Genomic DNA, 144,179 nt, shown 5'->3' with positions numbered 1-144,179 from the left:
GGAAGAATCGGTTTCCGTTGCCATTACGCACGCGCTCCCTGTTGCATAATGTACCCTATAGGGCGCACGACATGGGTGTACTGTAATAGGCGAATGCAGTATGTTCTGTTGGTGGAAAAAAATCACAAAACAGGCATGGACAAGCACTAAAACAAACGGTCACAATGATACAATGATAATGGCTACCAAAATTGCGCATGAGGCAATTCTGCCCGTTATGGTTCCTCCTCTCCATGTGCTGTTGTATTCCCGGAAAGTTATCATTAAACGATAGAGAAACCGCCCGGACAGTCATCATTAAACGATAGAGAAACCGCCCGGACAGTCATCATTAAACGATAGAGAAACCGCCCAGACAGTCATCATTAAACGATAGAGAAACCGCCCGGACTGTCATCTTTAAACGTTAGAGAAACCGCCCGGACAGTCATCATTAAACGATAGAGAAACCGCCCAGACTGTCATCTTTAAACGTTAGAGAAACCGCCCGGACAGTCATCATTAAACGATAGAGAAACCGCCCAGACTGTCATCTTTAAACGTTAGAGAAACCGCCCGGACAGTCATCATTAAACGATAGAGAAACCGCCCGGACTGTCATCTTTAAACGTTAGAGAAACGGCCCGGACAGTCATCATTTAACGATAGGGGAACCACCTGGACTGTCATCATTAAACGACAGAAAAACCGGAAAGTCATCATTAAACGATAGAGAAACAGAGGCAGACTAGATATTGTCTTTATCATTCCATCATAATTGTAGCCTAGTGGAGATAAACGTTCCCATGATCCTATGTTCTCCTTCAGAGCTGCACGTCTAGTCTTCATTGTGTGCAATGGCATTTGTCACAAATTACATGCAATGGGAGGGAAGTGTAAATATTATGCCTATGATAACAGATAACCATACTGCTTAAATTGTGTTCATGCAAAATAAACATCCATATATTTAATCTCACCCCGTTGCCTTAATGATTGTATTATTGTGTTTCATGTCAAAATGGACAACGAAAAACATGACCATCTTGACACCGATTACTGTAAATTGTAAATTTCCCTCTGAAGCCCACAAGCAGCTTTTACCGGTAGGCCTATGCATTTCCCAAACAAAATGCATTTTATATCGAAAACACTGCATTTATTGCTTAACAGGCCTACCTCTTTGGTATTTGGGGGTATTTTATTAGGATCCCCATTAGATGTTGCAAAAGCAGCAGCTACTCTTCCTGGGGTTCAACACAAAACATGAAACATAATACAGAATGACATAATACAGAACACTAAGACAACAACAGCTCAAGGACAGAACTACATACATTTTTAAACAGGCCTCCATATCAGTGCATAGACACAAACTATCTAGGTCAAATAGGGGAGTGGTGTGGTGCCAATAGGCTACACTTATGCATCACATACTTGACCCATATCAATAAAACATTTAATCTCAGTTTGATATTGACCTACTATCCTATTTGTCAGGACAGAATGATTGATATTTTTGTTATACTCTTCAGACTAATGAATGAACTTATTAATGATCTTCAAACCTCTTGGCCAGCCATCTGTGTACCATCACATGAGACACAAGATCAAGAGCTGATTTATTAGTTAGTGGCTGAAATAACCAATTCATGTTAAGATTGTATGAATATTCTAAACAGCCTAGTACCCTACAGGGCTTCTGGGTGGCGCAGCGGTCTAAGGCCCTGCATCTCAGTGCTAGGAGGTGTCATTACAGACCCTGATTCGATTTCATGCTGTATCACAACCGGCTGTGATTGTGCGGCACACAATTGGCCCAGCGTCATTCGGGTTTGACCGGTGTAGGTCGTCATTGTAAATAAGAATTAGTTCTTAACTGACTTCAATAAAAAATATTTATTATAATAAACTAAACATACATCCAGATCTGGTACAGTATTCTCATTGGCAGAACTAGGGGGAAAAACTGTCACGTTCTGAATACAAAATGTGTACAGTGAAATGCTTACTTACAAGCACTTAACCAGCAATGCAGTTCAAGAAATAGAGTTATGAAAATATTTACTACATAAACTCAAGAGTCCCATAGGCCTGCGCACAATTGTCCCAGCCTCGTTAGGGTTTGGCCAGGATGTAATTGTAAATAATGTGTTTTTAACTGACTTGCCTAGTTAAATAAAGGTTCAAATAAAGTAAATGAATACGGCTCCCTTCACAAAACAATGATCATGTCCTGTGTGGTCCGCAGGGGCCGCCCCAGCGCAGTGCGATACCGTGGTCACCTGACCGCGCTGCCAGGCTGCGCACGTCGAGAGAAGAGCCCTTTGCCGTGTTGTGTCAGGAAGAAATGGAAGCTGGCAATGCACGAATTTGATCATTCAGAGATCCGAACAGTTGAGTCTGTGAATGGCGCCAAAACAGGACCCTAAACCTAAATTTCAAGAAGGTAATGTGCACCGTGATGATGAACTGTGAAAATTAAAAACCCTGTCGTCTCGTGAGTGAAAAGGCATCGACGGTATGCCGCTTCTCGCGCAGAGCACGTTAGCCAGCTAACGTTAGCTAAAACACTGCTACATGCTAGCTAGAGATATCATCAATTTGAAAATTGCATGAATAATTAAATGTCATCTACCATAAGTAGTGTACTAATACACGTACCTTTCGTATTCATTCTGCCAACTAACTAGACTGTTTGCTATAACTGGCTGTGTTGAAACAATAAGCTACCTAGCTAACGTTAGCTAATTGCTAACGGGTAAACAATCCCTTGCCAAGGGCCTTGGCTTGAATAGCAAATGTAGCTAGCTGGCTAACTATGCAATTGTGTTTCTATTGTATTTGTTTTATACGTTGGCCACATATCAACGACATACATTTAGCTACACCTTAGCCAACCACTGGTGTTCACGGTTTAATATAACCATCCAGCATGTGTCTATTTCTTCTGTTTTTAGGTGAAAGAGTTCTGTGTTTTCATGGGCCATTGCTTTACGAAGCAAAGGTGGGTTTAGATTCATTCCACCAATCTGAATGGCTTTCGGCTCGTGTTTACTAAACAATACACCATTTGCAGTAGCCTATACCTAAAGTCATTTATTACAATTCGTAATGATTGTTGTTGTATTTCAGGCAGTGAAAACCAATATCAAGGAGAAACAAATTAAGTACTTCATTCATTACAGTGGATGGAACAAAAAGTGAGTCATTTTTTGCATTGTTGGATTTTCAAATAATAAGGCACGTGTTTCTAAAGTGACTTCGTTATGGTGCATACGTTTTTTTATGAATGGGTGGTCCTGGGAATTGAATCCACTATTCTGGCGTTGCAAGTAATGTACTCTAACAGAGCGTTACCCAAACTCTTGGGGACCCCAAGGGGGATTCAAATGATCAAAGCTTGATGAGGAGTTCCTCATTTGAATCAGCTGTGTAGTGCTAGGGCAAAACCCAAAACGTACACCCCTTGTGAAACGCTGCTCTAACATTTGAGCTGCAGAGGACCAGTACTGTGTCTATTTAGCCAGTACTGTTGTTAGCTATGGACCCATCTTTTTTTTTAGAATTAACATTTTACATTTTTTATGAATGCTTACCTCACATCCACAGACCTAACATTCTGGTATTGATTCAATAAAAAATAAAAGGTCAGAAATCTGAATGTGGTTGATCTCTTTCTGTTTTAGCTGGGATGAATGGGTTCCTGAAAGCAGAGTTCTCAAATATGTGGACAGCAACCTGCAGAAACAAAAAGAGCTTCAAAAGGCTAATCAGTGAGTTCATCTCATTACAGACAGACTCTGTGTTGGGGTGGGGGGCGTGTTTTAGTGTATGGAATGTACCAACTGTGTCAACATTGTGGTGGGGTGGGGGGGGGGGGGGGGGGGTTTTAGTGTATGGAATGTACCTACTGTGTCATTACAGACAGACTCTGTGTTGGGGTGGGGGGGGGGGTGTGTTTTAGTGTATGGAATGTACCAACTGTGTCAACATTGTGTTGGGGTGGGGGGAGTGTTTTAGTGTATGGAATGTACCTACTGTGTCAACATTGTATTCAAGCTGCCATTGGACGAAATACAACAATGAGATTCTATATGTTAATCAATGTCTCCCCAGAAATGCCGACGATGACTCGAAGATGGGAGAACATAAAAAGTGATTCCACTTATTTTAATAATGAACCATAATAGTAATCTTTATGTATATAGCACCTATGATACAATACTTGCAGCCCACGGTGCATTTACTTGTAAGCACTCGTTGAACATTAAACATACGGGTTAAAAAGAAGATACATAAAATGATCATAAGGAGATGTTAGAACAAGTGTTTTTGAAGGTTATTGTAGTTCATGGCCTGGTTTCTTGGCGGCGTTTCCTTCCTCTTACAGGCATTATGATGTTGAGGGAAAGATGAGGGGTGTAGCACCGAGCAAGAAGATTGCTGCTGTGCAGCAGAAAAATGTTGATCTGTAAGTTTGATCCCGTCTTTCAAGTTTGACCTATTTTCAAACTTTCACAAAAAAAGAATTGAACAGCGCCTTTTAATGCAATCTTTTTTTTCTTCAGGAAAGCGAAAAAGACTAAACTAAAGAGTAAGTAAAAGTGTTAGTCCCACTGGTTTCTGCTACTAGTAAAAGTGTTAGTCCCACTGGTTTCTGCTACTAGTAAAAGTGTTAGTCCCACCAGTTTCTGCTACTAGTAAAAGTGTTAGTCCCACCAGTTTCTGCTACTAGTAAAAGTGTTAGTCCCACTAGTTTCTGCTATTAGTAAAAGTGTTAGTCCCACTGGTTTCTGCTATTAGTAAAAGTGTTAGTCCCACTAGTTTCTGCTACTAGTTAGTGTTAGTCCCACTGATTTCTGCTACTAGTAAAAGTGTTAGTCCCACTAGTTTCTGCTATTAGTAAAAGTGTTAGTCCCACTAGTTTTTGCTACTAGTAAAAGTGTTAGTCCCACTAGTTTCTGCTACTAGTTAAAGTGTTAGTCCCACTAGTCTCTGCTACTAGTAAAATTGTTAGTCCCACTAGTTTCTGCTATTAGTAAAAGTGTTAGTCCCACTAGTCTCTGCTACTATTAAAAGTGTTAGTCCCACTAGTTTCTGCTACTAGTTAGTGTTAGTCCCACTAGTCTCTGCTACTAGTAAAATTGTTAGTCCCACTAGTTTCTGCTATTAGTAAAAGTGTTAGTCCCACTAGTTTCTGCTACTAGTAAAAGTGTTAGTCCCACTGGTTTCTGCTACTAGTAAAAGTGTTAGTCCCACTGGTTTCTGCTATTAGTAAAAGTGTTAGTCCCACTGGTTTCTGCTATTAGTAAAAGTGTTAGTCCCACTGGTTTCTGCTATTAGTAAAAGTGTTAGTCCCACTGGTTTCTGCTATTAGTAAAAGTGTTAGTCCCACTGGTTTCTGCTATTAGTAAAAGTGTTAGTCCCACTGGTTTCTGCTACTAGTAAAAGTGTTAGTCCCACTGGTTTCTGCTACTAGTAAAAGTGTTAGTCCCACTAGTTTCTGCTACTAGTTAGTGTTAGTCCCACTAGTTTCTGCTATTAGTAAAAGTGTTAGTCCCACTGGTTTCTGCTACTAGTAAAAGTGTTAGTCCCACTAGTTTCTGCTACTAGTAAAAGTGTTAGTCCCACTAGTTTCTGCTACTAGTAAAAGTGTTAGTCCCACCAGTTTCTGCTACTAGTAAAAGTGTTAGTCCCACTAGTTTCTGCTACTAGTAAAAGTGTTAGTCCCACTGGTTTCTGCTACTAGTAAAAGTGTTAGTCCCACTGGTTTCTGCTATTAGTAAAAGTGTTAGTCCCACTGGTTTCTGCTATTAGTAAAAGTGTTAGTCCCACTGGTTTCTGCTATTAGTAAAAGTGTTAGTCCCACTGGTTTCTGCTATTAGTAAAAGTGTTAGTCCCACTGGTTTCTGCTATTAGTAAAAGTGTTAGTCCCACTGGTTTCTGCTACTAGTAAAAGTGTTAGTCCCACTAGTTTCTGCTACTAGTTAGTGTTAGTCCCACTAGTTTCTGCTATTAGTAAAAGTGTTAGTCCCACTGGTTTCTGCTACTAGTAAAAGTGTTAGTCCCACTAGTTTCTGCTACTAGTAAAAGTGTTAGTCCCACTAGTTTCTGCTACTAGTAAAAGTGTTAGTCCCACCAGTTTCTGCTACTAGTAAAAGTGTTAGTCCCACTAGTGTCTGCTACTAGTAAAAGTGTTAGTCCCACTAGTGTCTGCTACTAGTAAAAGTGTTAGTCCCACTAGTTACTGCTACTAGTACAAGTGTTAGTCCCACTGGTTTCTGCTACTAGTTAGTGTTAGTCCCACTAGTCTCTGCTACTAGTAAAAGTGTTAGTCCCACTAGTTTCTGCTACTAGTTAAATTGTTAGTCCCACTAGTTTCTGCTACTAGTAAAAGTGTTAGTCCCACTGGTTTCTGCTACTAGTACAAGTGTTAGTCCCACTGGTTTCTGCTACTAGTAAAAGTGTTAGTCCCACTGGTTTCTGCTACTAGTTAAAGTGTTAGTCCCACTAGTTTCTGCTACTAGTTAGTGTTAGTCCCACTGGTTTCTGCTACTAGTAAAAGTGTTAGTCCCACTGGTTTCTGCTACTAGTTAAATGAACCCTTTAACATTCCTTTGTGGATAGGGTTTGATTGTGTGTCTGTCCCATTTGTTTTTGTGCAGCACCAGCGGCTGGAGAAGGTACCAGCACAGGAGAGATGCCACAGCCACCGCGGAAGAAGAGGGCTCGTTGCGACCCAACTGTGGAGAGTGTATGTCCACCTATGGATGCTGTGTGTTGTCCCTCACGTACAGCAGGCCTGTTCTCTGTGTTGTCCCTCACGTACAGCAGGCCTGTTCTCTGTGTTGTCCCTCACGTACAGCAGGCCTGTTCTCTGTGTTGTCCCTCACGTACAGCAGGCCTGTTCTCTGTGTTGTCCCTCACGTACAGCAGGCCTGTTCTCTGTGTTGTCCCTCACGTACAGCAGGCCTGTTCTCTGTGTTGTCCCTCGCGTACAGCAGGCCTGTTCTCTGTGTTGTCCCTCGCGTACAGCAGGCCTGTTCTCTGTGTTGTCCCTCGTGTACAGCAGGCCTGTTCTCTGTGTTGTCCCTCGTGTACAGCAGGCCTGTTCTCTGTGTTGTCCCTCACGTACAGCAGGCCTGTTCTCTGTGTTGTCCCTCGCGTACAGCAGGCCTGTTCTCTGTGTTGTCCCTCGCGTACAGCAGGCCTGTTCTCTGTGTTGTCCCTCGCGTACAGCAGGCCTGTTCTCTGTGTTGTCCCTCGCGTACAGCAGGCCTGTTCTCTGTGTTGTCCCTCGCGTACAGCAGGCCTGTTCTCTGTGTTGTCCCTCGCATACAGCAGGCCTGTTCTCTGTGTTGTGCCTCGCGTACAGCAGGCCTGTTCTCTGTGTTGTGCCTCGCGTACAGCAGGCCTGTTCTCTGTGTTGTCCCTCGCGTACAGCAGGCCTGTTCTCTGTGTTGTCCCTCGCGTACAGCAGGCCTGTTCTCTGTGTTGTCCCTCGCATACAGCAGGCCTGTTCTCTCATACTCTGAAACAACAGCTCCAGTTCCTTATGTCCTGCAGCAGTCAGCCAATCACAGATGGGAATTGTGTTTTTTAACAAGACCCATGGCTTATTTTTTTACTGGTTTTCACATGTCTTATTGTAAATGAGTCTGACTGTTCCATTTGGTTTCACTGTAACCAGGAGGAGACGTTCATCAACCGTGTGGAGGTCAAGGTGAAGATTCCTGAGGAGCTGAAGCCGTGGCTGGTGGATGACTGGGACCTTATTACCAGACAGAAGCAGGTGGGGGTCTAGACAGCTGTCTACCAGGGTTGGGCTCAATTCCAATTGAAAATTGTCAATTCAGGAATTTGAATTTTAAACTTCAAATATTGAAAAAAAACGTTTGAAATGAGTAGCTTTTACTTTTTAAGTTTTATTGAGAAGTAATTGAAAATAGTTTTATTTATTATTGAATTGGAATTTCAGTTCCTGAATTGGCTGCCGTCACTTCAAATTGACCCCAACCCTGCTGTCTTATGGTCAGAAGAGGCCAACTATTTACTGACAAGACAGTCTTTCTCTACAAGTTCATTCTTTACAGGATTTTGTTTGTGTTTTAAGCGTATTTTATGAGGTGCTTGACAAACACGTATACATTACATTTTTCTTGACTTGTAGCTCTTTCACCTGCCCGCGAGAAAGAATGTGGATAGTGTCTTGGAGGACTATGCAAGCTATAAGAAATCAAGAGGAACTTCAGAAAGCAAGTGAGTAAAAGCACACCCCTCTCGATGCTGCGGTACGAGTGAAGTTACAATGAAGAAGGTTATCTGACTAGAAACCAGACAAGCCTGGCCTGTATCTGCTTGTCAAAGTGGGATAGCTGTAATTCGCTTGCTTGGTGAAGTTCAACCCAGGTATCACGCATTCATTCAGCTCTAGCTGTGAACACTCCAGCAGTGCCTGTTGCCTTATATCTCCTGTCCTGGTTCCCCTCAGGGAGTATGCTGTGAACGAGGTGGTGGCAGGGATCAGGGAGTACTTCAACGTCATGCTGGGCACTCAGCTGCTCTATAAGTTTGAGAGGCCCCAGTATGCAGAGATACTGGCGGATCACCCCGACACACCCATGTCCCAGGTCTACGGGGGCCCACACCTGCTCCGGCTTTTTGGTATGTAGCCCCCGTGGGGGGGGGGGGGGGGGGGCTGGCTGTCTGAATGAGGAGGATCGGAAGTAGCCTCTGGACTGGAACTTTTAACAAATATTTCTGTTTGAATCTCAGGAGACTAACGTTGTGGTGATTGAGCTCTTTAGGAGAGGTGAAGACCCAGGGGGAAATGGTTCTCTTTAGGAGAGGTGAAGACCCAGGGGAAAATGTTTCTCTTTAGGAGAGGTGAAGACCCAGGGGGAAATGTTTCTCTTTAGGAGAGGTGAAGACCCAGGGGGAAATGGTTCTCTTTAGGAGAGGTGAAGACCCAGGGGGAAATGGTTCTCTTTAGGAGAGGTGAAGACCAGGGGGAAATGGTTCTCTTTAGGAGAGGTGAAGACCCAGGGGGAAATGGTTCTCTTTAGGAGATGTGAAGACCCAGGGGGAAATGGTTCTCTTTAGGAGAGGTGAAGACCCAGGGGGAAATGGTTCTCTTTAGGAGAGGTGAAGACCCAGGGGGAAATGGTTCTCTTTAGTTATTAGAGCCTTAAGACTGTTTACAGTGCCTTTTATCGACTCTTCTCCTACCACCGTTCACTGCTCTGTCATTGGTGTAGCGTCACAGCACCCACGAAAGCACCGATCTTCAGCCATACTGCTAATGAAGGACACTTTAATAGATTTCATTATCGGCCGTTATCACAGGGATGAAAGTTAACTTTCTGGAGTCAATGGGGTGTAAGAGAATGTGTCATGTGTAATACCCAGGGAAGGCCAGAAAGTTAAGCATCTACCGCCGCCACCAATTGCATCCAGAATCCCATTAGTTAGTTAATTAACATTGAGCGGATCTTTAACTACCGACTATTGGGTTTCTGATCTGAACCGGTGGGATCATCAGATGGACTAAGTGCCAGAGACATTTGAGAGAGAGCGTCTCGTTCCGAGCCAGGTTGAACTGAGATTAGTAGATTAGAAAAGTGTTTGTGTCATCAATGGCTGTGTCAAACACTTGAAGGGCAAACGCCAAGCGTCAATTGGGTGGTGCACTCTGTAAACAAAAAACCTGCTTCTATCTCAAGATCATCAGACTGTAAAATAGCCATCATTAGGTCTGATTCCACACGGTTACATAACCCTGCACCTTAGAGGCTGCTGAGCCTATATACATAGACTTGAAATCACTGGCCACTTTAATAATGTTTACTTATTTTTGCTTTGCTCATCTCATATATACTGTATTCTATTCTACTGTGTTTTAGTCTGTGCCACTCTGACATTACTCATCTCATATATACTGTATTCTATTCTACTGTGTTTTAGTCTGTGCCACTCTGACATTACTCATCTCATATATACTGTATTCTATTCTACTGTGTTTTAGTCTGTGCCACTCTGACATTACTCATCTCATATATACTGTATTCTATTCTACTGTGTTTTAGTCTGTGCCACTCTGACATTACTCATCTCATATATATACTGTATTCTATTCTACTGTGTTTTAGTCTGTGCCACTCTGACATTGCTCATCTCATATATACTGTATTCTATTCTACTGTGTTTTAGTCTGTGCCACTCTGACATTACTCATCTCATATATACTGTATTCTATTCTACTGTGTTTTAGTCTGTGCCACTCTGACATTGCTCATCTCATATATACTGTATTCTATTCTACTGTGTTTTAGTCTGTGCCACTCTGACATTGCTCATCTCATATATACTGTATTCTATTCTACTGTGTTTTAGTCTGTGCCACTCTGACATTGCTCATCTCATATATACTGTATTCTATTCTACTGTGTTTTAGTCTGTGCCACTGACATTACTCATCTCATATATACTGTATTCTATTCTACTGTGTTTTAGTCTGTGCCACTGACATTACTCATCTCATATATACTGTATTCTATTCTACTGTGTTTTAGTCTGTGCCACTCTGACATTACTCATCTCATATATACTGTATTCTATTCTACTGTGTTTTAGTCTGTGCCACTCTGACATTACTCATCTCATATATACTGTATTCTATTCTACTGTGTTTTAGTCTGTGCCACTCTGACATTACTCATCTCATATATACTGTATTCTATTCTACTGTGTTTTAGTCTGTGCCACTCTGACATTGCTCGTCCTAATATTTATATATTTCTTAATTCCATTCTTTTACTTTTAGATTAGTGTGTATGTTAGATATGACTGCACTAGAAACACAAGCATTTCTCTACACCCGCAATAACATCTGCTAAATGTGTGTGACCAATAACATTTTATTTTATTTTGAATTTATAAATAAAATGAAATCACAATTTATTTAGGAGTGCATTTAACAAAGTCACAACACTCTTCGCAGATTTAAATAAAACGGTATAGCAGTTTCCATGGGAGAGTTTCAGTTAACCGTCATCTGTCCCACACCTGCATTCAGACAGTATTTATTCAAATATCAGCCAATGCTAATATAGAATCATGTCTGTGTACATATGGTTAAATCTGGTCCCTGACCGTGCTGTTCTTTGTGTTGTGCAGTGAGAATTGGCTCCATGCTTGCCTACACTCCCCTGGATGAGAAAAGCCTGGCTCTGCTGCTCAACTACCTGCAGGATTTTCTCAAGTAAGACGCCTCTCCTTCATCCCCACTCGTGAAATTGAATGTCTGGCTTGGCAGAGCATTCCCTAACCTGGCTGGCCTATCATATTTCTATATTCTCATCAGAAGGATTTCACAGTTGAAAAAGTAGCCCACTGACCGTGAAATGCTGCTGTCCTAATCTCGCTGTCAGGGCTCGGTCTTGACACTGACAGACTTTGTGATACCACTCTAACGAGAAGTTATCAAGACCATTGGATTCCAGAGTAGGCCTAATCGTACAGCTTATTTCAGTCATCCTGATGAAGCAGTTCCTTTGTTCACTGTTGCTCTGTCATGAATGTTTTCCTTGCAGTGGGCCTAAATGTCTGGCCGTGTATCTGCAGGATACTGTCTGTGTGTACCCTAGAAACCATCTTGGGAATGTGGCCATAATCATGATCCTCCTCAACCTGCAACAACCGTAGTAGATTGGGATGGGTTCAAACGGAGGCCACATTCATTTAGCCTTTTCCACGTGTCGTTATTTCCTGTAAACAAATGTGGCCTTCTCCTAATTGCTGCGGATGGTTATCTGGACAAAGTCTGTTAAAGGTCCGAATAGAAATTAGGTTATAAGTTGTTAGGATGAGCTGATCTGCTCCTCATTTTTCTGCAGCCTGTAATATTTCTAGAATTCATAGAGGCCGATCACCTTTTACGAATACAGATGCCAAGTTTTTGTCCATTTTCTATGGCTGGTAATTGACCTCCAATTGCTTGTTCCTCCTGTCTGTCGTAGGTATCTAATGAAGAACTCCTCCCTCTTCAGTGCCAGCGACTATGAGGTGGCGCCCCCAGAGTACCATAGGAAAGCCGTCTGAGAGGCAGGTGTGGTGGGGGGGGGGGTGATCGACCCATTCGGAAACACCAAGCCTCTTCCAGACAACATGGAACCATCTCAAACCCGTTTGAGTGGAAAGATGGACTGGAATTTATTTTTTATTTTTTTCACTTGAACTATTTCTGGAGGTTCCCTGGAGTCGGTCATGTCTTTTGGAGCGGTGGTAGCTTTTAAGATATAAAGTGTTTTTCTTTCTCTCCCACCGGGTACGTAACACAAGCGAGACGGGCATGTTTTTCCTCCCAATATCGGGGACTTTTTACCATGAACAGCTCTGTAATGTTTCTGTGCATTCCATCTGGTCTGTTTTTGTCTGTTTTCACCTCAACGACTTTGCATGTGTTGAATTCTGGATATTTGATGCTAACCACAATTTGTGCAAAGCAATCGAGTTGAAATGTCTTTGGTGGGATACATTAGCTGTGTAATGGTTGGCTATCATTTTGTAATAAAGATGTTTCTACACAAGTTCTGTATGGTAAATATCCTTCATTCTCCCTGACAACCTGTACTCTACAAATACAGAAATAATCCTCTCATTATTTTGGCATTCATGAGACTGAGATTGAACAATGGCCATTGACTCCCCATTAGATGGTTTTCAGTCAAGTCACATGCACAATCACAGTGAAATGAGTGCCTTGCCCTTCCCAACAGTGCAGTATTCAGTATCAAAAATAGTGTAACTGGCACCACCTACCATACCCTATTCAAAGACCCTAATCTTCTGTCTTGCCCATTCACCCTCTGAATGGCACACATACACAGTCCATGTCTCAAGACTTAAACATCCTTCTTTAACCTGTCTCCTCCCCTTCATCTACACTGATTCGAAGTGGATTTAACAGGTGACATCAATAATGGATCATAGCTTTCACCTGGTCAGTCTGTCGTGGAAAGAGCAGGTGTTCCTAATGGTTTGTACACATGTAAACAGGGATGAAAAGTGACTGGTAACCTGACTCAATACTTATGGTAATACACATGTAAGCAGGAGTAAGATACTATCTATTTCTAGAGTTAACTATATCAATATTTATGGTAATATACAGTTGAAGTCAGAAGTTTACATAAAGTTGTGGCCAAAAGTTTTGAGAATGACACATCTTAATTTCTGCAAAGTTTGCTGCTTCAGTGTCTTTAGATATTTTTGTCAGATGTTAATATGGAATACTGAAGTATAATTACAAGCATTTCATAAGTGTCAAAGGCTTTTATTGACAATTACATGAAGTTTATGAAAAGAGTCAATATTGCAGTGTTCACCCTTCTTTTTCAAGACCTCTGCAATCCGCCCTGGCATGCTGTCAATTAACTTCTGGGCCACTGATGGCAGCCCATTCTTGCATAATCAATGCTTGGAGTTTGTGGGTTTTTGTTTGTTCACCCACCTCTTGAGGATTGACCACAAATTCTTAATGGGATTAAGGTCTGGGGAGTTTCCTGGCCATGGACCCAAAATGTTTTGTTCACCGAGCCTTATGGCAAGGTTGTCCATCATGCTGGAAAAGGCATTGTTCATCACCAAACTGTTCCTGGATGGTTGGGAGAAGTTGCATTCGGAGGATGTGTTGGTACCATTCTTTATTCATTGCTGTGTTCTTAGGCAACATTGTGAGTGAGCCCACTCCCTTGGCAGAGAAGCAACCCCACACATGAATGGTCCCATGATGCTTTACTGTTGGCATGACACAGGACTGATGGTAGTGCTCACCTCTTCTTCTCCGGACAAGCTTTTTTCCAGATGCCCCAAACAATCGGAAAGGGGATTCATCAGAGAAGATGACTTTACCCCAGTCCTCAGCAGTCCAATCCCTGTACCTTCTGCAGAATATCGGTCTGTCCCTGATGTTTTTCCTGGAGAGAAGTGGCTTCTTTGCTTCTCTTCTTGACACCAGGCCATCCTCCAAAAGTCTTCGCCTCACTGTGCGTGCAGATGCACTCACACCTGCCTGCTGCCATTCCTGAGCAAGCTCTACTGGTGGTGCCCCAATCCCACAGCTGAATCAGCTTTAGGAGACGGTCCTGGCGTTTGCTGGACTTTCTTGGGCGCCCTGAAGCCTTCTTCACAACAATTGAACTGCTCTCCTTGAAGTTCTTGATGAGCTGATAAATGGTTGATTTAGGTGCAATCTTACCGGCAGCAATATCCTTGCCAGGGAAGCCCTTGTTGTGCGATGAAATGATGACGGCACGTGTATCCTTGCAGGTAACCATGATTGACAGAGGAAGAACAATGATTCCAAGCACCACCCAACCTTTTGAAGCTTCCAATCTGTTATTCGAACTCAATCAGCATGACAGAGTGATCTCCAGCCTTGTCCTCGTCAACACTCACACCTGTGTTAACGAGAGAATCACTGACATGATGTCAGCTGGTCCTTTTGTGGCAGGGCTGAAATGCAGTGGAAATGTTTCAGTTCATTTGCATGGCAAGAGGGACTGCAGTTAATTGCAATTCATCTGATCACTCTTCATAACATTCTGGAGTATATGCAAATTGCCATCATACAAACCGAGGCAGCAGACTTTGTGAAAATTCATATTTGTGTCATTCTCAAAACTTTTGGCCACGACTGTACACTTAGGTTAGAGTCATTAAAACTAGTTTAATGACCACTCCACAAATTTAATCTTAACAAACTTTTGGCAAGTCGATTAGGACATCTACTTTGTGCATGACACAAGTAATTTTTCCAACAATTGTTTACAGACAGATTATTTAACTTGTAATTCACTTTATCACAATTCCAATGGGTCAGAAGTTTACATACACTAAGTTGACTGTGCCTTTAAACAGCTTGGAAAATTATGTCATGGCTTTAGAAGCTTCTGATAGGCTAGTTGACATCATTTGAGTCAATCGTAGGTGTACCTGTGGATGTATTTGAAGGCCTGCCTTCAAACTCAGTGCCTCTTTGCTTGACATCGTGAGACAATCAAAAGAAATCAGCCAAAAATTGTAGACTTGTAGATCTCCACAAGTCTGGTTCATCCTTGGGAGCAATTTCCAAACGCCTGAAGGTACCACGTTCATCTGTACAAATAATAGTACGCAAGTATAAACACCATGGGACCACGCAGCCGTCATACCACTCAGGAAGGAGACGCGTTCTGTCTCCTAGAGATGAACGTACTTTGGTGCGAAAAGTGCATATCAATTCCAAAACAACAGCAAAGGACCTTGTGAAGATGCTGGAGGAAACAGGTACACAAGTATCTATATCCACAGTTAAAGGAGTCCAATATCAACAAAACCTGAAAGGCCGCTCAGCAAGGAAGAAGCCACTCCTCCAAAACCGCCATAAAAAAGTCAGACTACCATTTGCAACTGCACATGGGGACAAAGATCGTACTTTTTGGAGAAATGTCCTATGGTCTGATGAAACAAAAATAAAACTGTTTGGCCATAATGACCATCGTTATGTTTGGAGGAAAAAGAGGGAGGCTTGCAAGCTGAAGAACATCATCCCAACTGTGAAGCACGGGGGTGGCAGCATCGTGTTGTGGGGGTGCTTGCTGCAGGAAGGACTGGTGCACTTCATAAAATAGATGGCATCATGAGGAAGGAAAATTATATGGATATAGGGTGAGAGGGAGGGTATGGATATAGGGTGAGAGGGAGGGTGGATGTGAAGGTGTGAGGGAGTGTAGGTGTGAGGGAGGGTGGATGTGAAGGTGTGAGGGAGTGTAGGTGTGAGGGAGGGTGGATGTGGAAGTGTGAGGGAGTGTAGGTGTGAGGGAGGGTGGATGTGGAAGTGTGAGGGAGTGTAGGTGTGAGGGAGGGTGGATGTGAAGGTGTGAGGGAGTGTAGGTGTGAGGGAGGGTGGATGTGAGGGAGGGTGGATGTGGAAGTGTGAGGGAGTGTAGGTGTGAGGGAGGGTGGGTGTGAGGGAGTTTAGGTGTGAGGGGGTGGATGTGAAGGTGTGAGGGAGTGTAGGTGTGAGGGAGTGTAGGTGTGAGGGAGGGTGGGTGTGAGGGAGTTTAGGTGTGAGGGGGGTGGATGTGAAGGTGTGAGGGAGTGTAGGTGTGAGGGAGGGTGGATGTGAAGGTGAGGGAGTGTAGGTGTGAGGGAGGGTGGATGTGAAGGTGTGAGGGAGTGTAGGTGTGAGGGAGGGTGGATGTGAAGGTGAGGGAGTGTAAGTGTGAGGGAGGGTGGGTGTGAAGGTGTGAGGGAGTGTAAGTGTGAGGGGATGTGTGTGAGTGTGCATGACACTGAAGGTGTGTGTGTGTGTGTCTAAGTGGGTAGAGACCTGTGGATGGGCATAGAGCCAGTGTGGATAGTCTGTGGGAGAGGGAGAGCAGTACCTGTAACCCATTTAACAGTCTTATGGCCAGGGGATAGAAGATGTTTAGGAGTCTGTTGGTCTGAGCCGTGATGCATGTCTCAGGTGGCTGGAGTTTTTGGCAATTTTTCCGGGCAACCAAGAAAGACAATTTGAAAGATAGCTGCAGTTCAATTTCCTCTGGAGCTTGTGTCTGAATTTTTATGGAGTTTGCATATTTCTTTGTGTAAGAATAATTGCGAGAAAGATTAGAAGTTGAAACCTGGACCCATTTAAAATGATAAGAGGATGCCCTCAATTGAAGATTCATAGTCTTCAGATTCGGAGGCAGAATTCCTGGAGATATATGAAAGACTTGGACTAAAAACAAAGCAGAGTCCTATATCCACTACTTCCTGTACTGTGGTGCCCTATATCATCTACTTCCTATACTTTGGTGCCCTATATCATCTACTTCCTGTACAGTGCTGCCCTAGATAATCTACTTCCTGTACTGTGGTGCCCTATATCATATACTTCCTGTACTTTGGTGCCCTATATCATCTACTTCCTGTACAGTGGTACCCTATATCATCTACCTCCTGTACAGTGGTGCCCTATATCATCTACTTCCTGTACTTTGGTGCCCTATATCATCTACTTCCTGTACAGTGGTACCCTATATCATCTACCTCCTGTACAGTGGTGCCCTATATCATCTACTTCCTGTACAGTGGTGCCCTATATCATCTACTTCCTGTACAGTGGTGCCCTATATCATCTACTTCCTGTACAGTGGTGCCCTATATCATCTACTTCCTGTACACGTAAATGTTTTGCTCCTTGAAGTAATCCAGAAATGTGTACGCCACCATCTTGTCTATTTCAAGTCATTGATTGAGACATTCTGTAGCTAACCTACTGCAACATGATAGGCCTTTGCAAAACAGAAAGGGAAAGGACTTGAGTCGCTTAAGTACTAAATTCATGATATTAATGAACAGAATACAAGGCTGCTGAGGTGTGGGCCAACGGTGTGTTTCTAACAGCTTCCAGCAACAAATACAAGATGCAATTCCAACCGAGTCAGTCAGTGAATGGTGAGTGACCAATCAGCGGAGAGTGGTGGGAGGAGCTATAGGAGGACGGGCTCATCGTAATGGCTGGAATGGAATTAACGGAACGGCATCAAACACATGGAAACCACATGTTTGACTCAGTTCCTTTTTTTTCCATTCCAGCCATTACAATGAGCCCATCCTCCTATATCTCCTCACGCCAGCCTCCGCTGGTGTCAATGGATTCTGCACTAATGTAAAATAACTGGTTCAGCAAAAGCACAATTTGAGAAGACATTGACTGTAGAAAGGATTCATCAAATCCAGGTGTTAATTAAACGGGCAACTCATCGGACTGTTCTGATTTATGCTAACAATGAATTGAACATGACTCCGTTTACTTGTCAGATTTGACCATTGGCAGACGCGAAGATGACTACAGATGAGGCAGCAACGGCAGGCCAGAGGAAGATCAGAAAGGAATTGGTGACTGAATAACCATTCGAACACTGTAGGTGTAGCCTACTGTGGTCTTATGCAGGGTTTCTCAAACTGGGTCCTGGGGCCCCCTCTGGGTGCACGGTTTTTGTTTGTGCCCCCTAGCACTACACAGCTTGATGATAAGTTGGTTATTTGAATCAGCTCTGTAGTGCTAGGACAAAAAACAAAAAGTGCACCCAGTGCTGGGGCCCCAGGACCAAGTTTGAGAAACCCTGATCTGAGAACAGCCTGGTCTGAGAACACCCTGGTCTGAGAACACCCTGGTCTGAGAACACCCTTGTCTGAGAACACTCTGGTCTGAGAACACCCTGGTCTGAGAACACCCTGGTCTGAGAACACTCTGGTCTGAGAACACCCTGGTCTGAGAACACCCTGGTCTGAGAACACCCTGGTCTAAGTACAGCCTGCTCTGAGAACACCCTGGTCTGAGAACACCCTGGTCTGAGAACAACCTGGTCTGATGACTCTTGGTCTGAGAACAACCTGGTCTGATGACTCTTGGTCTGAGAACACCCTCGTCTGAGAACACCCTGGTCTGAGATCACCCTGGTCTGAGAACACCCTGGTCTGAGAACACCCTGGTCTGATGACTCTTGGACTAAGAACACCCTGGTCTGATGAATCTTGGTCTGAGAACACCCTGGTCTGATGACTCTTGGTCTGAGAACACCCTGGTCTGAGAACACCCTGGTCTGAGATCACCCTGGTCTGAGAACACCCTGGTCTGAGAACACCCTGGTCTGATGACTCTTGGTCCGAGAACACCATAGTCTGATGACTCTTGGTCTAAGAACAACCTGGTCTGAGAACACCCTGGTCTGAGAACACCCTGGTCTGATGACTCTTGGTCTGAGAACAACCTGGTCTGATGACTCTTGGTCTGAGAACACCCTGGTCTGAGAAGACCCTAGTCTGATGACTCTTGGTCTAAGAACAACCTGGTCTGATGACTCTTGGTCTGAGAACACCCTGATCTGAGAACACCCTGGTCTGAGAACAGCCTGGTCTGATGACTCTTGGTGTGAGAACACCCTGGTCTGATGACTCTTGGTCTGAGAACAGCCTGGTCTGAGAACACCCTGATCTGAGAACACCCTGATCTGAGAACAACCTGGTCTGATGACTCTTGGTCTGAGAACACCCTGGTCTAAGAACAACCTGGTCTGATGATGCTTTTCCCACGTCAGGAAGAATAATGAAGTGACATGCTGATTTTGATCTGGAGGGGGTGGTAACATCTAACTATTGGACTGTATTATGACTGACAGCTCCTCCTACCCAACACCCTCGACGACTGAACAGTCAATCAAAGTAGGTAGTGAATCATAATGTAATTAAGGTCAACTATGTAATTGAATAATGTCTTGTACTATTTAAAAATATATATATATTTAACTAGAACCGTCAGTTAAGAACAAATTCTTATTTACAATGACGGCCTACCCTGGACGATGCTGGGATAATTGTGCGCCGCCCTATGGGACTCCCATTCGCCGCCAGCCTGGATTCAAACCAAGGTCTGTGGTGACGCCTCTAGCACTGAGATGCAGTGCCTTAGACCGCTGAACCAGGGCCTGTAGTGACACCTCTAGCACTGAGATGTAGTGCCTTAGACCGCTGTGCAACTTGGGAGCCCAAATTGGTGACAAACTATAAAGGAAAATGTATTACAAATAAAAACCCAAAGAAGGAATTAGAAAATACTAAAACCAATCAGCAAGTCCTGGTTTTATTACAAAAAAGTTACTGATAATAAAGAATTTAATGATTGCACCTCATTATACTGTTATACTAAACTAAGCTGGCTACAACTGGGTTTTGTTTTGCCTGCTGATAGAGGGACTCAACCATCTCTTCCCTGGCATACATGATCTCTGACAGAGGGGCTCAACCATCTCTTCCCTGGCGTACATGATCTCTGACAGAGGGGCTCAACCATCTCTTCCCTGGCGTACATGATCTCTGACAGAGGGGCTCAACCATCTCTTCCCTGGCGTACATGATCTCTGACAGAGGGGCTCAACCATCTCTTCCCTGGCGTACATGATCTCTGACAGAGGGGCTCAACCATCTCTTCCCTGGCGTACATGATCTCTGACAGAGGGGCTCAACCATCTCTTCCCTGGAGTACATGATCTCTGACAGAGGGGCTCAACCATCTCTTCCCTGGTGTACATGATCTCTGACAGAGGGGCTCAACCATCTCTTCCCGGCGTACATGATGTCTTTGACAACAGCGAAGAGGGTCTGCCTGTCTCTGAGGTCTACTCCACTCTCCACTCTCCACTGTGTCTGGTCTGATGGACACTGTTCATCAGTAGGGGGAGCAGGTATCCACCAGAAGGGTTCCTCCAGAAGGTTTCTCAACCTTGGCGTATATTTCGCCGCACCTACGACTACACTCCTCCACCTGCCTCTCTAGGGCTGTGAGCACTCCTCAACCTGCCTCTCTAGGGCTGAGAGCACTCCTCCACCTGCCTCTCTAGGGCTGAGTGCACTCCTCCACCTGCCTCTCTAGGGCTGAGAGCACTCCTCAACTTGCCTCTCTAGGGCTGAGAGCACTCCTCAACCTGCCTCTCTAAGGCTGAGAGCACTCCTCGGCCTGCCTCTCTAGGGCTGAAAGCACTCCTCAACATGCCTCTCTAGGGCTGAGAGCACTCCTCAACCTGCCTCTCTAGGGCTGAGAGCACTCCTCAACCTGCCTCTCTAGGGCTGAGAGCACTCCTCAACCTGCCTCTCTAGGGCTGAGAGCACTCCTCCACCTGCCTCTCTAGGGCTGAGAGCACACCCTCAACCTGCCTCTCTAAGGCTGAGAGCACTCCTCAACCTGCCTCTCTAGGGCTGAGAGCACTCCTCAACCAACCTCTCTAGGGCTGAGAGCACTCCTCAACATGCCTCTCTAGGGCTGAGAGCACTCCTCAATTTGCCTCTCTAGGGCTGAGAGCACTCCTCAACCTGCCTGAGGGCATCTGCCACAAACAATATTCTGGAAGATGAGGGTCTTTTTGCTCCTGGGACCAACCACAAACAAAACGGTGTCAAAATGAGTCAGCGAATAAAGAGGATAACTGGATTAACAAACAGGCTTATTAGACAGAATCTCTGACCCACCTGCTCAATCTTCCGGTTTTGTAGGCACATGTCATCAGGGTACAGGTCATCTTTGCGTCGCAGCAGGTGTTCTTGGACAGTCTTCTGTCATTGGCTGTTTGGGATCTGACGGCCACATTGTGTTGACACCTATAATGAGCCTGAACAAAATATATGGAGTTTATTCTTCTCATTTCTATAAAACAGCAAATCTATTTCCAGGGTTTGTGTAGGAGACAATACATAGCAAGAGACTAAACAAACTAAAGATGTGTGTGTGAGAGAGAGAGAGTCACCGTGTGTGAGAGAGAGAGAGTCACCGTGTGTGAGAGAGAGAGAGAGTCACCATGTGTGGCCCCAACAGTGTTGCTGACTTGGCCTTACCTTAAAAAGCACACGCTGTTCTTCACTTGGTTTTGTGACAGTGACCCTTCAAGTGACTCCTGACTTTGGTGTCTTCTGTAGCCACTCTTTAAACTGACTTACTCCTCCGATGGCCATTCCAAAGGATACCTCAAAAGCACAGTGGTCCATCTGTGTGAGCCTCTCCTCGTAGGAACAGACATGGCACTTGTACCCAGGAGCCAATCAACTCTATGAATTTAAAAAGAAATGTTGTCAACAGTGATATTGATTGACATAACTACAGTGGTGGAAAAAGTAAAAGTAAAGATACCTTAATAGAAAGTTACTCAAGTAAAAGTGAAAGTCACCCAGTAAAATACTACTTGAGTAAAAGTCTACTCTAGTATCAAAAGTAAATGGAATTGATAAAATGTACTTAAGTATCAAAAGTAAAAGTATAAACCATTTCAAATTCCTTATATTAAGCAAACCAGAAGGCACAATAAAATGTTTTATTGACAGATATCCAGGGGCACACTACAACACTCCAACACTCCAACACTCCAACACTCCAACATAATTTACAAACGAAGCATTTGTGTTTAGTGAGTCCACCAGATCAGAGGCAGTAGGAATGACCAGGGATGTTCTCTGTTTAGTGAGTCCACCAGATCAGAGGCAGTAGGGATGACCAGGGATGTTCTCTGTTTAGTGAGTCCACCAGATCAGAGGCAGTAGGGATGACCAGGGATGTTCTCTGTTTAGTGAGTCCACCAGACCAGAGGCAGTAGTGATGACTAGGGATGTTCTCTGTTTAGTGAGTCCACCAGATCAGAGGCAGTAGGGATGACCAGGGATGTTCTCTGTTTAGTGAGTCCTCCAGATCAGAGGCAGTCGGGATGACCAGGGATGTTCTCTGTTTAGTGAGTCCTCCAGACCAGAGGCAGTAGGGAGGACCAGGGATGTTCTCTGTTTAGTGAGTCCACCAGATCAGAGGCAGTCGGGATGACCAGGGATGTTCTCTGTTTAGTGAGTCCTCCAGACCAGAGGCAGTAGGGAGGACCAGGGATGTTCTCTGTTTAGTGAGTCCACCAGATCAGAGGCAGTAGGGATGACCAGGGATGTTCTCTGTTTAGTGAGTCCACCAGATCAGAGGCAGTCGGGATGACCAGGGATGTTCTCTGTTTAGTGAGTCCACCAGATCAGAGGCAGTAGGGAGGACCAGGGATGTTCTCTGTTTAGTGAGTCTGCCAGATCAGAGGCAGTAGGGAGGACCAGGGATGTTCTCTGTTTAGTGAGTCTGCCAGATCAGAGGCAGTAGGGAGGACCAGGGATGTTCTCTGTTTAGTGAGTCTGCCAGATCAGAGGCAGTAGGGAGGACCAGGGATGTTCTCTGTTTAGTGAGTCTGCCAGATCAAAGGCAGTAGGGAGGACCAGGGATGTTCTCTGTTTAGTGAGTCTGCCAGATCAGAGGCAGTAGGGAGGACCAGGGATGTTCTCTGTTTAGTGAGTCTGCCAGATCAGAGGCAGTAGGGAGGACCAGGGATGTTCTCTGTTTAGTGAGTCTGCCAGATCAGAGGCAGTAGGGAGGACCAGGGATGTTCTCTGTTTAGTGAGTCTGCCAGATCAGAGGCAGTAGGGATGACTAGGGATGTTCTCTGTTTAGTGAGTCCTCCAGATCAGAGGCAGTAGGGAGGACCAGGGATGTTCTCTGTTTAGTGAGTCCTCCAGATCAGAGGCAGTAGGGATGACTAGGGATGTTCTCTGTTTAGTGAGTCCTCCAGATCAGAGGCAGTAGGGATGACCAGGGATGTTCTCTGTTTAGTGAGTCCGCCAGATCAGAGGCAGTAGGGAGGACCAGGGATGTTCTCTGTTTAGTGAGTCTGCTAGATCAGAGGCAGTAGGGAGGACCAGGGATGTTCTCTGTTTAGTGAGTCTGCCAGATCAGAGGCAGTAGGGAGGACCAGGGATGTTCTCTGTTTAGTGAGTCTGTCAGATCAGAGGCAGTAGGGAGGACCAGGGATGTTCTCTGTTTAGTGAGTCTGCCAGATCAGAGGCAGTAGGGATGACTAGGGATGTTCTCTGTTTAGTGAGTCCTCCAGATCAGAGGCAGTAGGGATGACCAGGGATGTTCTCTGTTTAGTGAGTCCGCCAGATCAGAGGCAGTAGGGATGACCAGGGATGTTCTCTGTTTAGTGAGTCCACCAGATCACAGGCAGTAGGGAGGACCAGGGATGTTCTCTGTTTAGTGAGTCCTCCAGATCAGAGGCAGTAGGGATGACTAGGGATGTTCTCTGTTTAGTGAGTCCACCAGATCACAGGCAGTAGGGAGGACCAGGGATGTTCTCTGTTTAGTGAGTCCACCAGACCAGAGGCAGTAGTGATGACTAGGGATGTTCTCTGTTTAGTGAGTCTGCCAGATCAGAGGCAGTAGGGAGGACCAGGGATGTTCTCTGTTTAGTGAGTCTGCCAGATCAGAGGCAGTAGGGAAGACCAGGGATGTTCTCTGTTTAGTGAGTCCACCAGATCAGAGCCAGTAGGAATGACCAGGGATGTTCTCTGTTTAGTGAGTCCTCCAGATCAGAGGCAGTAGGAATGACTAGGGATGTTCTCTGTTTAGTGAGTCCACCAGATCAGAGGCAGTAGGAATGACCAGGGATGTTCTCTGTTTAGTGAGTCCACCAGATCAGAGGCAGTAGGAATGACCAGGGATGTTCTCTGTTTAGTGACTCCTCCAGATCAGAGGCAGTAGGGATGACTAGGGATGTTCTCTGTTTAGTGAGTCCTCCAGATCAGAGGCAGTAGGGATGACCAGGGATGTTCTCTGTTTAGTGAGTCCGCCAGATCAGAGGCAGTAGGGATGACTAGGGATGTTCTCTGTTTAGTGAGTCCACCAGATCAGAGGCAGTAGGGATGACTAGGGATGTTCTCTGTTTAGTGAGTCTGCCAGATCAGAGGCAGTAGGGAGGACCAGGGATGTTCTCTGTTTAGTGAGTCCGCCAGATCAGAGGCAGTAGGGATGACCAGGGATGTTCTCTGTTTAGTGAGTCCGCCAGATCAGAGGCAGTAGGAATGACCAGGGATGTTCTCTGTTTAGTGAGTCCACCAGATCAGAGGCAGTAGGAATGACCAGGGATGTTCTCTGTTTAGTGAGTCCACCAGATCAGAGGCAGTAGGAATGACCAGGGATGTTCTCTGTTTAGTGAGTCCACCAGATCAGAGGCAGTAGGGATGACCAGGGATGTTCTCTGTTTAGTGAGTCCACCAGATCAGAGGCAGTAGGAATGACCAGGGATGTTCTCTGTTTAGTGAGTCCACCAGATCAGAGGCAGTAGGAATGACCAGGGATGTTCTCTGTTTAGTGAGTCCACCAGATCAGAGGCAGTAGGAATGACCAGGGATGTTCTCTGTTTAGTGAGTCCACCAGATCAGAGGCAGTAGGGATGACCAGGGATGTTCTCTGTTTAGTGAGTCCACCAGATCAGAGGCAGTAGGAATGACCAGGGATGTTCTCTGTTTAGTGAGTCCACCAGATCAGAGGTAGTAGGGATGACTAGGGATGTTCTCTTGATAAGTTTGTGAATTGAAGTACTTTTGGGTGTCAGGGAAAATTTATGGAGTAAGAACTACATTATTTTATTTAGGAATGTAGTGAAGTAAAAAGTAAAAGTTGTCAAAAATATAAATAGTATAAAAATAAAAAAACAACTTAAGTAGTACTTTAAAGTATTTTTTACTGAAGTACTTTACACCGCTGCATAACTACATACGTCACAAAAGACATGTATACCAGCTAACAACTAGTTTTTTAAATCATGAACCACTGATGAGGCGTTTGTTAGCAACAGTAACTGGAACTTTTTGAAGGCATCCAATCACCTCTCTCATGCTGTTGACCAATGACTCAGATTTATGGTATTGAAATACGCCCCTAAGATAAACGGGCCGTGGTTTCAGCTAACCTCATTTACATCAGACATTTACTTATGAATAAGAGCATTAGCACATGTGAGCAAGCTTCAATTGCTAAAATTTGAGTAGCTGTATATATTGGAGTCATAAAGGGCTATAATATTTAATTATGTGTAAAAAACGATGAGAGTTTCAGTTTAAAAAGCTAGACCCAGGCTGTTCAGAGGATATAATGAGCTCAATTAATAAAAATAAAAAAATTACATGATGGTTATCTTTACTCTTCAGACTAGGAGGCAGAATTTCTGGAAGAATATTAAAGCTTTAGACTAAATCCCCCCCAAAAATGAAATATGTTAAAGACACTAAATGACTAGCACAAGATATTTGCCTGGCTACCCCCACTCCTTTCTCTGGCCAAATCTCCACCACGCCCATGGACATTAGTTTCTTCTCTGTACCCTTCCCCGAACGTGAACACATTCAGGGCCGTCTGAGACAGATTTAGAACACACCTGGGTAAAGACGCTGTTTAAAAATGTGTCCTTGGCTTTGATATTCTGACTGGTTAGAGACGATCCAATCGCTGATTACTTCCTTTTTGTATAACGCCCTTCCTGCCCTCGTCACCACAAACTACTTCAGTGATAGCAGTCTCAGATCAAATATAAACGCAACATGCAACAATTTCAAAGTTCATAAAAGAAAACCAGTCAATTGAAATACATTCATTAGGCCCTGATCTATGGTTTTCACATGACTGGGAATACAGAAAGTAGGGGCGTGAATCAGAAAACAAGACAGTATCATGTGTGACCATCATTTACCTCATGCAGCGCGATACATCTCCTTCACATAGAGTTGATCAGGCTGTTGATTGTGGAATGTTGTCCCGCTCCTTTTCAATGGCTGTGCGATGTTTTGGATATTGGCGAGAACTGGAACACGCTGGTGTACACGTCTCTCCAGAGCATCCCAAACATGCTCAATGCGTGACATGTCCTGTGAGTATGCAGGCCATGGAAGAACTGGGACACTTTCAGCTTCAGGGAATTGTGTACAGATCTTTGCGACATGGGGCTGTGCATTATCATGCTGAAACATGAGGTGATGGAAGCGGATGAATGGCACAACAATGGACCTCAGTACCTCGTCACGGTATCTCTGTGCATTCAAATTGCCATTAATAAAACGCAATTGTGTTTGTTTCTATAGCTTATGCCTGCCCATACCATAACCCCACCTCCACCATGAAGCACTCTGTTCAAAATGTTGACATCAGATAACCGCTCGTCCACACGATGCCTGTTATCTGCCCGGCACAGTTGAAATCGGGATTCATCCGTGAAGAGTACACTTCTCCCGAGTGCCAGTGGCCATCGAAGGTGAGCATTTGTCCACTGAAGTCTGGTAAGACGCAAAACTGCAGTCAGGTCAAGACCCTGGTGAGGATGACAAGCATGCAGATTAGATTTCCTGAGACGGTTTCTGACAGTTTGTGTAGAACTTCTTTGGTTTTGTGCAAACCCACAGTTTCAACTGTCTGGATGGCTGATCTCAGACAATCCTGCAGGTGAAGAAGCCATATGTGAAGGTCCTGGGCTGGCATGGTTACACATGGTCTGCGGTTGTGAGGCTGGTTCGACGTACTGCCAAATTCTCTAAAACGACTTTGGAGGTGGTTTATGGTGGAGAAATTAACGTTCAATTGTCTGGCAACAGCTCTGGTGGACATTCCTGCAGTCAGCATTCCAATTGCTTGCTACATAAAAACTTGTGACATCTGTGGCATTGTGTTGTGTGACAAAACTTCACATTTTAGATTGACATTTTATTGTCCCCAGCACAAGGTGCACCTGTGTAATTATCATGCTGTTTCATAAGCTTCTTGACATGCCACACCTGTCAGGTGGATGGATTATCTTGGCAAAGGAGAAATGCTCACTAACAGGGATATAAACCAATTTGTGCACAACATTTGAGAGAAATAAGCTTTTTAAGCGAATGGAACATTTCTGGGATCTTTTATTTCAGCTCATGAAACATGGGACCAACACTTTACATGTTGCATTTATAATTTTGTTCAGTGTAGTTTGAGTATATACACAGATTTGAGTCAGGCTAACAAAATATACCTTTGTAGAAGTAGTGTCTTATATATCCAGTCTTCCCTGTACAGTGTGCCATGGACATAATGCTGTTGTTGGGTGCTAGCAGGAACCCATGACCGTTAATGCTCAGCTCTGCTATTGACAGGCAGCGATGCCTGTTGACCTTGTATAACATCTCGATAAGACAAAGGCTGTTCAGTGGAAGAGGAGTTTTCTCTGGCTTCAATCACACAGGTGCAGGACACAGCGTTGCCAGCAATGCAGTACTACGGGGAATCCATGGCAACGCTGTTGCTATGGAAACTTTGAGAGCTATAGTAAAAAAAAAAACATCCAGTCGTCATACCACAGGAGGTTGGTGGCACCTTAATTGGCAAGGACGATCTCGTGGTAATGGCTGGAGTGCAATAAGTGGAATGATATCAAATATATCAAACCCATGTGTTTGACGTCATTCCATTCGCTCCGTTCCAGCCATTATAACGAGCCGTCCTCCCCTCAGCAGCCTCCAATGCAACATACTGTGCATACACTCTGAGCCGACCTGTAGAAGTTCACTTGAATGAAAGACAGCATGTTGAGCCTGTGTATAAGACAGAACTGTGCCCTTTATGTTCAGTGTATTGACGTGTCGGAGCTAGACATTCTTTGGGAGGTAGTTCAAGGTAGGAGGTGGGAGGTGGGAGGCTAGGCCTTTAAAAGTTGTTTTTATTATACCAACAAAAAATATGAATCTCATTCTGAAAAAGATTCATAAACTATGTGCTTTTTCATGTTTCCATGACAGAGACTGTCAATATAACAATTTCCTCTTCTTGAGCAAAAAGTAAACAAGCAAGTGTTCAATTACAGCGCAGATTTTAATTATGTTATGTCTTTTGTTGTTATCAATAACCAAGCAATTATTTTAAATTGGGAAAATAATTGCCCAGAAGGGGGCAATCTTTCTCTTTTTCGACTTGGTTGAGTTGAGCCGTCCCACAGAAAGTAATTGTCTGCTTAATTGATTCCACATTGACAGTGTACATTACAAGGCAACATATATTTTATTAGAACAATTTTGATGAGACTTTGTGTAGTATTGCCCCCCTCCTGCCCAACCAGTTCAATGTTCAAATCTACAACTGTTTAGTAAATTCCTCTCCTAGCATACATTAACCCTGAAAATATGCATTAGCCTATTCACACTGAGTATACCAAATGTTAGGAAGACTTTCGTAATATTGTGTTGCACCTCTTTGGCCCTCAAAATTTGTCAGGGCATGGATTCTGCAAGGTGTCGAAAGCGTTCCATGGGGATGCTGGCCCATATTGACTCCAATGCTTCCCACAGTTGTGTCAAGTTGGCTGGATAGCCTTTGGATGGTGAACCATTTTTGATACACGGGAAACTGTTGGGTGTGAAAAACCCAGCAGCGTTGCAGTTCTTGACACACTCAAACTGGTGGACCTGGCACCTACTACCATACCCTGTTCAAAGGCACTTAAATATTTTGTTTTGGCCATTCACCCTCTGAATGACACACATACACAATCCATGGCTCAATGTCTCAAGGAGGCTTAACAATCCTTCTTTAACATGTCTCCTCCCCTCAGCTACACTGATTGAAGTGGATTTAACAAGTTACATCAATAAGGGATCATAGACTGACCAGGTGAAATCTATGTCATGGAAAGAGTTCCTAATGTTTTGTACACTCAGTGTATAATGTGCATAATCCATGAGCACTCAAACCCCGGTCCAGCGACTGTCAAGTCAACACCGTAACAAAAACGAGAGGTTGGAACCCCTTGACGAGGTCGCTAGGTGTTGGGTTAAGGTTGCTACATGACCCCTTCCTTCGGGAGAGAGAAAATGTCCTCACGCTTCTCTACACAGTCCTTCACATGTACACACCTATTCCATGGCCTCATTGGTGCCATCCCACTTATGACACCAATGCATCAAACCCGGGGGGTAGACTTAAACCCTGGACTGTCAAGCGAACACCTTAAACGTTACGCCCAGTGGTCCGAACCTCTTGACCAGGTTGCTAGTGTTGGCATAAGGTCTGTACAATATTAAGGACACAAAAATTAAAGGGGGATGCCTAGTCAGTTGCACAACTTAATGCATTACATTATTTATAGTATATGTATAAATGAGCTCATAGTTTCTCATGGTGTCTAATGCAGGTCCATGAGCACAACACTTGTTTGGTATGAATTCAGTCATGTATTCAATCTTGTATTAAGTAATGTTTAAAAACAGAGCCCCTAGTCATCATTTTGTAATGTTCATATTTGTAACATTCCAGTATTACAAAAAATAAGTAGACCTAGGAATGTTTTGGGGAATTAATATGTGTGTGGGATATATGAGCTCTAGTGTGGATCATAAATCTAATCATCTATTTATGGATTGCTGTAGGCAAGCCAGGTTCGGAAAAGCCTGTGCTGTCTGTCCCGCCATTTCCCTCTTTCAGCCAGGTAAACCTGACGTCACATCACCACAGAAACTTAGGTTGTCCTGTGGGTTTTCCCATCAACTCCAAAAGTACGGCTGCCCAAGCTAACAAGGAAGTCCCTCCTTCAGTTACGATTTATTGGTTACAACCCAAAGGGTACGGGACACATTGTATTCTCATTGGTTTATTTGGTTGTTAATTTAGCAGCTCTAGTTGGTTTGCGTCAGGTGAAAGTCGTACGGTACTCAGCGGAGAAAAAGTTGTTTCGTTTAGAAATGAAACGTTTGTCAACATCTTAAATGATAAATGTGGAATAATAAGATTTACAACTTCAACATCACCAGGTAAACAGCAGCAATGAAGAGTCTCAAGTACCGACTGAAAAAGCATGAAGTTACGCTCACAGTAAGTTGAATCAACTTTTTGTGAATTGCACATTCATTTTTAGTTATTAAGTACAGTGTAGCCTGATATATCGGACTCAAATTATATCAACCAAGTTTTCCTGTTACAAAGTTTCGAGCTTCCCAAACAAAAGCCTACCAACCCAAGCTAATCGGGGTTTGGCTACATCAAGCCCGTTTGTCATGATCGTGTTGTTAATCATTGTCTTATTGACAAGTGCTTAAAACAAAAGTTTCACATTGAAACATGCTCGTTTATCCAACTGTGTTCGTGGGCAGGGGAGTGGGGTTTTTGAGAAAGGATGTTGGAACATACACCCACGACACGAGCGTCCAATAGCGCCAAATGTTCTCCCTATGGAGGGCATCGTGTCGTGTGTAAATCTGTGCAACAAAGTTAGCATTGTTTAGAGTCTCTATCAGTCGGCACTTCAGGGCCATTGAGCCTCAGCAATATCGATCAATGTCCTCTCTAACAGCATTTATTGTTTTATTGCGTCGTATTTTGTCGCTGGCTTGTAGGCGCCTATAAAAGACAGGCAATTTGAGACAACTGCAAGATGCAGATGTCACCTCTGACTGTACAGACTGCGAGAACCTTTCATAGGCAACATTACAATATCTGTCAGGGGACTGTCGTGCCTTTACATGTTCAAGGGCTACGCAATTCCACACGGATGTTATGTCATATGGATGCACTCTAAAATACACTCTGAAATGTATGTATATATATACCGTGTATGCTATATATATACTGTATATGCTATATAGTAGCCTAATGTTGACTCTATACCAAGAATATTTAGTTGTTGTACAGGTTAGGCCAGTAGGCCCACTATTTATTTCTGGAAGTGACCTGTATGTTACGTTAAGGGCATGAGTGAGTATCCCTTAGGCTATTCCTGCTATATCCCATACAGCCTGCAGGGTAGTGGTATTATGATTGTACTCAGTTCAGCAGGAGTTGTGTGGATGTTTGGCAGCGACAGCCCCTTCTCCCCACAGTAGGCTAATTAACATGAGAAAGGCACAAAGCCAAGCGCTGTTTATTGTCCAAGTTTGTGGCCCAGTCCCTAGAAAAGGAATTCAGGAATTCCATTCAATTTAAATCACAGTGGACCTGTCTCACACGTTTGCAGAGGCGAGAAACGCACAGGTCATGGTGATGAGCTGCAGGCCAATGTTTAGCGTAGTAAAAAAACAAAATAATGAACATAACTTGAGAAAAGCATTAATTTCCCCTGTGGGCGATGGAGGTGCACACTGATTCAAAAGGCAGCAAGGTGGTCATGTCTAGAAAACAGGATTCCTGGTATTCTTATTTTGAAACCTCCAGACCTGTAACAGACACTATTGGATATCAAGAACCTTCAAATAGCGCAGACGGCCACCCATCGCTTCTAGAAAACACGATTGGCATTTGACTGATCAATTCATATTGGCCTTGTTGCATACCGTTGTGTTTGGAGGGGCTGAAGGGACCTAGAATTGAGAGGGGGGGGGGGGGACGTTGCAGGATGAACCAGTGCAAATGCCTGGAGTTACAAAATGTGCCCCAAGAAATTGTCTGTGAAGAGAGAAGTATTTTTCACATTGCAGATCACCATTATCTGTCCAACTCCAAGGCCCTGGGCCCTACTTCTAGACCCCTCATGTTGACCTGAGCTTCCTGATTGATTCATTTGATATCATGGTTACCCTTAATCAACCCTTTTAGACCTTCACACGTTCATGGGGGCGGGAGGTCGATTTGGAATCGATTGGTATTTATGATGTCATACAGAAAAGATACCAAAAGAATATTCGTTGTGATCTGGTTTTGGTTTTGAACTCTATGATTGTAAGTAAGCATTTATCTCACTGTAAGGTTGTATTCGGCGCACGTGTGTGAAACATGAGGTGATACTGCCTGTAACCTAAAAAACGTTGATTTGTCCGTGTGAAACATGAGGTGATACTGCCTGTAACCTAAAAAACGTTGATTTGTCTGTGTGAAACATGAGGTGATACTGCCTGTAACCTAAAAAACTTTGATTTGTCTGTGTAAAACATGAGGTGATACTGCCTGTAACCTAAAAAACGTTGATTTGTCCGTGTGAAACATGAGGTGATACTGCCTGTAACCTAAAAAACAGACTAGCATGTCCCTACTGAACTGACAGCATTAGTCTTGTGAGCCAGCTTCTCCATGGGTGTAACAGGGAACTCTTCCCACACCCTCATCATATTGCACTGTTATTATGAGAACTACAGTAACTGACTACAGAACACAAAATGAAGCACACCCTACAGTCCAGCAGAGCCTACACACTTATATACAGTTGTGTTTGTAATGGCTGCTTACTCCAAAACCCATGAGGATGATTGTGCCGTTTCAAGTGGTCCAACAGCTGTGTGAGAGTGAGTCAGCACGAGGCCCTTTGGGACGGGAACAATAGCTGAATCTAATCCAGACCACGGCCACTTGTGGAAATCGTCCACTAAGTTTTGCAATGTATTTTTTTCTACACATGCCTTTGTTCTTTCTGTCTTCCGAGTAAGATCCTGGGGATTAGTTTCAGGTCTGTAGGACAAAGGTAGCCAATAGTAAGCTCTTCTTTTTTACGCTCCGTTTGACAGAAATGATCTTGTATTTAGAGAGATTGTTCCTGAGTGCTGAGCTATACTTTCTGTTGAGTTTGCCAGACTGATTCCACCCTTATCAAACTCAACCTACAGAAAGCTACTTACTGTCAACAATCCCCCCTCCCTCCCCTTTTCTACATTGCTGCTACTAGCTGTTTATTATCTATGCATAGTCACTTTACAAATGACCCCAACTAACCTGCACCCCTTCACATTATCTCGGTACCGGTACCCCGTGTATGTAGCCGCTATTTCTTGAACTGCGTTGTTTAAGTGCTTGTCAGTAAGCATTTCATGGTACACCTTTTGTTTTCAGAGGATGTGACCATTTTTGGGATTTGATTTTCAACACTTCTGACACTGAACTGTAAACAGGCTCTAGTTCTGCCATTGAGAATACTGTCTGGGTGTATGTTTAGATTATTATAATATCTTTTTTTTACCTAACATTTTAGCCTCTGATAAAGTTTGACACTTATTTTCTTTTTAGATAGTTTTGACAGTCCATCCCTCCGAGGCCTTTTAGCAACATTGTTCCTCTTGAATGAGAACAAGTTGTTTGCTCGTTTCGATTCACTCATATTGATTTGGGCTTTGTGAATGCTTTGGTGCCTGATTCTTTTCCACTGCGTTTGGGTCTGTCAAGTCTCATCAACTCATGCAGATGTGGAGCCCTGGCATATTAGTTTGTTCACAGCTCTTCACAAATCACAGAGGATAACTGTGACAGGTCTGAGGTTATGAAAGTTTTCCAGACAGCTGTTGGTGTTCTGTTTTTTCGGTTGAGTGAGGTGATAGACAGGCCAGTGTTTGTGTTGACAAATGACTAAATGAAGGAGGGTGAGTTCAATACCACACCTTAGACATGCTGGGGTGTAATCATTAGGAGCAGGTCTAAAACTATCTTTGGCACTGACCCCACAAGTAACCTTCAATGTCAAATGGCCCACAATCTTCCCCCTGCTGCGGTAAATTGGCAGGGGTATAGGGGGGTAACAGAAGGAAGAACAGTATTGGCTCTGGAACAGCATGAGTACACGCTAGGACAACAGGCCTGCCTGCTCTGCTCAGAGAAGATGGGGGAGGAGCAGACGGGCCAAGAACAGAGAGGAGAAGAAACACAAGAAAATCAAGATAACTCATCCAAAGGACTTTGACTTCTCAAACACAGCAGAAAGCTAACACAATATGATGCCCTGTCAACTTAAGTCAGCAACTTACTTAGATAACTAGCAAGTTATCTCCTTCTGTTGCACTTCTCCACTAGGATGAGAACTCCGAAACAGGCATTCTATCAACAGACATCTGACTGATGTGTAGCTACTTTTCTCCAGTACTCTTTTCAGTGTAGCCAGCCCTACTTTTCTCCAGTACTCTTTTCAGTATAGCCAGCCCTACTTTTCTCTAGTACTCTTTTCAGTATAGCCAGCCCTACTTTTCTCTAGTACTCTTTTCAGTGTAGCCAGCCCTACTTTTCTCCAGTACTCTTTTCAGTATAGCCAGCCCTACTTTTCTCTAGTACTCTTTTCAGTGTAGCCAGCCTACTTTTCTCTAGTACTCTTTTCAGTGTAGCCAGCCCTACTTTTCTCTAGTACTCTTTTCCGTGTAGCCAGCCTACTTTTCTCCCGTAAAATGCAAGATTAACTTTAAGCAAGACATTAGTAAATGTAGCTGTCTTAGGGCTGTCCCCGACATAAAGAAATATATTGGTCGACCGAAAGTCGTCTGATCGAAATGTTTAAATGTGTATTTTTTTACAAATACATATGTGTTATAATAAAATCAACTATTGCACTTGTCTGATGTTTTAAGCACTCTGTTTGATGAAATGACAAATGACTCGAGGGAGCCAGAGATTTCTGCCGTTACTCTCCTGAGGTTGCCTGTAATAAGCTACACGAGGAGTCGGTCAGCTTTTTCATGTGGAACGCCAATTTAACTTTCCATTTACCGATCTGCGTGCCAGTTATGGTTTTCGTATTTTCGTGGAACAGTTTAATTTAATTTATAATAATGTCTTCGTATCGCAAAATAATTGTCATGTGGTTAATCAAAATTCTATCCAAATCTAAATTAAAATGATACTAACCTCAAAAGTAACTACTATTGCCAACTATATGAAACTAGACTAGGTAAAAACATTGCAGCATGCAGGTAAAATATCCTCATACCACTCACTCACCCTCTCTCTCACACTCTCTCTCTCTCTCTGTCTCTCTGTCTGTCTCTGTCTGTCTCTCTCTCTCTCACTCACTCACACACACACACTCTCTCTCGATCACTCACTCACTCACTCACTCACTCACATGAGCAAACTTTTTTACAAAACATTTTCTTTCTATTACTTTGTTTTGAGCTGTTGAGGAGAGGAGGACTAGTGGGTTGGTTTTGAGCTGTTGAGGAGAGGAGGACTAGTGGGTTGGTTTTGAGCTGTTGAGGAGAGGAGGACTAGTGGGTTGGTTTTGAGCTGTTGAGGAGAGGAGGACTAGTGGGTTGGTTTTGAGCTGTTGAGGAGAGGAGGACTAGTGGGTTGGCTTTGAGCTGTTGAGGAGAGGAGGACTAGTGGGTTGGTTTTGAGCTGTTGAGGAGAGGAGGACTAGTGGGTTGGTTTTGAGCTGTTGAGGAGAGGAGGACTAGTGGGTTGGCTTTGAGCTGTTGAGGAGAGGAGGACTAGTGGGTTGGCTTTGAGCTGTTGAGGAGAGGAGGACTAGTGGGTTGGTTTTGAGCTGTTGAGGAGAGGAGGACTAGTGGGTTGGTTTTGAGCTGTTGAGGAGAGGAGGACTAGTGGGTTGGTTTTGAGCTGTTGAGGAGAGGAGGACTAGTGGGTTGGTTTTGAGCTGTTGAGGAGAGGAGGACTAGTGGGTTGGTTTTGAGCTGTTGAGGAGAGGAGGACTAGTGGGTTGGCTTTGAGCTGTTGAGGAGAGGAGGACTAGTGGGTTGGTTTTGAGCTGTTGAGGAGAGGAGGACTAGTGGGTTGGTTTTGAGCTGTTGAGGAGAGGAGGACTAGTGGGTTGGTTTTGAGCTGTTGAGGAGAGGAGGACTAGTGGGTTGGTTTTGAGCTGTTGAGGAGAGGAGGACTAGTGGGTTGGCTTTGAGCTGTTGAGGAGAGGAGGACTAGTGGGTTGGCTTTGAGCTGTTGAGGAGAGGAGGACTAGTGGGTTGGCTTTGAGCTGTTGAGGAGAGGAGGACTAGTGGGTTGGCTTTGAGCTGTTGAGGAGAGGAGGACTAGTGGGTTGGCTTTGAGCTGTTGAGGAGAGGAGGACTAGTGGGTTGGCTTTGAGCTGTTGAGGAGAGGAGGACTAGTGGGTTGGTTTTGAGCTGTTGAGGAGAGGAGGACTAGTGGGTTGGTTTTGTGGAGTCATGTTGATAGTCTGAGGTAATGTTTACCCATCTCGTTTGATTTACCGTCAATGCCTATTATAAATGGACTGTTTCATATTAATTCCAGATCCATATGAGTGGCAGCAGAAGTTGACATGGCGGCTATAGTGGAATGTTGAGGTTATTCATGTTCACAGCTTTCCAGGAGCTACATGTACGTTGCATGTACAGATCAGCTGAACAGATCCCAGATAGGATAGATGAGGATAGATGACTCGTCTGAAGGTCACCTCTTTCTCAGGAATACACCCTTGCATTAAAATGAACTCATGTGGATCAAGTGTTTATGAACTAAATGCCTATCTAGGACAGATGTTCCACACACAGGACACACAGTGAATGAGTCACTGTCACATCCATAACATATCAACATTTATTTGTGATTCATCAGAAGCCTGTCCTCTGAATGACTCTGACAACCAGCACAATGACAACCCTAGTAGACAGACTGTCATCTCAACAGAGAAACAGACCATAAAGAGCACAAACTATAGAGAGAGGGTTATTTTGAAGTGTGGAAGAGAGTCTAGACATCCTTTCCCAGAACAGAACCCATTCCTGCCGTATCGATTGATGGGTTCCTGTGGAAGCATGGAGCTGGGCTGGCCTCACCCCAATGGGAAATGGGATGTTTTTCTGAAAGCCCTGTGTGTGTGTGTGTATGTAGGTCCCAGAGTGCTGCTGCTGGGCGAGAAGGAAACAATGTGGATTGAAGTTTATCCTAGCATGAGTAAAAGCCCCAGGATTACAGGGGAAAGAGAGAATGTGCATAGCAGCATGAAAAGCTCTCTGACCTCTGGTCTCCGCTGCAGTGTGGGAGGTTAGAACAGTGTGGTCAGTCAGTCAGTCAGACAACGCTGTCGCTGGATGCCAGTAGTGCTCTGACAATACTATTGATTCATAGTGGTTTATCAATGCCTGGAAATTTAAAGTTAACATTTACCCTTTTTGAAAGCTGCAATGTGTACCTTTTTTTGGGTGACCTGATCAAATTCACATAGAAATGTTAGTTATAGAATCTGTCACTCATTGAAAGCAAGTCTAAGAAGCGGTAGATCTGTTCCATGTGTGCTATTTCTATGCTTCCCGCTCTTAAGTTTAGTTTGTAGTTTGTGTCTTTTGCTTTGGGTTTTGTTCACCAGCTTCAAACAGCTGAAAATACAATATTTTTGGTTCTGGGAAATATATTTCACAGCAGTTTAGATGGTACAATGATTCTCTACACTTGCTTGTTTTGTCACATAAACTGAAATTAAGCAAAATATTAGAATTTTAACCAGGAAATGGCGTTGCGATTTTTCTGCATATTGCACCTTTTTTTAAATCGATTACTGTACATTCTCCTCTTTAGCCAGCCATCAGTGTCTCTTAGAGGAAGTAGCAAAGTTATTTCTAAGGTGTTCTCGGGCAAAGATCGATCAAGCATTAATGTCCAAATAGCTGAGGCTTAAGCAGAAGGAAAGTAGTGTATTGTCACAAGACACGTCTCTCCAGAACGCGCGCTCTCCCTCCATTTTTGTGCTCCTTCAATGTTTCATAATGTCGTTGTTTGAATTGTTTGCCCTTTGATTGTTAGTGTCTATCAATTCCCCATTACATAAATGACCAGTAGTAGTACCAGTAAATGACCAGTAGTAGTACCGGTAAATGACCAGTAGTAGTACCAGTAAATGACCAGTAGTAGTACCGGTAAATGACCAGTAGTAGTACCAGTAAATGACCAGTAGTAGTACCAGTAAATGACCAGTAGTAGTACCGGTAAATGACCAGTAGTAGTACCAGTAAATGACCAGTAGTAGTACCGGTAAATGACCAGTAGTAGTACCGGTAAATGACCAGTAGTAGTACCAGTAAATGACCAGTAGTAGTACCAGTAAATGACCAGTAGTAGTACCGGTAAATGACCAGTAGTAGTACCAGTAGTAGTACCAGTAAATGACCAGTAGTAGTACCGGTAAATGACCAGTAGTAGTACCAGTAGTAGTACCAGTAAATGACCAGTAGTAGTACCAGTAAATGACCAGTAGTAGTACCAGTAAATGACCAGTAGTAGTACCAGTAAATGACCAGTAGTAGTACCAGTAGTAGTACCAGTAAATGACCAGTAGTAGTACCAGTAAATGACCAGTAGTAGTACCAGTAAATGACCAGTAGTAGTACCAGTAAATGACCAGTAGTAGTACCAGTAGTAGTACCAGTAAATGACCAGTAGTACCACCAGTAAATGACCAGTAGTACCACCAGTAAATGACCAGTAGTACCACCAGTAAATGACCAGTAGTAGTACCAGTAAATGACCAGTAGTAGTACCAGTAAATGACCAGTAGTAGTACCAGTAAATGACCAGTAGTAGTACCAGTAAATGACCAGTAGTAGTACCAGTAAATGACCAGTAGTAGTACCAGTAAATGACCAGTAGTAGTACCAGTAAATGACCAGTAGTACCACCAGTAAATGACCAGTAGTAGTACCACCAGTAAATGACCAGTAGTAGTACCAGTAAATGACCAGTAGTAGTACCACCAGTAAATGACCAGTAGTAGTACCACCAGTAAATGACCAGTAGTAGTACCACCAGTAAATGACCAGTAGTAGTACCACCATTAAATGACCAGTAGTAGTACCACCAGTAAATGACCAGTAGTAGTACCACCAGTAAATGACCAGTAGTAGTACCACCAGTAAATTACCAGTAGTAGTACCACCAGTAAATGACCAGTAGTAGTACCACCAGTAAATGACCAGTAGTAGGACCAGTAAATGACCAGTAGTAGTACCACCAGTAAATGACCAGTAGTAGTACCACCAGTAAATGACCAGTAGTAGTACCAGTAAATGACCAGTAGAAGTACAGGTAAATGACCAGTAGTAGTAACAGTAAATGACCAGTAGTAGTAGTACCAGTAAATGACCAGTAGTAGTAGTAACAGTAAATGACCAGTAGTAGTACCAGTAAATGACCAGTAGTAGTACCAGTAAATGACCAGTAGTACCACCAGTAAATGACCAGTAGTAGGGTTAACGCACCACCACTAATGATCTGTGGAGCTTCTCAAAGTAATGTTTTCCTCACTTCAAACAGCAAGCAAACAAAATCTGATTTTACATACAATGACAATGACAATAGTTCCTCAACGTATTTGAAAAATATTTCCAGCTCTCTCCCTTTCCATAATCCAGGGTTTCCCAAACTTGGTCCTCAGGAACACAAGGGGTGCATGTTTTGGTTTTTACCCTAGCACTATTTGGCTGATTCAACTAATCATCAAGCTTTGATAATTTGAGTCAGCTGTGTACTGTTAGGGCAAAAAACTAAACGTTCACCCCTTGGGTTCCCGAGGACCGAATGTGGGAAACACTGCTATAACCACTCAGCATCAAAGTGAAAAATGTAATGCTCTGATCCAGTGGGAGCGTCACAAAATACCAGATTACTTCTTACAGGATGGTCTGGAACAGTTTTTATCCTTCTGGTTAGGCTATCTGAAGGTTACATTTGACTAGTTACATAAAGGTTAAATAAAAATAAAATAAAAATATATTTTTTAAATCTTGATCTCCGGCTCCCTCTTGAGTCATTTGTCTTAATTATTTAATCAAACAGCATGCTTAAAGCATCAGACAAGCTCAGTACATATAGTTGGTTTATTAAAACACAGTGTGTCTATATATGCCAAGATATAGATATATGCCAAGATATAGATATATATATATAAGATATATGCCAAGATCATCAGCCAAGATTTATTTTTCGGCGACAGCCCTAATTGAAAGCATTGCGGTTTGTGGGTTTTCATTGGAGGATTTGTGCTGTATGATGCTCCATCAGGATTGACACACTTTCGAAGGTTACTATACAGTTGATGAACAGTCGGCCCACCTTCTCCCTGAAAACCCTGCTATGACATGTTTCTGGTCTGTGAAAAGGGAATCAATCTGGAACAGGTCTAATCTTGTTGCTGTGAACATAGCACTAAGTTATTCTATGAATTTCAACGGTAGTTGGCAATGGACTAGCTTAGACTAGTACACTGTATGTGTGTGAATCTGTATGTATGAACCAAAACCATCAATGAACCTTTTGTGCCTGTAATGAGGATTGTTATGCTAAATTAATTTGTCGGCAATTGGATCACCATCCAACAATCAGGAGACCTAATGTTTTGACATAAACCAAAGCAGCACATTTGAGTTAAACCCGCCCATAGTCTCTCAGAAGATGCTGATTGGATACTTATTAGCCACTCCAAGTGCCTCTCCATTGGAGTAGGTCCTGATTTGAATCAGTGAAGATTCTTTATTAGTAATAATGAATTCATTTCTAATCAGTGGGCTCTAGCATTTGAATACTACATCTTACAAATGCATGCAGTGGCAGGGCACTTAGTTATGAAATTAGCCATGGCATATTAAAGAGATGAGCAAGAGAGCAATCAGACTCATTTCAAGCCCTTGAACGACTCTCTCCACTGTGTGGGAAAGGCAGCCCCCCGCACCTCTCTGATTCAGAGGGGAGGGGTTCATTGCGGAAGACACATTTCAGTTGAATGCATTCAGTTGCACAACTGACTATGTATCCCCCTGGACTGAAACATGGTGTTTTGACAGGCTGTATCTTTTAAAATGATTAACCCTCTTCGGAGGAGACACACTCATTTTAATTAGATTTATTTTACAGCTTTTCTGATACATATGCATATATTTCACAGACATACACATTTTACTTACACGGTACTTTTACATTATTCTACCTTTATTTTAACATGGAAAACAGATCAAGGGTCTCTTTTACAGCTGGGCCTTACATATACATGTTTACACATACAGTTTAGGTACAATGATTAAGAAACTACACAAGACAAACAAAACCATCACAGATAACACAAACAAATACAGCAGCAGATTGTTACATTTACATAAGGTTATTCCCCCAACAGGTTATTCCCCCAACAGGTTATTCCCCCAACAGGTTATTCCCCCAACAGGTTATTCCCCTAACAGCACAATAACTTGTATTACCCGAAACAGTTATAAAGCAATCACATAACATTAAAACATTATCAAACATTAAAACATTAAAACAGTACCAAACATTAAAACATTATCAAACATTAAAACATTACCAAACATTAAAACAGTACCAAACATTAAAACATTACCAAACATTAAAACAGTACCAAACAGTACCAAACATTAAAACAGTACCAAACATTAAAACATTACCAAACATTACCAAACATTACCAAACATTACCAAACATTAAAACATTACCAAACATTAAAACATTACCAAACATTAAAACATTAAAACAGTACCAAACATTCAAACATTACCAAACATTACAAAACATTAAAACATTACCAAACATTAAAACAGTACCAAACATTACCAAACATTAAAACATTACCAAACATTAAAACATTACCAAACATTAAAACATTACCAAACATTAAAACAGTACCAAACATTAAAACAGTACCAAACATTAAAACAGTACCAAACATTCAAACAGTACCAAACATTCAAACATTACCAAACATTCAAACATTACCAAACATTCAAACATTACCAAACATTCAAACATTACCAAACATTCAAACAGTACCAAACATTCAAACAGTACCAAACATTAAAACAGTACCAAACATTAAAACAGTACCAAACATTAAAACAGTACCAAACATTAAAACAGTACCAAACATTACCAAACATTAAAACATTACCAAACATTAAAACAGTACCAAACATTAAAACATTACCAAACATTAAAACAGTACCAAACATTACCAAACATTAAAACAGTACCAAACATTACCAAACATTAAAACATTACCAAACATTAAAACATTACCAAACATTAAAACAGTACCAAACATTAAAACAGTACCAAACATTACCAAACATTAAAACATTACCAAACATTAAAACATTACCAAACATTAAAACATTACCAAACATTAAAACATTACCAAACATTAAAACATTACCAAACATTAAAACAGTACCAAACATTAAAACAGTACCAAACATTAAAACAGTACCAAACATTAAAACAGTACCAAACATTACCAAACATTAAAACATTACCAAACATTAAAACATTACCAAACATTACCAAACACTAAAACATTAATTTTATTTTTTTACCTTTATTTATCTAGGCAAGTCAGTTAAGAACTAATTCTTATTTTCAATGACGGCCTAGGAACTGCCTGTTCAGGGGCAGAATGACAGATTTGTACCTTGTCAGCTCGGGGGTTTGATCTTACAACCTTCCGTTTACTAGTCCAACGCTCTAACCACTAGGCTACCCTGCCGCCCCACATTACCAAACATTACCAAACATGAAAACATTACCAAACATGAAAACATTACCAAACATGAAAACATTACCAAACATGAAAACATTACCAAACATTAGTACATTACCAAACATTAAAACATTACCAAACATTAAAACATTACCAAACATTAAAACATTACCAAACATTAACTCTTTGATCTCATCCCTCAGCCACTCTCAGCCCATCCCACCTATCACCATAGACCAACCCTCAGCCACGCTCAGCCCATCCCACCTATCACCATAGACCAACCCTCAGCCACTCTCAGCCCATCCCACCTATCACCATAGACCAACCCTCAGCCACTCTCAGCCCATCCCACCTATCACCATAGACCAACCCTCAGCCACTCTCAGCCCATCCCACCTATCACCATAGACCATCCGCGTTTGGTTTCCATGTGCCATATATTTTTCAATTGTACTGTGATGTTTTACATACATGTTGAACCTGTCTAATCGTATCCACAGATGGTGAGCTAAAGATGAAAACCTTTCCTACCAGTATTATTATATTATTTGTTGACTTCCAGATCGCCCAACACTGCTATTTGTAAGGTTCATTTTAAGTGAATGTTGTGATTATTATGATGTTTTTTAACCATTCCTGAATCTGTGACCAGAAACAAGATGCATAGGGGCAATTCCAGAATAAATGATTAGTTATTCTGTCTCTTCACAGCAAAATTTACAGAGCTGAAATTGTTGTATGCCCCGTGTGTGTGTGTGTTTGTGTTGGTGGCAAGAACTTTGTATAATAATGTACATTGGAAAAACTCAAAAGTTTTGAATCAAGTGTTGTTTTTTGTATCAGTTCATAAACCATATGCCATGGAATCAGTACATCAAATCTCTTCCCATTTATTTTTGCAGCATGTATGGCACAGCTGCCACATTTTTGTCCTTAGATGAAACTGGTATATTTTTCTATTTATGCCAGTTCCTTTCAGCCAATTAGTATCTTTACTATATGACAGACAAACTAGTTCCCTACCTTCTCTCTTTTCCACTTGCCTCCTGCAGTGTTGTGGTAGTGCTGTAATCAGTTGATTATAAGTTTGGATTGAGCAGATACTCCCATATATTCTGGTAGCTGCATATGTGACATAACTCCACCGTTTCTATTCATAATGTCTTTAATAAATATAATACCACACAATTCCATTTTTTCCCTTGAAGAATGTTATTTATTAATCAGTATATTTGAAGAATGTTATTTATTAATCAGTATATTTGAATAATGTTATTTATTAATCAGTATATTTGAAGAATGTTATTTATTAATCAGTATATTTGACTTACTATTTGTTGTAATATTTCTTGTCTTTTCAGGAGGATAAGACTGAAATTGTAACCAGCTTTGTGTGGCTTGTTTAAGAAAGGGCCATACTTTAAACAACATTTATTTTTCAATTAGTCCTAAATTACAAGTTGTAATCTGTATAAAGGCCATTTTTGAACAAAGGATAGAGTGGTGGGTTTGGGGTGGTGGAGAGGTAGGATGGTGGTGGTGGTGGTAGGGGCCGGATGGTGAGTTTGAGGGTGGTGGAGGGTTGAGGTGGTGCAGGGGTAGGATGGTGGGTTTGGGGTGGTGAAGGGGTAGGATGGTGGGTTTGGGCTGGTGGAGGGGTAGGATGGTGGGTTTGGGGTGGTGGAGGGGTAGGATGGTGGGTTTGGGCTGGTGGAGGGGTAGGATGGTGGGTTTGGGCTGGTGAGAGAGGAGCAGGTCTCGGTAGTGCTTTGTTTGGAAGGAGAAACCTCTGATTTGAAGGTGGTTTGGGAACAACAGGGAGAGTCATGAGTACAGCAATACAAGTGAGAAGATACCCTGTAACATCTGGACTTAATGCTGTGTACCTTACCTCTTCATGAACCAAAACAGTCCGTCCTCATTCAGAAACTCTTACCCTAAAGGTATGATCAAATAGATTTGCAGGTTGAGGCAATTAGATTTTACAAGCGTTTGGTCAACTTCCCTATTGAGGTGATGAGCTGCTAAAGGAAACTTGCTGCTCTCCTGAACATGTTTATATGTGCAGTGGAATGTTTTGTCTAGTGGGCCAGCATTGACTCACTATAACAGCAGACATCATTCTGTAGAATTACTCTGAAGAGGTTGATCTGGTCCCCAATGACCTGTCCACCTTTTTGATTGGCCCACACGGTGTAACCTCACAAGCACAGCAGTGCCTGGCTCACTCCACTTCCCCTTCTCATTCTCCTCCTCTGCCCAGATTCTCTGTCTCCACTCCCTCTGGAATCAATGAAAAGAGGCCTGGAGTGCTGTGGAAGACTTCTCTGTCTGGCTGCTCAGGGCCTGAAAGCACTGTCACTAAGGGGTTATTATGTGTGTGCGTGTGAAAAGGAGAGACTTTAATACACCCCCCACTTATGGCTGTGTGTGAGAGAGAGAACGCGAGAGATGCTGAATACACTCCCACTCAGAGGCTCGTCCAAAGAGAGAGGAGAGCCTCTGTTCACATCAGAGGCCACCATGGCACGGCGCCCTGTGGCGCCCTCCGTTTTGGAATTGCCCTGGCTCCTCCCCTTTTTGTCTTCATGAAACGACAAGAAACTACTGTATTAATCCAGAAACCTTCTCTTTCACTGTGCCAGTGTGGAACCAGTCCTACTCAAGACTGCAGGGTGCCTCGCAGCAGATGTTCTCATGTTTTAGAAATGCTTTTAGGAGTGAGTCAATACTTTGTTGCTCAAAAAGAGTGAGAGATACTTTGTCCTCTACCTGAGGAAGGGCCTCTCTGTCCTCTGCCTGAGGAAGGGCCTCTCTGTCCTCTGCCTGAGGAAGGGCCTCTCTGTCCTCTGCCTGAGGAAGGGCCTCTCTGTCCTCTGCCTGAGGAGGGGCCCCCTTTGTCCTCTGCCTGAGGAAGGGCCCCCTTTGTCCTCTGCCAGAGGAAGGGCCGGGAGGCTAATAGAGAAAAGTCTCAGCAGAGGAATGCCAACTACAATAAATGGGGCTATGGAAGGGAAAGAAACCTGTTTGTGAAAAGTTAAACAAAAGCACTGAGCTTTGTGTGAACTTTGCGGTTCAAAGGCTGAGTCATGTTTTATTATGTACCGTTATTGGTGTTTTTAACAGTGAAGAGAATAAAGAGATTTCTTCTGAGTCAGATCACAGAGCCGATAACATGAGGAAAACATTGGAGAATTACGATGGGACTGTTTATCTGAGACTTGACTCCATTTGATCACAGAATATTTTTTTGTAGAAATCTTTCTGACTGTTTTGGTTTGAACGGAAGGCCAAGTAGCCTATTCTCAACAAATGTAATTAACGCGTCAGATGTAGAATAGATTGAGGGCTATTCAGAAATTATACCAATGTGGATATCAAACTAAAGTATCAGAACACTTGTTTGCAAAACTCTTGAGTTAGTTTACGAGAGCCTCTTCAGATGTCTTTTTTGACTCTCTTCACATCCATCTTAAAACACTTGATGTGGCAATAGGTTGTGCGTTAGTTTCCCTTAGATCAGGGGTCACCAACCTTTTCTGAGTCAAGGTCGCTTTCTAATTGAAAATGTAGGCCGGGATGTACCACTCAGATTTGTATTTTAATTACTTAAAAAGCGTAAACATATGCAACATGAACTAATTTAAAAACATTCTGTGTTAATGAGGTTCATGCAGTTGGCTTTAGGCCCAATACATTATCACTGCACATTGAATTCTCCTGTCCAATATTGTTCTTCTGAGACCATTTTGACATTGTTTTAAAATGTTAGGTTTATGATCACACTGGTAATAGAGCATTTGTTGTATTATTTGTGAGTCACAGCTGAGTGAGAATAATAAATAACTATTTTACTAGACAGATGGCCTTCATCTGATGGTCAGTCTGAGGGGAGGGAAGAAGCAGTGGTGAGGCTGCCTCTCTCAGCCATACTCCCCATCCCTCCACTCTCAGCCATACTCCCTTCCCTCCACTCTCCCTCCCTTCCCTCTCAGCCATACTCCCCATCCCTCCACTCTCCCTCCCTTCCCTCTCAGCCATACTCCCCATCCCTCCACTCTCAGCCATACTCCCCATCCCTCCACTCTCCCTCCCTTCCCTCTCAGCCATACTCTCCCTCCCTTCCCTCTCAGCCATACTCTCCCTCCCTTCCCTCTCAGCCATACTCCCCATCCCTCCACTCTCCCTCCCTTCCCTCTCAGCCATACTCCCCATCCCTCCACTCTCCCTCCCTTCCCTCTCAGCCATACTCCCCATCCCTCCACTCCCAACCATACTCCCCATCCCTCCACTCCCAACCATACTCCCCATCCCTTCCCTCTCATCCCTCCACTCTCCCTCCCATCCCTCCACTCTCCCTCCACTCTCCCTCCCACCCCTCCACTCTCCCTCCCACCCCTCCACTCTCCCTCCCATCCCTCCACTCTCCCTCCCATCCCTCCACTCTCCCTCCCATCCCTCTACTTTCCCTCCACTCTCCCTCTACTCTCCCTCTACTCTCCCTCCACTCTCCCTCCCTTCCCCCCACTCTCCCTCCCTTCCCCCCCACTCTCTCTCCCTTCCCCCCCACTCTCCCTCCCTTCCCCCCCACTCTCTCTCCCTTCCCCCCCACTCTCTCTCCCTTCCCCCCCAACTCTCTCTCCCTTCCCCCCCAACTCTCTCTCCCTTCCCCCCCACTCTCTCTCCCTTCCCCCCCACTCTCTCTCCCTTCCCCCCCACTCTCTCTCCCTTCCCCCCCACTCTCTCTCCCATCCCTCCACTCTCAATCCACTCTCCCTCCACTCTCCCTCCCTTCCCCCCCACTCTCCCTCCCTTCCCCCCCTTCCCCCCCACTGTCTCTCCCTTCCCCCCCACTCTCTCTCCCTTCCCCCCCACTCTCCCCCCCTCTGCTGAGAAAAGGGGACAACATCTTCCAGCTGATGGTGAAACTCAAGTCACACTGTATTATTTCTGCTTCATGCACCAATTCATGGTGTTACTCTTATGGCCAGAGAGAGTGCATTTTCTGGCTGATAATAAAGTGTTGAACAAGGTGTTGGCACAGTGCAGAATAACAACTTAAACATGAACTTACTCATAAAAACAGCAGTATTCGTTGAGTCTGTATTCGTTGATTCTCTTACGGTATCATCTTTCCTGTAGGTTCCAGGCTTCTTTTTACAGGCTATGGCTCCAGGAAACTGTGCAGACATGGTGATCTGAGCTATCTGATTGGCCAGCGGTAGGCCTATAGGTGCACTTGATTTGCTCTCTATGTCTGCCTGTTAGGCAGAGTTTTAAAAATGTATATATATTTTTTAAATGCAACCTTTATTTAACTAGGCAAGTCAGTTAAGAACAAATTCTTATTTACAATGACGGCCTAGGAACAGTGGGTTAACTGCCTTTTTCAGGGGCAGAACGACAGATTTGTACCTAATCAGTTCAGGGATTCGATCCAGCAACCTTACTGGCCCAACGCTCTAACCACTAGGCTACCTGCCTTCAGACACATGAAGTGGTTCAAAATGGGAACACTTTGCATTCTGCTAGGACTGGGAAGAATGAATCAAGTGCACCTACCGTCAACAGTGTGAAACCAATACAAAAAATGGAATGCAAAGCTTTATCTTAGGTATAAAAAAATATATATATTGAACATTGAAAGTCAATATATATAAAAAAAATATTTAAAAAAATAAAAAGAGTTCTTAATATATATATATATTATTATTGAACAATTCTTTTTACAAGAGTGTTTGGTGAATGCCTTGGAGATTATGATCGACCGGTTGGTGACCACTACCATAGATTGTTTCTTAGGAAATGACCACATAATAGTAATGGGGACCAGTAGGAGGCAGGTAGATCACATGATAGCAAGGGGAACCAGTAGGAGTCAGGTAGGTCACAATTTGGTTTAAATAATGCAAAAACAAAGTGTTGGAGGAGAAAGTAAAAGTGCAATATGTGCCATGTAAGAAAGCTAACGTTTCAGTTCCTTGCTCAGAACATGAGAACATATGAAAGCTGGTGGTTCCTTTTAACAGGAGACTTCAATATTCCCAGGTAAGACGTTTTAGGTTGTTAGGTAGTTATTATAGGAATTGTAGGACTATTTCTCTCTACCATTTGTATTTCATGAACCTTTGACAATTGGATGTTCTTATAGGCACTTTATTATTGCCAGTGTAACAGTATAGCTTCCGTCCCTCTCCTCGCCCCTACCTGGGCTCGAACCAGGAACACATCGACAACAGCCACCCTCGAAGCAACGTTATCCATGCAGAGCAAGGGGAACAACCACTCCAAGTCTCAGAGCGAGTGATGTTTGAAACGTTATTAGCGCGCACCCCGCTAACTAGCTAGCCATTTCACATCGGTTACACCAGCCTAATCTCGGGAGTTGATAGACTTGAAGTCATAAACAGCGCAATGCTTGAAGCATTGCGAAGAGCTGCTGGCAATTCGCACGAAAGTGCTGTTTGATTGAATGCTTACGAGCCGGCTGGTGCCTACCACCGCTCAGTCAGACTGCCCTGTCAAATCATAGACTTAATTATAACATAATAACACAGAGAAATACGAGCCTTAGGTCATTAATATGGTCGAATCCGGAAACTATCATCTCGAAAACAAAACATTTATTCTTTCAGTGAAATACGGAACGTTCCGTATTTTATCTAACGGGTGGCATCCATAAGTCTAAATATTGCTGTTACATTGCACAACCTTCAATGTTATGTCATAATTACGTAAAATTCTGGCAAATGAGGCGGCCCAAACTGTTGCATATACACTGACTCTGCGTGCAATGAACGCAAGAGAAGTGACACAATTTCACCTGGTTAATATTGACTGCTAACCTGGGTTTCTTTTAGTTAAATATGCAGGTTTAAAAATATATACTTCTGTGTTTTGATTTTAAGAAAAGCATTGATGTTTATGGTTAGGTACACATTGGATCAACGGCAGTCCTTTTTCACGAATATGCACAACATCGATTATATGCAACGCAGGACACGCTAGATAAACTAGTAATATCATCAACCATGTGTAGTTAACTAGTGATTATGATTGATTGTTTTTTATAACATGAGTTTAATGCTAGCTAGCAACTTACCGTGGCTTCTTACTGCATTCGCATAACAGGCAGGCTCCTCGTGGAGTGCAATGTAATCAGGTGGTTAGAGCATTGGACTAGTTAACTGTAAGGTTGCAAGATTGAATCCCCCGAGCTGACAAGGTAAAAAAATCTGCCGTTCTGCCCCTGAACAAGGCAGTTAACCCACTGTTCTTAGGCCATCATTGAAAATAAGAATGTGGTCTTAACTGACTTTCCTAGTTAAATAAAGATTAAATAAAGGTGTAAAAAATGTTTTTTTTAAATTATTATTATTAATTATTTTTTTAAATCGGCCAAATCGGTGTCCAAAAATACCGATTTCCGATTGTTATGAAAACTTGAAATCGGCCCTAATTAATCGGCCATTCTGATTAATCGTTCGACCTCTAGTGTGGAGAGTTCTTGGTACTGTAGCACCTGCCTCTGATGCTGGCACTTGGCAGTGGTCCTGGTACCTCATACCAAAAATGTGACAAATAATATATTTCCATACAAATGTATGTATTACAAAAACATTGTAATATTGTTTATATTTCACATAAAATATATTTTATGGATGCATTTTATGAATATATATATATTTTGGTATGGGACAGTCCAGTCCTGTTACAGTGCTCAGCCTGTTGGTGCATTAGGCTGACAGTAAAAGCCTAAGTTAGGCCCAGTTGGAGGTTACATGTTTTGCATTCTGATAACTAAGGAATGGTATGATTTATCTAGTGGGCACCATGACAATTAGATCATGGAATTATTTCCTGCTTTACAGAGGTTGCCACTTGTCATAAATCATATTTGTGTTTTATTACTGTAGCCCAACTGTTGCTAGGTTACATGCATTTGGGCTCATGAACGCAGCTGCCTGGTAAAGAAGGACAGATGACTGGGAAGGAGAAGACCCCACGCGGCGTCTGGCATTTCTCAGAAACTCTATTAAATGAATACAGTTGGCTTTGGGGATGACCAGTGAAATATACCTGCTGGAGCGCGTGCTACGGGTGGTGACCAGTGAAATATACCTGCTGGAGCGCGTGCTACGGGTGGTGACCAGTGACCTGAGATAAGGCGGGGCTTTACCTAGCAAAGACTTATAGATGACCTGGAGCCAGTGGGTTTGGCGACAAATATGAAGTGAGGGCAAGCCAACAGGAGCATACAGTTCGCAGTGGTGGGTAGTATATGGGGCCTTGGTGACAAAACGGATGCTTGTGCTTGTGAAATATTTCACAATACAGAAATCTATATTTAATTCGGAAAGCCATATTCGTAGTGTGTTTCATGGCGTCTGTAAAGCTATGTGTTGGGACTCGGCTCAATACAGAGGAAATTAAATGTTTCCTTGTTGATTATATATCAAGACTTCCGCCCGGCCCCCAACATTACCTTGTTATGGAACTTACAGCCAGGCTCAGCCCCCAACATTACCTTGTTATGGAAGTTACAGCCAGGCTCGGCCCCCAACATTACCTTGTCATGGAACTTACAGCCAGGCTCAGCCCCCAACATTACCTTGTTATGGAACTTACAACCAGGCTCAGCCCCCAACATTACCTTGTTATGGAACTTACAGCCAGGCTCAGCCCCCAACATTACCTTGTTATGGAACTTACAGCCAGGCTCAGCCACCAACATGACCTTGATATGGAACTTACAGCCAGGCTCAGCCCCCAACATTACCTTGTTATGGAACTTACAGCCAGGCTCAGCCACCAACATGACCTTGATATGGAACTTACAGCCAGGCTCAGCCCCCAACATTACCTTGTTATGGAACTTACAGCCAGGCTCAGCCCCCAACATTACCTTGTTATGGAACTTACAACCAGGCTCAGCCCCCAACATTACCTTGTTATGGAACTTACAGCCAGGCTCAGCCCCCAACATGACCTTGTTATGGAACTTACAGCCAGACTCAGCCCCCAACATGACCTTGTTATGGAACTTACAGCCAGGCTCAGCCACCAACATGACCTTGTTATGGAAGTTACAGCCAGGCTCGGCCCCCAACATGACCTTGTTATGGAACTTACAGCCAGGCTCGGCCCCCAACATTACCTTGTTATGGAAGTTACAGCCAGGCTCGGCCCCCAACATTACCTTGTTATGGAACTTACAGCCAGGCTCAGCCCCCAACATTACCTTGTTATGGAACTTACAGCCAGGCCTGCCCCCAACATTACCTTGTTATGGAACTTACAGCCAGGCTCGGCCCCCAACATGACCTTGTTATGGAACTTACAGCCAGGCTCAGCCACCAGCATGACCTTGTTATGGAACTTACAGCCAGGCTCAGCCCCCAACATGACCTTGTTATGGAACTTACAGCCAGGCTCAGCCCCCAACATGACCTTGTTATGGAACTTACAGCCAGGCTCAGCCCCCAACATTACCTTGTTATGGAACTTACAGCCAGGCTCGGCCCCCAACATTACCTTGTTATGGAACTTACAGCCAGGCTCAGCCCCCAACATTACCTTGTTATGGAACTTACAGCCAGGCTCAGCCACCAACATGACCTTGTTATGGAACTTACAGCCAGGCTCAGCCACCAACATGACCTTGTTATGGAACTTACAGCCAGGCTCGGCCCCCAACATTACCTTGTTATGGAACTTACAGCCAGGCTCAGTCAGCTGTATGGAGGTTTTATTCATTATGAAATATTGTGTCAGCTAAATGTTGCCCCTATTTATCAAGACAAATCCTGTGTAGAATTTAAATCAGCATTGAAGAAAGTAACATGTTTTATTTATGAACTGTGATGTCGAAAGCAAACATGGCCTAGATAAAAAAACAATAGACATTTGTTTTATCTGTTACACTTAACTTGAGTCCACAGTAGCATACAGGGCTTTTCACCTACATCAGGGTGGCTGGTACACCCCAATGGGTTTTTAGGATTAAAGTCTGGCTCCATGTGCTGACCATGAGGTCATCCTGGCAGTACTAGTCTGCTGTGTAGGGCCCTTACATCATAGCCTCTCAGTAGGAGAGTGAGGAGCAAAGATGAGAGGGGCGTGTGTGTTGGGGGGGTTTGCGCTGAGGGATTTCGCAGAGTCAGGGAGAACCATGGCTGAGGGCTTATCTCCCCCCTCCACACACACACATAGACTGAGCCACAGGAACACAAACCCTATTCTGCTGATGAGACAGGTGCTATGGAGAGGGCCCAGACAGGCGCTATGGAGAGGGCCCAGACAGGCGCTCTATGGAGAGGGCCCAGACTGGCGCTCTATGGAGAGGGCCCAGACTGGCGCTCTATGGAGAGGGCCCAGACTGGCGCTCTATGGAGAGGGCCCAGACTGGCGCTCTATGGAGAGGGCCCAGGCCGCCGGGCGCTCTATGGAGAGGGCCCAGGCCGCCTGGCGCTCTATGGAGAGGGCCCAGGCCGCCTGGCGCTCTATGGAGAGGGCCCAGGCCGCCTGGCGCTCTATGGAGAGGGCCCAGGCCGCCTGGCGCTCTATGGAGAGGGCCCAGGCCGCCTGGCGCTCTATGGAGAGGGCCCAGGCCGGCGGGCGCTCTATGGAGAGGGCCCAGGCGGGCGCTCTATGGAGAGGGCCCAGGCGGGCGCTCTATGGAGAGTTCGCTCAATGGAGAGGGCCCAGGCAGACACGACAGTGGAGTCTGGTGGGGAGAAAGGGAAACGTTCACTCTCCCTGCCTAGTTGAGGCAGGTTTCACTCTCCCTGCCTAGTTAAGGGACCGGGGGAGACCTAGTCAGTTGTACAACTGAATGTATTCAACTGAAATGTGTCTTCCGCATTTAACCCAGCCGGGGGCTGCCTTAATCGACATCCACGTCTTCGGTGAGGTTTCACTCTCCTGCCGAGTTGAGGGAGGGTTTCACTCTCCTGCCGAGTTGAGGGAGGGTTTCACTCTCCTGCCGAGTTGAGGGAGGGTTTCACTCTCCTGCCGAGTTGAGGGAGGGTTTCACTCTCCTGCCGAGTTGAGGGAGGGTTTCACTCTCCTGCCGAGTTGAAGGGAGGGTTTCACTCTCCTGCCCAGTTGAGGGAGGGTTTCACTCTCCTGCCCAGTTGAGGGAGGGTTTCACTCTCCTGCCCAGTTGAGGGAGGGTTTCACTCCCCTGCCCAGTTGAGGGAGGGTTTCACTCTCCTGCCCAGTTGAGGGAGGGTTTCACTCCAGCTTGGATTTAAAACTCTAAGTGGTTTCTTGTGCTCCTGCAGTTTCATCATGTGGGAATCCATTTTTGTGGTGTTGATATGCTTGCAAAGTCACCCAATGCTGCCCTCTGTTGGTCAGATATGGAGTATTGAATTGTCATTGGTTGAAACCATGTACTGGAGCTCTACGTTGCTCAAACTAGAGGAACTTCACAACTATAAAAAAAGGAAGCAGTTTTTCCCAAATTCATCTTGATGTCATTACTCCCCCACTAAATAAACAAAAGATCTCTGAAACAAACATTTTTGAGGGCCGGGGACAATGGGTTCACAGAAAAGAGTGTGGAGTTTTGAGGGGTTTTCCTAGTGGGACCTATTGACTGAACTGGTCATATAACCGGTAAAGAAAGAGTGGAGTGCTGATTACAGGCAAGTCCACACCCGCAAGCTGAGCCTCTTCCCAGATTGGAATGTTGCTATGCCAAAACTGGCATTTTCCTCACGTAGACGAACTGTCCACTACAGAGGTTTACCTAGCTGTGACATTTACCATAATGGATGGCTTTTTAATGGGACTTTTATCAACAATGGTCCCTGACAGTAATGTCCATGTGAACAATGTTACTCCATATTTGTCATAAAGCATCCAGTGTATTGCATAAGTCATTCCAGTAAATTGCTGCTTCTGTTGGCACTGTAAGATGAGAGATCACTGTTTTATCAACTTTTAATTGCAACATATTATGTCTTTATGCAACTTTGTCTTGACAGAATACAAAGGGGCTTTAAAGACACAGTATTCTGTGTCAGCATGTTTCTTCTAGATTCTTCTATTGAGCCTCATGCCTTGCCCTCTGTATAGTGTGTGTGTGTGTGTGTGTGTGTGTGTGCTGTGACTTGTAGCTAGCTACTGGTGGTGTTAGCCACCTTCACCACCAGGTTACTTTCAGGGAGTCACTGCTGTTGTTTAGTTTCAATTCACCTCTATTCATTTTGTTGTACGTTTATTTCATCACTCTGACTAACTGGACTGATCCCTCCAGTGAGTGTGGTGTCACGCTGCCCTCAGCCTCATATGGACTGATCCCTCCAGTGAGTGTGGTGTCACTCAGCCCTCAGCCTCATATGGACTGATCTCTCCAGTGAGTGTGGTGTCACGCTGCTCTCAGCCTCATATGGACTGATCTCTCCAGTGAGTGTGGTGTCACGCTGCCCTCAGCCTCATATGGACTGATCTCTCCAGTGAGTGTGGTGTCACGCTGCCCTCAGCCTCATATGGACTGATCTCTCCAGTGAGTGTGGTGTCACGTTGCCCTCAGCCTCATATGGACTGATCTCTCCAGTGAGTGTGGTGTCACGCTGCTCTCAGCCTCCTATGGACTGATCCCTCCAGTGAGTGTGGTGTCACTCAGCCCTCAGCCTCATATGGACTGATCTCTCCAGTGAGTGTGGTGTCACGCTGCTCTCAGCCTCATATGGACTGATCTCTCCAGTGAGTGTGGTGTCACGCTGCCCTCAGCCTCATATGGACTGATCTCTCCAGTGAGTGTGGTGTCACGCTGCCCTCAGCCTCATATGGACTGATCTCTCCAGTGAGTGTGGTGTCACGTTGCCCTCAGCCTCATATGGACTGATCTCTCCAGTGAGTGTGGTGTCACGCTGCTCTCAGCCTCCTATGGACTGATCTCTCCAGTGAGTGTGGTGTCACACTGCCCTCAGCCTCATATGGACTGATCTCTCCAGTGAGTGTGGTGTCATGCTGCTCTCAGCCTTATATGGACTGATCTCTCCAGTGAGTGTGGTGTCACACTGCTCTCAGCCACGCTGCTCTCAGCCTCATATGGACTGATCCCTCCAGTGAGTGTGGTGTCACACTGCCCTCAGGCTCATGGACTGATCTCTCCAGTGAGTGTGGTGTCACACTGCCCTCAGCCTCATGGACTGATCTCTCCAGTGAGTGTGGTGTCACGCTGCTCTCAGCCTCATATAGACTGATCTCTCCAGTGAGTGTGGTGTCACACTGCTCTCAGCCTCATATGGACTGATCTCTCCAGTGAGTGTGGTGTCACGCTGCCCTCAGCCTCATATAGACTGATCTCTCCAGTGAGTGTGGTGTCACGTTGCCCTCAGCCTCATATGGACTGATCTCTCCAGTGAGTGTGGTGTCATGCTGCTCTCAGCCTCATATAGACTGATCCCTCCAGTGAGTGTGGTGTCACGCTGCTCTCAGCCTCATATGGACTGATCTCTCCAGTGAGTGTGGTGTCACGCTGCCCTCAGCCTCATATGGACTGATCTCTCCTCCAGTGAGTGTGGTGTCATGCTGCTCTCAGCCTCATATGGACTGATCTCTCCAGTGAGTGTGGTGTCATGCTGCTCTCAGCCTCATATGGACTGATCTCTCCAGTGAGTGTGGTGTCATGCTGCTCTCAGCCTCATATGGACTGATCTCTCCAGTGAGTGTGGTGTCACGCTGCCCTCAGCCTCATATGGATTGATCTCTCCAGTGAGTGTGGTGCCATGCTGCTCTCAGCCACGCTGCTCTCAACCAGTGATCACTGTTTAACAGTATGACTTTGGTTAATTTGGTTAGTTTCAATATACCACCATTCATTTTTGTTTGTATCATCAGTGATATGACCAAACTGTCCCGGCCTCCCTCCAGTGGGTGTGGGGTGTCCTGTTGCATTCAGCCTCATAAATCAAAGTTTATTGGTCACATACACAGTTTACCAGATGTTATAGCGGGTCCAGTAAAATGCTTATGTTACTAGGGCCTAACAATCCAGGACAATGTTTTTGTTACTAGGACCTAACAATCCAATGTTTATGTTACTAGGACCTAACAATCCAGGACAATGTTTTTGTTACTAGGGCCTAACAATCCAGGACAATGTTTATGTTACTAGGACCTAACAATCCAATGTTTATGTTACTAGGACCTAACAATCCAGGACAATGTTTATGTTACTAGGACCTAACAATACAATGTTTATGTTACTGGGGCCTAACAATCCAGTAAAATGCTTATGTTACTAGGACCTAACTTACTAGGACCTAACAATCCAGGACAATGTTTATGTTACTAGGACCTAACAATCTAGGACAATGTTTATGTTACTAGGACCTAACAATACAATGTTTATGTTACTGGGGCCTAACAATCCAGGACAATGTTTATGTTACTAGGGCCTAACAATCCAGGACAATGTTTATGTTACTAGGACCTAACAATACAATGTTTATGTTACTAGGGCCTAACAATCCAGGACAATATTTATGTTACTAGGGCCTAACAATCTAGGACAATGTTTATGTTACTAGGACCTAACACTCCATTACAATGTTTGTTACTAGGGCCTAACAATCCAGGACAATGTTTATGTTACTAGGGCCTAACAATCCAGGACAATGTTTATGTTACTAGGGCCTAACAATCCAGGACAATATTTATGTTACTAGGGCCTAACAATCCAGGACAATGTTTATGTTACTAGGACCTAACAATACAATGTTTATGTTACTAGGGCCTAACAATCCAGGACAATGTTTATGTTACTAGGGCCTAACAATCCAGGACAATGTTTATGTTACTAGGGCCTAACAATCCAGGACAATGTTTATGTTACTAGGGCCTAACAATCCAGGACAATGTTTATGTTACTAGGGCCTAACAATCCAGGACAATGTTTATGTTACTAGGGCCTAACAATCCAGGACAATGTTTATGTTACTAGGGCCTAACAATCTAGGACACTGTTTATGTTACTAGGGCCTAACAATCCATGACAATGTTTATGTTACTAGGGCCTAACAATCCAGGACAATGTTTATGTTACTAGGGCCTAACAATCCAGGACAATGTTTATGTTACTAGGGCCTAACAATCCAGGACAATATTTATGTTACTAGGGCCTAACAATCTAGGACAATGTTTATGTTACTAGGACCTAACACTCCATTACAATGTTTATGTTACTAGGACCTAACAATACAGTACAATGTTTTTGTTACTAGGGCCTAACAATCTAGGACAATGTTTATGTTACTAGGACCTAACAATACAATGTTTGTTACTAGGACCTAACAATACAGTACAATGTTTTTGTTACTAGGGCCTAACAATCTAGGACAATGTTTATGTTACTAGGACCTAACAATACAATGTTTATGTTACTAGGACCTAACAATCTAGGACAATGTTTATGTTACTAGGGCCTAACAATCTAGGACAATGTTTATGTTACTAGGACCTAACAATACAATGTTTTTGTTACTAGGACCTAACAATCTAGGACAATGGTTATGTTACTAGGACCTAACACTCCAGGACAATGTTTATGTTACTAGGACCTAACACTCCAGGACAATGTTTATGTTGCTAGGGCCTAACACTCCAGGACAATGTTTATGTTACTAGGACCTAACAATCTAGGACAATGTTTATGTTACTAGGGCCTAACAATCTAGGACAATGTTTATGTTACTAGGACCTAACAATACAATGTTTTTGTTACTAGGACCTAACAATCTAGGACAATGGTTATGTTACTAGGACCTAACACTCCAGGACAATGTTTATGTTACTAGGACCTAACACTCCAGGACAATGTTTATGTTACTAGGACCTAACACTCCAGGACAATGTTTATGTTACTAGGACCTAACAATCTAGGACAATGTTTATGTTACTAGGGCCTAACAATCTAGGACAATGTTTATGTTACTAGGACCTAACAATACAATGTTTTTGTTACTAGGACCTAACAATCTAGGACAATGTTTATGTTACTAGGACCTAACACTCCAGGACAATGTTTATGTTGCTAGGGCCTAACACTCCAGGACAATGTTTATGTTACTAGGACCTAACACTCCAGGACAATGTTTATGTTACTAGGACCTAACACTCCAGGACAATGTTTATGTTGCTAGGACCTAACACTCCAGGACAATGTTTATGTTACTAATTATAATAAAAACATGTCTGCTGAGTCAGTGACCACTGTTCCACATTTATAGCAGCCAAATCAGCAACCAGGCAGCAGCAGAGCGAGTCTAAACGCCCTCTATCTCCATGTCATCAGGCCCAGCTGGGACAATACAGCCCCATGGGCCCCCGCCAGCCAATACCAATAAGCCAGACAGTTTTTTAATACCTCCGCCAGGGACCCTGTTATTGCAGCGAATAGAATTGCAATGTGCGAGTGATGTCGCTGTCAGGCGCTGCTGTTATTTTTTCCCTCCCCTTTCAGGTCCATATGAAGGAAAAAGAGAACACGCAGAGGTCACCGCAATGCTTTCTCAAACATCCCAGGAATTTCGACAACCGGAATTGTTTTGAAATGGGAGATTTTATTTGGCACTACTTTCTGCCCCCCTTGTCTGACGGTTTTAGATTTGGGAGTAAGGGGAGAGTTTCGCCTCTGTTGTCCAGATACTGCCGTTTGTCTTTGGTGTCTTTCAGACAGATTGACCAGGAGGAGGACAGAGTGATAGTTCCATGTTCTTGTCTGTTATGACCCAATGTCTCAGGAGGACAGAGTGATAGTTCCATGTTCTTGTCTCTGTTATGACCCAATGTCCCAGGAGGACAGAGTGATAGTTCCATGTTCTTGTCTGTTATGACCCAATGTCTCAGGAGGACAGAGTGATAGTTCCATGTTCTTGTCTGTTATGACCCAATGTCTCAGGAGGACAGAGTGATAGTTCCATGTTCTTGTCTCTGTTATGACCCAATGTCTCAGGAGGACAGAGTGATAGTTCCATGTTCTTGTCTTTGTTATGACCCAATGTCTCAGGAGGACAGAGTGATAGTTCCATGTTGTTGTCTCTGTTATGACCCAATGTCCCAGGAGGACAGAGTGATAGTTCCATGTTCTTGTCTCTGTTATGACCCAATGTCCCAGGAGGACAGAGTGATAGTTCCATGTTCTTGTCTGTTATGACCCAATGTCTCAGGAGGACAGAGTGATAGTTCCATGTTCTTGTCTGTTATGACCCAATGTCTCAGGAGGACAGAGTGATAGTTCCATGTTCTTGTCTCTGTTATGACCCAATGTCTCAGGAGGACAGAGTGATAGTTCCATGTTCTTGTCTCTGTTATGACCCAATGTCTCAGGAGGACAGAGTGATAGTTCCATGTTCTTGTCTCTGTTATGACCCAATGTCTCAGGAGGACAGAGTGATAGTTCCATGTTCTTGTCTCTGTTATGACCCAATGTCCCAGGAGGACAGAGTGATAGTTCCATGTTCTTGTCTGTTATGACCCAATGTCCCAGGAGGACAGAGTGATAGTTCCATGTTCTTGTCTCTGTTATGACCCAATGTCCCAGGAGGACAGAGTGATAGTTCCATGTTCTTGTCTCTGTTATGACCCAATGTCCCAGGAGGACAGAGTGATAGTTCCATGTTCTTATCTGTTATGACCCAATGTCTCAGGAGGACAGAGTGATAGTTCCATGTTCTTGTCTGTTATGACCCAATGTCTCAGGAGGACAGAGTGATAGTTCCATGTTCTTGTCTGTTATGACCCAATGTCTCAGGAGGACAGAGTGATAGTTCCATGTTCTTGTCTCTGTTATGACCCAATGTCTCAGGAGGACAGAGTGATAGTTCCATGTTCTTGTCTCTGTTATGACCCAATGTCTCAGGAGGACAGAGTGATAGTTCCATGTTGTTGTCTCTGTTATGACCCAATGTCCCAGGAGGACAGAGTGATAGTTCCATGTTGTTGTCTCTGTTATGACCCAATGTCCCAGGAGGACAGAGTGATAGTTCCATGTTCTTGTCTGTTATGACCCAATGTCTCAGGAGGACAGAGTGATAGTTCCATGTTCTTGTCTCTGTTATGACCCAATGTCCCAGGAGGACAGAGTGATAGTTCCATGTTCTTGTCTGTTATGACCCAATGTCCCAGGAGGACAGAGTGATAGTTCCATGTTCTTGTCTGTTATGACCCAATGTCTCAGGAGGACAGAGTGATAGTTCCATGTTCTTGTCTATGTTATGACCCAAATCACGTTCTCTCTTTTTATTCTGGATGAAATTAATTGGAATTTGCCTTTCTGCTTACTGTTATCTTACTAAATTGCCACTAGTCATTTATCTGTTAAATTAAATTGAGTTTTTGCAGTTAGATGAAACAGATATTTATCATATTTTATCTGTATAATTTTCCCTGTCTTATCAACTGTCATCGTCCATCAGTGTTTTGGTGAAAACATTCCTCAGCTCCCAGTATCAGTACAAGTCGTTAGAGACCCAGTATCAGTACAAGTCGTTAGAGGCCCAGTATCAGTACAAGTCGTTAGAGGCCCAGTATCAGTACAAGTCGTTAGAGACCCAGTATCAGTACAAGTCGTTAGAGACCCAGTATCAGTACAAGTCGTTAGAGACCCAGTATCAGTACAAGTCGTTAGAGACCCAGTATCAGTACAAGTCGTTAGAGACCCAGTATCAGTACAAGTCGTTAGAGACCCAGTATCAGTACAAGTCGTTAGAGACCCAGTATCAGTACAAGTCGTTAGAGACCCAGTATCAGTACAAGTCGTTAGAGACCCAGTATCAGTACAAGTCGTTAGAGACCCAGTATCAGTACAAGTCGTTAGAGACCCAGTATCAGTACAAGTCCTTAAAGACGTGTTCAGAGCTGTAACATTGGAAGTGCTGTGCTTCATTTACAGTCTGCTGAAGTTCATCTTAGAATTTGATCACAGCTCCCTTTGATGTAACATAACCAGGCCTTCTTATAACATTGTGTGTATACATACAGTCCCTCCGTCCTGTGTCTGACTGTCATCTCTTCAAGGTATAGATTGTACATCACCTCCCTCGTGATCCATTTACCATTTACTATTTCATGTAAATTTGCTAGGCACTGTCATTGCCTATATTTCCTGGCCAAGTAGGAATCATCCCCCTCTTGGTGATCACATGATTCAGTGAACAAGTCCTCCATTGGACAGTGGTAATACGTTGTAGAGGGCGTAGTGTAAGATGGAGGGGGTCCGTGCAGAAAGCTGATCCCTGATCTCTTGCCCAGGGCCCTGCTGTTGGAAGTGGGGGAAAATAGCCAGGGGAAGCCATTGCATGTGGGTCAAACGTCACATCCAGGACTGTGACCCAGCCAGCAGCTGGCAGCTTAAGACGGAGCTCCATTTGGGCTTCGTAGATGGGAAGAGGTTTCAGTGGCCAACAGGGAACTGTGGCATCTCCTCTTTACCTGTGGGACTCCCTAACACTCAGTCACTAATGGGCTCTCCAGCTCCTGTTCAATATCGCCAAAGTCAAAACACGTCTTTATGAGGTCATCAGCCATCTGGCGAGGTATTTTGTTTGTACAGACTAGCTGCAGAACTGTGAAACTGTGACTTGTGTGACAAAGAATGTATTCCATGGTCTGTCCCCTCGGTAGCTCTACAGAAGAAAGACAGTGGTGGTTCCCTTGGAGCCTGCAAGATGGGAACATTTGGATGTCGGACCATCTCTGGTTGTTGAAGGGGTTAAACTGCTTGGATGTAGGCTAATCTCTGGTTGTTGAAGGGGTTAAGCTGCTTGGATGTAGGCTAATCTCTGGTTGTTGAAGGGGTTAAGCTGCTTGGATGTAGGCTAATCTCTGGTTGTTGAAGGGGTGCTTGGATGTCGGCTAATCTCTGGTTGTTGAAGGGGTTAAGCTGCTTGGATGTAGGCTAATCTCTGGTTGTTGAAGGGGTTAAACTGCTTGGATGTAGGCTCATCTCTGGTTGTTGAAGGGGTTAAACTGCTTGGATGTCGGCTAATCTCTGGTTGTTGAAGGGGTTAAGCTGCTTGGATGTCGGCTAATCTCTGGTTGTTGAAGGGGTTAAGCTGCTTGGATGTAGGCTAATCTCTGGTTGTTGAAGGGGTGCTTGGATGTCGGCTAATCTCTGGTTGTTGAAGAGGTTAAGCTGCTTGGATGTAGGCTAATCTCTGGTTGTTGAAGGGCTTAAACTGCTTGGATGTAGGCTAATCTCTGGTTGTTGAAGAGGTTAAGCTGCTTGGATGTATGCTAATCTCTGGTTGTTGAAGGGGTTAAGCTGCTTGGATGTAGGCTAATCTCTGGTTGTTGAAGAGGTTAAGCTGCTTGGATGTAGGCTAATCTCTGGTTGTTGAAGGGGTTAAGCTGCTTGGATGTAGGCTAATCTCTGGTTGTTGAAGGGGTTAAGCTGCTTGGATGTAGGCTAATCTCTGGTTGTTGAAGAGGTTAAGCTGCTTGGATGTAGGCTAATCTCTGGTTGTTGAAGAGGTTAAGCTGCTTGGATGTAGGCTAATCTCTGGTTGTTGAAGGGGTTAAGCTGCTTGGATGTAGGCTAATCTCTGGTTGTTGAAGGGGTTAAACTGCTTGGATGTCGGCTAATCTCTGGTTGTTGAAGGGGTTAAACTGCTTGGATGTAGGCTAATCTCTGGTTGTTGAAGGGGTTAAGCTGCTTGGATGTCGGCTAATCTCTGGTTGTTGAAGAGGTTAAGCTGCTTGGATGTAGGCTAATCTCTGGTTGTTGAAGAGGTTAAGCTGCTTGGATGTAGGCTAATCTCTGGTTGTTGAAGAGGTTAAGCTGCTTGGATGTAGGCTAATCTCTGGTTGTTGAAGAGGTTAAACTGCTTGGATGTAGGCTAATCTCTGGTTGTTGAAGGGGTTAAGCTGCTTGGATGTAGGCTAATCTCTGGTTGTTGAAGAGGTTAATTAAGCTGCTTGGATGTAGGCTAATCTCTGGTTGTTGAAGGGGTTAAGCTGCTTGGATGTAGGCTCATCTCTGGTTGTTGAAGGGGTTAAACTGCTTGGATGTAGGCTAATCTCTGGTTGTTGAAGGGGTTAAGCTGCTTTGATGTAGGCTAATCTCTGGTTGTTGAAGGGGTTAAGCTGCTTGGATGTAGGCTAATCTCTGGTTGTTGAAGAGGTTAAGCTGCTTGGATGTAGGCTAATCTCTGGTTGTTGAAGGGGTTAAGCTGCTTGGATGTAGGCTCATCTCTGGTTGTTGAAGGGGTTAAGCTGCTTGGATGTAGGCTCATCTCTGGTTGTTGAAGGGGTTAAGCTGCTTGGATGTAGGCTCATCTCTGGTTGTTGAAGGGGTTAAACTGCTTGGATGTAGGCTAATCTCTGGTTGTTGAAGGGGTTAAGCTGCTTGGATGTAGGCTAATCTCTGGTTGTTGAAGGGGTTAAGCTGCTTGGATGTAGGCTCATCTCTGGTTGTTGAAGGGGTTAAACTGCTTGGATGTAGGCTCATCTCTGGTTGTTGAAGGGGTTAAACTGCTTGGATGTAGGCTAATCTCTGGTTGTTGAAGGGGTTAAGCTGCTTGGATGTAGGCTAATCTCTGGTTGTTGAAGGGGTTAAGCTGCTTGGATGTAGGCTAATCTCTGGTTGTTGAAGGGGTTAAGCTGCTTGGATGTCGGCTCATCTCTGGTTGTTGAAGGGGTTAAACTGCTTGGATGTAGGCTAATCTCTGGTTGTTGAAGGGGTTAAGCTGCTTGGATGTAGGCTAATCTCTGGTTGTTGAAGGGGTTAAACTGCTTGGATGTAGGCTAATCTCTGGTTGTTGAAGGGGTTAAACTGCTTGGATGTAGGCTAATCTCTGGTTGTTGAAGGGGTTAACTGCTTGGATGTAGGCTAATCTCTGGTTGTTGAAGAGGTTAAGCTGCTTGGATGTAGGCTAATCTCTGGTTGTTGAAGGGGTTAACTGCTTGAAAACCAGACAGTGTTGGGTTGTGTCATCCTGCAACATCCCATAACTATGACCTAAGTAACATGACTTTTGTTTTAGTGATAGTGAAGAGGACACAGTGTACACCTGACCCGTCTGACCCCCTTCTGGTCTGGTCACCTCTCTGCCCAGGGAGTGTCCTGTCTGAGACGGTCACCTCTCTGCCCAGGGAGTGTCCTGTCTGAGACGGTCACCTCTCTGCCCAGGGAGTGTCCTGTCTGAGACGGTCACCTCTCTGCCCAGGGAGTGTCCTGTCTGAGACGGTCACCTCTCTGCCCAGCGAGTGTCCTGTCTGAGAACACAAACACTCGCATCTTTGATAGCGAGCTATCGAGGGACTGAGCGGAGGGACACAGTATAGGCAGGTTGGCCGGCAGGTTGGCCACCAGGCAGACAGTCAGAATAGTGCACTAGCCCTATCTATCAGCAATCTAATGCTGTATCCCACCTAGACATGACCAGGCAGGTTGGCCACCAGGCAGACAGTCAGAATAGTGCACTAGTCCTATCTATCAGCAATCAAATGCTGTATCTCGCAATGGAATGCTGTATCTCGCAATTTCTTGGCTTGCAATGTGTCACAACTTCAGTAAAGAAAGAACTATCAATGAAGGCTAGGATATTGAGATAAGGGAGATGCAACACTCGTCTTTCACATAGTCACACACAGTATCTTGCCATGTGTATGGGTTGGCTTCATGCTGGTCACAGCGTGGTTGCCAGGGCATCAACAGTTGAGTCACTTCAAAGCTCTTAGTTGTTACTTTTTGCATCTACGTAAAAAATGTAGAGTTTTTCGGTTAAATTTCGTTTAAACTTTTTAACGTTCACACCCCTACTTTTAGCTCAGGTCGTCAGTGGTACATCCTCCTTTCTAATTAAAGCATCATTTTGCCGTAACGACAGACACCTAATATTCCCATCTGGCCTCTCTGTTTTCCTCCTTTTCTCTCTGTCCCTCCCCATGGTGTCTGTCAGCCTGTAAATAATCTGACCATTACACCATCGCCCAGCCTCCCCCTAATCACCAGTCAGTCTGTAAATAATCTGACCATTACACCATCGCCCAGCCTCCCCCTAATCACCAGTCAGTCTGTAAATAATCTGACCGTTACACCATCGCCCAGCTCCCCCTAATCAACAGTCAGCCTGTAAATAATCTGACCATTACACCATCGCCCAGCCTCCCCTTAATCACCAGTCAGTCTGTAAATAATCTGACCATTACACCATCGCCCAGCCTCCCCCTAATCACCAGTCAGCCTGTAAATAATCTGACCATTACACCATCGCCCCCCTAATCAACAGTCAGCCTGTAAATAATCTGACCATTACACCATCGCCCCCCTAATCAACAGTCAGTCTGTAAATAATCTGACCATTACACCATCGCCCCCCTAATCAACAGTCAGCCTGTAAATAATCTGACCATTACACCATCGCCCCCCTAATCAACAGTCAGTCTGTAAATAATCTGACCATTACACCATCGCCCCCCTAATCAACAGTCAGCCTGTAAATAATCTGACCATTACACCATCGCCCAGCTCCCCCCTAATCACCAGTCAGTCTGTAAATAATCTGACCATAACATCATCGCCCCCCTAATCAACAGTCAGCCTGTAAATAATCTGACCATTACACCATCGCCCCCCTAATCAACAGTCAGCCTGTAAATAATCTGACCATTACACCATCGCCCCCCTAATCAACAGTCAGCCTGTAAATAATCTGACCATTACACCATCGCCCAGCCTCCCCCTAATCAACAGTCAGCCTGTAAATAATCTGACCATTACACCATCGCCCAGCCTCCCCCTAATCACCAGTCAGTCTGTAAATAATCTGACCATTACACCATCGCCCCCCTAATCAACAGTCAGCCTGTAAATAATCTGACCGTTACACCATCGCCCAGCTCCCCCCTAATCACCAGTCAGTCTGTAAATAATCTGACCATTACACCATCGCCCAGCTCCCCCCTAATCACCAGTCAGCCTGTAAATAATCTGACCATTACACCATCGCCCCCCCTAATCAACAGTCAGCCTGTAAATAATCTGACCATTACACCATCGCCCCCCTAATCAACAGTCAGCCTGTAAATAATCTGACCATTACACCATCGCCCCCCTAATCAACAGTCAGTCTGTAAATAATCTGACCATTACACCATCGCCCCCCTAATCAACAGTCAGTCTGTAAATAATCTGACCATTACACCATCGCCCCCCTAATCACCAGTCAGCCTGTAAATAATCTGACCGTTACACCATCGCCCAGCTCCCCCCTAATCACCAGTCAGTCTGTTGCCCTGTGTCTCTAAAATATAATGGCTGTTCACTGCGTTAATGGCTAACACTGACGACCCCACAATGGTGAGGAAGTGGGTTAAGAAGCCACAGCTGCTACTGCTAACAGAGGCTCTACGTTTCTCTCCCTCAGGCCCCCAGATTAACCATGTGTGTGTTCGTGTGCACTTTCCAAGAACTCAACAATGTCTCTCCTTGAATCAACAACATCAGTTTTTCAATCAGTGGTTGTCAGTCAGTTTACGGCAGCCATTTTTAATTTACACCATTCTGACCAGAGTGTTTCTGTTTCAGAGCTATGTGACCCGAGCAGAATGCTTTTTGACGGCCACTCATTAACAGGATATCCTTCCACCACTGGCTCGGACTGTGCTTGTTTTCTTGGGCACCTCACGACCTGGGTAAACAGTCTGGTTGGCAAAGTGGCTGGCACTTAGTTTTGTTCAGTGTTAGTTTCCTCCCTCAGTCCCCGTCTCTCTCGTCCACTACAGCATGAGTCAGTCTCTCTGCCTGTATTGCACGGTAGCTAGGAGCTCTAACTGCTATCTGAGCTTGTCTTCAGTAAATTAGGACTATCACCAGCTCTCCTAGCTGTAGTCTGGGGCTTCTTCTGTCAGTGGATACTGCCTCACTGTATCAGCCCTGGTGAGACATTCAGATGGCATGTAGGTTCTGTTTGTGTCTGTAATGATGAATGGAATATCTATAAGACACTGGGAGGTAACAGGGCGGTGTCTGTTACCATGGTGCCTGTTTTCATTTCTGTGTTGAGGGATATTGGTCGGTACTAAGTGTCAGGACCTTGGATCTCTCCTTCTCTCTCCCTCTTACGCTCCGTCACCCTCACTTTATCTCTGTTTCTCTCCCTCCCTCTCCCTCCTGTCTCATTAAAGATGTCTGCTATCCCATCACTGCCAGGGGGTGCTGTGGCCTTAGTGTTGTCAACCTGTCTGTGGCTTGGCCCGAGGACACCCAGCAGTAAAGTCCTGGCTCCACTTCACTGCCTGACGCCCTGACCTCCTCCTCTTGGCTCCTCTCACTCACACATGGTGACAGGGGGAGGGAGGGGGAGAGAGAGGGGGAGAACGGCTGGGTATTTACTGCTGGTCATTTCATCTGTCAGGACATTACAGGCCATTGGCTAAGAGGAACATGGATATGATGAGGGTGTTGGGATGAGCTACGGCCTGCCGATACGGACAGTCGAGGGCCTCTGGAAGATGTGATGGAGAATCACAGTGGACTGGAACGTCCACCGGCTCCTTCGTAGCCTGCACAGAGCCTAATAGTGCCTCAAGTTGGTGCATGTTCTTAGATTAATTAACATTAAAGCTCCATTTAATTAAAAAACAATTACATCCATCAATTAATGATCAACATTTACTTGAAAATTGCATTGATATTTTACAATTCACTCCCTAAAGCATAAAAATGATTCTCCAGCGCTTGTCTTACAGGCACTATATTGAGAACAGATTTATTCGCTACCCCATGAAGTCATGTTCAACACTATACGTGGTGTTCTAAACCCGACTCATGTATCCAGTCCAAACAAAACAACCCAGACACACCCATATAGATATTTAGGTGTGAGGGCCACTGCACTCAGTTTGTCAACCCAGGTTCCATTTTGGTGCCTTTGTCTCCATGCAGGCCCCAGCAGTTTTAGAAAGAAGACACCCGGTCCTTCATATGACGTGTCATGCGGACGGGCCTTTTCGCATGTTTGCGGAATATCACGGCCACTCTGCTAACGCCAGTCTGGCAGCGGGTCGTAACCCGAGCCCCCTGCCGAGCTGACGCAGTGTGTGTAAATTAAACGCGTCCCCCTCCTTTCTCGCTCTCTCTCTCTCTCTTCTGACCTCTCGTTCTTTTTCACCTCGCAAATAATACAAGTTGACGTATTCCATTGTTAATAGACGGCCCAGTGCGATGTTTACCACCAAGGTAGTAATGACAGTTGGGTGGAGGGTTTAAGGGGAGCCTGCAAACCCAGACAGCTGATTTGTAAAAGACTGTGACACCTAATCCTGCTACCGTGTGGTGGGATCAGCACCTCTGCGCACACAGACACACATACAGAATGAGTATATAGACTGTTTAACAAGGTCCCTGAACGTCGGGGAACCTCAGGGGTCCGTGCCAGGGCCAGCTCCAATGTGCAACAATAATCCCCTTCTCCACATCATAGGTTAATATTTGGGGATGTGGGATAATGGTGGGGATGCTAGCAGCAAGGCTCCTCCTTGGCTGGCCTTGTTTCAGTCGGGGTGCTGCTGTGCTGTGTAGGATGGACAGGACACCGACGGTGTTGCTCTCAGAGCAGGCATGCTCAGAATGTATTCTTAGCCCCTGTCTTCCTATCAGTCATTGGAGAAAGGTTGGAGGGTAACAAATAAAGAGGTAACCTGTCTGCTGGTGCTGTCTGCACTAGCCTCTGTTTACCACAGGAGCCGGGGATACTTTTAGAACCAGAGAGAGAGAGAGAGAGAGAGAAAGAGAGAGAGAGAGATCCCATATTTACACCTTGGGGGCTGGCTGACCTTGCCATTAACTGGGTAGAAGACGCTGTACACCCCAGACTGAAAGAGAGACCAAGAGAGGAACTCCTACTGCACAAAAACTAGCTGACAGTCTGCTAAGAGAAGACTGTATAGAAAGGGAGAGGAGACTGGACTGGAGGAGAGGAGACTGGACTGGAGGAGAGGAGACTGGACGGGAGGAGAGGAGACTGGACGGGAGGAGAGGAGACTGGACGGGAGGAGAGGAGACTGGACGGGAGGAGAGGAGACTGGACGGGAGGAGAGGAGACTGGACGGGAGGAGAGGAGACAAGAAGAACAACTAAGAGAGGGAAGCAGAATACAAAGTGAAAGAGAGTAGTTAGAGAGAGATTGAAGAGATCCAGGCTGTAGCCGAGAGGCTGTTCCCCAGAGGAGGAGCTGCAGTAGCTGGCCGGGGCTGGTCCCAGGGCTGGCAGGGCTGGTCCTACTGCTCCTCCACACCTCCTCCTCCATCCCCACCCCCTTTTTCTATTTCTTCTCCTCCTACCCTGTGCTGTGCACAGTGGGGTGATGAACTCACAGACAGAGCCTGGGAGTGCCAGAAAAACTTTTAGGAACTTCTCCGTAACGCTTCGAGACCGAGAGGTTCTGGCAGCAACAGCAGGCGACGTCGCTGGAGAGCTCTGAAAGACGACCCACCAAGCTGCAACGGGACTCTCCGTCTGTCCGCTCACTCAACTCACACGGGCTGGCAGAGTGCCTTAACAGCACTTCCCAGAAGGGAAAACTTTTGTTTTTGTTTGTTTGTCGTTCTACCGGAACAGTGGCGGCGTTTGCAGCGGCACTCTGCAAGGACCAGTCCCCCTCTCTCAACATGAGTCGCTGGCTGAAATGCACCTCCATGTACTTTGTAGGTATTCTGCTTGTTCTTTTAGAGAGTAAGGACATTTCTAATGACACTTGTTAAAAGTATCCTGAGGCCATTGGGACCTAACTACTGTGGTTGGGTTAGGACCTAGCTACTGTGGTTGGGTTAGGACCTAGCCACTGTGGTTGGGTTGGGACCTAGCTACTGGGGTTGCGTTAGGACCTAGCTACTGTGGTTGCGTTAGGACCTAGCTACTGTGGTTGCGTTAGGACCTAGCTACTGTGGTTGGGTTGGGACCTAGCTACTGTGGTTGCGTTAGGACCTAGCTACTGTGGTTGGGTTAGGACCTAGCTACTGGGGTTGGGTTAGGACCTAGCTACTGGGGTTGGGTTAGGACCTAGCTACTGGGGTTGGGTTAGGACCTAGCTACTGTGGTTGGGTTAGGACCTAGCTACTGGCGTTGGGTTAGGACCTAGCTACTGGCGTTGGGTTAGGACCTAGCCACTGGGGGTGGGTTAGGACCTAGCCACTGGGGGTGGGTTAGGACCTAGCTACTGTGGTTGGGTTAGGACCTAGCTACTGTGGTTGGGTTAGGACCTAGCTACTGTGGTTGGGTTAGGACCTAGCCACTGCGGTTCCTGAATACTGAGTAAGCATGGTGTTGAAACAGCAGGAAGGAGTGAGCTGTGACTTACAGCTTATTCTTCTCTCACTAACCTGAAGGAACTCTGTGAATCTGCCCTACATTCCCCAGGAGAATTCTTTCATCAACCCAGAGGCACAGTGGCCTGTTTTAACTCGTTATCAAGTTCCATTCTTTACGTTTGTAGTTTTGAACTTGCATTCTGATAATACTAATATGTATTAGGTACATGTTGACGCTTAATGTTGGCGGGAGACAAATTGCATGCAAAATAGGCCTATCATCTATGTGGAATATTTATCTATCTGCCAGCCAGTGTGAGTTGAGTGAGCGGACAGACAGAGCGTCCTGTTGCAGTTTGGTGGGTTTATTTATTTATTTATTTTTACAAATTCCTTTGTGACGCGTGTTTACATGTTGTTGTTGTATCCAGGAACAGGCAGGGAACTGTCCTTTCTCGGTCTCTATGCAGGCTTTAGTCACCGCTTTCTGTTTTCTTGGATCCCTCTACTCCAGTGCCTGTGTTCTGTCCAAGAGGGGTCCTTTCTTGCAGAAGAACTAGCCGTTCCCATGCTCTGTGTCCAGGCACTCTCAGAAATGCTTTGCTTCAGAATGGAAACCGCACTATCTTGGCATAAATCATTGAGGCTAACCTCAATCCAGTCTATAGTCCCTCTGGGAATTCTAAAAGTTATGTTTGAAATGTTGATCTGTCCAGACTCCTTGAATTATGACAAAGTGATGACCGTGGTGAGAATGAGTTTCCCTGACCCGTATGTTGTAAAGGCGAGGTATCTGTGTCGTGTTGACGTCGTGCCCTCTCTCTCTCTCCCAGAACACAGACTGGAACAAGTATGACGACCGGCTGATGAAGGCGGTGGAACGGGGCGAGGTGGACAAGGTGGCGGCCGTGCTCAGCAAGAAGGGCATCATCCCCACTAAGCTGGACATGGAGGGACGATCCGCGTGAGTAACGTGTGCTCACACAAACACTGCATCCAGGCATGAACACAGGCATACACGTGTATACAGAAGTCTACAGACACACACAGTCCCACAGGAACATATGGACCAGTAACCACTACACTATCCCACACAATAAGTTGTCTCAACCAATAGCGTGAAATGTCTGGCAATGCAAACTGTCTCTCATTCCAAGCATAGTAAATAGCACTAGTCTCCTTCAAATTGCTAGGAATGCCAACATACTTGTCTGATTCAATTATTAACTTCTAACAGTTGAAAACAGAGCTGAGAACTGTTGTAGTACTAGATAATGTTATTCAGCATATGGTCAGATGCTGGCCGCTCTCCGCTCCCCTCTCTTCTCTCGCCTCTCCCCGCACTCCTCTCTCACCGCTCCCCTCTCCCCGCACTCCTCTCTCACGTCTCCCTTCTCACCCCTCTCCCACCCTGTTCTGAGATCATAGATATCAGTTGTCCTCCATGCCAGTCCCCATGTTGGGGAGGCTTGTGAAGCCACATTCAAACACCAAGTCTCCCCTCTGTATAGCTAGATACACACACACATCCAGTCGACTGTGCCAGTAGAGAGTTCAGAGAACTCTGTGGTAAACTGTATGTCACACACTGCTTGATCTTACTGGCCTGGAGCGGCTGTCACTCTGGCCAGGAAGTGGCTCAGAGCAAACAGATTTGAGCCACAGTTGATGTTTATGATACACAATGACAGTTGGGGAACATGCTGTAATTCAAGGGTCAGGTTGTCGAGAGTAAACTAGTATTTTATCTAGAATGGTGGGTGGATGAACTCGGGATGGTCAGTATTTTATCTAGAATGGTGGGTGGATGAACTCGGGATGGTCAGTATTTTATCTAGAATGGCGGGTGGATGAACTCGGGATGGCCAGTATTTTATCTAGAATGGTGGGTGGATGAACTCGGGATGGCCAGTAGTTTAGGATTTAAAACGGCGGGATCTTTTTTAGAATAGTTCTTTTTGGATGGCTCACCACCGGCAATATTGGCTCGGTTATGTGTCCTCTAAGAATGTCACCCATCCACCACTGGAAGGTCTATATAAAAGCTGTTAAGTCAGACTTGTTTTCCTGCCTGACATAAATGTAACCAGATTCCAACGCTGGTGTTTTAGGTAGCTAGTCCCCCTCGGCTTAATTCCAGCTATGTGAAGTAGTCGCCTGTCTCTGATCCATGCTTCAGGTTCGTTTTCAGCCCCGGCTTTGTTGCGACCTCCATGGAGAGAACTGGACATTCCAGAAGCTGTGGGGCTGAGTATTTTCAGTAGTGTATGAAATTCTCCCACACCAGTGTCTGTGACACACTCGTGCACACATACACACTCGTGCACACGTACACACTCGTGCACACGTACACACTCGTGCACACGTACACACATTCACTTGCGCATGCACACACACCAAGGAGAGAAGGGCTTGTCTCATAATAAGGTGCTGGAATTTCTCCGGGCTAAATCAAGTGCGTCTGGCTGGCGTGGAAGACGCCACCCTGCATTACAGCGAGGAACTGGAGCTTGTTGTACTAAGCACTGTCCTGACACACGATGCTCACTGGTCACCTTCAATGTTGTTGGCTTAAAGACAACCGTGGCGAGAACAGAACCAGTTCTGTGTCAAACTGCGTCCATCACATAAACTGGAGAATAAGGAAACCCCAGCTCACTGGTCACAACCATCTGTTGATTCAGCTTAGCCTTAGTTCTAATGTATAACCTGGGCCATATATAACATCCTACTATATAACCTGGGCAATATATAACATCCTAATATATAACCTGGGCCATATATAACATCCTAAATTATATAACCTGGGCCATATATAACATCCTAATATATAACCTGGGCCACGCATAACATCCTAATGTATAACCTGGGCCACGCATAACATCCTAATGTATAACCTGGGCCATACATAGCATCCTAATATATAACCTGAGCCATACATAGCATCCTAATATATAACCTGGGCCAAACATAACATCCCAATATATAACCTGGGCCATACATAGCATCCTAATATATAACCTGGCACATACATAGCATCCTAATATATAACTTGGGCCATACATAGCATCCTAATATATAACCTGGGCCATACATAGCATCCTAATATATAACCTGGGCCAAACATAACATCCCAATATATAACCTGGGCCATACATAGCATCCTAATATATAACCTGGGCCCATACATAGCATCCTAATATATAACCTGGGCCATGCATAACATCCTAATATATTACCTGGGCCATGCATAACATCCTAATATATAACCTGGGCCATACATAGCATCCTAGTATATAACCTGGCCCATACATAGCATCCTACTATATAACCTGAGCCATACATTGCATCCTAATATATAACCTGGCACATACATAGCATCCTAATATATAACTTGGGCCATACATAGCATCCTAATATATAACCTGGGCCATACATAGCATCCTAATATATAACCTGGGCCATGCATAGCATCCTAATATATAACCTGGGCCATGCATAGCATCCTAATACATAACCTGGGCCACACATAACATCCTAATATATAACCTGGCCCATACATAGCATCCTACTATATAACCTGGGCCACACATAGCATCCTAATATATAACCTGGCCCATACATAGCATCCTAATATATAACCTGGCCCATACATAGCATCCTAATATATAACCTGGGCCACACATAACATCCTAATATATAACCTGGCCCATACATAGCATCCTAATATATAACCTGGGCCACACATAGCATCCTAATATATAACATGGGCCATGCATAACATCCTAATATATAACCTGAGCCATACATAGCATCCTAATGTATAACCTGGGCCACACATAGCATCCTAATCTATAACCTGGGCCATGCATAACATCCTAAATATAACCTGGGCCACACATAACATCATAATCTATAACCTGGGCCATGCATAACATCATAATATATAACCTGGGCCATGCATAACATCCTAATATATAACCTGGGCCACACATAACATCATAATATATAACCTGGGCCATGCATAACATCCTAATATATAACCTGGGCCATACATAGCATCCTACTATATAACCTGGGCCACACATAACATCATAATATATAACCTGGGCCATGCATAACATCCTAAATATAACCTGGGCCACACATAACATCATAATCTATAACCTGGGCCATGCATAACATCCTAAATATAACCTGGGCCACACATAACATCATAATCTATAACCTGGGCCACACATAACATCATAATATATAACCTGGGCCATGCATAACATCCTAAATATAACCTGGGCCACACATAACATCCTAATATATAACCTGGCCCATACATAGCATCCTAATATATAACCTGGCCCATACATAGCATCCTAATATATAACCTGGGCCACACATAACATCCTAATATATAACCTGGCCCATACATAGCATCCTAATATATAACCTGGGCCACACATAGCATCCTAATCTATAACCTGGGCCATGCATAACATCCTAAATATAACCTGGGCCACACATAACATCATAATCTATAACCTGGGCCATGCATAACATCATAATATATAACCTGGGCCATGCATAACATCCTAATATATAACCTGGGCCACACATAACATCATAATATATAACCTGGGCCATGCATAACATCCTAATATATAACCTGGGCCATACATAGCATCCTACTATATAACCTGGGCCACACATAACATCATAATATATAACCTGGGCCATGCATAACATCCTAAATATAACCTGGGCCACACATAACATCATAATCTATAACCTGGGCCATGCATAACATCCTAAATATAACCTGGGCCACACATAACATCATAATCTATAACCTGGGCCACACATAACATCATAATATATAACCTGGGCCACACATAACATCATAATATATAACCTGGGCCATGCATAACATCCTAATATATAACCTGGGCCATACATAGCATCCTACTATATAACCTGGGCCACACATAACATCATAATATATAACCTGGGCCATGCATAACATCCTAAATATAACCTGGGCCACACATAACATCATAATCTATAACCTGGGCCATGCATAACATCCTAAATATAACCTGGGCCACACATAACATCATAATCTATAACCTGGGCCACACATAACATCATAATATATAACCTGGGCCACACATAACATCCTAATATATAACCTGGGCCACACATAACATCATAATATATAACCTGGGCCATGCATAACATCCTAATATATAACCTGGGCCATACATAACATCCTAATCTATAACCTGGGCCATACATAACATCCTAATCTATAACCTGGGCCACACATAACATCCTAATATATAACCTGGGCCACACATAACATCCTAATATATAACCTGGCCCATACATAACATCCTAATATATAACCTGGGCCACACATAACATCCTAATATATAACCTGGGCCATACATAACATCCTAATATATAACCTGGGCCATACATAACATCCTAATATATAACCTGGGCCACACATAACATCCTAATATATAACCTGGGCCACACATCCTAATATATAACCTGGGCCACACATAACATCCTAATATATAACCTGGGCCACACATAACATCCTAATATATAACCTGGGCCACACATAACATCCTAATATATAACCTGGCCCATACATAACATCCTAATATATAACCTGGGCCACACATAACATCCTAATATATAACCTGGGCCATACATAACATCCTAATATATAACCTGGGCCATACATAACATCCTAATATATAACCTGGGCCACACATAACATCCTAATATATAACCTGGGCCACACATAACATCCTAATATATAACCTGGGCCATACATAACATCCTAATATATAACCTGGGCCACACATAACATCCTAATATATAACCTGGGCCACACATAACATCCTAATATATAACCTGGCCCATACATAGCATCCTAATGTATCACCTGGCCCATACATAACATCCTAATGTATAACCTGGCCCATACATAACATCCTAATGTATAACCTGGGCCATACATAACATCCTAATGTATAACCTGGGCCATACATAACATCCTAATGTATAACCTGGGCCATACATAACATCCTAATGTATAACCTGGCCCATACATAACATCCTAATGTATAACCTGGCCCATACATAACATCCTAATGTATAACCTGGCCCATACATAACATCCTAATGTATAACCTGGGCCATATATAACATCATAATGTATAACCTGGCCCATACATAACATCCTAATGTATAACCTGGCCCGTACATAACCTCCTAATGTATAACCTGGCCCGTACATAACCTCCTAATGTATAACCTGGCCCGTACATAACCTCCTAATGTATAACCTGGCCCATACATAGCATCCTAATGTATAACCTGGCCCATACATAACATCCTAATGTATAACCTGGCCCATACATAGCATCCTAATGTATAACCTGGCCCATACATAACATCCTAATGTATAACCTGGCCCATACATAACATCCTAATGTATAACCTGGCCCATACATAACATTTACATTTTAGTCATTTAACAGACGCTTTTATCCAGAGGGTTAAGTGCCTTGCTCAAGGGCATATTGACAGTTTCCCCCCCCCACCTAGTCAGCTCGGGGGTTCGAACCAGAAACCTTTCGGTTACTGGCCCAACACTCTTAACCCTAGTAACGTCATAATATATGACCTGGGCCACACAACATACCATCCTCGTGTGTGGTCACTTCTGTCTCCAGACAGACCTCAAAGCCACTGGAGGACGATGATGGACAGTAATCATGGTCTGCCTGTTCTGCCCTATGGGGAGGTTTAATTACTGGGTATAATCCCTCATCTTTAATTTAGTGTGTTTTTATAATCCCTGATGTGTAATTTAGTTTCCTGGATTAGGCTCCCCAGTGTTGATCTAATGATATCACCTCTAACGAGTGCAGAGATCCACAGCTGAACAAATATTGTGGCTGTATCTCCACATTGCACACGCTCATGATGTAGGCTAGGCAAGTCTTAACTACTGCCCCTGATGAGGCGGGTTAGCCTAGCCTTAACTACTGCCCCTGATGAGGCGGGCTAGCCTAGCGTTAACTACTGCCCCTGATGAGGCGGGCTAGCCTAGTCTTAACTACTGCCCCTGATGAGGCGGGCTAGCCTAGTCTTAACTACTGCCCCTGATGAGGCGGGCTAGCCTAGCCTTAACTACTGTCCCTGATGAGGCGGGTTAGCCTAGCGTTAACTACTGCCCCTGATGAGGCGGGCTAGCCTAGCGTTAACTACTGCCCCTGATGAGGCGGGCTAGCCTAGCGTTAACTACTGCCCCTGATGAGGCGGGCTAGCCTAGCCTTAACTACTGCCCCTGATGAGGCGGGCTAGCCTAGCCTTAACTACTGCCCCTGATGAGGCGGGCTAGCCTAGCCTTAACTACTGCCCCTGATGAGGCGGGTTAGCCTAGCCTTAACTACTGCCCCTGATGAGGCGGGTTAGCCTAGCCATAACTACTGCCCCTGATGAGGCGGGCTAGCCTAGCCTTAACTACTGCCCCTGATGAGGCGGGCTAGCCTAGCCTTAACTACTGCCCCTGATGAGGCGGGCTAGCCTAGCCTTAACTACTGCCCCTGATGAGGCGGGTTAGCCTAGCCTTAACTACTGCCCCTGATGACGTGGGCTAGCAAATCCTTAACTACTGCCCCTGATGAGGCGGGCTAGCCTAGTCTTAACTACTGCCCCTGATGAGGCGGGTTAGCCTAGTCTTAACTACTGCCCCTGATGAGGCGGGTTAGCCTAGTCTTAACTACTGCCCCTGATGAGGCGGGCTAGCCTAGCCTTAACTACTGCCCCTGATGAGGCGGGCTAGCCTAGCCTTAACTACTGCCCCTGATGAGGCGGGCTAGCCTAGCCTTAACTACTGCCCCTGATGAGGCGGGCTAGCCTAGCCTTAACTACTGCCCCTGATGAGGCGGGCTAGCCTAGCCTTAACTACTGCCCCTGATGAGGCGGGCTAGCCTAGCCTTAACTACTGCCCCTGATGAGGCGGGCTAGCCTAGCCTTAACTACTGCCCCTGATGAGGCGGGCTAGCCTAGCCTTAACTACTGCCCCTGATGAAGTGGGCTAGCCTAGCCTTAACTACTGCCCCTGATGAAGCGGGCTAGCCTAGCGTTAACTACTGCCTCTGATGAAGTGGGCTAGCCTAGCCATAACTACTGCCCCTGATGAGGCGGGCTAGCCTAGCCTTAACTACTGCCCCTGATGAGGCGGGCTAGCCTAGCCTTAACTACTGCCCCTGATGAAGTGGGCTAGCCTAGCCTTAACTACTGCCCCTGATGAAGAGGGCTAGCCTAGCCTTAACTACTGCCCCTGATGAAGTGGGCTAGCCTAGCCTTAACTACTGCCCCTGATGAAGTGGGCTAGCCTAGAGTTAACTACTGCTCCCAGTCATTTGCACTTGTGATAGCTGATTAAGTGTTAGCGCAGAGGGAAGGGCCTCAGCTCCAGCTGGAGTTCAGTGAGCGGTGGTTCCTTGATTGTAAGTTTTATATACCATTGGGCAGTGTTTCTCAATCCATTCCTGAACGGTCTCATGGTGTGTGCGTTTGTTCTAGCCCAGCACTAACACAACTGATTTCAACTAGTCACCTAATCACCTACACCTTGATTAGGCCTCATTAAATCAGCTGGGCTAAAACTAAAATGTGCAGGAATGGATATAGAAACAGGTACTATACCAGCCCACATGATCCTCTCTACTCTGTCCGTCTCGGGATAAACACAGCCTCCATATCCTGTGTAGACTGGACGGACGGAGCTGAAAGACACTTAAGGAGCCATCTGGTGCCAAGATGAAATGACATGTCTGTACTCTCGTTAATGACCCAGTGTCTGGTGTCTCACACAGAGTTAATGTCTCCCCCCCCCCCCCCCCCCCCCCCCCCACACACACACACACACACACAGAGACGGGCCGTTTTCTCTCAGATCAAATCTAAATCCGCGTAATTACTCTGGACAAAGGGATAGTGAAAGAGCGAGAGAGGGACAGCTTAAAGGAGCGGTAGAAAGAGAGCGAGACCTGTCATTCTATCAATCCAAACAAAAAGCTATCCGCACCTTGTGATGTCACGTTTCCACCGTAGGTCAAATTAAAGCTCAGAGCCTCCATTAAAACGACATCTTCTTCTTCTGTGCTTTTGTGAGTTTCTATTATTTGATTTCCTGTGCCATTTCTCCCGTCAGACTGGTTTGGCACTTGGCACCTTTCATGTCATTATGTTTAAGTCTGCAGTTATCTTCGTCTTGACCCCCTTCACCCTCCTCCTCCAGTCCACATACAGAAAATGTCAGCCTGTCAGTTATACTTTGAACAATCCCAGGATCCCAGATGGGTTTGAATAGGTCATTATACTCACTGCTTAATGTGAGGAGGATTGATACAATTGAAGTCCTGTTTTACTTGAGCAGCACTCAGAGGAAAGTTCTAGAAGGCCAGTTACACAAGCAGTGGTCCTGCAAGTCAAAGTGCAAGTCGGTGTATACAGTAGGCAATAGAGGCTATGACCATGTGGAACTGTTACAGCCATTCTATCATCTACTTTTGCAAGTTCAGACGAGTATAAAGTTTATACAAAGTTATTTTTGGCATTTATCACATCTCACACATCCACCTAATGCAAAACCACCATACAGTACATACTGAAACCTCTTCTCACCATACAGTACATACTGAAACCTCTTCTCACCATACAGTACATACTGAAACCTCTTCTCGCCATGCAGTACATACTGAAACCTCTTCTAACCATACAGTACATACTGAAACCTCTTCTCACCATGCAGTACATACTGAAACCTCTTCTCGCCATGCAGTACATACTGAAACCTCTTCTCGCCATGCAGTACATACTGAAACCTCTTCTCGCCATGCAGTACATACTGAAACCTCTTCTAACCATACAGTACATACTGAAACCTCTTCTCACCATGCAGTACATACTGAAACCTCTTCTCGCCATGCAGTACATACTGAAACCTCTTCTCGCCATGCAGTACATACTGAAACCTCTTCTCGCCATGCAGTACATACTGAAACCTCTTCTTGCCATGCAGTACATACTGAAGCTTCTGATTCTCAAAGACCAAAACGCCGCCCTCCCAAAGCATCACTTCTAGATCCCAATAGCACTGTTGTGACATGGCAACAGTTTAGTTATTCAAACAGATTCCTGAATCCATTTGTCCAACAAGACTAATGTTGTGCTTAGTTGGCGTGTCACCGGTTATCCACAGCGCTGCAGGCATATATATGGCTTACAGGCCCCAGGGTCAAGGTCTCCGGCTGCAGACTGAGTTTCTCAAGCACCATCAACACAGCTTTTAATAACGGCGCCTGAGACGAGGTGTCAGGACGCCTGTCTCCTTGGAGGATCCTTCAAGGTTAATGCATAAACAAGTTGCGGGCTGTGAGGCGTATTGGTTTACAAACAGATGTTTTTCCCGTATGTGTGGGGCCGGGGCATGGCTGGGGAAACTGACGGATGTGGGTCAGGAAGAGGGACACGGTCGATGTGTTAAGAGTGGCTAACAAGGGACCAACTAATCCCGGGTTTAGGTTGTTCAAACAAACCCAGGGATGTTAAGGGGCATATTTGTTGAAGATTTAAGTGACAAAGATGGAGGACCGTAAAAGAAAGGGGATGGGAAACGGGAGAATAGAGGGCCAGGGATTAAACGGGAGAATAGAGGGCCAGGGATTAAACGGGAGAATAGAGGGCCGGGGAGTAAACGGGAGAATAGAGGGCCGGGGAGTAAACGGGAGAATAGAGGGCCGGGGATTAAACGGGAGAATAGAGGGCCGGGGAGTAAACGGGAGAATAGAGGGCCGGGGAGTAAACGGAAGAATAGAGGGCCGGGGAGTAAACGGGAGAATAGAGGGCCGGGGAGTAAACGGGAGAATAGAGGGCCGGGGAGTAAACGGGAGAATAGAGGGCCGGGGAGTAAACGGGAGAATAGAGGGCCGGGGAGTAAACGGGAGAATAGAGGGCCGGGGAGTAAACGGGAGAATAGAGGGCCGGGGAGTAAACGGGAGAATAGAGGGCCGGGGATTAAACGGGAGAATAGAGGGCCGGGGAGTAAACGGGAGAATAGAGGGCCGGGGATTAAACGGGAGAATAGAGGGCCGGGGAGTAAACGGGAGAATAGAGGGCCGGGGAGTAAACGGGAGGAAAAGAAGGTCAGGGGGTAAACGGGAGGAAAAGAAGGTCAGGGGGTAAACGGGAGAATAGAGGGCCAGGGATTAAACGGGAGGAAAAGAAGGTCAGGGGGTAAACGGGAGGAAAAGAAGGTCAGGGGGTAAACGGGAGAATAGAGGGCCAGGGATTAAACGGGAGAATAGAGGGCCAGGGATTAAACGGGAGGAAAAGAAGGTCAGGGGGTAAACGGGAGGAAAAGAAGGTCAGGGGGTAAACGGGAGAATAGAGGGCCAGGGATTAAACGGGAGGAAAAGAAGGTCAGGGATTAAACGGGAGGAATAGAGGGCCAGGGAGTAAACGGGAGAATAGAGGGCCAGGGAGTAAACGGGAGAATAGAGGGCCAGGGAGTAAACGGGAGAATAGAGGGCCAGGGAGTAAACGGGAGAATAGAGGGCCAGGGATTAAACGGGAGAATAGAGGGCCAGGGATTAAACGGGAGGAAAAGAAGGTCAGGGGGTAAACGGGAGGAAAAGAAGGTCAGGGATTAAACGGGAGGAATAGAGGGCCAGGGAGTAAACGGGAGAATAGAGGGCCAGGGAGTAAACGGGAGAATAGAGGGCCAGGGAGTAAACGGGAGAATAGAGGGCCAGGGAGTAAACGGGAGAATAGAGGGCCAGGGAGTAAACGGGAGAATAGAGGGCCAGGGAGTAAACGGGAGAATAGAGGGCCAGGGAGTAAACGGGAGAATAGAGGGCCAGGGGGTAAACGGGAGAAAGCGGGTCAGGGGGTAAACGGGAGAAAGCGGGTCAGGGGGTAAACGGGAGAAAGCGGGTCAGGGGGTAAACGGGAGAAAGCGGGTCAGGGAGTAAACGGTAAACAGTGTTAGTCATGTTTGCAGTAGTGTAGATATTATCCTTTTCACGATGATGATCATGACGGGTATTTGATAGCTTCGCTGCCTTAACAGTCCCTTATGGGTTGTTGGATCCCATAATGTGAAAATGCTCTTCAAGAACTTGTCGTCCTGATGCCTCAGAGTTTTTACGGGTCTAAGGTTTCTGCACCCAGAATGCTGATCTAGCCGATAGGGTTAGCCAGCATCAATTTACAGAGTTATTTTCTCTGGCTCCATAATACACTCTTTCACATCACCCTTCTCCAAGCCTCTCCAAACCTGCTCGTACCCCGACCTACTGCGCTTTCCCTCCCTTCACACGCTCTCTCCATCTCTCAACGCAGGTTCCACCTCTCTGCAACCAGGGGCCACCTGGACTGTCTCAATCTCATCCTGGGCCACAGCGTTGACCTCACGGCCACTGATGCCACCGGTGAGAGAAAGACAGATGAAGTTCATGGTTATACATTTACATGTAGTTTAATGCCTGTCCATACCATAACCCCACTGCCACCATGGGGCACTCTGTTCACAATGTTGATATCAATGTTGATATAAAACCGCTTGCCCGCACAATGCCATACACGTGGTCTGCGGCTGTGAGGCCGGTTGGACATACTGCATAATTCTCTAAAACGATGTTGGAAGCAGCTTATGGTAGAGAAATGAACATTAAATTATCTGGCAACCGTTCTGGTGGACATTTCTGCAGTCAGCATGCTAATTGTACACTCCCTCAAAACATGAGACACCTGTGGCATTGTGTGACAAAACTGCACATGTTAGTGGCCCTTTATTGTCCCCAGCACAAGGTACACCTGTGTAATGATAATGCTGTTTAATCAGCTTCTTGATATGCCACATCTGCCAGGTGGATGGATTATCTTGGCAAAGGAGAAATGCTCACTAAGAGGGATGTAACCAAATTTGTGCAAATCATTTGAGAGAAATAAGATTTTTGTGCGTATGGAACATTTCTGGGATGTTTTATTTCAGCTCATGAAACATGGGACCAACACATGACATGTTGCGTTTATATTTTTGCTCAGTGTAGATTATGGAAGATATTGATTTTGTGTATTGCTGATCTCTTGAGTTGTTTTCTTGCAGGTAAAAACGCCCTTCATCTAGCTTCCAGAAACGGCCAGTCGCTTTGTGTGCAGAAGCTATTGCAGGTACAGTCACTTAAAACAACGGCCTCCATTCACATTAACTTACCTGTGTTATCTGTGCATCATGAAACGGACATCTGACCGAAATGTGCCGCAACATGTACTTTTGGGGCTTAGTTGCCAGGTGTCAGGGGTGGTTTCAGATTAAATCTAGTCCGGGACTAAAATACCAAAATTACCAAAAGTATGTGGACACCCTTTCAAATGAGTGGATTCAGCTATTTCGGCCACACCCGTTGCTGACAGGTGTATAAAATAGAGTGCGTAGTCATGCAATCTGGGGCGGCAGGGTAGCCGAGTGGTTAGAGCGTTGGACTAGTAACCGGAAGGTTGCAAGTTCAAACCCCCGAGCTGACAAGGTACAAATCTGTCGTTCTGCCCCTGAACAAGGCAGTTAACCCACTGTTCCTAGGCCGTCATTGAAAATAAGAATTTGTTCTTAACTGACTTGCCTAGTTAAATAAAGGTAAAATTAAAAAAAAAAAATCTCCATAGACAAACATTGACAATAGAGTTTCCCGTATTTGAAGAGGTCTTTGAGCTATTTCAATTTCATCGTGGTATCGTCATAGGATGCCACCTTTCCACAAGTTAGTTCATCATATTTCTGCTCTGCTAGAGCTGCCTTGGTCAACTGTAAGTGCTGTCATTGTGAAGTGGAAAAATATAAGATCAACAACGGCTCAGCTGCGAAGTGGTAGGCAACACAAGTTCACAGAAGGACTGTCGAGTGCTGAAGGACACATCGCCTAAAAATCACCTGTCCTCGGATTGCAACATTCCCTACCAAGTTCCAAGCTGCCTCTGGAAGCACAATAACTGTTTTTCGGGAACTTCATGAAATGGGTTTCCATGGCCGAGCAGCCGCACAAGCCTAAGATCACCACGCGCAATGCCAAGCATCAGCTGGAGTGGTGTAAATCTCGCCTCCATTGGACTCTGGAGCAATGGAAACTCTCTGGAGTGATGAATCACGCTTCACCATCTGGCAGTCCGACGGACAAATCTGTGTTTGGTGGATGCCAGGAGAACGCTACCTGCCCGAATGCATAGTGACAACTGTAAAGTTTGGTGGAGGAGGAATAATGGTCTTGGACTGTTATTCATGGTTTGGGCTAGTCCCCTTAGTTCCAGTGAAGGGAAATCTTAACGCTACAGCATTCTAGATAATTCTGTGCTTCCAACATTTTGGGAAGTTTCAGCATGATAATGCCCCTGTGTACAAGTAAGGTCCATACAGAAATGTTTAGTGTGTGGAATAACCTTACTGGTCTGCACAGAGCCCTGACCTCAACCCCATCAAACACCTTTGGGATGAATTGGAATGCTGACTGCGAGCCAGGCCTAATCGCCCAAAATCTGTGCTCAACCTCACTAATGCTCTTGTGGCTGAATGGAACCGATGCCCACAGCAATGTTCCAACATCTAGTGGAAAGCCTTCCCAGAAGAGTGGAGGCTAATATAGCAGCAAAACACCATTTTAATGCCCATGATTTTGGAATGAGATGTTTGATGAGCAGGTGTCCACATACTTTTGGCCATGTGGTGAACTGTACATGTCTTGGAAACCAGTCCATAATGTTCAAGGTGCATTACCAATACTTCTCTCTCAGTTCTTTGAGGAATAACATTTTGTTGGTTTTACTCGCCAGACATCAGCTGCAGTGATATTAAAACATGTTTGAAATATATTTGATCTGTTTACAGTGACTAAATTGTGCAATTGTAGGCTGAATGGTTGTTGAAGAACGCTGTTTTTGTTTGGCATAGTCCCTGATAGGGCAACAGTAGCCCCTGATAGGGCAACAGTAGCCCCTGATATGGCAACAGTAGCCCCTGATATGGCAACAGTAGTCCCTGATATGGCAACAGTAGCCCCTGATAGGGCAACAGTAGCAGTCTGTTGAGTTGCTATTAATTTATGTGTTTACAATAAGGCCCTGTGTTCAAACAAGCCACCGGCCACATTAAGTGCCGCCCCCCCTGAAAGGAATGGCAGCTTACCAGCGGGGGTGTTGGTCGTGTTGACAAGGCTGCCCTCTCGCAAACCATGCCGTCATCGCGCTTGACATAGCAACCCAACTCCCGGGCCGAGGGGAAAATCCTACTTGCCCCCCGACCCCCACTAGAGGTGTAGAATTCCATGCCCCCCAACCCCTCCCGTAGCTGTTATCTGACCTGGCTACTCGTTTTGGGACCTTGTTGCTAGAGAGAGCAGGGTTTTTCTAGTGGGCCCTGAGAAGGCCCGAGCTAGGAGACCTTAAAGGCCTGCTGTTGGCATTCAGCCTTAAACAGCTCTCTTGGCTGTCAATGCTACAGCATTATTATCAGCCTCTGTCTGACTGACTGTCTCTGTCTGTGTGAGATGATATCACAGTGAACACTACGTCGATAGCCTTACGTGACCCTGCTGCAGAGACTCATCCAATTAGAGATGCAGATGCCAGGAAGATTCTGTCACTTTGATGCCATCCTCAAAGTCGGGACTCGGACTGGGATTGAAACGACTCGTTGTACAGCAAAGCTATACCAAAACATTTCTCCCCTGAATGTTGCCATCCTGTTGTATATTAATAGACCTAAGGGATTGCTCCCACAGAGTCTTCTTTTGAGAGATGCAAGCAGAAATGTAAGAAGAGTTTTGTCAGGGTGAGTGGCTCAGGTTTTTAAGAGGCGTATTAAATTTGAGGATGATTTGTGTGGTTTTGCAGCACAACTGTCCTGTGGGGAATGTGGACTTGCAGGGGAGGACCGCTCTACACGACGCTGGTGAGAAACCGTTTGGATCCTCCTCTCCTCTGTCATTACAGTAGATGCCTTTTACTTCTCTACTTTCTCTAATCTGGTGTAATGAGCTGCCCAAGAGATCCTAATGAACACCGGCAGACAGATGTACACACCAGAGTCGGTACATAGATGTGCTTTGTATTGACGATTGATGACCTAATCCAGTATTACACTGTATGACATTCACTTCACATACTATCATGACAGGTTCCTGATAGATTGATAGGAACATGATAGGTTCCTGATAGATTGATAGGTTCCTGATAGATTCCTGATAGATTCCTGATAGATTGATAGGTTCCTGATAGATTGATAGGTTCCTGATAGATTGATAGGTTCCTGATAGATTCCTGATAGATAGATAGGTTCCTGATAGATTGAAAGGTTCCTGATAGATTGATAGGTTCCTGATAGATTGATAGAATGATAGGAACATGGTAGAATGATAGGAACATGATGGAATGATAGGAACATGATGGAATAATGGAATCCTGATAGATTGATAGGAACATGATGGAATGATAGGAACATGATAGGATTCTGATAGATTGATAGGAACATGATGGAATGATAGTAACATGATAGGATCCTGATAGATTGATAGGAACATGATAGGATCCTGATGGATTGCTAGGAACATGATAGGTTGATAGGAACATGATAGGTTCCTGCTGGATTGCTAGGAACATGATAGGTTGATAGGAACACGATAGATTGATAGGAACATGATAGGTTCCTGATAGATTGATAGGAGCATGGTAGATTGATAGGAACATGATAGGTTCCTGATAGATTGATAGGAGCATGGTAGATTGATAGGAACATGATAGGTTCCTGATAGATTGATAGGAGCATGGTAGATTGATAGGAACATGATAGGTTCCTGATAGATTGATAGGTTCCTGATAGATTGATAGGAACATGATAGGTTCCTGATAGATTGATAGGTTCCTGATAGATTGATAGGAACATGATAGGTTCCTGATAGATTGATAGGTTCCTGATAGATTAACACGTCTGCTCTTCAGTAATATGATCAGATTTTCTTGAATGTTCTCCACTTCCGATGCTTGAAGAGATTATTTACTCTGATAGAAGTGGCCTGTCAATACTACAGGAGCTCAATATGAGCTGAGAAAAGTCCTTTAAGTCCTTTTACACAAACACCCCATTCTGTCTCTTTGTAGTGCTGTACAACAGCAACCTCCAGTACATTGGAATCACATATAGATTCACCTGTTGCACACATGTTTATCCTTACCGTACCTCTGCATGCGAGATGTAAACGTACCAGGGTGAATGCCTGCTGCACAGGATTCATTTCTCATTACTATACCAGTCCTGTACTGAGCTCTGTGTTCATTACTATACCAGTCCCGTACTGAGCTCTGTGTTCATTACTATACCAGTCCTGTACTGAGCTCTGTGTTCATTACTATACCAGTCCTGTACTGAGCTCTGTGTTCATTACTATACCAGTCCTGTACTGAGCTCTGTGTTCATTACTATACCAGTCCCGTACTGAGCTCTGTGTTCATTACTATACCAGTCCTGTACTGAGCTCTGTGTTCATTACTATACCAGTCCTGTACTGAGCTCTGTGTTCATTACTATACCAGTCCCGTACTGAGCTCTGTGTTCATTACTATGCCAGTCCTGTACTGAGCTCTGTGTTCATTACTATACCAGTCCTGTACTGAGCTCTGTGTTCATTACTATACCAGTCCTGTACTGAGCTCTGTGTTCATTACTATACCAGTCCTGTACTGAGCTCTGTGTTCATTACTATACCAGTCCTGTACTGAGCTCTGTGTTCATTACTATACCAGTCCTGTACTGAGCTCTGTGTTCATTACTATACCAGTCCCGTACTGAGCTCTGTGTTCATTACAATACCAGTCCCCTACTGAGCTCTGTGTTCATTACTATACCAGTCCCGTACTGAGCTCTGTGCTCATTACTATACCAGTCCCGTACTGAGCTCTGTGCTCATTACTATACCAGTCCCCTACTGAGCTCTGTGTTCATTACAATACCAGTCCCGTACTGAGCTCTGTGTTCATTACTATACCAGTCCCCTACTGAGCTCTGTGTTCATTACTATACCAGTCCCATACTGAGCTCTGTGCTCATTACTATACCAGTCCCGTACTGAGCTCTGTGTTCATTACTATACCAGTCCCGTACTGAGCTCTGTGCTCATTACTATACCAGTCCCATACTGAGCTCTGTGTTCATTACTATACCAGTCCCCTACTGAGCTCTGTGTTCATTACTATACCAGTCCCATACTGAGCTCTGTGCTCATTACTATACCAGTCCCGTACTGAGCTGTGTTCATTACTATACGAGTCCTGTACTGAGCTCTGTGTTCATTACTATACCAGTCCCGTACTGAGCTCTGTGTTCATTACTATACCAGTCCCGTACTGAGCTCTGTGTTCATTACTATACCAGTCCCGTACTGAGCTCTGTGTTCATTACTATACCAGTCCCCTACTGAGCTCTGTGTTCATTACTATACCAGTCCCCTACTGAGCTCTGTGTTCATTACTATACCAGTCCCCTATTGAGCTCTGTGTTCATTACTATACCAGTCCCGTACTGTCCCATACTGAGCTCTGTGTTCATTACTATACCAGTCCCGTACTGAGCTCTGTTCATTACTATACCAGTCCCGTACTGAGCTCTGTGTTCATTACTATACCATACTCTGTGTTCATTACTATACCAGTCCCGTACTGAGCTCTGTGTTCATTACTATACCAGTCCCGTACTGAGCTCTGTGTTCATTACTATACCAGTCTCGTACTGAGCTCTGTGTTCATTACTATTACCAGTCCCGTACTGAGCTGTGTTCATTACTATTACTATACCAGTGAGCTCTGTGTTCATTACTATACCAGTCCCGTACCCAGTCCCGTACTGAGCTCTGTGTTCATTACTATACCAGTCCCGTACTGAGCTGTGTTCATTACTATACCAGTACTGTCCCATACTGAGCTCTGTGTTCATTACAATACCAGTCCCGTACTGAGTTCATTACTATACCAGTCCCCTACTGAGCTCTGTGTTCATTACTATACCAGTCCCATACTGAGCTCTGTGCTCATTACTATACCAGTCCCGTACTGAGCTCTGTGCTCATTACTATACCTCTGTTCATTACTATACCAGTGTTCATTACTATACCAGTCCCGTACTGAGCTCTGTGTTCATTACTATACCAGTCCCGTACTGAGCTCTGTGTTCATTACTATACCAGTCCCGTACTGTGTTCATTACTATACCAGTCCCGTACTGTCCCATACTGAGCTCTGTGTTCATTACTATACCAGTCCCGTACTGAGCTCTGTTCATTACTATACCAGTCCCGTACTGAGCTCTGTGTTCATTACTATACCAGTCCCGTACTGAGCTCTGTGTTCATTACTATACCAGTCCCGTACTGAGCTCTGTGTTCATTACTATACCAGTCCTGTACTGAGCTCTGTGTTCATTACTATACCAGTCCCGTACTGAGCTCTGTGTTCATTACTATACCAGTCCCGTACTGAGAGCTCTGTGTTCATTACTATACCAGTCCCGTACTGAGCTGTGTTCATTACTATACCAGTCCCGTACTGAGCTCTGTGCTCATTACTATACCAGTCCCGTACTGAGCTGTGTTCATTACTATACCAGTTCCGTACTGAGCTCTGTTCATTACTATACCAGTCCCGTACTGAGCTGTGTTCATTACTATACCAGTCCCGTACTGAGCTCTGTGTTCATTACTATACCAGTCCCGTACTGAGCTGTGTTCATTACTATACCAGTCCCGTACTGAGCTCTGTGCTCATTACTATACCAGTCCCGTACTGAGCTCTGTGTTCATTACTATACCAGTCCCGTACTGAGCTCTGTGTTCATTACTATACCAGTCCCATACTGAGCTCTGTGTTCATTACAATACCAGTCCCGTACTGAGCTCTGTGTTCATTACTATACCAGTCCCCTACTGAGCTCTGTGTTCATTACTATACCAGTCCCATACTGAGCTCTGTGCTCATTACTATACCAGTCCCGTACTGAGCTCTGTGATCATTACTATACAAGTCCCGTACTGAGCTCTGTGTTCATTACTATACCAGTCCCGTACTGAGCTCTGTGATCATTACTATACCAGTCCCATACTGAGCTCTGTGTTCATTACTATACCAGTCCCCTACTGAGCTCTGTGTTCATTACTATACCAGTCCTGTACTGAGCTCTCTGTGTTCATTACTATACCAGTCCCGTACTGAGTTCATTACTATACCAGTCCTGTGCTCTGTGTTCATTACTATACCAGTCCCGTACTGAGCTCTGTGTTCATTACAATACCAGTCCCCTACTGAGCTCTGTGTTCATTACTATACCAGTCCCGTACTGAGCTCTGTGCTCATTACTATACCAGTCCCGTACTGAGCTCTGTGCTCATTACTATACCAGTCCCCTACTGAGCTCTGTGTTCATTACAATACCAGTCCCGTACTGAGCTCTGTGTTCATTACTATACCAGTCCCCTACTGAGCTCTGTGTTCATTACTATACCAGTCCCATACTGAGCTCTGTGCTCATTACTATACCAGTCCCGTACTGAGCTCTGTGTTCATTACTATACCAGTCCCGTACTGAGCTCTGTGCTCATTACTATACCAGTCCCATACTGAGCTCTGTGTTCATTACTATACCAGTCCCCTACTGAGCTCTGTGTTCATTACTATACCAGTCCCATACTGAGCTCTGTGCTCATTACTATACCAGTCCCGTACTGAGCTGTGTTCATTACTATACGAGTCCTGTACTGAGCTCTGTGTTCATTACTATACCAGTCCCGTACTGAGCTCTGTGTTCATTACTATACCAGTCCCGTACTGAGCTCTGTGTTCATTACTATACCAGTCCCCTACTGAGCTCTGTGTTCATTACTATACCAGTCCCCTATTGAGCTCTGTGTTCATTACTATACCAGTCCCGTACTGTCCCATACTGAGCTCTGTGTTCATTACTATACCAGTCCCGTACTGAGCTCTGTTCATTACTATACCAGTCCCGTACTGAGCTCTGTGTTCATTACTATACCAGTCCCGTACTGAGCTCTGTGTTCATTACTATACCAGTCCCGTACTGAGCTCTGTGTTCATTACTATACCAGTCCCGTACTGAGCTCTGTGTTCATTACTATACCAGTCTCGTACTGAGCTCTGTGTTCATTACTATACCAGTCCCCTACTGTGCTCTGTGTTCATTACTATACCAGTCCCGTACTGAGCTGTGTTCATTACTATACCAGTCCCGTACTGAGCTCTGTGCTCATTACTATACCAGTCCCGTACTGAGTACTGAGCTCTGTGTTCATTACTATACCAGTCCCGTACTGAGCTGTGTTCATTACTATACCAGTCCCGTACTGAGTGTTCATTACTATACCTGTGTTCATTACTATACCAGTCCCGTACTGAGCTGTGTTCATTACTATACCAGTCCCGTACTGAGCTCTGTGCTCATTACTATACCAGTCCCGTACTGAGCTCTGTGTTCATTACTATACCAGTCCCGTACTGAGCTCTGTGCTCATTACTATACCAGTCCCGTACTGAGCTCTGTGTTCATTACTATACCAGTCCCATACTGAGCTCTGTGTTCATTACAATACCAGTCCCGTACTGAGCTCTGTGTTCATTACTATACCAGTCCCCTACTGAGCTCTGTGTTCATTACTATACCAGTCCCATACTGAGCTCTGTGCTCATTACTATACCAGTCCCGTACTGAGCTCTGTGCTCATTACTATACCAGTCCCGTACTGAGCTCTGTGTTCATTACTATACCAGTCCCGTACTGAGCTCTGTGCTCATTACTATACCAGTCCCGTACTGAGCTCTGTGTTCATTACTATACCAGTCCCGTACTGAGCTCTGTGTTCATTACTATAGCAGTCCCGTACTGAGCTCTGTGTTCATTACTATACCAGTCCCGTACTGAGCTCTGTGTTCATTACTATACCAGTCCCGTACTGTCCCGTACTGAGCTCTCTGTTCATTACTATACCAGTCCCGTACTGAGCTCTGTGTTCATTACTATACCAGTCCCCTACTGAGCTCTGTGTTCATTACTATACCAGTCCCCTATTGAGCTCTGTGTTCATTACTATACCAGTCCCGTACTGTCCCATACTGAGCTCTGTGTTCATTACTATACCAGTCCCGTACTGAGCTCTGTTCATTACTATACCAGTCCCGTACTGAGCTCTGTGTTCATTACTATACCAGTCCCGTACTGAGCTCTGTGTTCATTACTATACCAGTCCCGTACTGAGCTCTGTGTTCATTACTATACCAGTCCTGTACTGAGCTCTGTGTTCATTACTATACCAGTCCCGTACTGAGCTCTGTGTTCATTACTATACCAGTCCCGTACTGAGCTCTGTGTTCATTACAATACCAGTCCCCTACTGAGCTCTGTGTTCATTACTATACCAGTCCCGTACTGAGCTGTGTTCATTACTATACCAGTCCCGTACTGAGCTCTGTGCTCATTACTATACCAGTCCCGTACTGAGCTGTGTTCATTACTATACCAGTTCCGTACTGAGCTCTGTGTTCATTACTATACCAGTCCCGTACTGAGCTGTGTTCATTACTATACCAGTCCCGTACTGAGCTCTGTGTTCATTACTATACCAGTCCCGTACTGAGCTGTGTTCATTACTATACCAGTCCCGTACTGAGCTCTGTGCTCATTACTATACCAGTCCCGTACTGAGCTCTGTGTTCATTACTATACCAGTCCCGTACTGAGCTCTGTGTTCATTACTATACCAGTCCCATACTGAGCTCTGTGTTCATTACAATACCAGTCCCGTACTGAGCTCTGTGTTCATTACTATACCAGTCCCCTACTGAGCTCTGTGTTCATTACTATACCAGTCCCATACTGAGCTCTGTGCTCATTACTATACCAGTCCCGTACTGAGCTCTGTGCTCATTACTATACCAGTCCCGTACTGAGCTCTGTGTTCATTACTATACCAGTCCCGTACTGAGCTCTGTGATCATTACTATACCAGTCCCATACTGAGCTCTGTGTTCATTACTATACCAGTCCCCTACTGAGCTCTGTGTTCATTACTATACCAGTCCCATACTGAGCTCTGTGCTCATTACTATACCAGTCCCGTACTGAGCTGTGTTCATTACTATACGAGTCCTGTACTGAGCTCTGTGTTCATTACTATACCAGTTTCGTACTGAGCTCTGTGTTCATTACTATACCAGTCCCGTACTGAGCTCTGTGTTCATTACTATACCAGTCCCGTACTGAGCTCTGTGTTCATTACTATACCAGTCCCCTACTGAGCTCTGTGTTCATTACTATACCAGTCCCGTACTGTCCCGTACTGAGCTCTGTGTTCATTACTATACCAGTCCCGTACTGAGCTCTGTGTTCATTACTATACCAGTCCCGTACTGAGCTCTGTGTTCATTACTATAGCAGTCCCGTACTGAGCTCTGTGTTCATTACTATACCAGTCCCGTACTGAGCTCTGTGTTCATTACTATACCAGCCCCGTACTGTCCCGTACTGAGCTCTCTGTTCATTACTATACCAGTCCCGTACTGAGCTCTGTGTTCATTACTATACCAGTCCCCTACTGAGCTCTGTGCTCATTACTATACCAGTCCCGTACTGAGCTCTGTGTTCATTACTATACCAGTCCCGTACTGAGCTCTGTGTTCATTACTATACCAGTCCCATACTGAGCTCTGTGTTCATTACAATACCAGTCCCGTACTGAGCTCTGTGTTCATTACTATACCAGTCCCCTACTGAGCTCTGTGTTCATTACTATACCAGTCCCATACTGAGCTCTGTGCTCATTACTATACCAGTCCCGTACTGATCTCTGTGCTCATTACTATACCAGTCCCGTACTGAGCTCTGTGTTCATTACTATACCAGTCCCGTACTGAGCTCTGTGATCATTACTATACCAGTCCCATACTGAGCTCTGTGTTCATTACTATACCAGTCCCCTACTGAGCTCTGTGTTCATTACTATACCAGTCCCATACTGAGCTCTGTGCTCATTACTATACCAGTCCCGTACTGAGCTGTGTTCATTACTATACGAGTCCTGTACTGAGCTCTGTGTTCATTACTATACCAGTTTCGTACTGAGCTCTGTGTTCATTACTATACCAGTCCCGTACTGAGCTCTGTGTTCATTACTATACCAGTCCCGTACTGAGCTCTGTGTTCATTACTATACCAGTCCCCTACTGAGCTCTGTGTTCATTACTATACCAGTCCCGTACTGTCCCGTACTGAGCTCTGTGTTCATTACTATACCAGTCCCGTACTGAGCTCTGTGTTCATTACTATACCAGTCCCGTACTGAGCTCTGTGTTCATTACTATAGCAGTCCCGTACTGAGCTCTGTGTTCATTACTATACCAGTCCCGTACTGAGCTCTGTGTTCATTACTATACCAGCCCCGTACTGTCCCGTACTGAGCTCTCTGTTCATTACTATACCAGTCCCGTACTGAGCTCTGTGTTCATTACTATACCAGTCCCCTACTGAGCTCTGTGTTCATTACTATACCAGTCCCCTATTGAGCTCTGTGTTCATTACTATACCAGTCCCGTACTGTCCCATACTGAGCTCTGTGTTCATTACTATACCAGTCCCGTACTGAGCTCTGTTCATTACTATACCAGTCCCGTACTGAGCTCTGTGTTCATTACTATACCAGTCCCGTACTGAGCTCTGTGTTCATTACTATACCAGTCCCGTACTGAGCTCTGTGTTCATTACTATACCAGTCCCGTACTGAGCTCTGTGTTCATTACTATACCAGTCCCGTACTGTCCCGTACTGAGCTCTGTGTTCATTACTATACCAGTCCCGTACTGAGCTCTGTGTTCATTACTATACCAGTCCCCTACTGAGCTCTGTGTTCATTACTATACCAGTCCCGTACTGAGCTGTGTTCATTACTATACCAGTCCCGTACTGAGCTCTGTGCTCATTACTATACCAGTCCCGTACTGAGCTCTGTGTTCATTACTATACCAGTCCCGTACTGAGCTCTGTGCTCATTACTATACCAGTCCTGTACTGAGCTCTGTGTTCATTACTATACCAGTCCCGTACTGAGCTCTTTGTTCATTACTATACCAGTCCCGTACTGAGCTCTGTGTTCATTACTATACCAGTCCCCTACTGAGCTCTGTGTTCATTACTATACCAGTCCCGTACTGAGCTGTGTTCATTACTATACCAGTCCCGTACTGAGCTCTGTGCTCATTACTATACCAGTCCCGTACTGAGCTCTGTGTTCATTACTATACCAGTCCCGTACTGAGCTGTGTTCATTACTATACCAGTCCCGTACTGAGCTCTGTGTTCATTACTATACCAGTCCCGTACTGAGCTGTGTTCATTACTATACCAGTCCCGTACTGAGCTCTGTGCTCATTACTATACCAGTCCCGTACTGAGCTGTGTTCATTACTATACCAGTCCCGTACTGAGCTCTGTGTTCATTACTATACCAGTCCCGTACTGAGCTGTGTTCATTACTATACCAGTCCCGTACTGTCCCGTACTGAGCTCTGTGCTCATTACTATACCAGTCCCGTACTGAGCTCTGTGCTCATTACTATACCAGTCCCGTACTGAGCTCTGTGCTCATTACTATACCAGCCCCGTACTGAGCTCTGTGTTCATTACTATACCAGTCCCGTACTGAGCTCTGTGTTCATCATTTTGATGGCAAGAACCTGGAATGATGAAGGCACTGCTGTCCGTTTGCTTGATGATGTGAAATAATGGTTTATTTTTGTGTCCAAGTGATGGCAGGCTGCTCCTCTAGCGTCAAACTACTGTGTGACAGCGGGGCCTCTGTAAACGCAAGTGATTTTGTGAGTATTGTTGTCCAATTCATTCACACCTATGCTGCTCTACATTTATCCTTAACGGACTACTGTAGTAATGAGATAATCATCACAGCCGTGAATCACTAGCTCTGTTGTCCGTGTGTGTGTGTGTGTGTGTGTGTGTGTGTGTGTGTGTGTGTGTGTGTACTGCAGGATGGGCGGACTCCTCTGGTGCTGGCTACCCAGATGTGCCATCCACACATCTGCCGGCTGCTGTTGGAGCGAGGGGCCGACATCGCCATCCGTGACAAACAGAACAAGTAAGCTGGTCCACCCAGGGTCCACAAAGCATCACAGCTAGCTACTAAATTAAATGTATTCAAAGCTTCACTTGTTATTCACTTACAGTGTGTATTGATGGGGTTCAGTTATAGTGTGTATTGATGGGGTTCAGTTATAGTGTGTATTGATGGGGTTCAGTTATAGTGTGTATTGATGGGGTTCAGTTATAGTGTGTATTGATGGGGTTCAGTTAGTGTGTATTGATGGGGTTCAGTTAGTGTGTATTGATGGGGTTCAGTTATAGTGTGTATTGATGGGGTTCAGTTATAGTGTGTATTGATGGGGTTCAGTTAGTGTGTATTGATGGGGTTCAGTTAGTGTGTATTGATGGGGTTCAGTTAGTGTGTATTGATGGGGTTCAGTTATAGTGTGTATTGATGGAGTTCAGTTATAGTGTGTATTGATGGGGTTCAGTTATAGTGTGTATTGATGGGGTTCAGTTAGTGTGTATTGATGGGGTTCAGTTAGTGTGTATTGATGGGGTTCAGTTAGTGTGTATTGATGGGGTTCAGTTATAGTGAGTATTGATGGGGTTCAGTTATAGTGTGTATTGATGGGGTTCAGTTATAGTGTGTATTGATGAGGTTCAGTTAGTGTGTATTGATGGGGTTCAGTTAGTGTGTATTGATGGAGTTCAGTTATAGTGTGTATTGATGGGGTTCAGTTAGTGTGTATTGATGGAGTTCAGTTAGTGTGTATTGATGGAGTTCACTTAGTGTGTATTGGTGGGGTTCAGTTAGTGTGTATTGGTGGGGTTCAGTTAGTGTGTATTGATGGGGTTCAGTTATAGTGTGTTGATGGGGTTCAGTTATAGTGTGTATTGATGGGGTTCAGTTAGTGTGTATTGATGGGGTTCAGTTAGTGTGTATTGATGGGGTTCAGTTAGTGTGTATTGATGGGGTTCAGTTGCAGTGTGTATTGATGGGGTTCAGTTAGTGTGTATTGATGGGGTTCAGTTATAGTGTGTATTGATGGGGTTCAGTTATAGTGTGTATTGATGGGGTTCAGTTATAGTGTGTATTGATGGGGTTCAGTTAGTGTGTATTGATGGGGTTCAGTTGCAGTGTGTATTGATGGGGTTCAGTTATAGTGTGTATTGATGGGGTTCAGTTATAGTGTGTATTGATGGGGTTCAGTTATAGTGTGTATTGATGGGGTTCAGTTAGTGTGTATTGATGGGGTTCAGTTGCAGTGTGTATTGATGGGGTTCAGTTATAGTGTGTATTGATGGGGTTCAGTTAGTGTGTATTGATGGAGTTCAGTTGCAGTGTGTATTGATGGGGTTCAGTTATAGTGTGTATTGATGGGGTTCAGTTATAGTGTGTATTGATGGGGTTCAGTTATAGTGTGTATTGATGGGGTTCAGTTAGTGTGTATTGATGGGGTTCAGTTGCAGTGTGTATTGATGGGGTTCAGTTATAGTGTGTATTGATGGGGTTCAGTTAGTGTGTATTGATGGAGTTCAGTTGCAGTGTGTATTGATGGGGTTCAGTTATAGTGTGTATTGATGGGGTTCAGTTATAGTGTGTATTGATGGGGTTCAGTTATAGTGTGTATTGATGGGGTTCAGTTAGTGTGTATTGATGGAGTTCAGTTGCAGTGTGTATTGATGTTGCAGTGTGTATTGATGGGGTTCAGTTACAGTGTGTATTGATGTTACAGTGTGTATTGATGGGGTCCAGTTACAGTGTGTATTGATGGGGTTCAGTTATAGTGTGTATTGATGGGGTTCAGTTATAGTGTGTATTGATGGGGTTCAGTTAGTGTGTATTGATGGGGTTCAGTTGCAGTGTGTATTGATGGGGTTCAGTTATAGTGTGTATTGATGGGGTTCAGTTAGTGTGTATTGATGGAGTTCAGTTGCAGTGTGTATTGATGGGGTTCAGTTATAGTGTGTATTGATGGGGTTCAGTTATAGTGTGTATTGATGGGGTTCAGTTATAGTGTGTATTGATGGGGTTCAGTTAGTGTGTATTGATGGAGTTCAGTTGCAGTGTGTATTGATGTTGCAGTGTGTATTGATGGGGTTCAGTTACAGTGTGTATTGATGTTACAGTGTGTATTGATGGGGTCCAGTTACAGTGTGTATTGATGTTACAGTGTGTATTGATGGGGTTCAGTTAGTGTGTATTGATGGGGTTCAGTTAGTGTGTATTGATGGGGTTCAGTTGCAGTGTGTATTGATGGGGTTCAGTTGCAGTGTGTATTGATGGGGTTCAGTTAGTGTGTATTGATGGGGTTCAGTTGCAGTGTGTATTGATGGGGTTCAGTTACAGTGTGTATTGATGGGGTCCAGTTACAGTGTGTATTGATGTTACAGTGTGTATTGATGGGGTTCAGTTAGTGTGTATTGATGGGGTTCAGTTAGTGTGTATTGATGGGGTTCAGTTGCAGTGTGTATTGATGGGGTTCAGTTGCAGTGTGTATTGATGGGGTTCAGTTAGTGTGTATTGATGTTACAGTGTGTATTGATGAGGTTCAGTTAGTGTGTATTGATGGGGTTCAGTTAGTGTGTATTGATGGGGTTCAGTTGCAGTGTGTATTGATGGGGTTCAGTTATAGTGTGTATTGATGGGGTTCAGTTGCAGTGTGTATTGATGGGGTTCAGTTATAGTGTGTATTGATGGGGTTCAGTTACAGTGTGTATTGATGGGGTTCAGTTAGTGTGTATTGATGGGGTTCAGTTGCAGTGTGTATTGATGGGGTTCAGTTACAGTGTGTATTGATGGGGTTCAGTTAGTGTGTATTGATGGGGTTCAGTTGCAGTGTGTATTGATGGGGTTCAGTTATAGTGTGTATTGATGTTACAGTGTGTATTGATGGGGTTCAGTTACAGTGTGTATTGATGTTACAGTGTGTATTGATTGGGTTCAGTTACAGTGTGTATTGATGGGGTTCAGTTGCAGTGTGTATTGATGGGGTTCAGTTACAGTGTGTATTGATGTTACAGTGTGTATTGATGAGGTTCAGTTAGTGTGTATTGATGGGGTTCAGTTAGTGTGTATTGATGGGGTTCAGTTGCAGTGTGTATTGATGGGGTTCAGTTACAGTGTGTATTGATGAGGTTCAGTTAGTGTGTATTGATGGGGTTCAGTTAGTGTGTATTGATGGGGTTCAGTTGCAGTGTGTATTGATGGGGTTCAGTTGCAGTGTGTATTGATGGGGTTCAGTTACAGTGTGTGTTGATGGGGTTCAGTTAGTGTGTATTGATGGGGTTCAGTTGCAGTGTGTATTGATGGGGTTCAGTTACAGTGTGTATTGATGGGGTTCAGTTAGTGTGTATTGATGGGGTTCAGTTACAGTGTGTATTGATGTTACAGTGTGCATTGATGTATCAGTGATGCATCTGTCTGGCCTCTATAGACTTTGTGCTTTGTAGCCTACTCTTCAATGCATTTCATTATGGAGGCAATTTAATTATTCATATGTCTGTGTGTGTGTGTCCAGGACCGCTCTGACCCTGGGCTGTGAGTATGGCTGTAAGGACGCGGTGGAGGTCCTTCTGAAGAGAGGCGCCGACGTGACGGCCGTGGACAGCTTTGGCCACGACTGTTTCCACTACGCCCGCCTCAGCAAGAACCAGGAGCTGGTCAGCCTTTTCAAGACCTACCTCGACAACGTCACCAAAGGTCAGAGCACGGCTGTGTCCCGATTTGACCTATGCCCTAGGTACTCCTGTAGAGGTGTTTTTCACCCTGTGTGAGGGCTGCCCTAGGTACTCCTGTAGAGGTGTTTTTCACCCTGTGTGAGGGCTGCCCTAGGTACTCCTGTAGAGGTGTTTTTCACCCTGTGTGAGGGCTGCCCTAGGTACTCCTGTAGAGGTGTTTTTCACCCTGTGTGAGGGCTGCCCTAGGTACTCCTGTAGATGTGTTTTTCACCCTGTGTGAGGGCTGCCCTAGGTACTCCTGTAGAGGTGTTTTTCACCCTGTGTGAGGGCTGCCCTAGGTACTCCTGTCGATGTGTTTTTCACCCTGTGTGAGGGCTGCCCTAGGTACTCCTGTAGAGGTGTTTTTCACCCTGTGTGAGGGCTGCCCTAGGTACTCCTGTAGATGTGTTTTTCACCCTGTGTGAGGGCTGCCCTAGGTACTCCTGTCGATGTGTTTTTCACCCTGTGTGAGGGCTGCCCTAGGTACTCCTGTAGAGGTGTTTTTCACCCTGTGTGAGGGCTGCCCTAGGTACTCCTGTAGAGGTGTTTTTCACCCTGTGTGAGGGCTGCCCTAGGTACTCCTGTAGAGGTGTTTTTCACCCTGTGTGAGGGCTGCCCTAGGTACTCCTGTAGAGGTGTTTTTCACTCTGTGTGAGGGCTGCCCTAGGTACTCCTGTAGAGGTGTTTTTCACCCTGTGTGAGGGCTGCCCTAGGTACTCCTGTAGAGGTGTTTTTCACCCTGTGTGAGGGCTGCCCTAGGTACTCGTGTAGAGGTGTTTTTCACCCTGTGTGAGGGCTGCCCTAGGTACTCCTGTAGAGGTGTTTTTCACCCTGTGTGAGGGCTGCCCTAGGTACTCCTGTAGAGGTGTTTTTCACCCTTTGTGAGGGCTGCCCTAGGTACTCCTGTAGAGGTGTTTTTCACCCTGTGTGAGGGCTGCCCTAGGTACTCCTGTCGATGTGTTTTTCACCCTGTGTGAGGGCTGCCCTAGGTACTCCTGTCGATGTGTTTTTCACCCTTTGTGAGGGCTGCCCTGTGGACAAAAGGCCACATTTCATTTTCCTGTTTGAACCTTCAGTGATGTTCAAAACTGTGAAACCTGTTTCATCGACTTCAAATACTGTAATCATCGTCCATGTCTGGCACGGAGAGGGAGGTTTTGATGTTTTTCTGTGTCTTTCAAATGAGAACTCGATGTTTTCTTAGCCTCAGTAGGGGGGAGACAGGAGCAGCTAGCCCAGAATGAAGAGGTTCTGAGATGTTTCTATCTGCAGTGTAAGCTGTAACTCAGCCTGGTGCCTCAGAAATACAGAAACCACAGGAGACTGCAGAAAACACCCATTCAACCAGAAGATCAAAATGAGAGCAAGGAAAACGTAAAAATAACATGTCTATTGAAAACACTGGGTTAAAAAGTCACGCTGCAGAGAAAGTAAAGTTATTAACAGAATGAAATGGACTGGGGGAAATTTGCAGCAAAGGTGAAAAAAGGATTGTGCTTTTAGGGAAGGTAACCTGAGTTCAAGTGTGTCAGCTTTCTTCTTTCAGAGGGAATGTAAGGTTGTTCATTCGGCGCGGCATGTGGCTTTGCAGAGTGTTTTAATGTGGGTTTTTATCAAGGCTATGTGAAATAGAGTACATAAAATGTCCCCAACAGATCCCCTTCATGTGAACTTTGTGTATGCATTTATCAAAGGTCCACTCAACTAGAACCCTAGGTAAAGGGCCCACTCAACTAGAACCCTAGGTAAAGGGGCCACTCAACTAGAACCCTAGGTAAAGGGGCCCACTCAACTAGAACCCTAGGTAAAGGGACCCCACTCAACTAGAACCCTAGGTAAAGGGGCCCCACTCAACTAGAACCCTAGGTAAAGGGGCCACTCAACTAGAGCCCTAGGTAAAGGGGCCCCACTCAACTAGAACCCTAGGTAAAGGGGCCCCACTCAACTAGAACCCTAGGTAAAGGGGCCCCACTCAACTAGAACCCTAGGTAAAGGGGCCCCACTCAACTAGAACCCTAGGTAAAGGGCCCCACTCAACTAGAACCCTAGTTAAAGGGCCCACTCAACTAGAACCCTAGGTAAAGGGGCCCCACTCAACTAGAACCCTAGGTAAAGGGGCCCCACTCAACTAGAACCCTAGGTAAAGGGGCCCCACTCAACTAGAACCCTAGGTAAAGGGGCCCCACTCAACTAGAACCCTAGGTAAAGGGGCCCCACTCAACTAGAACCCTAGGTAAAGGGGCCCCACTCAACTAGAACCCTAGGTAAAGGGGCCCCACTCAACTAGAACCCTAGGTAAAGGGGCCCCACTCAACTAGAACCCTAGGTAAAGGGGCCCCACTCAACTAGAACCCTAGGTAAAGGGGCCCCACTCAACTAGAACCCTAGGTAAAGGGGCCCCACTCAACTAGAACCCTAGGTAAAGGGGCCCCACTCAACTAGAACCCTAGGTAAAGGGGCCCCACTCAACTAGAACCCTAGGTAAAGGGGCCCCACTCAACTAGAACCCTAGGTAAAGGGGCCCCACTCAACTAGAACCCTAGGTAAAGGGGCCCCACTCAACTAGAACCCTAGGTAAAGGGGCCCCACTCAACTAGAACCCTAGGTAAAGGGGCCCCACTCAACTAGAACCCTAGGTAAAGGGGCCCCACTCAACTAGAACCCTAGGTAAAGGGGCCCCACTCAACTAGAACCCTAGTTAAAGGGGCCCCACTCAACTAGAACCCTAGGTAAAGGGGCCCCACTCAACTAGAACCCTAGTTAAAGGGGCCCCACTCAACTAGAACCCTAGGTAAAGGGGCCCCACTCAACTAGAACCCTAGGTAAAGGGGCCCCACTCAACTAGAACCCTAGGTAAAGGGCCCCACTCAACTAGAACCCTAGGCAAATTGCATCTAATCAAATTCCACTCTTTATTCTACATTTGTCAGAAACTAGAATGGCCTGTTCTCCTAGTATCTGGTGCACCATCAGTCATTTACCCTACTTAACAATTATCTTGTTGTGGCAAATTGATGTCCTTGGTTTGTGGGAGGCGGCTTTAGATGGCTTCATCGGATTTCTCCCACACCTGTTGTTTGTTTTCACGCTCAGTGCTCATTTGAGATTGGTTTCTCATCAAGCCTTTAATCATCATTACTGTGGCATAATTGCTTTATTTTTTTTTTGTTGCATAAAATCTTTGTGCCCGTGTGAAAGTACTGTCCTTGTATCACCTCATTTCAACTTCTCTCTTCAGTCTCCTGAAGACTTGGGGATGAGAAAACACATTGTGTAGATTTAAATCATCAACGACATGAGTGACGGGCTGCTCTGACGTGTGTAAACGGACCCGTTAATTGTTTCTCATCGTGTCCACAGCAAAAGAAGCTGCCAAGATGGAGCAGAAAAAGCGACAGGTAACATCGCATCGCTCACTTTAATCGCCAACCTTCATACTGATTTCTGTGCACGGAGATTTAACTCTCAGATTTAAAACTACACACATCTCCACAGACAATATCTCCTAGATCCTAAGGCAATGCCTCTCCTGCTGTGCTGCCCTTTGAGCGGTTGATTAGACTGTAGTTGTTATTGTTGAGCTGTATAGTAATCACTTGACATTTCTACTGTTATTTCCTCTGGGTGAATCCATTGTTGAAAAGGTGAGCCGGCTCATAGGCTTACCAAAAGTTTGACGTGAGCCCCATCAAGCAAATAGGATGGGTTTTTATTATTGATTCTGTTAACGCTTCCTCGTCAAGGCACTTCCTGGGTCATGTGTTCTGTATACATACATGGAGCGATAGACGGTATCTGTGAGTTCTGAACAAGCCGATCCCAACAATACCACTTAAGTTCAGTTTCTGCTCTATTGAAGTTCAGTTTCTGCTCTATTGACCACATTCACCACTCATTGATTTAATATGGAATCTGACCACATTCACCACTCATTGATTTAATATTGAATCTGACCACATTCACCACTCATTGATTTAATATTGAATCTGACCACATTCACCACTCATTGATTTAATATTGAATCTGACCACATTCACCACTCATTGATTTAATATGGAATCTGACCACATTCACCACTCATTGATTTAATATTGAATCTGACCACATTCACCACTCATTGATTTAATATGGAATCTGACCACATTCACCACTCATTGATTTAATATTGAATCTGACCACATTCACCACTCATTGATTTAATTTTGAATAGAGACGGTCACAAGTGTTTTTACAAAATCACTGTTGTGTTGAAGCTGTTTGCTTAATGGTGTATTACCATGCGGTAAACAGTGAGTTGTCATGTTTTACACTGTTTCCTGTGGAGGCCAAGTGACTCTCACTCCGACATTCAGTTGGACATTACTGCCACCTAGTGACGAGATGGATAATCGCAGTTCATTCCCTAATGTCACTACCACCAGAGAAACTGTATATAAGGAAATCTCTTACCCTGCTACCACTAGCCATCAGCCCCCCCTCCCGGTTCATCATGGCTAAATGATAACCTGTGTGTCCACAGCACTCAGTGGAGATGACTGAACAGGCCGAAGCCAACGTGAGGGTGAGTACAATTGTTTTTCTCTGCATACGTTCAATATTGAATTTGATAGGCCAGCTACATTGAGTTTGACCTCGCAGTCCTTTGTGATGGACAGGGATGTAATTACCCGGTCTGAATGTATGAGGACATTAAGCAAGATGTACCCAGCAGTATATCGGGGAATATATAGGCTGGCCTGAGCGTCAGCGTGACATGATTCTACAATGTCCAGGATAATTGAAGGTACTAGTGAATTTATATTTACTGTTGGATCTAATTAAACAGATCTATAGATGTTTTCAACTCAGCGGTTACTGTCCGCCCTGAGATTGGAATGTTGGGGGTTTGATCCCAGGTCAAGTCATACCAAAGACTCTAAAAAGGGACCTGATGCCGCTGTGCTTGGCACTCAGCATTAAGAAGATGGATTGTGGGTAAAGGCGTCCGTATGCTTCCCAACTGAAACAATTTGGGAAGAATTTGTGCATATGTAATATTTTGTGCCATTTTTGTTAGTTTTGGACTTCGGTGAAGGTTTTTTCGGGCTGTTCGGGCACACAATGTTTTCTAGAGGCAAGCCAAGTTCGGAGCCAAGGTCTACCTACGCCCCTTCGTCGGTGATTGGTCAACAGTAGGGGTTCTTCAATGAGAGACGATTCGTTTTCATGCCCAATTTTTCATTGAGAAATATTGCACCAAACATCTTAGTTAGATGTTACATTTCCACGACTATGATTTTTTTCGGCAAAAACGTCAGAATTAATTTCTTCAGGTATCTTCAGTAAGTGTATACTGGCTACGGCATCTCAAAATGAACAAACAGTACCATTGCTGCGTTTTTCTCATTTTTAAAGCGAATGTCTTTTAAGGGAATATGCAAGCAACTCTCGTTTGGTTCGGGTTGCCGAGTTCAGCTAGGAGCCAGCCGAACAGAGGGATGCTGACGCGTTAAGGCCCTGTGACAGACTAGCATCCTGCCCAGGGGATGTACATGTGCTTCAAGCTGACTCATGCTACAGAAACATTTGATAGGATCCTGCCCTATGGGCTGTTCTGGCTTGGACAAGGGTTACTTAAGAGATGTGTGTGATTTGACTTGTAAATGGATTGTGACTTCTAATGTTTGTCAGGACCTGGAGAGACAGAACGAGAGCCAGCAGGAGACTCTGAGGAAGTTTCACCTGGAGCAGAGGACTCTGATGGACAAGGTCAAACTACTGCAGCAGCAGCTCAGCCAGGTACACACACACACACACACACACACAAAGTAGTGTAGACAACTTCTTGACTAACACGGAAAGTCACTGAGAGGGGAATCAAACACAGTTTGTGCTTCAAGAGAAACATAAGAACTTGGACGGTGACAGGCACTATATATGGTAATGAGTTGTTTGTCAAACCCTCTGATACTTAACTTGTAATCCTCTATATCCTGTGCAGGAAAAACATACAGTGGAATGCATCCATAAAGAGGTGAGGACAGCCACACAACTCAATTGTTTGGGGTGGGAAGAAAAAATGGAACATTTTAGCTATAGATTAGAGAGTTGAATTAGCATGCCTGTTTGTTTGTGGGTGTTTGTGAGAATGTGGAAAGATTTGATTGGATACCAGGCCATAGCTGTATTCATCTGAAAGTTATCGTCCTCAAATGCAACTAAAGTTGCTAGGCTGTTGATCTGTTCTAAAGCTCCATGTTGTGTTTGTGCTGAATTAGAGGGAACAGCTGAAGCTCTTACTGAGTGCCAAAGACAGGGAGGAGGGGGCTCGGGCCCCAGAGACTGTCAAGGTTCAGCTCAGGAGCCACATGGTGAGGGACCACAGCCAAATGCCAAACCTGCTACAGCATCTGAAATCATCATGGGGTTTTACATAATAATAATACTGCTAAGAGCTCTTGCTCAGGTTGTCTAAGGTTGTGCGTGAATGTGAACATACTGTATGTTCTATGTGTTTTCAGGGGGACTACTCTGGCCAGTCTGTTATCAAAGGTGAGGGAGCTCTCTTTAAATGTGAGATATCAGAGAATAAGAGATCCAATCAGAGGATCTGAATTTGAAAAAAGACCTCTTCTGAATCATCTCCGTATTTGTTCTGGCAGGAAAAGACAATGTCCTCGTCAAACAATCTCACAGCCTGGATTCAGCGCAGGTAAACCTGACTTCTTCGTTTTTCTAGAGCATTATGGACCGCAACGACAAGGAAACTCATGAAGTATGAAAAACACGCAGACCACATCTGCTGTGTATTCTAGTCCAGTCAGCAACCATGAGCTTATCAGCTCTCTGACAGCCAAATAAACGGCTGAATTCTCATTTCGTCCTATCAGCTGTTTGCCCCCCAGCAAATGAGAGATTTATTCTCTTAAACCACTGCAGGTATATTTTAGATTTTGGGCTCAACTTTTAAATTGATATTTTTTTATCCTATTGTAGCCTTCACATCTTCTCAGTATTCTTGTGTCGCTATAGTGGAACTGACTAAGTCAGCTCTCATTGCAAAACCAATATTGGACTGACACTGCTGTGAGTGAGAAATAGGTGTGCGAAGTGTATGTAAATTGCACAATCATTCCACACACATGAAACTTTTGTTCCTGCTGTAGGTGCTGCAGTCGTCCGGTCTTTCACACTCACTGTCCCGTCCCCTGGAGCTTGCGGGACGTCCTGGCATGGGCTGGGACCCAGTCGAGGAGGTGGAGGCCCTGCGGCGCGAGCTGGAGACGGTGAGGAGGCGGCAGCAGACTGCCGAGGAAGAGGCTCTTCGCCTGCAGGCGGCACTGGCCCGCAAAAGCCAGGAGTGCCAAGAGCTGGTCCAGAGCCGGGAAACCATCCAACGGCAGGCAGACCGGCAGGTTCAGGAGCTGGAGGAGGCACTGGGGGATGTCCAGAAGAGGATGTTGGATTCTGAAGCCAAGGTCAAGCAGCTCCAAGCACACGTGGTGGCGGTCAAGGAGCACCTAGGAGGCCAGGCGGCCGACGAGCTCCGTGCCCAGCTCCACGATGTCAAGGCCAAGTACGAGGGCGCCTCGGCCGAGGTGGGGCGCGTGCGTAACCACCTGAAGCAGAGTGAGAAGGCCCTGGAAGAGTACAAGAGCAGCGAGGGCCAGCTGGCGGTCGAGGCAGAGCGGCTGGGCCTGGAGCTGACCGCCTTGCGGGAGGAGCGGGATGAGCTGGCAGAGGCTGTGCTGGACATGGAGGCCCTCATTAAGGAGACCCGGGCACGGCAGGGAGAGAAGGTTGTGCCGGCAGAGAAGTTCGACAACATGAAGAACCTGCTGAGCAATGCGGTGGATGAGAAGGAGCGTCAGCTGGCAGAGCTGCGGGAGGACTATGACCGTGTGCTGGAGGAGGTGGCTGAGCTACACAGGGAAATGGACAGCCAGCAAACCCAGGCCGGGACAGGGGCGGTCCCCCTGCAGGAGCATGAGAGGATGAGGACGACCCTGGAGGAACAGAGTTCCTCCATGAAGAGGAGGCTGGCGGACATAACTGCCAAGAGCCAGGCACTGATCCGCCAGGTAGAGGAGAGCGAGGAGGAGCGGGAGATGCTCCAGGAGCAGCTGGAGGAGCTCAACAGCAGGGTGGAGGCCAACTTCATCCCCCTCAAGGCCCATGAAGAGGCCAAGAGCGCCCTGGAGAAAGCTGTGGAGGAGCTGGAAGAGAGGCTGGTGGAGGCCGCAGAAAGGAACGGCCAGGCCGAGGTGCAGATCCAGAGGCTACAAACGGAGAGGGTCACCCTGTGTGAGAGCGTCACCAGCCTACAGAGCGCTACCGTGCCCTCTGAGAAGTTCCGGAGCGAAGTGGGTGCCTTGAATGCTCGCAACGCTGAACTGGTGAAGGAACTGGAAGTGCTCCAGAAGAGGTTTGAAGAGAGAGAGAAGGAGCTGGCCCAGGTCACTGCCAAGAACCAGTCTCTGAAACAGAGCCTAAAGGGAGAGTACGTGTCAAGAGAGAAACAGGAGCAAGTGAATTCGGAGCTGAGTGCTGCTTTGGAGAAGGCCAAGGCTGAGCTCTCCAAAGTGGAGAAGGAGAGCAAAGAAAGTGAGAAAGAGTTGCAGAAGGTGAAAGAGGGTAGTGCAGAGTTGAAAGAGAAGCTGGAGAATGTTCAGGTGATGATAGAAAATGACTATGTGTGCCTTATAGACCATGAAGCTGTAAGGGTTAAGTTGAGCAATGCTGTTGTTGAGGCGGAGCATCGTGCCAAAGAGGCGTTGGCAAGCTACCAGTCTGCCCAAGATGGGACAGTAAAGCTTCACCAAGAAATGGAGGCGCAGAAGAAAGAACTAGACACCATCCAGGAAGCTATCCAGGCCAAGTTTGTTCCGTTGACTGCCATAGAGGAAAGGGAGAACTCCTACAACACCAAGCTGAAAGACTTGACAGGAAAGCTCTCGGAGATGCAAGAGAAGTACAACCAGGAGAAGTTGGAGGGGGAACGTCACAAGCACGAGAAAGAGAAACTGAAAGTGCAGATGGAGTCTGTGCAGCAGAGAATGGAGACAGGCTTTGTCGCCAGTGAAAAGCACAAGGAGGTGGAAGATGAGTACAGGGGTAAAATGGAGGAGCTGACGCTGAGGTTGGTAGACCTGGAGCAGCAGTACAAAGACGTGACTGTGCAGAGGGCCGAGCTGGAGGAGCAGAACGCCCTGTGTAACACTGACATCCAGAGCCTGCAGCAGCGCCTGGAATCCGAGTCAACCCGGCTGGAACACTATGAGGCCGAGCACCAGGCCCTGAGGGACACCATCCACCAAGCCCAGGACGAGTGCCAGAAAGCCAGGGAGGCTCAGCGTGGGGAGGCCCAGAGAGCCTGCGCCTTGGAGAAGGAGCTCCAGCGATGCTCCGGGGACCAGGCCGTCCTCCTGCAGCAGCATGCTCAGGCCAAGGAGGCCCTGGAGGGGCAGGTGGCCCAGCTACTTGCTTCCCTTCGCCAGGAGCAGGAGACCAGCGACCAGAGGGCCCAGAACGTGGCAGCCCTGCAGTCAGAGCTGCTCCGGGCCACCCAGGCCCTGGACGAACTTGGAGGAAGAGAGGACCAGTTAAGCCAGCTGAAGGCCGAGAAGCAGCGTCTGCAGGAAGAGACAGCGGCGTTGGGGGAGAGGCTATCTGGGCTGGCGGAGCAGTGCGAGGTGCTCCACCATGAGGTGGCCCAGGCCAGGGAGGAGGAGGGCAGGGCCAGGGAGGACGAGGGCAGGGCCAGAGAGGACAAGTCCAGGGCCAGGGTGGAAACTGAGGCCTTGCAGGAGAAGAGCAACACCATGGATAAGGAGATCCGGGAGCTGAAGGAGAGGTACGAGGAGTCGCTCAGCACCATCGGGGAGTTTCAGAGGAGGATCCAGATGTCGGCGGAGCAGACAGAGGTCAAAGACAAAAAGGTAGGAGAAATATTCTGCATTGAATTGTCGGCCATTTTTAATATGAATAAAATCAACATAAATGTGCAGTTCCAGCCAAAAGTTGACACACCTACTCATTCAAGGGTTTTTCTTTATTTGTACAATTTTCTACATTGAAAAAAAGCGGTCATCAAGGAAAAGGGTGGCTACTTCGAAGAATCTCAAATACATTTTGATTTGTTTAACACTTTTTTGGTTACTACATGATTCCATATGTGATATTTCATAGTTTTGATGTCTTCACTATTATTCTACAATGTAGAAAATAGTAAACAAATAATAACTCTGGAATGAGTTGGTGTCTCAACTTTTGACTGGTACTATATATGGTAAAAGTACGGTAGTATTTACATTTGGTAAGATCTCAATTTTTCAGTTTTTAGTTCTGTTAAGAAGTTTGGCAGGCAATACTTTGGTCCGTTGATATGAGGTTTTCTAAATATGTAGATGGTTATGTGTGTTCTGGTGCTAACAGCTTTGTGTGTTTCAGATCAGCGAGCTGCTGACGGACGTGGAGAGACTGAAGCAGGCCCTCAATGGTCTGTCCCAGCTGGCGTACGCTGGCAACGCTGCACCCAATAAGAGACAGATGCAGCAGATAGACACACTCCAGGCCCAGATCAAGAGCCTGCAGCAGCAGCTGGCTGTGAGTGTGTATATATATATATATACATACACACAGAATATACCTGTAGATTTTAAAACTTGTCAGGGATGACACAAAGTAAATGACTTATTTATGTTGTGGTCCCTTACGTTGTGTGAAGCTGTAACAATTGACTTGCCTACATAGTGTACATGATTGTATTGACATTTTATACTCATGACAGACGATGACCTATAACATGGTGTCATGTCAATACGCTGCACTAACACCATAATCAGTCACTCGGTACTCTCTGGCTCCCAAACATAATGTGCCTCGTTAGTAGGGACGAATGCATTTTTTCAGTCCAGCGTTAGTTACCGATAATGGGATGTTATTATCTTCGTTAATTACCTTGATGACATGGAGGTTTGGTGCAGACATGATTGATCCTCCTCCCACAGTGAGTTAGTGGAAATGAACCGTTTCCCTGTGGATATATCAGTACATCAGAAAGAACATCTGTGTCAGTGCTCTTACAGTGCAAACCAAAGACTATTTGTCTGTCCTATAATTACAGTAACACTCTCGCTGTGTGGGTATTACTGCCGATTTACCGCTGAGCTGGAAACGATGCGAGACTCAACAAAACATTTGTCTGTGCACCTGATTTTCAAGGACGACCTCTGCCTTCCTCTCTGTCAGCTCGCTCTGAGCCTTTGAAATGATGGAGGCAGAGAATGAACTGGTGTACTTTTTTTTGAAGTCGTGTCTAGCGGCTAGCCAGAACCCAGATGAAAATAAAATGAGGTCCATATTAGAATCCTGAGAACGTCATTACTCATGCTCTGATGTGAACCCACGGTCGGGGCCACGTTTTCATTTGGAGTTCGCTCTCTTGGCTCTTTCGTTCGATGTTGGCAGTCTTCAGGAAAATATGGATGCCATCTATTTTGCTGTGAAAGACGGGCGTATTTCAGAGGTGCATGGTAAGGTGGAGCCAGGCAGGTCGGAGTCCCTTTGTGTAATGTCTGCCAGGTCAGCCCATAGTGGGCCTGTACTCATCACATCACATCTCTCTCTCCCTCTCTCACTCTCACTCTTACTCTCTCTTACTCTCTCTCTTCTCTCTCTCTCTCTCTTCCCCTCTCCCTCCTCTCTCTCCCCCTCTCTCTTCACAGGATGCTGAGAGTCAACACAGAGAGGTGGTTTCAATTTATAGAACTCATCTCCTCAGTGCAGCACAGGTCAGTGTGTGTTTCTTTTAGTGATTTTTTTCTAGTTAAAGTAAAATATAACACTCCAGCCTCCCTGGCATCTCTTGCATTTTTGTTGCCCAGCAAATTCCTGAAGACAAATAATATATCTGAAAATATGTGATTGTTGATACGATAGTGTCCTAAATGTCAGAGGCTGACGACACCAGTAGACTGGCCCATAGCCCACACTGCTGACGACACCAGTAAGACTCTCCCGTAGCCCACACAGCTGACGACCCCAGTAAGACTGGTCCATAGCCCACACTGCTGACGACCCCAGTAAGACTGGCCCATAGCCCACACTGCTGACGACCCCAGTAAGACTGGCCCATAGCCCACACTGCTGACGACCCCAGTAAGACTGGCCCATAGCCCACACTGCTGACGACACCAGTAAGACTGGCCCATAGCCCACACTGCTGACGACACCAGTAAGACTGGCCCATAGCCCACACTGCTGACGACCCCAGTAAGACTGGCCCATAGCCCACACTGCTGACGACCCCAGTAAGACTGGCCCATAGCCCACACAGCTGACGACACCAGTAAGACTGGCCCATAGCCCACACAGCTGACGACACCAGTAAGACTGGCCCATAGCCCACACTGCTGACGACACCAGTAAGACTCTCCCGTAGCCCACACAGCTGACGACCCCAGTAAGACTGGTCCGTAGCTCACACTGCTGACGACCCCAGTAAGACTGGCCCATAGCCCACACTGCTGACGACCCCAGTAAGACTGGCCCATAGCCCACACTGCTGACGACACCATTAAGACTGGCCCATAGCCCACACAGCTGACGACACCAGTAAGACTGGCCCATAGCCCACACTGCTGACGACACCAGTAAGACTCTCCCGTAGCCCACACAGCTGACGACCCCAGTAAGACTGGTCCGTAGCTCACACTGCTGACGACCCCAGTAAGACTGGCCCATAGCCCACACTGCTGACGACCCCAGTAAGACTGGCCCATAGCCCACACTTCTGACGACCCCAGTAAGACTGGCCCATAGCCCACACTGCTGACGACCCCAGTAAGACTGGCCCATAGCCCACACTTCTGACGACCCCAGTAAGACTGGCCCATAGCCCACACTGCTGACGACCCCAGTAAGACTGGCCCATAGCCCACACTGCTGACGACCCCAGTAAGACTGGCCCATAGCCCACACTGCTGACGACCCCAGTAAGACTGGCCCATAGCCCACACTGCTGACGACCCCAGTAAGACTGGCCCATAGCCCACACTGCTGACAACCCCAGTAAGACTGGCCCATAGCCCACACTGCTGACGACCCCAGTAAGACTGGCCCATAGCCCACACTGCTGACGACCCCAGTAAGACTGGCCCATAGCCCACACTGCTGACGACACCAGTAAGACTGGCCCATAACCCACACTGCTGACGACCCCAGTAAGACTGGCCCATAGCCCACACTGCTGACGACCCCAGTAAGACTGGCCCATAGCCCACACTGCTGACGACACCAGTAAGACTGGCCCATAGCCCACACAGCTGACGACACCAGTAAGACTGGCCCATAGCCCACACTGCTGACGACACCAGTAAGACTCTCCCGTAGCCCACACAGCTGACGACCCCAGTAAGACTGGTCCGTAGCTCACACTGCTGACGACCCCAGTAAGACTGGCCCATAGCCCACACTGCTGACGACCCCAGTAAGACTGGCCCATAGCCCACACTGCTGACGACACCATTAAGACTGGCCCATAGCCCACACAGCTGACGACACCAGTAAGACTGGCCCATAGCCCACACTGCTGACGACACCAGTAAGACTCTCCCGTAGCCCACACAGCTGACGACCCCAGTAAGACTGGTCCATAGCTCACACTGCTGACGACCCCAGTAAGACTGGCCCATAGCCCACACTGCTGACGACCCCAGTAAGACTGGCCCATAGCCCACACTTCTGACGACCCCAGTAAGACTGGCCCATAGCCCACACTGCTGACGACCCCAGTAAGACTGGCCCATAGCCCACACTGCTGACGACCCCAGTAAGACTGGCCCATAGCCCACACTGCTGACGACCCCAGTAAGACTGGCCCATAGCCCACACTGCTGACGACCCCAGTAAGACTGGCCCATAGCCCACACTGCTGACGACCCCAGTAAGACTGGCCCATAGCCCACACTGCTGACGACCCCAGTAAGACTGGCCCATAGCCCACACTGCTGACGACCCCAGTAAGACTGGCCCATAGCCCACACTGCTGACGACTCCAGTAAGACTGGCCCATAGCCCACACTGCTGACGACCCCAGTAAGACTGGCCCATAGCCCACACTGCTGACGACCCCAGTAAGACTGGCCCATAGCCCACACTGCTGACGACACCAGTAAGACTGGCCCATAGCCCACACTGCTGACGACACCAGTAAGACTGGCTCATAGCCCACACAGTTGACAACCCCAGTAAGACTCTCACGTAGCCCACACGGCTGACGACACCAGTTAGACTGGCCCGTAGCCAACACTGCTGACGACACCAGTAAGACTGGCCCGTAGCCAACACTGCTGACGACACCAGTAAGACTGGCCCGTAGCCAACACTGCTGACGACACCAGTAAGACTGGCCCATAGCCAACACTGCTGACATAACTGTGAAATAGGGGACCATTGGATGATCTCAAACCGTTGTTGTTTCTCCCAGGGCCACATGGATGAGGACGTCCAAGCCGCCCTGCTGCAGATCATCCGCATGAGACAGGAGTTTGTCTGCTAAAAGTCCATTCAGCAACAACACAACACAACCCGCTGACTCAAATCCACCGTTCACACAGCCCCAGCTACAGAGCACCCCCCCGCTGTGGCCCCTGTGGGCGCCTGGCGTGTGAGAGTGTGTGTTGGGATTGTGTGCGTCTGTGTGGGAAGAGATCCATGTTAGTAGTCAAACAAAATCCTCCCTATATGTCTAGATTGGTTTGTGTGTTTCAACAGAACTAAGACCAAGTGTTGTGGATGGACATAGATATACAGTAGATATACGGTAGATAGAGAGGGTAAGGGTAGACGATGGGTTGTACCTTAGCTAGGTGGATAAACCTCAGCATAGGTGATGACTCAGTGGGATACTGTAGCTGCTGACCAATAGAATGTACTAATGTCCTTTGAAAACATGAGCATGATGAACTGCCTATGCAGGCCTTTCTCTTCCTGACTACTCTGTTAAGGCTCCATTGAAACAGGATATGCAATGCCTAGCTGGCTAGTCTCTGAAAGGAAGCTCTTCTTAGTATGTAAATCTCCTCTAGGACTGTATGGGTTTAGCATGATGTTGGGTCTTGTGTGGGAGGTGTGGTGGGGTGATTGGCCTCTGCTTAGATGATCCTCCTGACGTCGCAGCAGGGAAACGGATCTGAAAACGCAAGCAGCAAAGTCCGCTGTTAACTCACATTCCCCCGTGGCGATCGACTCCCGCCCGTCTTTTGTCTTCATCTTTTGAGGTTCTACGGTGAATTCTAGAACCATGCCCTGGTCATTTCAAACAGGAACCCCCTGAAGCCTTCTCATTCAGTTTGGGAGCAGGACTCCTCCATTTTGGGGCATTGGCCACAGCGACTGTTTCCCTAAAGGTCCAAACTTTATCTTGATTCTTTTCACTGAATCGTAAACTCCTCAAACAGTCTCTTTAAGCCATTGACCCCACACAAACAACGTGAATGTGGGGCTCTGCACATTCTGGATTTGACTCGAGGAGTGTTTGCAAACAACACTGTAGCCCAATCTTAAGACGAACCCCTACCATGAACCTTAACCCCTACCATTATGGTGGTCACAGATCTGAAGAAACAGGATAGGTTTAAGACTGTGACTATCAGGGCAGCCTACATGTTGATGACTTGAAGCAATCTGCATATTGCTTACACCTATCCAGTCCCCCTTCAGATCGGCAAAAACACACCAGAGAGTTAGAGGCTGGGAGTTTTGGACAGGGGTTCTAGAAAAGGGCCTTGGCTGTGTCCTAGTGTTTGCGGTGCAGCGTCTCCTGTTGCTGGAGCGAGAGTGCCCTCTAGTGGGGAGACTTGGCAGGCCAAGTTGACTGATGTATTCATTTGACTAGTGTCTATTTGTTGTTGTCTTGTCGTGGTTCATTTTAGTGGTCTCTGAGAGTGGAGCAAGTCTCTTGTGCCTTTAAACTGATATCTTTTTCATGGCTTTGTACTACTTTGATTAATAAACAACGTTGGTGTAACAATGAAATTCAGCAGGTCTGGAGTAGAAAGACACAGGACACCCTTTAGGGGAACAGTTAGGATGTCATTCTGTAGGGATACTACGAATCCCTCTATTTATATGGATTGAGAAGTCTAAGGTTGCGTCTGAAATGGCACGTTATTCACTATATAGTGCACTGCTTTTGACCAGGAGGTCTAAAGTAGTCCACTGTGTAGTAGGGAATAGGGTTCCGTTTGGAACACGCGTGTTGCTAAGCGTAACAATATGAAGAAGCTCAGTGATGCTTTTGTCTTTTGTCTAACATGCTTTGCAAAGCATATAGAAATGTATATTAATCCGTTTCATACTAAATCCTCTATATACTACTGCTGTAACACAATGATCTAAAATGTCATTTTGAAATTAACATAAAACAGATTAATTTAAAATTAGGTTATTTAAAAAAAAATAATAATTTGAGGATCATGAAATAAATCTGTCTCCAATAACAGAATTTACAAGTTGAATACAGTTATTTTAAATCTAGACCAATATGTTGAAATTGGTTGTTTTTCTTTTTTCTTCTTGCAAGGATGTATTTTTGTTTGTGAATTAGTGTTAAAAACATAAATAAAAGTCCCTAACTTAGAGAGATGTCTTGTTGATTTCCTTCCTGCACACAATATGAAGACACAATACGATACTTCAATATACCTGGTGCACAGTACGGTTTGGGTCGGCCCTATAATGGGAATCAGTCAGTACGGTCAGTACGGTTTGGGTCGGCCCTATAATGGGAATCAGTCAGTACGGTTTGGGTCGGCCCTATAATGGGAATCAGTCAGTACGGTTTGGGTCAGCCCTATAATGGGAATCAGTCAGTACGGTTTGGGTCAGCGTCAGCCCTATAGTGGGAATCAGTCAGCACAGTAAGGGTTTGGGTCGGCCCTATAATGGGAATCAGCCAGCACAGTACGGTTTGGGTCAGCCCTATAGTGGGAATCAGCCAGCACAGTACGGTTTGGGTCAGCCCTATAGTGGGAATCAGCCAGCACAGTACGGTTTGGGTCAGCCCTATAGTGGGAATCAGTCAGCACAGTACGGTTTGGGTCAGCCCTATAGTGGGAATCAGCCAGCACAGTACGGTTTGGGTCAGCCCTATAGTGGGAATCAGCCAGCACAGTACGGTTTGGGTCAGCCCTATAGTGGGAAGCAGCCAGCCAGCACAGTACGGATTTGGGTCGGCCCTATAGTGGGAATCAGCCAGCACAGTACGGGTTTGGGTCGGCCCTATAGTGGGAATCAGCCAGCCAACACAGTACGGTTTGGGTCGGCCCTATAGTGGGAATCAGTCAGCACAGTACGGTTTGGGTCGGCCCTATAGTGGGAATCAGTCAGCACAGTAAGGGTTTGGGTCGGCCCTATAGTGGGAATCAGCCAGCACAGTACGGTTTGGGTCGGCCCTATAGTGGGAATCAGCCAGCACAGTACGGTTTGGATCGGCCCTATAGTGGGAATCAGCCAGCACAGTACGGGTTGGGTCAGCCCTATAGTGGGAATCAGTCAGCACAGTACGGGTTTGGGTCGGCCCTATAGTGGGAATCAGTCAGCACAGTACGGTTTGGGTCAGCCCTATAGTGGGAATCAGTCAGCACAGTAAGGGTTTGGGTCAGCCCTATAGTGGGAATCAGTCAGCACAGTAAGGGTTTGGGTCGGCCCTATAATGGGAATCAGCCAGCACAGTACGGGTTGGGTCAGCCCTATAGTGGGAATCAGTCAGCACAGTACGGGTTTGGGTCGGCCCTATAGTGGGAATCAGCCAGCACAGTACGGGTTGGGTCGGCCCTATAGTGGGAATCAGTCAGCACAGTACGGGTTTGGGTCGGCCCTATAGTGGGAATCAGTCAGCACAGTACGGGTTTGGGTCGGCCCTATAGTGGGAATCAGTCAGCACAGTACGGGTTTGGGTCGGCCCTATAGTGGGAATCAGTCAGCACAGTACGGTTTGGGTCGGCCCTATAGTGGGAATCAGCCAGCACAGTACGGTTTGGGTCGGCCCTATAGTGGGAATCAGCCAGCACAGTACGGTTTGGGTCGGCCCTATAGTGGGAATCAGCCAGCACAGTACGGTTTGGGTCGGCCCTATAGTGGGAATCAGTCAGCACAGTACGGTTTGGGTCGGCCCTATAGTGGGAATCAGTCAGCACAGTACGGTTTGGGTCGGCCCTATAGTGGGAATCAGTCAGCACAGTACGGTTTGGGTCGGCCCTATAGTGGGAATCAGCCAGCACAGTACGGTTTGGGTCGGCCCTATAGTGGGAATCAGCCAGCACAGTACGGTTTGGGTCGGCCCTATAGTGGGAATCAGTCAGCACAGTACGGTTTGGGTCGGCCCTATAGTGGGAATCAGTCAGCACAGTACGGTTTGGGTCGGCCCTATAGTGGGAATCAGCCAGCACAGTACGGTTTGGGTCGGCCCTATAGTGGGAATCAGTCAGCACAGTACGGTTTGGGTCGGCCCTATAATGGGAATCAGTCAGTACGGTTTGGGTCGGCCCTATAATGGGAATCAGTCAGTACGGTTTGGGTCGGCCCTATAGTGGGAATCAGTCAGCACAGTACGGTTTGGGTCAGCCCTATAGTGGGAATCAGTCAGTACGGTTTGGGTCGGCCCTATAATGGGAATCAGCCAGCACAGTACGGTTTGGGTCAGCCCTATAGTGGGAATCAGTCAGCACAGTACGGTTTGGGTCAGCCCTATAGTGGGAATCAGTCAGCACAGTACGGTTTGGGTCAGCCCTATAGTGGGAATCAGTCAGCACAGTACGGTTTGGGTCAGCCCTATAATGGGAATCAGTCAGCACAGTACGGTTTGGGTCAGCCCTATAGTGGGAATCAGTCAGCACAGTACGGTTTGGGTCAGCCCTATAGTGGGAATCAGTCAGCACAGTACGGTTTGGGTCAGCCCTATAGTGGGAATCAGTCAGCACAGTACGGGTTTGGGTCAGCCCTATAGTGGGAATCAGCCAGCACAGTACGGTTTGGGTCAGCCCTATAGTGGGAATCAGCCAGCACAGTACGGTTTGGGTCAGCCCTATAGTGGGAATCAGTCAGCACAGTACGGGTTTGGGTCAGCCCTATAGTGGGAATCAGCCAGCACAGTACGGTTTGGGTCAGCCCTATAGTGGGAATCAGCCAGCACAGTACGGTTTGGGTCAGCCCTATAGTGGGAATCAGTCAGCACAGTACGGGTTTGGGTCAGCCCTATAGTGGGAATCAGCCAGCACAGTACGGTTTGGGTCAGCCCTATAGTGGGAATCAGCCAGCACAGTACGGTTTGGGTCAGCCCTATAGTGGGAATCAGTCAGCACAGTACGGTTTGGGTCAGCCCTATAGTGCCCTTTACTCAGTGTTGAAGCACCTTTGGCAGCCATTTCAGCCTTGAGTCTTCTTGGGTATGACCCTACAAGCTTGGGACACCTGTATTTGGGGAGTTTCTCCTATTCTTCTCTATAGATCCTCAGGTTGGATGGGGAGCGTCGCTGCACAGCTATTTTCAGGTCTCTCCAGAGATGTTTGATCAGTTTCAAGTCCGGGCTCTGGCTGGGCCACTCAAGGACATTCAGAGACTTGTCCCGAAGCCACTCCTGCGTTGTCTTGGCTGTGTGCTTAGAGTAGTCGTCCTGTTGGAAGCTGAACCTTTGCCCCAGTCTGAGGTCCTGAGAGCTCTGGAGCAGGTTTTCATCAAGGATCTCTGTACTTTTCTCCATGAATCTTTCCCTCATTCCTGACTAGTCTCCCAGTCTCTGCCGCTGAAAAACCTCCCCACAGCATGATGCTGTCACCACCATGCTTCACCGTAGGGATAATGCCAGGTTTCCTCCAGATGTGACACTTGGCATTCAGACCTGAGAATCTTGTTTCTCATGGTCTGAGAGTCCTTTGGCAAACTCCAAGCGGGCTGTTATGTGCCTTTTACTGAGGATTGGCTTCCATCTGGCCACTCTACCATAAAGGCCTGATTGATGAAGTGCTGCAGAGATAGTTGTCCTTCTGGAAGTTTCTCCCATCTCCACAGAGGGTCTCTAGAACTCTGTCAGAGTGACCATCTGATTCTTGGTCACCTCCCTGATCAAGGCCCTTCTCCCCCGATTGCTCAGACACAATCCTGTCTCGGTGCTCTACGGACGATTCCTTCGACCTCATAGCTTGGTTTTTGCTCTGACATGCACTGTAAACCGTGGGAACTTATAATAGACAGGTGTGTGCCTTTCCAAATCATGTCCAATCAATTTTATTTACCACAGGTGTGGACTCGAATCAAGTTGTAGAAACATAAAGGATGATCAATGGAAACAGGATGCACCTGAGCTCAGTTTAATAATAATAAATGAACATACATTTCTATAAATCTGTTTTTTCTTTGTCATTATGGGGTATTGTGTGTAGGTTGATGAGGAGAAAATTGATTGAAATCATTTTAGAATAAGGCCTAAACATTACAAAAATTATTTATTGACATGATGTATCAATGTACATATTGCCGAAGCTTACTTTGGATATTTACAATATGAAAATAATAAGAATCCAAATTGTCAACGGGACAACATTAACAACAGTAACCAAGGGTCAAAATAACCATACATTGAACAATTACAATAAGCATACAGTAGAGGACATGTGCAGGTTGATTGGTCTGTCAGACACTGTCCCTCAACTTATGGCAGACATCAATGTAGTGCGCTGCCAACCCACAGCTCTCTGCGTCCTCCCCCTCCCTCTGTGTCCTCCCCCGGGTAGCCTATTCTCATCAGAGAGGTCTTAGAAACCTTCAATAAGGGTTTCAAAATTGGGGAAATGACACTCTCTAATTGTTTTTTAAATTTTGTCAGGAAATGCAGCTCCGTCTCAGGTTCTGCTGTGGTGCAGTGGTTGTACAGCCTTTCCTCTACAGGGAGCCAAGTTTTCCTGTGTCTACCCTTCTCAGTGGCAAGGCTGTGCTCACTGAGTCTGTATTTTGTCAAGGTTTTTCTAAGGTTTTGATCAGTAACCATGGTCAAATAGTTAGGAGGTTTTTCAGTGGCAGAGACGGGGAGACTAGTCAGGATCGAGGGAAAGATGAATGGAGAAAAGTACAGAGATCCTTGAAAACCTGCTCCAGAACTCTCAGGACCTCAGACTGGGTCGAAGGTTCACCTTCTAACAGGACAACGACTCTAAGCACACGACCAAGACAACGCAGGGGTGGCTTCGGGACAAGTCTCTGAATGTCCTTGAGTGGCCCAGCCAGAGCCCGGACTTGAAACTGATCAAACATCTCTGGAGGGACCTGAAAATAGCTGTGCAGCGACGCTCCCCATCCAACCTGACAGAGCTTGAGAGAATCTGCAGATTTAGGGACATTTTGCTTGTTTCCCAATAAGCGATGTAGTTTTGTTTTGACTGTGTTGTAATTTGGTTTATTCTGATTGATTGGATGTTCTGGTCCTGAGGCTTCAGTGTGTTAGTAGAACAGGTTTGTGAACTCAGCCCCAGGACCAGCTGGATGAGGGGACTGAGGCTTCAGTGTGTTAGTAGAACAGGTTTGTGAACTCAGCCCCAGGACCAGCTGGATGAGGGGACTGAGGCTTCAGTGTGTTAGTAGAACAGGTTTGTGAACTCAACCCCAGGACCAGCTGGATGAGGGGACTGAGGCTTCAGTGTGTTAGTAGAACAGGTTTGTGAACTCAGCTCCAGGACCAGCTGGATGAGGGGACTGAGGCTTCAGTGTGTTAGTAGAACAGGTTTGTGAACTCAGCTCCAGGACCAGCTGGATGAGGGGACTGAGGCTTCAGTGTGTTAGTAGAACAGGTTTGTGAACTCAGCTCCAGGACCAGCTGGATGAGGGGACTGAGGCTTCAGTGTGTTAGTAGAACAGGTTTGTGAACTCAGCTCCAGGACCAGCTGGATGAGGAGACTCTTTTCTTTGCTCAGCTCTTGGCATTGGCTGGATGAGGGGGCAATGCCAAGAGCTGAGCAAAGAAAAGAGTTTCCTCATCCAGCTGGTCCTGGAGCTGAGTTCACAAAACTGTTGAGATGGGGTCAGTTTCTAAAACTTAATTGCTCTTTTTAGAGTTTTTATTATTAGTGGATATTGGCCTAATTCTGCCCTGCATGCATTGTTTGTAGTTTTCCTCTGAAGAATCATACAAAACTCTGCATGCAGGGTTTCAATAGGGTGTTTGTCCCATTTGGTGAAATCTTGTTTTGCAAGTGGACCCCACACCTCGCTGCCATGAAGTGCAATTGGTTCAATGACACATTCAATTAGTTTTAGCCAAAGGTATTTCAATTTGAATTTGTTTTTTAATGGTGTAGAATGCCCTGCGTGCTTTCTCTCTCAGTTCATTCACTGCCTCATTAAGGTGTCCAGTTGAGCTTATATTTAAACCTAAGTAATTGTAGTGTGTGCAGTACTCTATATATGTTGTACCAATTGAGAACTTTGGTCTAATTCCCTGAGATCTGGATCTTCTCTGGAAAATCATTATTTTAGTCTTTTTGGGGTTTACTGCCAGGGCCCAGGTCTAGCAGTACTGCACTAGCAGGTCCAGGTTCTGCTGTAGGCCATGTGCTGTGGGGATTTACTGCCAGGACCCAGGTCTGGCAGTACTGCACTAGCAGGTCCAGGTTCTGCTGTAGGCCATGTGCTGTGGGGGTTTACTGCCAGGGCCCAGGTCTGGCAGTACTGCACTAGCAGGTCCAGGTTCTGCTGTAGGCCATGTGCTGTGTGGGCCCAGGTCTGGCAGTACTGCACTAGCAGGTCCAGGTTCTGCTGTAGGCCAGGTACTGCCAGGACCCAGGTCTAGTACTGCACTAGCAGGTCCAGGTTCTGCTGTAGGCCATGTGCTGTGGGGGTTTACTGCCAGGACCCAGGTCTGGCAGTACTGCACTAGCAGGTCCAGGTTCTGCTGTAGGCCATGTGCTGTGGGGGTTTACTGCCAGGACCCAGGTCTGGCAGTACTGCACTAGCAGGTCCAGGTTCTGCTGTAGGCCATGTGCTGTGGGTGACAGCAAGCATAGGTAATCTGCGAAGAGCAGCCATTTAACCTGAATTGTGGAGACACCAGGAGTTGAGGATTTTTCTATATATTTATTTCTCTCTCATCCTCTCTCGCTCTCTCTCTCTCTCATCCTCCCCCTCTCACTCTCTCTCTCATACTCTCTCTCTCTCTCATCCCCTCTCACTCTCATCCTCTCCTCTCTCTCATCCTCCCTCTCTTTCTCATCCTCCCTCTCTTTTCTCTCTCTCTCTCTCATCCTCCCCCTCTCTCTCTCATCCCCTCTCTCTCTCAACTTCCCTCTCTTTCTCATCCTCCTCTCTTTCTCTCTCTCATCCTCTCTCTCTCGCTCTCATACTCCCTCTCATACTCTCCTTCATCCTCTCTCTCTACTCTCATCCTCCCTCTTTCTCTCAATCTCTCTCTCCTCTCTCTCATCCTCCCTCTCTTTCTCTCACTCTCTCTCCTCTCTCATTCTCTCTCTCTTGCTCTCTCTCTCATCCCCCCTCTATCTCTCTCTCTCATCCCCTCTCTCACTCTCTCTCATTCTCCTCTCTCTCCTCTCATTCTTGCTCTCTCTTTCTCCTCTTCCCTCTGAGTGGGAGCAGTACAGTTCATGTGGTTTCACTTTAAACACAATCAACCCTGGAATGAGAGAAAGAGCCTCATACAGCCTCATACACTTTTATCTTGTAGCTCTTAGACTGATTGATTCTCTTCTTCACCACGTTGAGTTTTTCTTCAAAGTGAAGAGATACAGTACATCTCACAAGAGAATAACCTTCCTATTTTGAAACAGGTTCTCTGGGTTGCAGGTCTCGGTTCTCTGGGATCCTAATTGAAGCCTTGGGTTGGTCCAGTACAATATGGATGACTTGGTTTAGAAGTTGTATGTCTGAATATAGTCAGATCTAACGGCTCCAGTATAAAATGGTCTGATGTTTACATTAGTCTTCCAGCAGTATAATACACACTGTAGAATGTCTTCCAAATTAGAGCAGCCTTTTGATTAAAACCTTATACATCTTTACCCTGCCACACACACACGCACCTTTTAACCGATACAAGACTTGAGGCTTGATTGCTGTAAGAGCCAAGGCAGACTGGTTTCACATGGCAGACCCCTCTCCCCCCGTGGTTTTAGGACTCTTTTATTTGCGGTCTGCTCTGAATAAGCTGTTCTCAGCAATTATGGCAAATACAATTCAATCTGTTTGGAGATTTCCCTTTAATCTCATTTCTAGGGTCCTAACCAGAACCAGCTGCCCCCCCCCCCTCCTTTCCCCCTCTAAACATTCATCATCCCAGTAAAGATCACAGTGCTGTGATGCCGTTTAACCCCCCCCCCTTCTTACCCTTCTCCTCCCCTCGTGTCCCTTGTTCAAACTGAACCCTTGTAAAGGGGGGCGGACACACCCCCTCCACTGGGCTTTCCTGTGGTTTGTTACCTCACGCAGTAGTTGCCACCCCACTAACTCTCCCGCCATGATTCAGAGCAGAGCACTTTATTACACACTGACCGTGGCTGCAAGGGCCATCCACATGTCATACAAATAGTTTCCTTTGCTTTTGGCTGCGTTCCCTCTTCCCTGGTTTCTCGCTCGCTCTCGCTCTCACCCAACCTCCACCTCTCTCTACATCAATCTACCTTTCACGCCATCTCCCACCCTCCTTATTCCTCTCTCTGTCACTCCCCCTCTTCCCTGGTCTCTCGCTCGCTCTCACCCAACCTCCACCTCTCTCTACATCAATCTATCTCCCACTCTCCTTATTCCTCTCTCTGTCACTCCCCCTCTTCCTCTCTCCTAACCCCTGTGGTCAGGTCAGAGGTTGCTGCGGCCATCTCTGTTTCCTCTCTGGGATTGCTGACCACATCTCTGTCAGTAATAGGCCATTAGCCTGTCAGGCTGCAGCGCTGCAGTGGGGGCCACTGTACACGCACCCAGGGTCCCACCCCCCCTCTTCTCATTGATCCCCTGAGGGGCCCCCGCACTCTTCTCCTCCCAGGCCTCAGTCCTTGGCCAAGCCCTCTGTTTTTGCAGAGTTCCAAAACACTTTGTTGCCTCAATGATGTTCATTTCTGGGATAATATTGCTCTGGAGGGACACATGGTGCTGATTTGACTTGGACGGCGCTTCGCCATGGCCCTCGTTCCTCGTTCCCACTCTCTCCCTTTTCTCTTCTCTTCATTCTTTGGTTCTTTCTCTTCCTGCGGTACAAGTCTCTGATCCTGTGTTGACCCGGGATTTACACACCAGGGAGTTGTACCAGAGAGGGGACTGGAGGCCTCTCATTTCACAGGATTTACACCAGGGCTGGTTGGGGGGGGATGGATGGGGGGGTGGGTATGCTGGGGGAGGGATGGATGGGGGGGGCTAGGGATGTGTGTGGGGGGGGTAGGTATGCTGGGGGAGGGGTGGATGGGGGGGGGCTAGGTATGTGGGGGGGTAGGTATGCTGGGGGAGGGATGGATGGGGGGGGGCTAGGTATATGTGTGGGGGGGGGTAGGTATGCTGGGGGAGGAGTGGATGGGCGGGGCTAGGTATGCTAGGGGAGGGATGGATGGGGGGGCTAGGGATGTGGGGGGGTAGGTATGCTGGGGGAGGGATGGATGGGGGGGCTAGGGATGTGGGGGGGTAGGTATGCTGGGGGAGGGATGGATGGGGGGGGGGGGCTAGGGATGTGGGGGGTAGGTATGCTGGGGGAGGGATGGATGGGGGGGATAGGGATGTGGAGGGGTAGGTATGCTGGGGGAGGGATGGATGGGGGGGGATAGGGATGTGGGGGGGTAGGTATGCTGGGGGAGGGATGGATGGGATCAGAGGAGTCCCAGTCTCCCAGACCTCGGCAGGAGGATCCTTTATTTTATTTTTACGTGACAAATCTAAAGGAGGCTGGGGCATAGTGCATGTCCCAGGATAATGTGCTGTGTCAAAAGGGGTGTGGATGGACATGTTGCCAATACATACTTAGGAACATCCAGACTTTTAAAGTGGAGTCCATTTACAAAGGCAGAAACGTACACACACTGATCAGATACTGGCCCCCCCTACTACCCCCCTTTTGGTTTGCATTAACCCCCATGTGTAATTACCATCGTCATCTTTCCTTGAAACGCAATGAGGACACAGATTACGGCCGTACGCTAAACAGTTTCATCTGAGCTCAATCTTTATATTTTTCCCTCATTAGCTCTTGGTTAACCACTAGCTAATGCTTAGTGTGTCCTCTTCTCTTTTCCCCCTCGTAACCTTACCCAGAACCAGATGCCTCCTCCCTTCCCTCCCCGCCACTCTTCTAACCAACGACTTAATAATCCCGCCTCTCAAACAGAAAAACCCTTTTCATCTCTGCTCAGGCCTCGACACTGTGGCCGTGCATGTAGTTTAACAGGGATAAGACTGTGGCCTGGCTGGCTGACTGACTGGTTGGCTGTATGGCTGGCTGGCTGGTTGGCTGCTTGGGCTGGTGTTTGGAAACATGGGCGTGAGGTTAAGAGTAGCACTGGGCTTTCTTCCCAGTTCTTAAAGACATGGGGCTGTACGCCTGGGGGGAGGGAGTCCGTCACTATAGGCTTGTTAGCGTGGTTAGAATAGGAGTCCGTTAGCGTGGTTAGAATAGGAGTCCATCACCATAGGCTTATTAGCGTGGTTAGAATAGGAGTCCGTCACCATAGGCTTGTTAGCATGGTTAGAATAGGAGTCCATCACCATAGGCTTGTTAGCATGGTTAGAATAGGAGTCCATCACCATAGGCTTGTTAGCGTGGTTAGAATAGGAGTCCGTTACCATAGGCTTGTTAGCATGGTTAGAATAGGAGTCCATCACCATAGGCTTGTTAGCGTGGTTAGAATAGGAGTCTGTTACCATAGGCTTGTTAGCATGGTTAGAATAGGCTGCGGACGTTTTCAACATGGGAACTGGATGAACAGTTTGTAGTTTAGTAGACCGTGGCGTGTCAAGTTGGTGCTGGCTTGGCTTGGGGTTAGTTGCTCTCCTCTCGACTGTAGTGGTAATGGATGACAGGTTGCGATGTAATAAAATGTTTAGGCTTGGTTGTATATAACCGACATAAGGGATGGAGCAGTCGACACTAATTCAATACACATTCAAATACTCTTGCTGACACGTTTATTTTTGCATGGGTTGCATCACAATCTGTCAATGTCTGCCTTTCTCTGTCTGCCTTCCCTCTGTCTGCCTTCCCTCTGTCTGCCTTCCTCTGTCTGCTTTCCTCTGTCTGCCTTCCTCATCGGTTTGTCAGACCAGGAGACGTCACAAAAATCTGTCGTCTTACGAAAACGTCTGCAGGGCCTGAACTGTTTAGGAACTTTACAAAACTGAACAAAAAATATAAAACACAACATGTAATCATTTCAAAGATTTTACTGTGTTACAGTTGATGTAAGGAAATCAGTCATTTTAAATGAATGAATTAGGCTCTAATCTATGGATTTCACATGAGTTGGAGTATAGATAACTTTAAAAAAAATGTTTTTAAGTAAAGGCGTGGGATCAGAAAACCATTCAGTATCTGGTGTGACCATTTTCCTCATGCACGACATCTCCTTCACATAGAGTTGATCAGGCTGTTGATTGTGGCCTGTGGAATGTTGTCCCACTCTTCAATGGCTGTACAAAGTTGCTGGATATTGTCGGGAACTGGAACACACTGTCATACGTCAATCCAAAGCAACCCGAACATGCTCAATGGGTGACATGTCTAGTGAGTATGCAGGCTATGGAAGAACTGGGACATTTTCAGCTTCCAGGAATTGTGGACAGATCCTTGTGACATGGGGCTGTGCGTTATCATGCTGCAATATGAGGTGATGGCAGCAGATGAATGGCAGGACAATGGGCCTCATCACAGTATATCTGTGCATTCAAAATTGCCATCAATAAAATGCAATTGTGTTCGTTGTCTGTAGCTCATGCCTGCCAAATACCATAACCCCACTGCCATCATGGGGAACTCTGTTCAAAATGTTGTCATCAGCAAACAGCTCGCCCACACGACGCCTGCCATCTGCTCGGTACAGTTGAAACCGGGACTCTGCCGTTTCTCCAGTGTGCCAGTGGACATCAAAGGTGAGTATTTGCCCACTGAAGTTGGTTACGATGCCGAACTGCAGTCAGATCCTGGTTAGGATGACAAGCAAGCAGATGAACTTCCCTGAGACTGTTTCTGACAGTTAGTGCAGAAATCCTTCGGTTGTGCAAACCCACAGTTTCATCAGCTGTCCAGGTGGCTGGTCTCAGACGATCCCGCACTGCCAAGTTCTGTAAAACGACATTGAAGGCGGCTTATGGTAGAGAAATTAACATTCAATTTTCTGGTGGACATTCCTCAGTCTTGCATGCCAGTTGCACACAAAACTTGAGACATCTGTGGCATTGTGTTGTGTGAAAAAAAAAAACATTTTAGTGGTCTTTTGTGCCCAGCACAAGTTGCACCTGTGTAATGATCATGCTTCTTGATATTCCACACCTGTCAGGTGGATGGATTATCTTGGCAAAAGATAATTTCTCACTAACAGGGATGGAAACACATTTGTACACAAAATGTTAGAGAAAATAGCTTTTTGTGTGTATGGAACATTTCTGGTATCTTTTATTTCAGCGCATGAAACATGGAACCAACACTTTACACGTTGTCTTAATATAATACTACTATGGAAAGCATCAAGACTTGTCTGAAGGTAACCCAGCACCTGTTTAAAACACGTTTTAGTAGTTCTGTGCCCCAAAAACGGGCTTGAATATGGGTAAAAAAACAAACAAATCATAAGCTTCTTTAATATCTCAGAAATACGACAGACACTCAAAACAGATACTTCTGTTTGATTTTTTTTTAAACTGTTTTGCCGTGTATGAATATGGTATTCAATGCGTTTCTATGCAAGTTCATTACTATTGTTGCCGACACAGGAAAGTTGAACCACATGGGGTGATTAAACCCTAATTAGGGTCTAGTTAGTCACACACACACAGTTCACATCAGGACAACAAACATTTCAACTCAAGAAATTACATGGCCACTTGACACTTCTCTATAAATGGCACAATGAAATGGCTTGTTTTGTTAAATAACCTATAATGAACGGTGTATTAATGTGTTTACTACTGTGTGTTGTTTTCTTGTAGCTTTTCTTCTCCATAACCTCTCTTCTCTCTAACTTGTTTACACTTAGTGTGTTATTGATGTTTTAGCTCAGCATTGAAATTGACATGCTACACAGTTTACCACACAGTACGTCATTTCAGAGTAGGCTAGTCCTCAAGGGACATGTTATGAATTACCTAGTGCGTGTCTGCCTGTTACTGGGCAGAACAAAGATAAACAATAGGACTTTCCGCTATATGATGAAATATAACTTCTTTGCTCTCTGTCCACTTCCTGCTAATGATTTCTCTGAGAAGCCATCTGGACGTCACGATGGATGTGAACAAAGGTCAAGAGGTCAAACCCCTGGACCCGTTTCCCTTTGGAGTAAATTAGAGGGTCGTATGCTTGACTTATCTTCCAGTTGGCGTGAAGCCTAGGTTCCCAGGTACACTCAGAGCATAGAGTGGTGAGGCGGAGGAGCTCCGTGGACCCTTCATGTCCACAAGTCATTTAGCCATTCATTGCGATCTGTAGAGTTGGTGTTTTCTTGTCAATTAACTTGTGACATTCCTAGATTACTCGTACTAATAAGGTCCGACAATTACGATAGTCAGTTTAAAAAAAGTGAAGGGTACAAGACTGTGTACAGATCTGGCAGTGTTGGCAAAAACACTACATATCCCATCGAGCCAAGAGGGGAGCAGCTGCCCATTGTCACAGTTCCAAGACCAGTCCGAAACCTCCAGCTAACCCAACTCCAATGAGACTGGTTGATCTGCTTGGATCTGCGTTAAGACAATGGCGACAAAGGATATCATTGCTACTTACGACCAGGGTGGCAAAATATGGAGTATTTCAATAAACGACCAGGGTGGCAAAATATGGAGTATTTCAATAAATTCCCTGGTTTTCCCCATGTCCCAGTTGGAGGATTCCTTGAATCAGGGAAACCAGAATCCTCCACAGTATTTCTGGAAAACCAGAATCCTCCACAGTATTTCAGGAAAACCAGAATCCTCCACAGTATTTCTGGAAAACCAGAATCCTCCACAGTATGGAAAACCAGAATCCTCCACAGTATTTGGAAAACCAGAATCCTCCACAGTATTTCAGGAAAACCAGAATCCTCCACAGTATTTCCACAGTAGGAAAACCAGAATCCTCCACAGTATGGAAAACCAGAATCCTCCACAGTAGGAAAACCAGAATCCTCCACAGTATTCCTCCACAGTATTTGGAAAACCAGAATCCTCCACAGTATTTCAGGAAAACCAGAATCCTCCACAGTATTTCAGGAAAACCAGAATCCTCCACAGTATTTCAGGAAAACCAGAATCCTCCACAGTATTTCAGGAAAACCAGAATCCTCCAGAACACAGTATTTCAGGAAAACCAGAATCCTCCACAGTATTTCAGGAAAACCAGAATCCTCCACAGAATCCTCCACAGTATTTCAGGAAAACCAGAACCAGAATCCTCCACAGTATTTCAGGAAAACCATAATCCTCAGTATTTCTGGAAAACCAGAATCCTCCACAGTATTTCTGGAAAACCAGAATCCTCCACAGTATTTCAGGAAAACCAGAATCCTCCACAGAATCCTCCACAGTATTTCAGGAAAACCAGAATCCTCCACAGTATTTCAGGAAAACCAGAATCCTCCACAGTATTTCTGGAAAACCAGAATCCTCCACAGTATTTCAGGAAAACCAGAATCCTCCACAGTATTTCAGGAAAACCAGAATCCTCCACAGTATTTCTGGAAAACCAGAATCCTCCACAGTATTTCTGGAAAACCAGAATCCTCCACAGTATTTCAGGAAAACCAGAATCCTCCACAGTATTTCAGGAAAACCAGAATCCTCCACAGTATTTCAGGAAAACCAGAATCCTCCACAGTATTTCAGGAAAACCAGAATCCTCCACAGTATTTCAGGAAAACCAGAATCCTCCACAGTATTTCAGGAAAACCAGAATCCTCCACAGTATTTCAGGAAAACCAGAATCCTCCACAGTATTTCAGGAAAACCAGAATCCTCCACAGTATTTCAGGAAAAGAATCCTCCACAGTATTTCAGGAAAACCAGAACCAGAATCCTCCACAGTATTTCAGGAAAACCAGAATCCTCCACAGTATTTCAGGAAAACCAGAATCCTCCACAGAATCGTCCACAGTATTTCAGGAAAACCAGAATCCTCCACCTCCACAGTATTTCAGGAAAACCAGAACCAGAATCCTCCACAGTATTTCTGGAAAACCAGAATCCTCCACAGTATTTCTGGAAAACCAGAATCCTCCACAGTATTTCTGGAAAACCAGAATCCTCCACAGTATTTCTGGAAAACCAGAATCCTCCACAGTATTTCAGGAAAACCAGAATCCTCCACAGTATTTCAGGAAAACCAGAATCCTCCACAGTATTTCAGTATTTCTGGAAAACCAGAATCCTCCACAGTATTTCAGGAAAACCAGAATCCTCCACAGTATTTCAGGAAAACCAGAATCCTCCACAGTATTTCAGGAAAACCAGAATCCTCCACAGTATTTCAGGAAAACCAGAATCCTCCACAGTATTTCAGGAAAACCAGAATCCTCCACAGTATTTCAGGAAAACCAGAATCCTCCACAGTATTTCAGGAAAACCAGAATCCTCCACAGTATTTCAGGAAAACCAGAATCCTCCACAGTATTTCAGGAAAACCAGAATCCTCCACAGTATTTCAGGAAAACCAGAATCCTCCACAGTATTTCAGGAAAACCAGAATCCTCCACAGTATTTCAGGAAAACCAGAATCCTCCACAGTATTTCAGGAAAACCAGAATCCTCCACAGTATTTCTGGAAAACCAGGGAATTTATTGAATGTTCCTGTAATTTTGCAACCCTAGACACGACATATGGTGAAATCTCTTCCAGACACGGTAGACTCCTCCTCGTTACCACTCTATAGGGACTGTTGGTCATTAGCATTGGGAAAAAGACATTTGTTATACAGGGCTGTAGTCACACAATCCAATTAAACACATGAAAGCAAACTCTCCTCTTGGGCAGGAAGAGATAAACAGGCTGTAAAATGGAGAACTACATCTGTGTTCGTTTCTCTACCTTGAAAGACGGCCACATTTGGTAAGCTTTAACAAACACCTTCAAATAATCAAGAGCACTTTAGGGGGGAAAAAAGCACCACATTAATGCTCTACCCATCTGCTTTCAATGTTGGAAAGGAGTCGTTTTGGGATGATGAAATGCTTTGTATTGCATGTGGCACGTTCTGTTCACATGGGCATGAATGTAACATGTTAGCCTAAACATTAGGGCTGGGAATGGCCAGGGACCTCACCATAAGATGTTATCACAATACTTAGGTGCCAATATGATATGTATTGCTATTCTCACGAGTCTATATGTACTGCAGTTCCACACTGTGATTTTATTGTGATTTCGACGTTAAACATATTGCTCTCAGAACCATGAGAACATGAGTTTTGACCAGTCGTGGAAATAAGAGCCGAAAAACAAATTGGCTCCCTATTTAAAAAGATTGAGAACGAGCTCTAAGGGAAAAAGTTTTGGTGCAGGTACAGCCAACTACCTCAGAAATAATATTGCAATATTGTCGATAGACACGATATATAGTGAAATAATATCCAGATACGCCACTTGACTCCCTCCACTAATAAGCATGCACACATACACCTCTTCTCACCCCCTCGATGTCGGCCTACCACGCAAGTTGTAACAATGAAGTCCTCTTTCAGTGGAACAGGACTCTTGGATTAACTGATATTTTGCCTGATATATGCGTTATCAGAAAGATCTTTTCTGCACATCTTCATGATGTAAAGTAAGTAAGTAGCTTTGTGTGAGCGTTTGCTCGTGCCAGACGGAACTCTTGCCACCTTTGTGATGGCAAGGGTTGAAACTCTTTCTGGCAAAGAGCTCATCTTCAATTAACACCATCCCTGCCATCGTTAAACGTACCATATGAAACATCCTCAAATTATTATCAGAAACAACGCATCGCTGCATACACAGTAGGCGGTAACATACTGAATGTTAGCCTCGCTAATGCCCTATAATTAGTGTCTATAACGTGAGCATTAGAACAGTGAGATATCCTCTAATTTCACCTATTGAGGTTTGTAAATAAATAGCATCCTGCTTTCATCCGGAGCGGGGCCTTTCGATGTATAGAAGGGGCCTCTCGGATGCCTGTGTAGAATCCTAATTAAATTACCTCATTAGTCGAGGCTCAGCGTTAACACCTAATGTTGCCTTAAAACTGTCGAAAATGTCCCCTTTCATCTCTACCTTTTCCAGGCGTTTGCGTCGCTCTGATCTCGGGTCTGTGATTGCACCTTTTTGTGTCTTGAATTTCCATGTAAATTCTCCTCTGATGAGCGCTTTCCCGCTGACTGCCTCCCGCTCCGGGGGAAGAAGTAAATACTAATCCTGTGGGAAGTGAGCCCCACTCACCTGATCTAATTGGTTTTGTCTTGATGAACTGCAGACGTGTGCGCGCGTGCAAGAGAGAGCTTCTAAGAGAGTGTGTGTGTGTGTGTGTGTGTGTGTGTGTGTGTGTGTGTGTTGGGCTAGAGACTCTGGCTTTCATGTCTCCACTTCAGAGGGCTGGTTTAGACCTTTCATACCTTGCTATCTGCCAGACCAAAGGGAAATATTTATAAATCATCTGCACAACAAATATTGGATCTGGCCTCGGGTGTCGGGGTCTGTAGATGGACTCTCTAGTGACTGATGTGGAAATGCACCTCATCCTACTGTGGATTGGATCTTGGAGGTTCTGGCTTTGACTGGCTCTCTCAAGTCTCATTTCCTGAATTGTAGATCATCAACACATTTAACACATATTATTCACATGATTCATAATTCCTGACTCAATTGGCATTTAATGCAAGGATTTAGGATTTGAAATGCACGTTTCCCTATGCTGGATTCAGTTGGATGTATCTCCCTAGTTCAATACCTGCCATTCCTCTCCAGTTTCATTGTCACTATTTCATTTAGTTGGGTTGTTTTTCAGATTGTCCTTCCCTTTTATGTTAGGCTGGGACGGCATGGCATCACTCACTATAGATGTTATACCCTGCGTTCCTCTTCAGCAGTGCAGTAAATGAGTAAAATGCACAGGTCTTAATATCGCTAACCCCGCTGCTTCCTTCCTAGCCACCCAAGGTAATTACCATAGCAGCACACTCCATTACATATTCACCAAGTGATGCCCCATTAGCTTTTGCAATCTAAGTGTTTAAAATATGTGAGTAGTATAGGCCTAAACTCTAGGCAGCTACAGACACACCACTGAATTACTGCCTGGGGCTACACTGTCTAAACTAGTCTGACTTGCCTATTGGAAATGTTAATGGTTATTTGTGTGTGTGCGTGTGCCCCTGTGAGAGAAGGGAAATGTTTGTGTTTTCTGAACAGTTCCCTCAGCGGGGCTGCAGTTCCACCCCCATCCTCTAGAGGGCAGACTTGTATCACCAAAGGCTTGCCAGTCCCTGTACTGTAGCTGGGAAGTTTGGGTTTGACAAGCAACTGCAGTGAAGAAACAGACGGTGCTGGTACAACTCCCCACAGAATGGAGAGTGTGTTGTGATGCGGGTGGTGAAAGACTAGGGAAATCTAGTCTAGCAGCGCTGCTGTAGGCCCCAAAAATCTGGCCTTTTACTCATTTTGTCATTGTTGCATAACCCACAACACTGATTAATTTTATGAACAATGTTTTTCAATTAGGTCCCGATCCGTTTGTGTTGTTCAAGATATCTCTTCCCACTAGCAAGTATTTCTGCTTAGGCTTTTTTGTGCATATTGCCCGAACACAGCCTCACAAGACAATGACACACGAAATGATTGACAGGCCTATCTTCAGATGTCTGCAGGCCTTCTTTTCAGACAGATACACCCTTCAAAAGATCCCCTATTGAGTTCACCATTTGAGCAGGAAAGGGAGTGAGAGAGGAGAGTGAGTTGGCAGTTTTGCAGCGTGCCCTCTCACACTAGCCTTGTTGTTCCAGCCGGCCCAGGCTGTCAGTGGGCCTGTCTGACCTCTGACCTCAGCATGAGGAAGTGGTTAGGCAGCCCAATAACAAGGCCTGGTGGAGAGACTGAAACCAGAGCTGAAGTACTTGATGCCCCTGTTCCCTTTAGTCCAGTTTGTCTTCAGGGCTCCATTCCAATCCAAATATGTCCTCCTTTCCTTCTACTCTTGTTCACTGCCTGTCTGTCACATATCTAAAAGGCCTGGATGGGGTGAAGAATTGTGGCAGCAGCTCTACTGGGAAATCAGAGGGTAAGCTAGACCCATCCAAGCCTTTCAGATCTGTGTCAAGGAGTCAACAAGGGTAGAGACAAGGGAGTACGTTTTTGGCCTTAAACCAGTGAGGAGTGACCTAATATACTGACCCCTGTAACCTCTTGGGTTTGGCCAAGCATGTCACATGAGAGAGATGGGAGAGAACCCAAAGGTTGTTCCACAGTGTGAGGCAGCTTAGATGATGTGTGTGGTGTTTTACTCCTGTAAACAGAGTCAAGGCTCAGTGAGAACACGCTCATCATCAACTAACTTGCCTTCCCCAGCTTGTTGTTGCAAATGCTCCCTAACACCTGGCCCGTGTCTGTCTCTGTCTCTGTCTCTCTCTCTCTCTCTCACTCACTCACTCATACACTCACACTCTCTCTCTCTCACGCACTCTCACCCACTCATCTCTCTCTCACACTCTCTCTCTCTCTCTCTCTCTCTCTCTCTCTCTCTCTCTGCACTCTCACCCACTCATACACTCACACTCTCTCTCTCTCTCTCTCTCTCGCTCTCTCTCTCTCTCACTTACACACTGGAGGGGCTTATCCAGATGTCAGCCACCCATCTTAGGGAGCAATTAAAGGTGGTGTTATGATTAAGGAATTATTCTGCCAATGTTTCCCCATATGTGAAAATAATTGAGTGATTGAATGTCATCGCGATTAAATGATCTCTCTTTCTCTTGCTGTCTCTCATTCCCCCCTCCCTTCCGCTCTCTGCCTCTATCCAGCTACTTAACTCCTTCAGGGGGCACAATAAACCATACTCTCTTTGTAATAACTAGAGAGGACTTGGATTGATGCTAGTTAATCACACTGCACTTCACTGAACTGAATGGACCTATACTTTTATATAAGGACATAAGAAAAAAGTTAGAGGCATTCTCCAACATAGGCCTCTTCGTGTGTTGCTATAGTGATGAGCTACTGGAAACCCAACCATGAAAACCTTGGCTCCGTTCAACTGTTGACTCTGAAGAAAGAGAATATGATCAAATATTTGCGGGATTTAGTGCTTGGCTTTGATTGGCTGCCTGGCTCGCAGGTGACCGACCGATGGTTGGCCAGTCTGGCATGATGTCAGCGCAGGCAATAGGAAAATGGAAGGTGGTAAAATCACTCAGTAGGGCCTTTAGGAATATTTGCTCAGCCGCCTGCCCCGCAACATCTGTTCAAATGATTGCGGAAAATCCTCGGCACCGAGCCTGGTGGATCTGAGCACCCAGATGTCAGCCATGATGGAAGTCAACAGTGTTTGTGTGATTATGGTGGTTCTGTGTGGGGGTGCCATAGGAACAGAGATGCCATCACTCCCAACACACAAAATATTACAAGCCACAACACCGGCTGTGATTTTAGACTTAAACATGATTAGCAATTTGTATGTATTTCCCCAGCCCTAACTTTAATCTAAAACCTAAATGTAACTAATTCCTTACTTTGACTGTAAATGAGTCGTGACGTTTTGGCCACAAAATGAGGAAACAATAAAACTCAATTGAGTGGGGATGAACTGTAGAAAGCCAATCGGAGCTCAGAATTGTATTGCGTTGAGGCCCCACACCATGGCCTGTGATATAACTGACTATCATGGCACAGGGTTCATCTAGCAAAACAACTACTCTGTGAATTACAGACACGGGATACAAGCTTGTTTCCTTCCTCTACTGTGTGTTACAACATCAACTCACCACCTGCCTACAGCAGCTCTTCTCTGTACTTTATTTTCTACAGTACCAAGGAAAGATCCGTCTGGGCTTTCTTCTTCGTGGTGATTCAGTAATGAGGTAAAGTGTATAAATGATTTATCCACGGGCTGTTAGTGAAGACGCCGTGAATGCTAATCATATCTGCTGCTATACCTTGGTGCTGCAACAGCAGGCCTGATTGATACCTTGGTGCTGCAACAGCAGGCCTGATTGATACCTTGGTGCTGCAACAGCAGGCCTGATTGATACCTTGGTGCTGCAACAGCAGGCCTGATTGATACCTTGGTGCTGCAACAGCAGGCCTGATTGATACCTTGGTGCTGCAACAGCAGGCCTGATTGATACCTTGGTGCTGCAACAGCAGGCCTGATTGATACCTTGGTGCTGCAACAGCAGGCCTGATTGATACCTTGGTGCTGCAACAGCAGGCCTGATTGATACCTTGGTGCTGCAACAGCAGGCCTGATTGATACCTTGGTGCTGCAACAGCAGGCCTGATTGATACCTTGGTGCTGCAACAGCAGGCCTGATTGATACCTTGGTGCTGCAACAGCAGGCCTGATACCTTGGTGCTGCAACAGCAGGCCTGATGAACCTTGTGCTGCAACAGCAGGCCTGATTGATACCTTGGTGCTGCAACAGCAGGCCTGATTGATACCTTGGTGCTGCAACAGCAGGCCTGATTGATAACTTGGTGCTGCAACAGCAGGCCTGATTGATACCTTGGTGCTACAACAGCAGGCCTGATTGATAACTTGGTGCTACAACAGCAGGTCTGATTGATACCTTGGTGCTGCAACAGCAGGCCTGATTGATAACTTGGTGCTGCAACAGCAGGACTGATTGAGCCGTGTTTCAAATAACATTCCTTTCATGTCTGTTTATCAATGTCTAACAAACTTACCTGCGTTCCAGACATCACAGTTTCGGAAAGTGAAGGAAGGTCAATGGAGCTGTATGGTACATAGACAGGCATGGTTGACTTGGACTGGGTTGGTGAATGGTACAGACCAGCTTGGTTGACTTGGACTGGGTTGGTGTATGGTACAGACCAGCTTGGTTGACTTGGACTGGGTTGGTGAATGGTACATAGATGGGCTTGGTTGACTTGGACTGGGTTGGTGTATGGTACATAGATGGGCTTGGTTAACTTGGGCTGGGTTGGGGCATATCATTTGCGGTCATCATATTTGTACTTCAAATTGGGGCAATAGAGCTCGATTCAATCCGTAGTGCAGAAGTTCTGCGTTGTAACGCGGTTGACTTTTTAAAGGTAACTTCTGATTGAGCCGACATATGCAGTGTTTACTGTGAACACAGTCTCTGCACATGCGGTAACGTTGACTTTTAATGTCAGTCGTGCTACACCGCAGCCCACTTGGGCACACACTGGTTGAATCAATGCTGTATCCACGTCATTTAAAAAAAATACATGAAACCAACGTGTAATAGACGTTCAATTGACATCTGTGCCCAGTGGGAGATCTTCCTCACTACAGATTCATCAAGCCCTTTGTGTTTACTTTTGTGGAGAGGCGTTCTGGGACTTTCCAGGCAATGTGGTCTGTGTTGAGGAAGCCTATCGGCTTCATTGCGGGTACAGTTTTGGGGTGAAAGGGGATGCCAACTTCACTCACTAGCTAGTGGGTACAGTTCTATGTAAAGGGGGGGGGGGGGGGGGGGGGGCAATAGGGACTAATCCTAGATGGGAGGAAAAATATATATTTAAAAAACCTTTTGAACATCTACTCAACCCCCCCCCCCCCCCCCCCCCCCTTCTGCTGGAAGTAGGGCATACATTATTAGGGCTGGCAGCTGTTCATAGATTCAAATATACATGAATTAGTGCAGTTGGCAGCGTTTCTCCCACAACGTATTAGTGTTCATGATGGGTGCAGGAGCAGTTGTTATTCTGGCTGTTCTACAGAGATCATAAATCTGGCCTGTCATCGTCCCAACCACTTTGGTGGAGATTATTTCACTCCAGTAATAAAGGAACCCTGGTGCAGCATTACAAATGCCTCGAGGTTAACAACCTTGGCAGCCGTCTCATCTCACCACCGCCGACACTCGCAGACTTCACAGGCCCGGAGCAAAGGAACGTGAAGGAAACTGAACAATTGTGTATGCTGAACTTTACGGTCCCCGCTGCCTCGTAGATCAAGTCTCCCCCTGACATGGCAGATGTACACTAGGTACAGAAGAGTGGGTCATTGTTTGACCTGAGTATTTGAGTTTCACAAAATGGCAACTTCCTTTTGGGATTTTTCTTTTATTTATTTACATATATATTTTTTTCCCCCAACCTCCCCTTTTTCTCCCCAATTTCAATCTGGTCTTATCGCTGCATCTCCCGAACGGGCTCGTGAGAGGCGAAGGTGGATTCATGTGTCCTCCAAAACATGACCCGCCTAACCACGCTCCTTAACATCCGCCAGCTTAACCCAGAAACCAGCCGCACAAATGTGTCGACACAACGTCTCGCTAGAGCGCGATGAGCAAAGTAAAACCCTCCCCTAACCTGGACGACACTGGGCCAATTGCGCGCCGTCCTCTGGTACTCCCGGCCAGGGCCGGTTGTGGCACAGCCCGTAAATTAACCTAGGTCTGTAGTAAAGCCTCTAGCATTTAGACTGCTGCGCCATTCTTGAGGCCAAATTATATATTTTTTCCATTCTCTCCCTAAGAGGTATCAAACATTTCCAAAGGACGGATCATTTTGCTTGGTGTTTATTCGTTTTTTCTAGTTTGTATGCTTCATGGATTTTCTAAAGGACTGATCAGTTTGCTTGGTGTTTATTAGTTTGTTCTAGTTTGTAGCTTCATGGATTTTCTAAAGGACTGATCAGTTTGCTTGGTGTTTATTAGTTTGTTCTAGTTTGTAGCTTCATGGATTTTCTCAAGGACTGATATTTCTCGGCGTCACTGCTCTACTTTTTAAATTGTTGCTACTTGTGATTTGAGTCATGGGTCATTTTCAGCACTGCCAGATCCCAGATCACTGCGCCACAGAGCTTGCGATGGGTAATAAAATGCTGTATGCTCTATGAACTTTCATGGCAGTGTTATGAGGTAATTGGCACTTTGGCCAAGAGCTGAAAGATGGCACAACTCTGCGGCTGTGGATGGATTCATTGGTGGGAAAAAACACATGCTTAGCCAAGCACTTCTTTATAATTGCCCAACAGTTATTAGCAAACTGCTTTGTTGATGCACACAGCACTCTGCATCTGTGCTTTCTCAATCGGCTTTGACCACAAACTCCTCAAAATGGAGTCCATGGAAAAGACGAGTCCCCCCCCCCCCCCCCCCCCCGCGCATATTATATAATTTTCTAATCCTCACCAGAAATTTGTGAGACTCAATATTACCGTTAGAAATATCAACATCCAGTTGAGAAAATTGGGTGTGAATCTTAAATGATTATATTTCCACTTTTTTTTGTGTATCCAGTTTCTGATTGACAGGGCATTCCTAACACTGCAGCCTGTGATTAGCTTGAAAAAACCAATAGGATCCATCGGCTGGATCCCCCCCCAATCCAAAGCAAATAAACCCAGGGCTCCCGCCTAGTCAGACTAGTATAATACATCCACTAACTCCAGGGGGAAATTACTTCAACTCTCTTTCTTTTTGGCAGACTTCCATAACTGGTGTTTTACCCCAGAGGGCTTTTACACATGAAGCACAGAAAAAGGGGAATTGCCGATATTAAAAATGGTAAATGTGAGTAATTACAAGACTGGGAGGCGGTGAGAGACTTTTAAAGGCCTGCCGTTGAGTGTTTCAGCATTTCATCTGGGTCACAGCTCTTTAACAGCTCGGCAATTTACCAGTCTTGGACAGTAGCACTGCTAGAACCACTTCATCTACTGTCGGTCGATGTGTTAATGTCCATCTATACTACACGAGATGTGTTAATGTCCATCTATACTGGACTAGATGTGGTAATGTCCATCTATACTGGACGAGATGTGTTAATGTCCATCTATACTGGACTAGATGTGTTAATGTCCATCTATACTGGACTAGATGTGGTAATGTCCATCTATACTGGACTAGATGTGTTAATGTCCATCTATACTGGACTAGATGTGTTAATGTCCATCTATACGGGACTAGATGTGTTAATGTCCATCTATGCTGGACTAGATGTGTTAATGTCCATCTATACTGGACTAGATGTGGTAATGTCCATCTATACGGGACTAGATGTGGTAATATCCCTTTATACTCACTGCATAGAGCGCTATACAGTTTTGGAATGCACTTTTCCTGGTTTTGACATTGATTGCTGCTAGGCACTTGTATTTCCTGCAATGGTTCTGGAAGTCACCCAAAGCCTCTTGTATCCTTAAGGGCATCCCATTAAGAACAGATGATGAGGATGTGGCCAAAAGGGGAAAAAAATTCTGTGAGTGTTTTTTTCTTTTTTTTTTTACATTCTTTGAATAAGAATATTTTGGAGCCCGGTAGGAATGAAATCGCTTAGGTCCGGCACCGTCCATGCTGGTCTAACCAGAGAGCAGCTGCAAGGTCCCAATGTTGTTATTCTACGTATTTGTATCACCATCTCTGCCACGTTTCTCTTTTCTGTGGGCGGCCATTTTGTTTTAGGCCAGAACCGACTAGAGCCCAGCCCAGCAGACCACCAGGCCTGTGTGGAAGCACTCCCTTCACCATGAGAGCTGTAGATTACAGGGCTTGGAGCTGCTCCAGAGGAGTTTTTGTGGTGCGTCGAACCCCAGACAGAAAACAGTACTCGGGGGAACCACAGGCATCCATAAATATTCAATCCCAAAGAGGTTTATAGAGTTTGTCGTTAAGGATTTATAGCAGGCTGCAGAAGTGGTCCAGCATGGTAGGGGGGCTCCGGGCCTTGTTTCAGGGGGAACTTCCACAGGTTGGGAGGAGGGGTGCTCGAGGCCCCTCCAAAACCCCCCTCCCAGCCCTGCGGTGGGGAAACGGAAATATGCATAAAAATCCACAGATGCAAACATCACACCCCACCAGCGAGGATGTAATTAAGATGGATGTGGTTTGGAGGGTTTCATGTTGCTGTCAAGTTGTTGAGCTGTACTGTAGTATCGGGCTTGTTTTCACCGCTGTATCGCGTTCTCTTGGGAGCAACACAGGGTTGTGTAACATCTGTCTAGTAGTTTAAGGTTTTGGGTGAAAACCCCCATGACAAAAGCCTGTCATATGACGTGTCATCCCGGGCTAGATAAATTGTATTGATGGAGTTGACTTAGAGGTTCAACCCAATCTCTCATGCATCAGTGTAACATGAGTAATGATATGATTCACTGGTTTCCGATAGCCAAGGTTTACATTTAGACAGAGAAAATCAGAATGTTGTTTTTGTTTACGGGTTTAAGATAGATGTATGAAAAGTGATTTATAGACAATGTTATTATTACAACCCATGTTTTCATGGGAAGTTAATAAGACGAACTTGAACAAAAGGTGTGTGTTTGCTAAACTTGTGCACTCTGCTTTCACGTGTGTGTGTGTGTGTGTGTGTGTGTGTGTGTGTGTGTTGTGTGTGTGTGTGTGTGTGTGTGTGTGTGTGTGTGTGTGTGTGTGAGAGAGAGTGTGTCAACTGTTGGCCCGGTGTTTCGGATCTTTCACAACCTGACCACAGCCGAGCGTCAGAGACCCACTCCTATGGACTCACCCTAACCACAAACAATACACCCAGCTCTACTAACTTCATCCTTCAGGCTACAGCCTTCTCTCCTCAAACCCCCTTCTCTCTCACACCTTCTTTCTTTTTTTATGCTCTTCTCTCTCTCTTTCTCTCTGTCTCTCTCTCTCTGTCTCTCTCTCTGTCTCTCTCTCTGTCTCTCTCTGTCTCTCTCTCTCTGTCTCTCTCTCTGTCTCTCTCTCTCTCTCTCTCTCTCTCTCTGTCTCTCTCTCTCTCTGTCTCTCTCTGTCTCTGTCTCTCTCTCTCTGTCTCTCTCTCTCTCTCTCTCTCTCTCTCTGTCTCTCTCTCTCTCTGTCTCTCTCTGTCTCTGTCTCTCTCTGTCTCTCTCTCTCTCTCTCTCTCTCTCTCTCTCTCTCTGTCTCTCTCTCTCTCTGTCTCTCTCTGTCTCTGTCTCTCTCTGTCTCTCTCTCTGTGTCTGAACCCTCAACATTGTTGGAAGCTACTCCGAAAACCCCAGCTTCCCTTTCTCTCCCTGCTGTGTGTGTCGTTTTGGTGTGAGACGAGGCCACAACAACCACCCTCGTTGCAACAACTCCATTTCCTCTTTACAAACCCACAAGGCCT

At 45.6% G+C, this 144,179-nt stretch overlaps 2 protein-coding genes and 1 pseudogene across 2 annotated transcripts; all 3 read left to right on the top strand.

The window, feature by feature from the left end:
- The window catches only part of LOC139412459 (relaxin-3 receptor 1-like), a 3,360-nt pseudogene extending 1,004 nt beyond the window's left edge, over window positions 1-2,356 (top strand).
- Window positions 2,290-12,569, top strand: LOC139411733 (mortality factor 4-like protein 1). Its single transcript, XM_071158416.1, has 13 exons — window positions 2,290-2,428; window positions 2,940-2,986; window positions 3,115-3,182; window positions 3,669-3,755; window positions 4,099-4,137; window positions 4,373-4,453; window positions 4,551-4,576; window positions 6,648-6,736; window positions 7,673-7,774; window positions 8,153-8,241; window positions 8,474-8,646; window positions 11,158-11,242; window positions 12,000-12,569. The coding sequence occupies exons 1-13, from the start codon at window positions 2,389-2,391 to the stop codon at window positions 12,079-12,081; spliced, it is 1,008 nt and encodes a 335-aa protein (XP_071014517.1). The 5' UTR covers window positions 2,290-2,388; the 3' UTR covers window positions 12,082-12,569.
- Window positions 12,570-30,089: 17,520 nt separating this feature from the next.
- Window positions 30,090-115,451, top strand: LOC139411731 (uveal autoantigen with coiled-coil domains and ankyrin repeats-like). The gene is made up of 19 exons (XM_071158415.1): window positions 30,090-30,235; window positions 71,654-71,784; window positions 83,250-83,338; window positions 84,016-84,080; window positions 86,790-86,847; window positions 96,748-96,818; window positions 96,987-97,093; window positions 100,563-100,744; window positions 104,122-104,159; window positions 105,281-105,322; window positions 106,432-106,539; window positions 106,742-106,774; window positions 107,019-107,111; window positions 107,262-107,292; window positions 107,403-107,452; window positions 107,907-110,678; window positions 111,190-111,345; window positions 112,467-112,532; window positions 115,229-115,451. Exons 1-19 carry the CDS (start codon window positions 30,188-30,190, stop codon window positions 115,298-115,300), a joined length of 4,212 nt encoding a protein of 1,403 aa, XP_071014516.1. The 5' UTR covers window positions 30,090-30,187; the 3' UTR covers window positions 115,301-115,451.
- Window positions 115,452-144,179: the final 28,728 nt, after the last annotated feature.

Source organism: Oncorhynchus clarkii, chromosome 6 (genome assembly GCF_045791955.1).
Source record: "Oncorhynchus clarkii lewisi isolate Uvic-CL-2024 chromosome 6, UVic_Ocla_1.0, whole genome shotgun sequence".
NCBI lineage: Eukaryota > Metazoa > Chordata > Actinopteri > Salmoniformes > Salmonidae > Oncorhynchus > Oncorhynchus clarkii.
This window is presented reverse-complemented; position numbering and strand designations above follow the sequence as displayed.

What these genes read in the sequence shown, in the direction of transcription:
- LOC139411733 (XM_071158416.1), top strand. Translation starts at nt 2,389, where the DNA reads ATGGCGCCAAAACAGGACCCTAAACCTAAATTTCAAGAAG. An exon ending in GAGCTTCAAAAGGCTAATCA is followed by an intron (nt 3,756 to 4,098) that starts GTGAGTTCATCT and finishes ATGTCTCCCCAG; the next exon opens with AAATGCCGACGATGACTCGA. An exon ending in ACACCTGCTCCGGCTTTTTG is followed by an intron (nt 8,647 to 11,157) that starts GTATGTAGCCCC and finishes TGTGTTGTGCAG; the next exon opens with TGAGAATTGGCTCCATGCTT.
- LOC139411731 (XM_071158415.1), top strand. Translation starts at nt 30,188, where the DNA reads ATGAAGAGTCTCAAGTACCGACTGAAAAAGCATGAAGTTACGCTCACA. An exon ending in CCTCGACAACGTCACCAAAG is followed by an intron (nt 100,745 to 104,121) that starts GTCAGAGCACGG and finishes TCGTGTCCACAG; the next exon opens with CAAAAGAAGCTGCCAAGATG. An exon ending in TTCAGCTCAGGAGCCACATG is followed by an intron (nt 107,112 to 107,261) that starts GTGAGGGACCAC and finishes ATGTGTTTTCAG; the next exon opens with GGGGACTACTCTGGCCAGTC.